The sequence below is a fragment of the Varanus komodoensis genome, unplaced genomic scaffold (assembly GCF_004798865.1).
Source record: "Varanus komodoensis strain SLA01 unplaced genomic scaffold, ASM479886v1 scaffold1, whole genome shotgun sequence".
Taxonomy (NCBI): domain Eukaryota; kingdom Metazoa; phylum Chordata; class Lepidosauria; order Squamata; family Varanidae; genus Varanus; species Varanus komodoensis.
The window spans coordinates 47,732,139-47,876,317 of NW_025335268.1; the positions used below are offsets into that span (position 1 = coordinate 47,732,139).

Below are 144,179 nucleotides of genomic sequence, written 5' to 3' on the forward strand. Positions count from 1 at the left end.
TAGAATTCAGATCTAATCAATTCTAGAGCACTGAAGGTGCCCATTTTTGTGAAATTCTATCTTGGTAAATTATAAGGTACTTTTCAGCTATGGATTTTACAAGAAAGGCGTATCTCTGCTAAGAAGCCAGAACGAAGTCATTTAATATACATACACACACAGAACCTTCATTGTTTGTATCTATCTATTCATTCATCCATGCCCCAGCCCAAATATAAGGCAATTAATACTCCTTGTTATCGACTTCGCTTTCCCAGTGTGTCTCATTAATACCAGAGAAGACCCTATCCCGGGGCACGGGCGAGCTCCTGCGTATGATGGCGCGGTAGTTCAAAATACACCAGCCCGCGATGCGCAGGCCGCGGCTGGAAAGGGCGGGAGGAAAGGAGCCTGGCAAGAGATCGAGTTGCGATTGATGGGCGGGGAGCAAAACCAAAGGGGACTCGGTCGAGAACGGTCCTCAGCCTGTGATTGGCTAAAAGGCGGGGCTAGGCCAAGAGTTCGGGGTGGGGCTCCAGACGGAGACAGCCCTGCGCTGGTGTTGCCTTGGCGGCTCCGGCCAGGGAATTTCAATTTCGAATAAGACTGAGGGAGACGGTGGCGCGGCAACGACGAGACGGGGAAGAGGAGCGGCGGAGAAAGGGAAAAGACGCCCGCAAGGTAGGGAGCCCTGTAGGCGCAGGCGAAGTTAGCGGAGTACTTCCGCTTTGGCGGGCTTCGCTGTCCCGAGGGAGGCAGTGGCTGCGGCGTGCGTTGGGAAGGGCGTTTGCCGCGGAATCTCCCCTCCCGTCCCTCAGCTCCGCTGTGTGGGAAAGGGAGCGGGAGACGGGGATACGGAGCGAGTGTGAAGAGGGGCGGAGGGAGTCACGGCGCAGGGCCAGCTCTGTGGCGGAGCGGTGCCGCCTTTCCCCTTCAGCCCTCCTCAGGCGCCTGAAGCGGGTGGGTGTCTGGTTCCTCCGTCCTCCCGGGCGGCGGCTCTCGTTTGTTTCTCAGCCCAGGGGAAGGCGAAGGCGGATTCTTCCCCGGCGCCCAGCCTTCCCCTCTCGCTCGGGCGCCTGCCCAGGGCCTGTCTTGTGATGTAGCTCGAACTGGCTGCCTCGCCCCCGCCGCTTCCTCGCAAGGCGGAGAGGGGTGTCAAGCCGTCGTCCGCAGCCAGAGCAGAGAGGAGAGGCGTGGGTAGTAGCAGTTCTCTGGGGAAGATCCACGTCCGCTCAGGCCGCTGCTCACCTCGGGAAATTCGCTTCCCTTCTGTAGCGTATAAGGAACCGTGGCCGAACAAGGGGGTGAGGGAGGCGACGCAGCGCGCATCCTGCCTGCCTGGCCAACTCGTGCTGCTGGCGTCTCGCATCTCGGCCAGTGTGGGAATGAGACGTGGAAATGAGGACTTCTCCATAGTATCGCGGCTATGGCAGGCTGTTCCGCCCCGCAAAAAATCGCCTGTGTTGTTGGCAAGCCTCTTCTCCCGGCTTGCATTTTATTCAAATTTCCCTCGTCTGCATCCTCCCACGCGCGCACGACACCCAGCGTGTTCCGTGGGGGCGAGTGCGGGAATGAGCGGCGTCAGGCTGCTGACGTTGACCCACAGCGGCTCTCCAGATGAGTCGTGGTTTGTGAGAAGGCCCCGCATCTTGTCAGAGGACTGCAGCATTAACGTGTAGCCTCAGTCGTGTTTACTCTAACGGGTTGGCTGTTTAAGAAAATACATACATACATACATACATACATATATATATATAAATCCTAATGCTACAGAAGAGCAATGACATTATCAGGATGAACTACTGTCACAAAGTAGTGAGCGAGTTTTTGAGTTAAGAATTCTTCTGTATGATTATATGTTAAGGGAGGAACAGAAAAATGGAGGTGGGAAGATGATCATGATGGAAAAGCTTAAGATGGAATGGAGGCGGATTTATGCAGACCTAACAAGATTAGAATTTACTAGACACTTATAGGGGTTGTATCAAAGAAATAAAAACTCCTCCTCTTCTTTGAACATTTACAAAACCCATAGTTATTCATATCGGCCTTCGGAAGAACACAAAGCCATACTCCTTTTATTAGCAAAGTTGGCCATGAATTTCAGGTAGTGCACTGACTAATGAACGAATCAACTGAAGTCAAATAGCTTTGGGGGATTACATGGCCTCCAAACCCACACTAAGTCCCATCCTCAAGTGTTAGAAGGTAATCTTACTTCCTGCCCTGGGAAGCTAAATTTAGCATTCTCCAAAATACACCAAATGTACACAAGACACATTGATCCATTAGAAATCCCAAAGGTATAATAGAGCTCCTAAGGTAATATTTGTAGACTGGTAATCACTTTTTATGTGAATATAGATATTAACAGTATTGCATTCTTTGCTCTAAGATCAGATTTCCATTGCAGGGTGGGCAAATTATATGGCCCTCCAGACCAACAACTTTCTTCATCACCATTGGCCATTCTGGGTAAGACGGATGGGAGTTGTAGGCCAAAACACCTGGACAGGCACAGGTTCCCCCCCTCCACATAAAGGTGGTGGTGGTGGGGAGAAGGGTTGTTGAAGTCTTCTTTGTTGCACTTTTGAGAAATAGGTTATCTGCAGTTCTATTCCCAAGTGTCTATTTCTGTATATTACCTAAGAGTGGTCTTATTCTTATGTTTTGTGAGCCGCCCCAAGGCTTCGGCGAATGGGGCGGCATAGAAATTTTCTAATTAAATAAATAAATATTCTGCCTTTTGCTAAGGTAGAACAAAGTACAGGAGAGAAAGGGAGAAAGCCTTCCTATTTATTAGAAATGAGGGGTATGATGAGCCTTATGCCTCCCACTATTTCTTTCTTTTGAATCTTAGTAAATGCAGGCCTGCTTTTAATGCATTTCAATAACGAGATGTTAGGTTGCCCCATAGCATGAAGGGTTGTAAGAAACAGAGAAAGTGATGGAGGCAGAGCTTAGTTTGTTCTGTTAACCTTGGATTATGTGAATTCAGGGCTTGGGTAGCTCTAGCTGAACAATAAAGGTTGGGGACAGTTGTAGAGATGCCAGTGCTATCAACTTGAGGATGATGAAAAGATGGATGGTATACTTATCTTCCTTTGGCAGGACTTTGTCTGGAGTGGGCTAGGCTGTATTTAGGGTTGCTATTGCAAGGAATTATGTGGGTTAAGTTCGGTTCTATTGAGAGGGGTTTTTTTTTTTTTTTTTTTTTTAATTTTGCCCAGGGATGAATAGCCTTTCATCTCAAAAAGTGGGACTAGTTTCTCTTACCACCTTTCCCATCACATGGTCAGTAGACCAGTCAGTTTGAACTTGCTGCTTCTGTAGTTCATATGTCTAATAGAATAATTGTTGAATGGATGAAGATATCCTTATATTATTTACATTGAAATGTATTTAGTTATTTCATTTACAGTATTTATCATTCCATATCTAAGTAGATAGCTATTATTTATTTATATGTGAAATATCACAAATGAAGTGCTTATTTTCTGAACATAAATAAGTTATATACATATCAAGTCCACTATGCTGGGTAGTTCACAGCATGGCCATTGTTGAATATGTACTCATGAAAGTACAACCAAAATGTATACATCTTTAACAGTATTCTTAAATTTGCTGGAATTTGGAGTATTTTAAGTATTGATCAGTGGATCATGGATACCTGCAAAACAAGAGTAACTAGAAATCATGATGGAACAGAAAAAAATTGGCATGTCTGCCTCAGCTTTGCAACAGTACTTCTACCAAGTCTCCAGCATTGTATACCATACGTGTGTGTGCCCCCATGCATGCAGGCATATGGACATCCATTGGTGATATATAGTGTGTTAATATTTATTGTATGAAGAGAGAACCAACTTCATACTACATTTTCTGGATTAAGGGTTTATTTCAAGATGTCCAGCCTAAAAACATTGTCCAAATGGTATTTCCACAAGGGTCTTGAAATGAAGTTGCTAGATCACAAAAGAATTGGTATAAATATTTCTGGTGACTGCCAGCTCCTGAGTGCTGGGCAAAGAGTGAAACTGTTTTACTCCCTTAAGTTTTCATTGCACTACAGAAAAGTCACAGGTGGGATGTGTGTGCCAGGTGGGATGAACTGATAATCTCCTGCCACTGAACCCTTTGATCAACATCCATAAATACTGACTGATTACCAAGGTTAGACCAAGCTTGTAGTCTGTTTTGTATCTATGAAAAATGAGTTAACTGTTATGTTGTGCCTTCAGAAGCTCAGCAGGTGTTAGGAAAAGTGTGTGTCCGAATGGCATGAATCCATATAATGTTTATGTTCCTGGAGGTAATTTCATATTTTCCTTCCTGCTCTGGCAGGAGGGAAAGAATTTTTTTGTTAAATTTATAAATCATGCCTATAGCTCTGCTTGTACTCTTTTTATATTATAATAGATATTATGTACTTAGGGAGTCAAGGTGATAGAATTTTTCTTTCTGGAGTTGAATTTCCGAAATATAGGGACTAATTCTTTTAATAATAAAATAATTTTTAATGATTCTTGATTTGTTTTTATTGAAGCACCATTTTATCTGGAAAATTGAGGAAGATTTGGTTATGCTCATTCTAGTAGAAATGACCTTTTATTGAACTTTTGACAGATGAAGGGCTGACATAGTTTGAAACCCATACTTTCTATTTTTAGGTAGAATCTTTGTTAGATACAGGATGAATAAGATATACTGTGGTATTGCATTTTTCATATTTTACTACAATACAGTTTCTGACCAACTTCTGAGTGTTTATAGAAAAAGGTAATTGCACGATTGTTTCTACCTTATTCATAGAACATCCACATACTTTTAGTTGTAAATCTCCAGTGTTTCCCCACTGCTACAGCCATCTCTTTTTGCTTACCACAGAACTTCTATTAAAGCATAAGGAATGGAATAACATTTCAGTGTGTTTTGATTAGTAGTGTCAAGAAAAAAAAGATGAGAGGGAGGAGCTTCCTGTCTGGAAACACCTCCTCTCTTTGCTTTCTATAGTTCTCTTATACATTGACATATATATATTAGGAACATACAATTTTCTCACTTGTCTTCTTTTAAAAATCTTGACCAGTTCTTTTTAATGATGTTCTTCTTTTAGCAAAATCATGAGCAGAAATCTGTAAATTAGCATGTTCCAGTTTCCTCACTCTAATGGAGAATAGATTTGTCAGTTTTGAGGTATAGTAGCATGACTTGGAAAAAAAATTCCTATCATAAATCTTTTTCCCTTTGCTATTGTTCATCTTGTGTTCTTTTGTGAATTAAAATGAGTTAACACCACATTAGGTCATATACATGAAACATTCTTCAGGTTTATAGGATTATCAGTTACTGATATTTTTAAAAGCTGTTTGTTCATTTCAACCCTCATGTATACATGGTTTTCATGCATAGTAAAATGAATCTACCATATTTTTCGCTCTATAAGACGCACCTGACCATAAGATGCACCTAGTTTTTAGAGGAGGGATCCATGGAAAGCTTCCTGATAATCACAGGCACATTCCCCATCACTTCCCCATGGGCTTCATTAAAAGATGGGTTGCCATTTGAAAACATACACCGACCTGTGATTAACAGCTCTCCCCTGCGTTGGAGGAGCGGGGCAGAGCAGGGCGTGCCGGATGCATGCCGGCCAGGTGTCGTCGGTGGTCTTCCAGGCTGCGCGGCGGTGGCGGCAGGTCTTCCCGGGCAGTGGGGGTCAGCAGTCCGTCTCTCCATGCGGCCGGTGGGTTAAAGCCTGCAGCTCCTCCTCCTCTGCACCTCTCCCCCTGAGCGGCACAGCTCTCACCTGCGCCGGGGGAGGGGTGAAGCAGGGCGCGCCGAGCGCGTGCCGGCCAGGTGGTGCCATGTGGTGCAGGCGGGCCAGCAGCGTCCCGGGTGTCGGGCACACACACATTCGCTCTATAAGACACACAGACATTTCCCCTTACTTTTGGGGTGGGGGGGAAAGGTGCGTCTTACAGAGTGAAAAATACGGTATTTACAGTCTCTAAATTCAGGCACATTCCCTAGGCAACATGTTCCATGAAGTGCCTAATTTACCATAAAACTCTCCAGCTGTTGTCTCTGTTTACAATAAGGGTTAAATTAAACATAAGACATGTGGTATACATGGCGTTGTGGTGCTTCTGGAATGTGACCAACTGAATGTGACCTAGTGGCTCAACTTGAGGCAATGTTACTAGGATTTATACTTCTAGTTTTAACTTCTTTGAAACTAAAGCATTAACCTCTTATGCACTCTAAAAGCTTTGCTAACCCCTGGAATGCAGAACTATAAAAACTGCAGTGTTTTAAGTTTGGAAGCTAGAAAGCAGATTGGCTAGAATGTAATGTGATGATGCTTTCCCCTACACACAAAAATAAGGCAAGACATTTCCTTCTTGTTGGATACTTTTTGCTTGAAAACCTTGTGATATACATTCCTCAAGTCTACAAGGTCTTTCTAACCAGGTATCTTGAATGAAATTTATGAAAAATACAAGGTTTCTATGGCAAGTAGAGTACATTTTACTGACCTCAGCAACTTTTATTCGTTTAATAAGATGTGTCTTTATGAGAAATAACTTGATCCAACCTGTGTCCTCTTGAGAATATAAAATGTTGTGGGCTTTAAGCATGCTTAATATAACTTAATAGTACAGTTGCATACACAGTTACCTGGGAAGAACTTCTCTTGAATGCAGAGGAATATATTCATTTTTTGTTTGGAATATTTATATTGTAGTTCTCCAAAAGATTTCTCAAAGCACTGTATGTAACAGAGAGATGGGTTTGCAATATACTTCAGTAAAATTCTTTACAGTTTCAGCAGAGTAGGTTTTCATATAGATATCATCTACTCTTTCTTTGTGCTTGGACTGATGTTGTCTGTAGATGCTAATGTCTTAAAAAACAATGCCCCCTCATTCGCAGAATTATATTTGGAAATAAATCAGGTAAAGACTAGGACAGGATGGCAAGGTTGCACTTGGCATACAGTTCTTCTGTCAGACAGCTGCCTTAATAGTACTAAGAATCTTCACATGAAGGGGCTTGATAGACCTGTCCTCTTTTGACGATTCAGGAGTTTGTGTCCTTAGCAAAGAACAACCTTTCTTGGAAGCACCTGCCACCCAGAACAAAGAGGAAGCAGAGCGGCTAAGCATGTCTAGGCCAGAGGGCAGGATTGCTCTTATCTAACAGTTCTTTCAGATAGCTGACTTGATGGTTACTTCCTTCTCAACAGATATGGAAAGGATTGGACTGTTTATGTGACTCTATTAAATTAGCTATTTCATGGTTGAATAAGCAATTTGAATCTAGGTCTTCTCAGTCCAAGTTCAGTACTATATTAACTATGTACAGTGTGTTTTCGGCATTACCCCACATTTACACATACTGTTACGATACATGAAGGATGTAATGTTGTTTTTCATTGTTTGGAAACTATTAGATCTTCAATGTGAGGCTAAAACATGACACTTCAGGAAGCAAAGTGGTGAGGCTTGCAATTCAACCTTTGACTCCTTATGTGCTATCCAAACTGCAGCATTACAGTTGTCAGCATAGTGCTGTATGGTCAGTAAGCTGTTTTCTTGCTTCCTGTCAACAGTTTTATTTCCTTTTACTTGCGTAAGTAATTCTTAAAAAAAAAACTTGAGAAATATTGCTAATAGTGTAATTTTCTTTCTTATTCAGCAAATATTAAAAATGTTGTAATCTGTGTTTCACACTATCACCTGCAAGTCTGCATTAACATATCCAGTCTGGTTCCTAGTTCATAATCCAAATAATGATAGTTTCATAACCCCTTAAAACCTGTGCCGAAATTTTGTGCTAATTTTATGCTACACCCATGACCTCCCTCCACCATTTCTTAGTAATGGTATTTCCAGTTAGGCTTCTTAGAGAACATCTCAGAAAGCTGACTGTGAAGCCTTAAAGCTGTATTTCGTTAAAACCTGTCCTAAAGTTTTATGCTGTTTTGTACTGGAAACTAACTTTTGAACTTCCACTAGTGCCATGATTTTATTGCCTGTGCTAATTGGATCTAAAACTATTCTAAAAGACTCGTCTAAACTGTTACTTACAGCATACATTTTCTGTTAGAACAGGGTGGGCAGTCTGTTTTGACCCAATGATTGCAGGTGGTGAGTGTGGTGTGTCAAGAGCTATGTTCACACTCGTACACAATGATGTTGTCCTTCATCCCATCAACATGCAGGGATGGGAAGGCACTTAAATTACAAGCCCTACAGCATGGGTCCTCAAACTAAGGTCCGGGGGCTGGATCTGGCCCTCCATGCCCATTTGGACCTGCCGCGCCCATGCGCGCACCCACCACCACCCACCTCGCCCTGCGCGCAGGGAGGCAGTGGTTTGCTCGCACAGAGAAAACGATTTCCAAGTGAGCAAGCCGGTGCCTTGTGAGCCTGCCTCCCCTCCCCTCACTGCCACACCTTCCTGCCCACGCCTTGCCTTGCCTTGCCATGTGCCCCACTTCCACCTCAGTGCATGCACGTACTGCCCCCTCACTGGCCTGTGTATACCGCCAGCACCACCTTTCTGGCCCGCGCCCAGCACTGGCACCTTTCACCTGACCCCCTGCTAAAAAAGTTTGAGGACCCCTGCCCTACAGCCGCAGCTGCTTGTTGGGCGAAGAGGGTGCAGTTGCCCTGGACAACATGTGACGATGACGCTAGTCACATGACATCTTAGCAAAGTCATGGCATTAGTAGTGTGGGAGAGAGACTCTCTCATACAGAGAGTTTCTCTGGCAGGCTCTACAAAATGCTTCTGAGGGCTTCAGGTTGGCCATAAATTAGAAGCTAAATAGTTGCTGGAGTACTAGAATTCCCTTCTGACAAGTGTAGAAATAAGGAAAGGCAAATGTGTGCTTCATATTTTATGTATGCAGATCTGATGCCATGCATATTGCTGATAAGACTTAATAAGTGGCTGTAATCAGTGTTCCTAGCTGAGCTTGCTCTTATAAAGATGCCTGAAACTTCTAGATCAGGGGTCTCAAACTCAACTTACCTGGGGGCCGCTGGAAGTAGAGTCTGGGTGAGGCTGGGCCGCATCAAGTATTCCACCACCGCGGTGGTGGAGTACAACCTGATAGGAAACTTGAGATGTCCATGTCCTTCAAAAGGAGTCACGTAACCTGTGATATCATAGAATTCTTCAGAGTCCTAATTCTGAGGTCCTGTGACCTTGGAGCCAGAAGTCCAAAGGCTGAGCACTCCAGTCTCCTTCATTGCTAGTGGAAAAAGTACTGTGGTTGCAACTGGGGCTTGGAAGAGAAAAAAGGGTTGTTACTTGGAAGGGTGAAGAGGCTGGAGCTATTGGCTTACAAGGATTCCAGTCAGCATCACAGCTTCCTTTTCTCTCCAGCGATAAATCCAGTTGGCTGAAAGGAGAAAATGTGTTACATGAGGTGTGTGTGTTGGGGTGGGGGGAGATCACTTTGTGCCAAGCACTTAGTCAGTTACATCTTAACATCTTATATATTCTTATGTGCATCTACTGAAGGCGTAACAGGACTCCTATGCATGCTCTTAATTTTTCTTGGCTTACATAAATTAACAAATGGAATTGGAAATGGGTTTTCTGTGTTTCTTTGACAGCTAAAAGACACATATAACAAAATTAAAAGGAAAAGAGCATGCCTCGTTCAATACAATAGATTAAGGACTTCACAAGGATTTTGAACTATGAACAGATGAAAACTTCAAATGGATACTTATTTGGATATTTGGGCTGCTATTGTTGAAGGTTATGCATAAATCCTAGAAGATTGTGTGCATTTCACACAAATCAATGTACATATATTAAAAAAAAGGAAAAGCTTTAAAAATGCTAGGTGCCCATGGGGTCCATTTTAGGAACCCCTTTACTGGCAACATTGGGGCACCATTGGATGGTGTGTTGGGAACCTTTGATATAGACTCTACTCAGTTTGTATTAGTTTGCAGGTAATTAAAATATTTCCAGTACCTATAAGTATTTTACTCCCAAGTATGAGCTTGTTTTATGCATGTTTTAAAATACCCTGGCAAGTTTAGTTTCTGAAATGATATAGCAAATGAAAAAATCTGTTCAAGAAATAAAACAGTGAAGGTGAAACATCAGAAGTTCAACAGTGTCAAAGTCAGTAAGAAAATATCTAAAAGATTCTAGGCTCCCTTAAAAGCTTGAATAAAGAGCAAAACTTCTGAGATTGATGCCATCAAAGGAGACATTGAGTAAATGGGTTGAAGGTTAAACAGTGGTGGTTTGGGCTTTAAGCCCCTGATAATGCTGCAAAAGCATAGTTGGCTAGGGATGAGAAGATCTGATTTATGGAATAAAAGGAACATGCAAATAAGTACCCTTGTTTTTCCTTCACATAGCCTGTCAAGTTCCAACACTGAAACTGTGTTGGAACTGAAACTGAACTGAGCAGAGAAGCTGTAGGCTGAAACTGAGCAGAGAAACTGAAACTGAACTGAGCAGAGAAGCTGTAGGGGAGCAAGCATAGACTGAGGAGAAACTTGTCACCTATTATCTACAGGCCACTTTACTCTTTAGATTGGACCCCAAACTATTTAATTCATGACTGCGCTTCATCATGGGTTAAACAGACAGATTCATCCCATTGTGGCTAGTGTGGCTCTTCAACTTGAATTTAAACAAGAGTACACCAGGTACAGGCAAGACGCAAGGAAGAATTTCCTAACTGTAAGAGTAATACAACAGTGGAACCAGCTGCCAAGAGAGGTTATGTGCTCTTCCACACTAGAGACACTCAAGGAGCAAAAAGACAGTGTAACTGGTGTCCTACACCAGCAGGTGGTTGGACTTGATGACCCCTTCTGATTCTATTAACTACCTTCTAACCATTGTTTTCTATCACCTTATCTAAATTGGTAATAGATTAATTTTTCATTTAAATTTCATGGCTTTTCTAGGCAGGTGTATTTTATTTTTTGTTAGATTGGTAGATATTTGGAATGCATGTTTTGCTTCTTTTAAAAATCAAGATTGGTGAGCATGCTAATCAGTTTTTCTTAAGGCAGCTAACTGCATGTTACATATCTGTGTAAACAAACTCAGTTTTTAAAAATGGAAGTAGTAATAGGTGCAGAGGGGTTGCTAAATACTTAACTTGCCTCAGTGTTCCTATACAAGTTTCCAAATGGTTGCTTATACTTGCAGTGCCTTAACCAAGGCCTAATACTTTCTTCCTCAGCCTAGTACTCTCCAGGTGTTTTGGTTTTCAGCTCTCAGCATCAGACAGCACAGCCAAGCAACAGAAATTTTGGGACATGAAAACTTGAAACATCTGGAGGATACCAGATTGGTGAAGTCTAACTTATTACACAATATCGGTCTAAAATGCTATTGCTTTCTGGAGAGGTTCTAAATCAATGGTATTGGGAAGAGTTGCTATAGCATATTCCTGTGACTCTTTGACAGGAATTTGTGTTATTTTTTAAAGATGCAAGTTTTACATTTGAACAGAAAAGGGTAACATGCATGAGAGATTAGATGAAGTGTCAAATCCCCATGCCTTCATAACTTTAAGAGGTAGCTAAAATGCTGTTATTTCACAGATTAAATTCACCCTTGATTGCAAAAATGTTGTTGCTCTTGCATGAATTCAACTCTCTTGGCACAACAGCAAAGTGTTATGGTCAATCAGTTATCTATTGTCCTTTCTCAGTATCTTGAAAGGAAAGCTTTGAGATCAAGGTAATCTTAACAGTGTAAGGGTAATTCCTATCTGTTCCTCATGTGACTATTGTTCATGGCTTGAAAGAATGTTAGTAGTTTCTAAACTTAAAACTGAAGAACCATGTCTGCAAATTGCTTTGATTCCTCATTAGTCATGAGGACTTGTTTTGAAATCAGCTTTGAATAGAGAACTGCTTCATCATTAGGTTGCTAGTTACTTTGTTTACTACATAACTTTAAATATAAATACACTGCAGGCTGATATTAGTTGTCAACTTTGTAGGTTTCCTATTAAGCACATGGTATAGCAGCCTGTGCTGTTTTTCATATCCATTTGTTTAGGAATAAATTAAATGAAATCATGCAACTGGTTTTGTATATTGTAAACTCTGAATAACGTACTTTTATACTGCAATTCTAGGCACACCTAGAAATAAGTTTTCTTGAACTTAGTAGAGTTTACCTCTGAGAAAATATGCACAAGATTACATTATTAAGATAAATCCATAGTTGTTGTAAACCCATAATTGTCTCATCACACATTTTGTTTTGGGTTGGGTGTTAACCTTTGTATACCGATGGTGCCATTTAAACTTGGGAGTGGACATAGCTTTGTCAGAAGGCACCTTCTTGGTACTGAGACAGTTCCAGGTTCAATTCCTAGTATTTCTAAGTAGGGTTGGAAAAGCTCTTACCTACTATCTGCAGTGCTGACAACACTGGGCAAGATGAACCGGTAGTCTGATGAATTATAAGGTAGTATCCTATATAACTATTTGTTTGTCCAGACTTTTGGTTAAATTTCCTTCGCTTTGTTATCTGCTCCAGTTTTCCCAGGGTTGTTTTTGTTAGTATTTGTATTTCAGTGTGTTAATTGCTTGGATCTGCTTTGAGATTATTTTATAATGAAAAGCAGGTAAGGCATTTCTTAAAAAAAATATTCCTCTCCATAAACACCTTCCACTGCAGTTTCCCCACAAGCTTGAATTACTTTAAGTCTCTAAGCTGGGAGAAAATTAGCTAAAATGATTAGCACAAGAAAATAATTCACAGAGACATTGGTGGGTGCAAAAAGAATTAAGCAACCAATTCAGAGATTGTCAGACCAATGTATCTCCCAGGCATGCAGGAAACCAGCAAGTGTTGTGGAGGCCCCACTCCTTTACTCTAGGGCAGAAGAAAGATTTCCCATTTCTCTTCTTCCCCCTCCCTCCCTCCCTCCGTGTGTGTGTGTTACATTCTTGGGTAAAATTTGTCATTGCTTATTGCCAAATCAAAAGATCAGAGGCCACTCTTAGAAATTCTCAGTTACAGTGGTACCTTGGTTCACAAATGCCTTGGGTCACAAACAAAAATTTCATGAAAATTTTGACTTGAGTCACAAACTCCACTTTGGATGGCAACCAAGATCGCTGCTATTTCCTCCTCCCCCCCGAGTGGGGGGATGGCCACAATTGCAGTCGTGTTCATGAAGGGAACACATGCATGATCATGGCTGTGCTGTGCCCATCTTTTCTGCAGGAGCGCACCCGTGATCACGCACGTCTTCCCTGTACGAACGCAACTGCGATCCTGGCCGTCTCCCCACTTGTGCTGGTTGGGGAGGGGGGAGGGGGCCGAAATTGCATCCGTCTTTCCTGCAGGAGCGTGCCCATGCCAGGGTTTCTTTGAGAAGCACCACCCCAACATAAATGTAACAAACAGAGTGTTGAATCTGATGAACAATAACGTGGTCTCTCATTTCTGGAGGGTTATGCAGCGCAGGAAAAAACAAGTGACTATAGAAGGATTTTTCACCAAAATTGACCCTGCAGCTAAGAGACAAAGAGAGAAAACACCTGAAAGAGATCTCCCCAATGGAGGGGGGCTCTCCCGCAAAACAATAGTCTCCCCCCACCTAGGTTAGTGTTCTCCACTGTACTGTACAGTACCTTGTTACTTTGTTGTTCTTTGTCACTTTGGAGGTCGGTAGTCCAAAATATCTGGAAGATTCCAGATAGGACAAGGATGATTCAACCAGTTCTTGCTATCTTGATTTTGTAAATCAATTTCTTTTGTTCAGAAAATGCATAGATCATGTTGATTGTCTGCTCATTGTGTGCTTCTGAGTAACTTACTGTTCATATTTTGGGGGGGGGGTCTCAGAGAATTGGTATTGTAACACCTGAAAAATCAGAAACACCCCTCCCCCCTGAATATAGAGAGCTCATGGTCAGACATATAAAGTGGTATTAACACCATGAGAAAAACAATTTGTTTATGATGAACAAAAACGTCCAGCAACTTTACAATGGATTTCTCATGCTCATGACACTCGGCTGTGCTGCTTGTAAATTGAACATGCATCAGTACAGTGATGCTAAATTAAATGAACAAATTAAGTTTTGAAAAGTGACAGAATTGGCAATGGTTAAATTGGGAATTCAAAACATTCTCTTGTTACAGAAGAAAATGTGCCTCTTAAGTTTTATAAAAACGTAGGTAGAAAAGCATGTCAGCATGTCTTCAAAGAGTTCATTACATCACACATTTTTGTTTGGTTCAGATGTTATATAAACCATAAATGTAAACAAAGTGCTAAAGTTTTAAAAAACCTCTGGATTAGTAGAACGGTCAAATGCTTCCACTGACTTAAAAACATGGTACGCATAGACTTGTTTGGCAGCTATTCAGTTATACGTAACTTGAGTTATAAATCCTTAAATTCATATTTTGAAATACTTATGTGACATTTTCTTGCTTTACTTGTAAAAAGATTTGAATTATGGCTGCTACAATATTTGTCCTTCATTTTTAGAGTAGTTTATTCAGATTTCATCAAATGCTGTTTTTTCTTCTGGCCTGTCCCCATAGAGTCTAACAAAGGTAAAAAACAAACCCCATCCTACAACTTATCTGTTAATAATGTGAACTAATTCATGCTGTCTTGGTATTGTGCCTAGCTCATGAGAACTGCGTGTCTGGGGTCATATTGTCATAAACAAGATCAGCATATAAATTTGAAGGTCTTTTGATTCGCAAAGCAAGAAAATGTACTCTTGCTTTTACCCCCTTCACTGTGCTCCCATCTGGTCCATTAGCCACCTCAAAAATTGCAGCTGTCAGGTTCTTTCACCTCTTTCTTTTTTTCTAAGCAGATTCCTGCCACCTTTTCTGGTAGGAAAAACAGCTGAGAAACATTGTGGCTTGCATGCTGCTGTGCACTTGGGCTGCTTAGAAGCAAGATGTGTCATTTACGTCCCTTTCAGACCATCACAGAAGTGCCCTGGCTGCTGCCACTTTGAGGAAGGACAGGTTGCTTGGCAGTAGAATACCCCCATGGTAAAGTTACTGGCATCCCATCTTTTCTGTGGATGTTTGAAGAAAGGTGGTAGCAAAGGAACATGTAGAAGCCTGGTTTCATGGACAAATATTTCATGGAAGTAAAATAAGAGGGTTTATGATATATTAGATTTAGAGTGATTCTAAAATGAAGCTTTTTGGATTGTAACAAAAGGCACTTCTAGGGCTTTATGACAACCTGGGGCCCTTCAGATGTTTTAGAATACAGCTCCTATAATCCCTATTCAGCATAGAGGAAATGAGGATCATGGGAGAGGTAGTCCAAAACACCTGCAGGGGACCAGAGGAACTGAAACTAGAAACATGTATTTCAGTGACATGTGTGTATTCTTTCACATACTTGGTAGTGATAAACACCCAAGAGACAATAATTACAACTCGGAAAATAGCAAGCTTACCTAATACTTTATTTGCAGTCAGTGTTGCTAATGAAATTATGAAATGGAAATTTTTTTGCAAAGAAAAACACTGGAAATCATCCATTTTGATTTTTTCCCCATATCACTATATGCAATACGTTCGGTTGCTTTTGAATTGATGGAACGCCAACATAGAACTCCAAAATACAGAAGTGATCTGGCCATTCAACATAATCAAACCTAAGTGCCCTCTCCCTTGAGCCTGAATCTAGAGGATGTCACCAGTTATAGAATGGTGGCTAACATTCCTGTTTGGGGCAAAGTGCTCAACCAGGTGGTGGCCAGACAACTCCTTGGAGGAAACCGACGATTTGGATCCGTTTCAGTCTGATTTCAGGCCCGATTTTGGAACAGAAGCAGCCTTGGGATGACCAAGGAGAACAACTGGGGGAGTGAGTCATTGTTAGTACTTCTGAACCTCTGAGTGGAGTTCAATACCTTCAGCCATTGGTATCCTTCTGGATAAGCTGACTGTGTTGGAGGCGCTCTTTTGCAATGGGTTCCTCTCCAACTTGACTGGCCAACTCTAGATGGTGTTGTCAGAAGATTGTGGCTGTGCATCATGGCAGTTATGCTATGGGGTCCTGCAGGCAGGGTGGATAAATATCAAAGGGTTTTTTTAAGTTAAAATTAGATTTTTAATTTTTTATCAGATTTTTAAAAATAAAATGCTGTTTGAGGAAAAAAATCTATCTAAAGATAGTTTTCTGTTTAAGATGCATTATAGTCCAAAGATTATTGATCAGGAAATAAGAATTAGTTTTTAATTATGTAGCTTGAGACTATATGTGATTAAATTTTTTGGTAAATGAATTCCATTGCTTCATTCACAATACCATGCTCTTCTAGAGGTTTCTGTAAAATTATTGGGTAATTTTTATATCTAGAAAATACTATCAGAAATGCTTGGTTTTACAGTTCTCAAAACTGAATTTCTGTCTGCAGAGATCACATGCTTTTTCTTCACAGCAAAAATGTTACAAAACAAACATGCAGAGCTGAGGAAAAAAAGACCTTAATCCCATTGTTCCTTTGCAAATCTGTGTACCCCTTACCCCTTAAAGGGTAAATTTTCAAAAAAAAAAAAAAAAAAAAAAAAAAGAGTGAATAGAAGCTGCTTGCTGGGAATGAAATAGACCTGCTCAAGAAACTTAAGTGAGAAGGGAGGAACAAACAGTAAAAATGAAATTGAACCCTTTTGAGCAGGACACTCCACAATTGTTTGGATTTTTTGTGTATAGCCTGAAGTATAAAATCAGAAACTTCAGTAAATGTCAACTTAATGAATAGACAATTTAGACAGAGGAAAAATTGACATGGAATTGGAGTGAGTGTGAACTAATCTAGGTCTACAAAGTTAAGCAAATATTGCAGAGTCAAAGTACATCTGTGCTTATATGCTACAACCTTCCCATTTTCCCATTCACTACTGCAGAATCTCTTTAGATGTGGAATGTTATATACATGTGACTAGATAAAACCATTTGTGTGTGTGTGTAGTGTTTGTCTTCTTCATCCCACCCACTAAACACCCACTTACTTTGGTCCACTTCTTAGAATATAACTTACTTGATTTTAAAATTTATAGCTCTGCCAAGCACCCATTTTTCATATTTTTTGTCCTTTCCTTCTTTACTCTGAAAAATGCTAACAACAAAATTATCCAGGTGTGGATTTTGTGTTCTTTTTAACTAATTTGCTCTCTGCCAACCTTTATAGTTCAACCACCTATCCTCACTTCTGTGTAGTGGTCCATCATCACCCATAAATCATAGTGCAGCTAGAGAAAAACAGGGCTCTGTGAAACTTTGAACTGCTGCTCTCTCCACCTCCTTTGATTTCTACATGAGCTACCTTTCAGCATTTGTAAGCTACCCAGAGAACCCTCAGGTGAAGGAGTGGCATAGATGTAAAATGAAATAAAAAAAGTTTATCATATTATTCTTTCCCTGGAGGAGAAAGCATATAATAGCAGCAGGTTGTAAAAAGACCCACTTTGGAAATATTTTAGTGATGTTCTTCTATTTATGGGTAAAGCAGGCATGCATATGAATTAGGTAGAAAATCATGATTTAAATCTAGTCTTACTGACTCATGATTTAAATCAATTTAAAGGAACACTTGCGTCCATATATGCCCTCCTGCCCCTTGAGATCAGCAACAGATGCCCTTCTCCAGGAACCCGCTGTGAATGATATTAGGAGGGTGAGTACCCGGAGGAGGGTCTTCTCTGCGGTGGCGCCCCACCTATGGAATGCACTCCCCAGAGAGGTCTACCTGGCACCGTCGTTATTTGTTTTTTGGCACCAGGCTAAGACCTTTTTATTTAAAACTTATTTTAAGTGTTAATTTATTGTGTAGGATTTTAAAATTTTTAAGTCGAGATGCACTGGGTTTTAGTATTTTTAGTGTATAACTTTGTTTTTGTATAATTTTGTATATCTTTGTTTTTGTTGTAAGCTGCCCCAAGGCTCTGTTGCGATGGGGGCGGCATAAAAATGTTTTAAATAAATAAATATTGCTTTAAATCAAATCCACTCTGTCTGCTGGTTTCCATTTTATCCCCTCTGCTCTTCAACATCAACATGAAGCCACTAGGAGAGGTCATCTGGAGGTTTGGACAGAGTGCACTGATGACACCCAGCTCTGTCTCTTTTTTTTCATCCAATCCTGGTGAGGTGGTTCTGTTCTAAAGAGGTATCTGGATGGTGTGCTGGATGAGGGCCAGTATATTGAAGCTTAATCCAGATAAAGTAGAAGTGCTGCTGGTGGGTGGGCTGACTGTTCAGGTGAGTGATACTTGACCTGTATTGAATGGGGTTGCACTGCCTCTAAGGAACAGGATACACAACTCGGGAGTACTCCTTGACCCAGGGCTACCCCTGGAATTTCAGTTGGCATCTGTGGCAAGGAGTACTTTCCTCCAGCACTTCTGAGGCTGGTCCATCAGTTGCAGCCTTACCTGTATAGACAAGTGCTAGCAACAGTAATTCATGCACTGGTAACCTCCTATTTTGGTCTGTTGTAAAGTGCTTTATGTGGGGCTGCCCTTGAAAATGGTCTGGACCCTGCAGTTCATTCAGAATAGAGCTGCCAGATTGCTGGCTGGGACTGGTAGACAGGAACACATCACACTGGTCTTGTACCAGTTACACTGGCTGCCAGTTGTAGTCTGAGCCTGATTTAAGGTGCTGATGATGGCATATAAAATCCTATATAGTTTAGAGCCTGGATATCTAAAGGAATGGCTCCTTCCGTATGAACCTGCCTGGACCTTAAGATCCTTCTGCAGAGTTCCTTCTCCAAGAGCCCTCCTTGAATGAGGTATGGCAGGTTGTTACGAGGAGAAGCTCCTTTTTTGCTATAGCACCTTAGTCGTGGAACTCATTTCCTGGAGAGGTGCCTCTGGCATTGGCATTCATTCATTGATATTCATTCTAGCATCAGACCAAAATGTTTTTATTTGCCTAGATTTTGAATTGTTAGATAGAATTTTTAACTGCTGCAGTTAGTATCACTGTGGGGTTTTTAATTGTTTTTAACCGTTTTGCTGTTTTTAGCTTTTGTAAACTGCCTTGAGATTGTTTGGAATAAATGATGGTATAGAAAAGCCTTAAACAAATAAAATAGCCTTAAAGCCTTAAATAAAATAGATTGTGGGGTGACACAGGTTCTGCAGTTGTAAGAAAAAATGTTAAATCCTAAGCATGCCCAGACCCTTGAGTCATGTGTAATACAGCTTTTTGGATCCTAACTTGTACATTCCAGCTCTTTCATTTCTGAAGTTGCTAAGGCAAGCATTTTACTTTCATTTGTTGATGGGTTGAGCTCATTGGTTTAACCTGGGAAAATTATTTGCTAATAGTAACATGGTGTGTTGCTAGCTGATCTATGGCTACAATAAAATACTGTGTATGGCTTTATAATATTTTATTTAAGACCTGTCTTTAGGCTTGACATGCAGTGGTTCTACCACCTTCTGGTAAGTGTGATGAGACCAGTCTTCCTCCCTATTATTCCTATTATGCAAAGTAGGTGGTTGTCAGCTACCACACACTGAAAGTTGGAGAGTGGGGCTAAGATTCCTTCTTGAGGAGGATCAGGTCCCACTTGGCCACCACACATTTTTGATCAGCCAAAATGGAGTGTAGTTATTGCTGTGATTTCTTCCTGCTTAATATGATCTGGTGGTTCTGAAGCTTTCTCCACAATTTGGAAACATTCTATTCTATCCTCTAAAAGATTCCCAGTAGCAAAACATTCAGTTTTCCTATAGAATTACTGTGTTTTTATTCACAAGTGAGATGCTGAACTAATAGGCCTGGACATAAGCCAGGCTTTTGACACAGTGACATAATGGCTGCCTAGCCATGAATAAAGCTTTAGGCATGAATGACCTGATAGTTGACTCATGAGATGCTGAGTTTTTAAGCAAACAAACAAGATAAGATAAAGACAAATTTAAAGGAGAAAAGATTCCGGGAGAGGCTTGTACATGTGTTAGGGTAATGGGTTCATCACATGGGCATTGCTAGGCATATAAGGGAACAATTGTATGCATATAGCTCTTTGGAAATGCTGGGAACTATGGAAGTTTTTCTATCTAGACATCCATATGATTGTACTCTAAGGGAGTGAGAATATGGAAAGGGAAGGATAATTTCTACAGCACAGGGCTATTGCTCCTTATAGTAGGTATAAGAATTAATGCTAGTCCATGGGAATAACAGGCTGTTAATCTATATAGATGTGCTTGTGCCATCGTCATGGTTACATAAAGTTAGGCTAAAGTTGTGGTGTGTCATTGGACAGTGTAAAAGTATGTATCTCTTTTGTCAATATAGTATTTTAATGAAGTATTGGGCAGCCAAAATAATGTCATGGAAAGCAAAATATCAATGGAATTGTCATATGTGTATGCAGACATTGCTTTGAAAAACATGGATGTGTGTTTTGCTCTTTAGGGTAAATGTATGCCATTCAGTACTACATCTAATTTGTACATGTTTTAATTTTATATCTTTCATTTTAAATTTCTTGCTTTGTAATGTCCTAATATAATACCTATTCCTTTAAGCACTTCCACAGTCCATTAATATAGGTAATAAATGATTATTAATAATTAAACAATTAAATCCTTGATAATTAATGCATAGTCAAGATTCCATTTGTTCCATATGGACATATAATGAATAACTTTATTGCCAGAAAAAAATACCCAAACTGGGGAACAGTAAGATTAAGGGCTAGTTTGTGAACATACAGAGTGGCATGACTACCATTTCAAATGGCTGCATCCTATATTGCATTTCAGTAACTGAATTATGAGATAGACAGATAATGTTCTGTATTGCCGTGATGATGTTCAAATGGCAAAGTGCTTTCTAGAAAGGTGCATGTTCAGTATCACAATTTTGCACAAGGTATCCCTCTTGCACAAAAATTCTGGTCAGCTATTACCAGACCTGCATAGGAACCTGGTGGGGAATGATCACTGTCATAGGAGCAGAAGCAAGACCAAAGAAGTACATATTTGCTGGAGAGATGCTTGTAAGTTTGTAAATATGGAGGCAAATAAATATAACTGATTAAAGTTCATGCATAGTGCTGTAGCTTTTTTTTAAGTAGTCTGACAAACCTGTTACATAGCTAGACATATTTCCTCAGAGTGCCTAACATTTTTGTTCAACTGTCATGAACAACTGGAAGGAAACATTTTGAAAGTTGACATTGCCTCATGAAAGGATCTCGTCAAAGCTAGATGGAGGGAAATACCAGGAGTCAAATGGAGTCCATTAGTCATTTCCTACTTCTTTCTGACCTTGAACTTTCTCTACCATTTTCAGTATTGCTATTAGTAATTTTTTTTAAAGTGGTCTTGTTCATATCTGCCTTATTTTCAGGGCTAAACAGAAGCAGGTACATTTTAGAGTTGGTTCAACTGTGTTGGGGTTACACTGTGTGCCCTCTCACAATTGTTATATTGCATTTATATCTCATTTGTCTTTCTTTTTCAAGACACCTAAGTCAGCTTACAGGGATCTCCTGCTATCCAGTTTATCCTCATAAAAACAGCCCTGTGAGGTTGGTTAGGATGAGAGGCGGTGACTACCCCAAAGTCACTCAGTGGACTTTGTGGCTGAGCGGGAACTAGAACCCTGATCTCCTGAGTCCCAGTCCAGTGCTACACCACACATGTCCTTTATTGTATACATAGTATATGCCACTTAGCAGACCTGTGCATTTTCTTTTACCTGTGCATGCTTTGGACATGACCTTATTTTTCTACCTTAGGAATGGGCAACTTGTGACTTCAGCTGTTTTGGCCTACACACTCATGCCTAGCAAGTACTGACCATCATGAGGGATGATGGGAGTTGTAGGCCCAAACATCTAGAGGACTGCAGGTTGCTCTCCTCTGCTTTATTCAGTGAATAATCATAGGTGTAACTATCTCACCTCAGAGATTATACTTTGCAAATCACTAATTGTAAACATAATAAGGGACTCTGAATGATGCCCCCAAACACATCTTGTATTCCCTCTGCCCAGGTGGCAGATTGTGCTGCACCCCAGAGGGTCCTAAACACACTGCTGCCCACATGAGACATGCATACTGGAAGCCACAAATGTCACAGCAGCAAAGCTCTGAAGAAACTCCTTTGGAGGAGCTAGTGTCTCCCCTCCTTCCATCTCTGACTCAGAGCCCTCTCACAGTGCAGGAGATCAAGGTCAGCAGGTTCTTCAGAAAGAGCAGCCATCTAATTTCACATTTTGAGAGGTGGCTCAAAATGAGATAGTGGGTAAGTGGGTTCTTGAAATCCACCTTGACTGATCTCTTGCTCTGACCAACTTTTCCCAAATAAGAAATTGAGTGGATAAGGAACCTCTGGACTCTCCCCAAGTTAGGGATCAGGGAGGCAGCTGGCCTTTCCAAAGAGGCTTCCTACCTAAGCTTTCTCTCTGGGAGAGTTCCTTGGATAAGAGATTAGGTGGGCAGCCTCTCTAAAGGGGTGTCCAGATATGAATGTATTGTGAGGTGGTCCTGGAAACTGCCTGTATAGAGGTAGCTGTCTTTTGAGAAAGGACTGCATTTGGGCCTTGGACACTTTTGTGTCGAAGACTGCCTGTCACGAGTAGGTTCCTTCCTTCTCTCTTTCAGCAGACTCAAACGAAACCTCATAAGCACAGTTCTTTTATTAAAACTTAACAGGTTGTAGAACAGTATAAATCAGTAACATTCTCCTTGGGATGTGGAAGAAGCATATGCTCATGTAAAGAATCGAATTTGAACTAAAACTGTCCCTCCCTTTCAGGAAAGCTTCTGTCTCCATGCTCAGGGTGGCTTCTGCTGCTTGCAGGCTAGATGGCAGAAAGCCAGATACTTCTTAATTAGTTTGCTTGCTTCACCTGTCATCTCCTGACCAGGTCAAGGAGCTCTCCCTTTGTCGCTTCCCACTTCAGCCCAGAAAAGTCTTACTCCTTTTCCAGGATAGACCGTTTCTCACACACTACTTGAGAACTTCACTAGGTAACCTTGAAACTGCCAAGTCCTCTCCAACCCCCATATGCCTCAGAATCCAGTGAATCTATCCAGTGTATAGAAATTCAGCTATGAAGCATTAAATGGTCAAGTTATATGAATTATCTTCTCCTACTAGACAAGCTTATCCACTAATGGAGGGAGTAAACTACAGCCTTGTCCCTGATCTCCCAACCTATGGAAAGTTAGAAAGCTGCCTTCTAAGAACAGAGTCTTTTCTCTTGTGATACTCTATCTGTGGAATACTCGGTGCAGTGGAATGGCCCTTGCTGTAATTTTTGGTATTTTTGACAGCAGTATACTTCCCTGTTCTAAGGCTTTGGGAGCAAATAGGGGCTTACCACCGGTTTAATTGGTATTCACTGTTTATCTCTTTTAAAAGAAAATTTTAGGAACTTAAAATATTGCGTGCATGGGCAGGTGGGCTGACTATTCAGAGGTTGTCCTGTTTATTTGTAAAGTCAGTTTCTCTTAAGAGTCTTGAATTATGTCAGGAATACAACCGTTTTTCCCTGTGTATTTGGTTCCTCATAATGAAAACATTAAGTTAAAGTACTGGTCTCTGAAAGGACCGTTATTTGTAATATTGTAAATGTTGAAAGATAACCTTCCTGGATCCACAGCTGTTAGACCTGCCAGAGTTATCCAAAGAGTGAAAGTAAAATATTTCCCTACAAATTTAAGTTAGAATTCACCTGAAATATTAGCATTATTCAAAAAATGGCTTGCTTTGAGTGTTTCAGAACAAATTATTATAGTTTATCGTAAGAACTTAAATATGGAATTAGTTCAGACAGGGGCAGATACTTTTACTATTTTCCCCATGTGCATAGTATCCTCATGCCTTGTAGAAAGGATAACAGGAAAACAGTGATCCATGTGCCTTTTCTCAGTGCTGAAATGAAGCGAGTTGGAACTAAGGTCTTTTATATTAGGCATGCCTTTCTCATAAAGACAGTGTTTGGGTGGGGCCAGTTTGTTGTTTAAAGCTGTACAAAGGGACTGAATTTTCATCAGCTGGCTGCATTGCTCTTAACAACAAGAAATTGATCTGCTCTGGTTTAATATTTAGAACAAAAATAGCATGTAATGTAATTTTGGAGCAGTTTGCTTTAAATTGGTTATTAGTCTACAGTGATCCAACATGCAAAAGTATATGAGTTTTGGGTTGCTTCAGATGAGTAGGAGAGCTGTTTTTAGCTTTTAATAAAATGGAAATAAATCTGTATGTGTGATGATATAGGTACTTCGATCACAAAGCAGCTGTACTATGAGTGAATATTGAATCTGGTAGTTCAGAAATTGTAACTCTATGAAAATAATGGCATTTAACTCTGAATTTGGATTTTTTTTTTTACTTAATGATGCAAAAATTGTTTATAATGCGAATCTGAGACTGGCTATATCGATCTTCACTGCTATGTAATATCTAATAAATGATATACTGCTATGTAATACAAGGTAATTACAATATTAGACAAACATGGTGGTTTCAAACTTAGTATTTTTGGTTGATTGTCATGGCATACATTTGTAGAGAGTTGAATTCTGTTAAAATAGTTGAGTAGTCAGCATATTATGCAGTCTTTTGGATTGCTGAACAGTTTTTAGTACTGTTGTTTTTTCTTAAACAATGAGTGAGTTCCCATGGCCCAGTAACCCCCTGAGAATTTTACCAGCACACTGACAGATGATTACACACAATAGCGATTATACGCAGCAGTGTTCTTCCTCCTTTTTCCTGCTTTATCGTCCTATATTATTTCAGGAGAGCACTAAGGGGAGTAGCATGACAATGGCTGAAAGGAGGCACTGTCATCCTCACTTACCTGTCTAGCCTGTAAGCAGTTCTGTTCTCCTGGCATTCACAGGCACACTGGGTAAGGAACCTGAAATTGGGGGGAGGGGGGCGTTCAAAGTGAAGTACTGCCTCACACTGGACTTGCCATTCTTAACTCCTGCTGCTGCTCAGCTCTGGCACACCTCAGCTGGCCAGCAGGGAAGGGGTGGGGCATGTGCTGCTGGGTCTCCTTGGGAGGAGGTCCAACTGAATGTTCAACTCTAGCTTGTGGTCTTCCATATCCTCCTCTCCAGATGACATGACACTCACAGATGCCACCGTATCCACGGACTGGAGGGTGAGCTGGTGTCTACAGTGTGGCTCATCCCAAGTCCCTCCTAGACACCAGCACTACCTGCCTTGCAAACCTCCTCCTTGGAAAGGAACAGGTTCATGGAGCATATGATGGGAAAGGATATCCCGAATTCTGTTTCTCTCTTTCCTGCTAGGTGGAAGGGAGAATGGGGATAATGATGCAAAACCATTCAGTTGACTTCCTTTCAAGTGGACCATACCCACCTGCTGCATATAAGGAAGCAAAAAGGACTGTGTAGTTTTTCCTCTGGGGCTTCAAGTTAATCTGTATAGAAATTATGCTCTCTGAGCAGTGCAAGCTAATTTTTAATGCTAGCAGTATCCTGCGCTGAGAGCCTCTTACCACTAAACAAGTTGTCGTAACAAAAGTGAATGTTAGCACACAATGCTTGCTTGTACAGTCCTAGAAATGAGCATAACAGTGTTTGTAGACTGGGGCAAGTCAGTGGAACTTGCATAACTTCTTTCGTTTGAAAGTGTTAATTTGGATTACTTTCTTGTTGTACTAGCTTTCTTGTTGTTGAAAGTGCCAGCATTCATTTCTGCTAGAAATATGGCAACATTAGTTTCAGCTCCAAGGCTTCATATAATATATTAACAACCCACTCATCTGTGTGTGCCTGTGTTGGATTAAATAGCAATGCTAAGTCAGCTACTTGTTTATCAAGTTGTATGTCTTACATTAAAACAATATCTGCTCAGGCCAACATCTCTATTTCCAGTTCTATTGAACATTGGACAACAGGGTAACCAAAAGACAGTTATACCCAATAAGTCCTTTGAATGTGGATTTCACAGTTGCAAACATGGAAGGTAGACATAATAATCACAACTCAAGATCTTAACAAAACAAGGCAGTGGGATTGTAAGCATGATCACTGAGAAGAAAATAATCCATGGTGGCTCATTTCCCCCACCTTGTTTGCTGGTGAAGCTTACATAATTAATTTCATTGGCATGGCTTATCATGTTATGTGAACTTGCTTGCTAACAAATATGATTAACAAACCACCCCCAGAACCCTACAAAGTATCCTGACACGTGACTAGCATGTGTGGTAGGGACCATGGGTACTCATTTCCTCCATGATTCTGCATACCTGTTTTCTGATTCTGAGGTATACACTTGTAAATTGCAAGTTCAGCTGAAATTCTTGGTACATACTTCCAAATGTGTTTCTCAGAATGTGATATAAATGTGATAGTTGGACTGTCAGCTCTAACCATTGCTTTCATACTATGCATGATCCAAAGAAGTATCATGCAAGTAAGGAATATATATGCTTACCTATACATTTTATCCAGGCTTTCTTTGCCTGAAGATTCAGCCCTCTATTTTTAAACCAAAAGGCTGAATGTCTCTTTGAGAGAAGAATTTAACTCCAAAGTCAACATCAGAGGAAGTCCTGGTTGCTAAAGGAATGCCTTTATTTTGGAATTGCTATAATTTGAGAACAAACCATTTATGTTAGCACCATTTCGGTAATTGCTTTTGCAAACAGCAATATTAATGGTTAGGAAAGTGTAGCCATTTCAAAATAGGAGTCATTACTATGTAAAGTGTGACCAGTGGCAAATAAATGCTGATATACTATATTGTAACAATTAAATCTGCATTTTAAAGCATCTAATTATTTGACAATTAAGCAAGCACTTTTTAATGGTTTATGAAATTTGATGCATTCTTAAAGTCTGTTTTAACAAATGAACAAAATAGTATAATAAGCTATGCTGAAATATTCTGGATACAAATATGGTGTTAAGGTCATGATTATAATGATTTTGTTTTAGTAAGAGTGTGTTGAACATGTTCAAGGAGTCTGCACATATCTTTTTCAACCATATTAACCTGGCTTGCATAATTAAATCAGCTTACTGTGGCTTATTTAAGCCATGATGGACTGTGGCATCTGCAGGCACCCAGTGTGTATAACCAACCAAATTTTGAATATGCAGCTTAGGATTTGTAGTGTTGTGCAGATTCACAGATATAGATTATATAAAGATTAATATCCCTCACATAGTCCATGAAGCTGATTTGTGTACTATGATAGTCTATTTTGAGTTTACCTACATGGAGCTCTGGCAAGCAGCAGTCACAAAGATCAATATGCAACTCTCAGCTAGGGACTACTGTGGATTGTCATATCATCTGAACTTGGGTGGCTGGATTTCTTTGGAGTTTAAGCAGTCATTGTCTAGTGCTAAAAAGTACCATGGATTGTGCAGAATTTAAACCTCAAATAACCTCTTGCTTGAGTTCAGACAATGTGGCAAACCACGACAGCCTCAGTACAAGTTTACATAATCATATTGGCTGATGGTGTGTGTCCCAGGGGTTGCATGTTCAGCCTGGTGCCCATTCCATGGATTTCATATTCAAACATAACACCTCCTATTTTAACTCCTGGTGAACTGTGTCATCCAAGCCTGATCACTGTGTGTGTACATTTTGGAATTTGCTGTTTTGAGATTGACATGGCCTGTGAAGATAAAAGTTTGATTAGCAGAACAACAAACTTATTTTAATAGTTTGTGTTGTCCATTCATCAAGTTTGGAACTTTGAGGTAGTTTTATCGCAGTGATTGTGCATTTTGCAGATTATCACATCCTATTGTTTTTCAGAATAAATTGAAACCATGTGGTTGCCTATCAAGATTGTGATCAGAACTATGTAATCCAAAAGATTCCCACCCTAGTATATCAAAGGACAACAAAAATAGTTAATCAGGTTAATTTAGACAAAAGTCTGACATGCTTTAAGTAGAAGGATGAAACTGTTCTCTTCACATTCTGTTTCTGGGCCTTTGTAAGGAATGTTGGGATTTGATGGATCAATGACCTGATCCAGCAAGGTTGCTCTTATTTGCTTGCTGCAGACATGTGGGTGCTATCAGAACAAGGAGACATATATAAATTCCTTCTTTCTCTGCTGTATATCTAGTAATACAGAATCTGTGGCGCAGTGGTGCAATATAAAAATTTTTCCAGTGCTTTATTTTTCTGCAGAAAGTTTCCATTTCATAAACATATTAGTAAAAATGAATGGATTAATTGCAAATACTATATGTAGTAAGCTTGGAAGTTTCTGAGTTGTAGATATGGTGACAACCATTCAGGTTGCTAAAACTGTTAGTGCACTAATGCACTTTAAGTAACTGATAAATTTTAAAACTATAATAGAAGTATTTGCTATTCAAATTTTTACAAGTATTAAAATATCTTTATTATGGAACCTGAAAATCATATTAAATGTGCTTTAATTCTCTTCTTCAAATATTTTAGGTCAAATACTTGTGTACTGGGACAAAAAATTAACATAGCATACTTTTTAAAGATTTGTTTACTTAAATTTAAGTAAAATCAATGCGTCAAATAAGATAACTCTTGAGGGTTGTGTTCCCCAATCATCTTGTTTGTAGAAAAGCAACCAGCTAGGATTATAATAGCAATAATAATTTTGGCAGCCTTGGCAGCGTGAAACACAGAAAAACCATCCTGGATCTGACCAAAAGGTCCATGTAGTGCACCATTCTATATACATGGTGACAGCCAGGTGCTCAGAGGATTGCTCAAGCAGGATGGGTGCAAGATCTTTGCCTGCCCAGTCTCCTCATCAACTAGTGTATGCAGGCATGCCACCCCTGGTGAAGAAGATAGCACATAGTAAAGTTTGTAACCACAGATGACTAGGAGATGTGCCATTAAGAAGACTTTCATTTGGTTAGCATTAGCAAGGGTTGCAGAAGGGAGGAATACTGTTTCTTAATCTGTATCTGATGTTGACACTTAATAAATACTTGTGTACATGCAATACACAAGCAAGACCATGCTGTATCATCTACATAACGTAGCCTTGTGTCCAAAGATCTAGCACAAGAATTTGCATAGAGGGACTTCCCACATCTACAGCTGTACATACATAGGCCTCCATATGAGCTGGAAAACATGATGGCATAGGGTTCCAGCTTGTGTGGAGTTTACTGTACAGCTAACTATACACATGAAGGCCCCTATACGCAGGTGTTCATGGTGTATACACTGATATCTAGCCCTGAGGCTACATAGCAATGTGACTTTGGGGCAGGGCTACATAACAGCTATGTTGACAGATCATATGCTCAGCTGTGAAGGAAACTGAATACCTGAATAGGGTTAATATGACAGGACATAATTGTGAAAATGTATTAAGTTTAGAATTGATATATCCAAAACTTCAGTCACTCTTATTTTACAGCTTTTTTGGGAAATGTTCTTAGTTTATGGAGACCAAATTTAAATTCCAAAAAAAGATAGACTTCCTTAAAAGTTTTAATTTATGCCCCAAAATCTGTGCCAGACTGTAACACATTATGATCAATACTGTGTTTTATCTTCTGAACTTCTATGACAGTGCAATCATATGTCTACTCAGAAGTAAGTTCCATTGAGTTCAGTGGGCCTTACTCCCAGGTAACTAGAGGTAGGATTGCAACTTAAGAGAAGTAATGTACTGATAACGGGCATTCTGGTGTGATCTAAATGAAGTGATGGAGTAGTTACAATTGAACATTGAATGATTGGATTAAAAGAACTATCAGCAGACTGGAAAGTTTCAGTCTCTTGTTCACACAGATAGGACATACTGATGTTTAGGAATATGAAATCTATACCATTTGTGTGGGATTGGCTGCTTAAACTTGTAAATATTGTCCTAGGATTCTCCAAAAATCATGTGGAGTGGAGGAATTGCATGCTTTCTGTAAGGATTTATTCTGGATTCTTACTAAAAATTTCAGTAGCTCTTGACCTCAGTAACCTGAACTCTTTCAAACTTTATTGGTTAATAAGATAGTCCATAGTTGGGGGAAAATGCTGTTGTGTAGGTTGATTAGGAACTTACAAGCACAATACGTCTAAATAAATTCTAAAATTAAGAAATCAATTGTATTTCTAGTGTGTCCTGCGATCATGACAACTGAAGTTTCTTCAGAAACAGAAGTAAAGGAGTCAGAACAGCTGCAAGCAAATACAGTGACAGAAAATGCTGGGGATGCACCAGAAATCCAAAAAGAGTCGTCATCTGAAATAGAAGAAAGTTCTCCTGCTACCCAGGCTCCAGCTAGCCAAAGTAGCCCAAGTAGGTCAGGAGGAAAGGGTATTTCTCGCTTCATCCCACCATGGCTTAAGAAACAAAAATCATACAGCTTGACAGAATCCAAAGATGAAATGAAAAAACAGCCTTCAGCATTAGAAGAAGAGACAGAGCAGAGTGAATATTCCATTCCAGAAGAGGCAGCTCAACCTAAGAAGAAACTGGAGGACATTGCTGAGAATCAGCGAGAAGCTAAAGTTGATGACAAAGAAGAGAAACTTGCTGTTAGTGCTGAGACACAGGTATACTCTGGAAATAAAAGCAAATGAATGAAATCTTAATACACAGCCTTTAGTGACCTCAGTGGTAGGTGGTAGACAGCTTCTGCTAGCTTGCATATTCTGTTTGAGCTTTGCTCATAATCTGCTGTTGGTAGCAAGGCATATTCTGATTCTTGCATGGATCATTAGTGTATCAGAATGAAGAAAGGAGCTTAAGTAATTGCAGAATCCAAGTAGCATATCATCTTAAAAGCAACAAATTTGGGGGCTTGGTTAACCCCTTAGGTTTTAGTCAAGCTTTAGTGCTTTTAGATACAAGCTTGAAACATAAAACAATGTTTTTATTCACTGGCTTTATTGCAGTGAAATCGCTGGCTTTATTGCAATGATTAGTTATATAAAAATAGTTAGGCAGTGCTGCTGTCTTTCAGTTTTCATTGAACTCCTGAGCATCGCTGTTGACCCTGTGTTGAACTCTTTAGAGTCCATGTCTGATGATTATATAAATGTTTAAAACAGTGTTATATCTGTTAAAAATGCACTGTTAGAGGCCAACCTAATACTCTTCTCTCTCATTCAGATGTCTTACTAAATGCTGAGAGAGAGAGAGAGAGAGAGAGAGAGAGAGAGAGAGAGAGAGAGAGAGAGGTTTTTCCTTCAAAGCACAGTTCCTGAGTATGCCTGTACATACAGGCAAGAGTTTCCAAACTCTTGGGAAATGGTTTGTCTTACTTGTCTGATTGTTACAATTTACTTAGAACAGCATTCTTTTCAAGAAATTCCTCAAATTATTGGACTGTATATTCACATATGAATTTCAAACTATTTCAAAATTTTTAATCTCACACTGGTTAAATATTTTTTTAAAGTTTCACACAACCATTCTTGGATTACAAAATGATATTAAGGGGAAAGGGATTGGGGGGAAATGTAGCAATTTCAAAGGAGCCAAGAGTTAATTTGAGCAAGGATGTTTCAGGAGTTGGGACAGTCTATTTCTGGCTTAATAAGTTTAACAAGTCTAGAAGCTACATTTAACCATAGCTTTCCAATATGGCCAAACCAGAAAACTATGGCTAATGGTTTTAAACATGCTTTAGAAACAAATTTTAAACCATGGCTTAAATCCTGTCTTGTTTGGAAGCCATTACTCTTAAGGCTCAGTAGTTGCGACCCATGGAGTATAGCAGCATTTTTCACCACCAGGAGCTGTTACAAGAAAAAAAATTAAATCCTGTTAAAATTAACTCTTCAAGAGTTAGTAGTAGTTATAGAGCCCCAAAAGGATCAAAAGCAACTTGCAAACAAACTGGTATTGCCCATTGGGCACTCTTAGCAGGTCTGGACTCCATTTTGCTCCCTACATTTTGCAAATAGGGCATTCTGGTCTGTAGAGGGTCATCCACGAATGGTCCCATGGCTCAGTTAATACCTTGAAATAACAGGGATTCTGTTCAACCTGTTACCCCATCTCTGCAAACTGTAAGCAGGAACATAAGCAGCCCTTACACTCTTAAGTCTAACAAGCACTTCAAAGTCCCTAGACCACATGTATACAAAAATCTAGGTTTCTCTTTCAAGCAGGTTATTTGTTGACAAGAGTGATTTACCTTCCAGCTTTCACAGTGATTGCTGTACTTCAGGGTAAGCAGGAGACATTAAACTAAAGGAGATAAGAGTAGTTGCACTCTAGTTTCCAGTTAGTGTGAATGATAAACAATCAGAAAGGTGTCCCTTGTAAAGCAGGAGGCTTTATGGAAAGTGCTCCATAAAATAAGCTGATTTGCCCTTAATGACCTGTGTGCAGTAGGTTTGTTTAAATGCTATAATGTTGGAGGCCTGCTGTAAATTGGAATATCTAGGCTAGCTCTGCTGTTTACCTGTGTATAATTTGTTCTTTCTAGATAAGAAGATACATGTGCATTTGCACATGTAACTTAATAAGATTCGTATAAGTACCAAGCCTTTGCCTGGGTTCCGTATGCTGATGGACAGGTTTGCTTGTTATAGTGTACAATTAATGTACTATGGGATGAGCTAATAATGTATATAAGGAGCAAAAACAGTTTAGTTTTAATGGCTCTCCAGTCTACCCACAGAGTAGCCTTATATTTGTATGGAAACATTAATAAAACTTTGTTCTAAAAAAATTAAGTAGACTATTGAAACATCAGAATTACACTAGATATAGATGAAGAGAATATTGGCTTTCTTTTCTAAATATGAGCATCATGAATGATACTTTGATGTTGCATTTTTTTTTGCATTTTATGGAGTGAGACATTCTGTAGGTGCTGCCTTACTGTATTTAAATATTCGTTTTCTTGTGCAGCCTGCTAAAGAAGACAGTAAAGAGATTGTTTCTGAACTAAAGGGAGGTAGTCAAGATACAGAGGAAGGCAAAAGGGATACCAAAGAAGTACAGACAAATGAAGTACAATTGGAGAGAGCTGTTCAAAAGCCTTCTAAGAAGATCAGAACTGTCCAGTGTAAAGTGGTACTATTGGATGGTACAGAATACAACTGTGACCTTGAGGTAAGTTAGTGAGCATTTTCTGTACATAAAACCAGTGATGCACTATCCTTTGATTTAAATGGGAACTAACAAATGCATTCCTGATGAACCTTCTGCTTTCATAAAGTATTCCCATCACTGGTTAATGGCTAGTAAAATGTCCTGTTTTAAAGCCATGTCTTCTGTATTTTACAGTTTGGCTCTTAAATTTACTGTTAATACTACTTATAGATACCAAAACTCAAATCTGTTATTGCCTACAACAGCCCCTTGCAAATATATTATCCCCTATTCCATCTATTTGTTTTACAGACCATAAAACTCACTATTAGTTAATCAGTTTCAAGGTCTCCACATTCACTGAACCACTCCCTCTAAGCTTGATGTGATCTGTCTCATAGTGGGTGTGCAGATGCATGATAAGAAGGAATTTTGTTTTCAGTCATCTAGTCATGTTTTTGAGTTTGTTAGTTCATTTTATTTACAATGAATAATGACAGTGACTCTCAGAGCAGCTTACAATGATTAAAAAAAGAAAGAATAATTACAATTTAAACAGTAAACCAGTTTTTCTGTAGCCAACCATTGCTGACTTCAAAAACTTACTTCTCTTGGATCATTTGAAAAGATAGCCAGCAGACTCAGATGAAGCTTTAGAAGTTTATTTTAATAAATCTTTTAATAAATCTTAACAAGTTACAGAACAGTATAAATCAGAGTAGCATTCGCCTTGAAATGCGCAAGAAGTGTCTGCCCATGTAAAGAGCTGAATCCAAACTGAAACTTCCCCTCCTTCAGCAAAGTAGCTGACTCCATGCTCGGTGTGGCTTCTCCTGTTTGTGGGCTACATGCTGGGTATGCTGAAACTTCATGATTGGTCCTTTGGTTTTGCCTGTCAGGTCAAGGGAATTCCATGGCATTTTCTTCCTACTCAGCTTTGAGAAGTGTTCCTCCTTTGCCAAGGCAGGCTTGTTCTCACATTCTACCTGAGACTCTTCACTAGGTAATTCTGGAACTGCCAAGTCTTACTCCTCAGAACCAAACAAATCTATTTGAGCAGATTGTATTGTGAGAGAGCTGGGGCCCCTCCCTGCATATACCTTGCCTTGGATACTGGTATCTAAAGCATAATCATTCCCAGCCTTCATGTGTAGACTTCTTTAGGACGAAAACTGAGCTATTTACTTAGAATATCAGAGGTGCCAATTTATATTGGGCTGTATTTTTAGATTATTCATGCTATGGCTTGAATCTTAAATCTTGAGGCCGCCTGAGCTTAATTGTTATCTCGGGTAAAAGATAAATCTTGCCTCTTTCTCAGCTTTACTTTCCCAATCCATTTCGATAATTTCCCCCCTCACTTTACTGCTGGTGTTTGGCCAATCTTAAGTTCTCCTCCTTTAGCATTTAGCTAGTTGCGTATGCTCTACCAATCCAAGAAAATCAAAGATGTCATGTATGTCTTGGATGTATGAATAATTTAATCTTAGAGAATTTTAATATTTATTTATTTATTTTATTTATTTATTAAGACATTTTTATGCCGCCCCATTCGCCGAAGCCTCGGGGCGGCTTACAACAATAAGTTAAAATAATTATAATATAAATCAAAATATAAACATTAAAAATACAAACATACGGTATAAAATAAGCCACCCTGGCCAAATAAAATCCAATATGAAGTTGACCTGATACATACCTCCTGAACTTACTTTCAGATTAGAAGTTAATTAACTAATTAATTAAGTTAATTAATCAGCTTTCACATTTTCCAAATGCTCTGATTTACCTCTTAACTCAAAAATATGCTTAGAAATTCATATTTAGCATTTCTAGCAGGACTTGTGAATAAACTTGTGTGAAAATGACACGATGCAGTGATGGCCACAAATTTGGATGGCTTTCAAAAGAAATTAGATAAATTTCTGGAAGATAATGCTGTTAACAGCAACAAGTCTTGATAATTGTATGCTACCTCCTATATCAGAGACAGTATATCTGTATACATCAGTTGCTGGGGATCATGTATGCGAGAGTGCTGTTGCACCCATGTCCTGCTTGTAGATCTCCTGTGGGCAAATGTTTGGCCACTGTGCGGAAGGAATTCTGGACTAGATGGACCCTTAGTCTGAGAAATAAGTTTGTCATTGTTTACAGCAGCCTGTAACTTTTTTCTAAGATAGTGGACACTAGGACAATGGCTGTCATCTTAACATCTCTTCCCCAGCCAGGTGAAGAGATGAACAGCAGCAGTGCAGTTAGTAGGTATGAACAGGACTCTTTTACCTGCAGTTGTTTCTCCATATCCTACTGTCCTTCCTAGCCTCTCTAGGATGCTGTTACCAGTGAAAGAAGATATAGTTGGGTGCAGATAGTTGTACTGTCCTCCCTTTATGTCAAAACTTGACCATGAGGCTGATTGAACTCCCTGGCCCTCTCATCAACATGGTCAAGCTGCAGTGCTTAAATCTTCTGACCTGAAGAATTCAACCGTATGTCAGCAGCAGATTAGGCATGTAGGCTGCAGTTGTGATCTCTTCTATGTAGATTAAGGTCAGTGACCTTATTTTGGTTGTTACAAATCCCTACTATCTGATCTTGCCGTACTTCCTTATTCACACAAGTGAGAGAAATGCTTCACTTATTAAATTTTCATTAGATTTGTTGTGTACCTGTGAAGGAGCTGAAATGTTCTACATGGTCACAATAAACTGGAGTCTTAAAAATCTGAGAAAGCAATTATAAGTTGTTGGGTTTTGTTACCCTTGTACTCTTTTAAAATTGGCTAAAATACCAAAGTGGAGTTTCTTTGAAAATTTTGAATTATAAAAAATTCTGCCAGAAGTGGGGTTGCAAATAGTCTTTGCCAAGCACCAAGAGTCTCAGGAAAGGGTAGAAAAGCTTGAGAACACTGAAATGTCAGGTCTAATCAAAAACCTGGAAGATCTAATTGTAGATGAGGTGATCTACTGGCCAAACCCTTCCATAAGCAAAGATAACTTTTCCCTTAACAGCTTGCCTTTTGAGAACTGTCAAGAGAGGGCAAAATTTTTAAATGGACTTATTTACAGCCTCTATGCATCAATATTCATGGTTGGTGCCTCTTGCACCCTGACAGCAGATATTCCAAAGTGCACAGTTAAGCAAGTCTGACCAAAATAATCACATTAGTGACAAAAATGAGCACAATTTTTTGGTGTCATGAGAAATGTGGAAGGGATGACAAGCCAGTGACAACCATTCCAGCGGCTGCTTGGGAAATTTGGAGGAGCTGTTAGTGGCTGTCAGCTTGAAGATTGTGAACAATGAATTCCCCCCCTCCAAAAAGCATGGGGGAAAGAAGCCATGGTGAGTGCAAAAAAGTTCATATGTGTAGCAAGGAGAGGAAGAAAAGTGGCTTTAACTACGCATTCCCTGTGATAACTGGCTGGAAGTCTGAGGTGGATCTAAGTGGCACAACTCACCATGAGCCTGATTGTCTGGTGGACTGACCTTGGATTGTTCTGCAAATAACCCTCACTGTTGGCATATTGTACAACTGTGCCACAGGTATTTTCAAAGATGATGGGAGAGTAGTCTTAATCATGTGAAAAAAGCAGCTATGAGTCATTTTCCTCCAAGATGATTGTTTTTGGAAAAGCACACACAGTGCAATCTATCATAGAAGGAAAACAGTTTACACAAGATATTGATGACTTATAACCATTCATAGTGGTGAAAGTTCCACTAATGGACCAGTTGGGTAAAGGTTAACCATGCTTCATTGTGAAGTATTAAATTGGTTTTGAGCATGATTTAAAAATGATTAAGAACAAATCCTAGTTAGCCGTAACTATAGTTAGTTGTGCTGATATAACTCTTTAACCATAGCTAAGGCCAGTGTCTGTATGGTGATTCAAGGGAGATTCACATATGTGATAGAGATATTGTGGGAATAATTCTGTATTTCTGATACACCCCCGATTCCTTGGCTGTGTTTTTGGAATAGGACTGGACTGGCACTTAGGAATTTTGAAGTAGTAAACTCCATCTGAGAAATTTCATTCTAAAGTGATTTCATTTTATTAATATAGAGGGAATGCTATATAAAATTCACTTATTAGTGCCTAAGTGAATTTGTCTGCAGGGTAAAATTGGAGTTTGTGCTCGCTGAATATTAGCTTAAGCAGCATTGTTCTCTTCAAAGCTAGTTAAATGCACAGGGACATTATTGCTCCTCTCTAACCCTTTTGTAGTTAGGAAAGCTTTTAAAGTTCCCAGCTTGAGCTAGTGTTCATCAGTGAATGGTTGGTGGATTCTGTATGAGAAAAGCCTGAGGATGTGACTTTAGGAAGGAATGAAAGACAAACAAGAATATTGTGCGCTTCATAGTAACATTTTTTTTCCTGTGCATCTCTGAAGCTTAGCAGTTACTTCTATTGGAGTAATGTCTTCTGTCTTAACCATAATGTACTTCCCTAACATCTCACTTAAGTGATACAGGAAGAAAACTTGGTGCTAAAATCTTTATGTTGTAAACCTTGAGAGAAATTTGGAGCCGAGAAGAACTGAAGTAAAGCTGTTTCTAGCAGATAGACTACTAGTGTGCATTGATTTGCTGCTATCTCCCATGGCTCCAAACAATATTTTCAAGTTGGCTGGGGAATTTCATGGGCTCAGAGTTGAATTTTATTTATTTGTTGTGGTAAGGACTCCGTCTTTAGATTCAAACACTACTTGGATGTATCAGCAGTATTGTATAATCAACTTGTTTTAAACTTAGCAAATTAAATGGGGTTGCCAGTATTCTTTAAAAAGCTTGCTCTTTTGTGGAAATCTTTTTCAGTTAAGTTTAAGGTTCAGAAAGTTTCACAAGTAAGGAAGAACACAGAGTCTCACAAATTCTGTTCACTGTATCAACAGCAAACTGACTCTATTGTGCCATTTTATTTAAATTCCTTTAAATTATAGTTATTGGTGAACTCAGATTCAGGGTCTGTATTCTTGTTTGTTTTCCAACATGGGTTGGAGCCTCTTTCCCCTGAAAGGTCTAATGATCTCAAGAACGATGCAGAAAGCTTTGATGGCCAGTGATCCAATTGGTAATTTATTATGTTCTATTGTATTTCAATGTATCTTATTGTGTTGTAAGCCGCCCCGAGGCTTCGTCAAGGGGTGGCATAGAAGTGTTATAGTAATAATAAAAAAAAATATCCAAAATGAAACTGATGTAGAGTTATTCTAAAGTGGACTGAGAAGACTAAATGTTGTTACTATACATGAATCTTCTAGAAAAATGCAAAAGACATTATCACCATATTTGATTTCAGCATGTTAGTTTTTAGCACATTTTTAATGCAGGATAATTTATAGGTACAGGATATTTTACAGGTTTCTTGATCTTAGAAATAATTATCACTGGGTTTGGTATAAATTATTATGGAAAAGTAAGTGGTCCCTTCTTCCTGTAACATGGAATTGTGGTATGATACTGCTCCATCTTTACTATAATCTAGCTGGAAGCATCCTGAGATGTGATTTTTTTCTTCATTTTTATAAATGCAGCCTGTACATTTGATATTGTGGATTAATGAATGCCAGTCTAGCCTTTATGCATGGTACAGAGCAAGAGAATGCCCCTCCCATTTCTGAAAATGGTCCATGGAGGACCATGATTTCTGAAGTAAGTCTAAGTGAATAAAATTCCAAATGCATAGGTACAGATTGCATAGTTGATATGCAACTAAGATAAACTTGAAAATGGTTCCTGTAGGTATATTGGATTTTATGTATATGATTCTGTTACAACATTTTGTCCCTATGGGAGTTAGGGAGTGTCAGTCAGGGGTAGACTGACAGTGAAAATATTTTCTTTGTTCCTGGTAAGAACAAAAGAAGGATAAATTTTGTACCAAGAACAATATTTCTGAGACATGTATCTGTTTGAGAGTTGTTTTTTTCATGTCTGAAGAAGGCATTGGTTCAAATGCCTTAGGCTTATTAAATTCTACAAAAATGCTTTCTGTATATTACAGCACTGTAAGAGTCTTTGTCTTTTTTCCTTCTGGAATTTATCTGGTGCCACATTTTTTCCGACTTCCTGCTCTTGCTCCACTTTAGGCTGGATTGACAAAAAATATTAATTAATCCAGACTTGAGTTGCTTTATGCATACATATAATGAGACATTAGATGTGCCACTATATGCTGTCACACACACTGGAATAAGCCATCCTGCTTTCTTTCTAAGGTGGCTATTTCACTGTTGTTCCATGCACGATTAATTGATAAATGCATTTGAGCCAAAAAGTATCTTACCTTTAATTAGGGGCTGCGCTTATATAAAGCGGCTACTATGAGCACATAATTTGCTCCATTGTATAGTGTGAATCAACACTGCTTGGAAAAAATTCCCATTCCTTTCTTATGAAAGTTAACTAGAGAGGTGGGTTGTGAATAACTGAGGGAGCTTTAAGGTAGTATAGAAATGAAATAAGTAAATAAAATAGTAGTGGAAACCCAAATTGTTTTGTTTTATATAATGGTCATAATTGCACAGCAGAGTGGAGTGGCGCTGTCCTCCACTGTTCCCCTGCACAGCTGCCCATCACTTTCTTGTGCTGTCATTTGGTGGCAGCAGGCGATGCCTGGTGGACAGTCTGGGAGATGGAGTACCAGGAGCAGCAGAGAGGAGGTGGACCCTCCACCACCAATGTCACCTCCCGCTGGTGGTCACTGCCTGTTTGGCGCCCACTCCGTTCTGTTCAGTGGTGGGGACTTCTGGCTGGTTGTTGGTTTATTGACAACTCTGTTGTGTCCAGTACAGTAGTTATAAGTTTTAAACTTTCTGTGATTTATTTATTATTTATTTATTTAAAACATTTTTATGCTGCCCCCATCGCAACGAAGCCTCGGGGCGGCTCACAACAGAAATAAATACATAACTACATAAATGCATAAATAATAACAATATAATAATAAAAAATTATTTAAAAACCCCCGGTGCATCTCAGCTAAAAATTTAAAATCCTATAAATACAAATAATTTAACAATTAAAATAAGTTTTAAATAGAAAGGTCTTAGCCTGGTGCCGAAAAACAAATAACGACGGCGCCAGGCGGACCTCTCTGGGGAGCGCATTCCATAGATGGGGCGCCACCGCAGAGAAAGCACTCCTCCGGATACTCACCCTCTTAATATCATTCACAGAAGGTTCCCAGAGAAGGGCATCTGTTGCTGATCTCAAGGGGCGGGAGGGCATATATGGATGCAAGTGTTCCTTTAGATATCCAGGTCCCATGCCATTTAGGGCTTTATAGGTCATAACCAACACCTTGAATTGGGCCTGGACTTCAATCGGGAGCCAGTGGAGCTGACGGAGAACTGGGGTTATATGAGAACAATGCCCAGTCCCCGTCAGCAACCTGGCAGCTCTATTCTGCACCAACTGAAGTATCTGGACCATCTTCAAGGGGACAAGGCCCAAGTCCCTCATCCCGAGGCCCGAGCCACCCACCGACACAACCTCTGTCTTGTCTGGATTGAGCTTCAGTTTATTGGCCCTCATCCAGCCCATTACCTCAGCCAGGTACCGGTTCACCACAGCCACTGCCTCACCTGGATTGGTGGGAAATGAGAGGTAGAGCTGGGTATCATCAGCGTACTGATGATTCTGCAGCCCACACCTCCTGATGACCTCTCCCAGCAGTTTCATGTAGATGACCTCTCCCAGCAGTTTCATGTAGACCTACAAAGCCCTAAACGGCTTGGGTCCTGGCTACCTGAACGAGCGCTTACGTCCGTATATGCCCGACCGCCCTTTGAGATCTGCGGGAGAGTCCCTTCTCCGGGAACCCTCCATGAAAGAAATTAGGAGAGTAAGTACCCGGAGGAGGGCTTTCTCTGCGGTGGCGCCCAACCTATGGAATTCACTCCCCAAAGAGGTCCGCCTGGCACCGTCGTTACTGATTTTTCGGCGCCAGGTAAAGACCTTTTTATTTAAACATCATTTCAATTGTTAAAACATATGATCTGGCCTGGGCAACTTCTTCCTTCTCTTTCTCCTCCTATATTTTTATTTTATACTGATAATTTTAATTTTGTATTTGTAAATCAATGTATTTTTTGTATTGTTATATTTAATGGTAATTTATTATGTACTATTGTATTTCAATGTATTTTATCATGTTGTAAGCCGCCCCGAGGTTTCGGCAAGGGGCGGCATAGAAATGTTATAATAATAAAAAAAAATGTTAAATAGCAAAGGGGACAAAATGGACCCCTGCAGAACTCCATGGCATAACTGCCATGGCGCAGAGCCATAGTCCCCCAGCACCACCTTCTGAAATCGGCCGTTGAGATAGGAGCAGAACCACCGCCACGCGGTGCCTCCAACTCCCAATCCCACTAGCTTGTTCAGAAGGATACCATGGTCGATGGTATCGGAAGCCTCTGAGAGGTCCATGAGAACTAACAGGGATGCACTCCCCCTGTCTCTCTCCCTGCACAGGTCATCATACAGGGCGACCAAGGCAGATTCAGTGCCATACCCGGGTCTGAAGCCAGACTGAAATGGGTCCAGATAATCAGTTTCATCCAAGAGTGCTTGGAGTTGTCCCTCCATCACCCGCTCTAGCACCTTGCCCAGGAACAGGATGTTGGCCACTGGTCTATAATTGACCACCTCTGGATCCAGGGATGCCTTTTTTAGGACTGGCCGGACTACTGCCTCCTTTAAAGGGACAGGTACCCGGCCGTCTCTTAAAGAGGCGTTGACCACCTCCAGGAGCCAGGTCCCAATCCCATCCTTGGCTTTCTTAAGTAGCCAAGATGGGCATGGGTCTAGTAAGCAAGTGGTAGGGCGTACTTGTCCAAGCACCTTGTCCACATCATCAGGCCACAACAACTGAAATTCATCCATTAATTGTGGACTCGATGGCGTCGATGGCCTCTCCCCAGTAGAATCTGATTCAATAGTAGAGTCAAGCTTGTGGCGAATCTGAGCGATTTTCTCCCTGAAATGCTTGGCAATGTCGTCACAGTGGCACCAGATCTTTCTTTGGGCCCGGATGTACCAGCCCCTGCACCACCCGAAAGAGCTCTGCCGGACGGCATTGTGAGGAGGCAATGGAAACGGAGAAGAATTTCTTCTTCGCCGCCCTCACCACCACAGCATAGGCCCGATAGTGGGCTCCTAAGTGTGTTCGGTCAGAATCACCCTGTGATCTCCTCCACCTATGCTCTAGACGTCTCCCAACCTGCTTCATTGCCCGTAATTCAGGTGTATACCAGGGAGATGAACGGGCTCTGCCAGGTGGGAGAGGATGCTTGGGAGCGATTGTGTCAATAGCCCTGGTCATCTCCTCATTCCACAGTTCAACCAGGGCATCGACAGGATCACCAGCCTTGTCAACTGGAAAATCCCCCAGAGCTTCCAGGAATCCATCAGGATCCATCTGCCTCCGGGAGCGGACCAATACAATCGTGTCCACACCCTTACAGAGGGAAAGGCCGCTCTTGAGCTCAAACCTTATGAGGAAGTGACTTTAGTGTGACTCTAGATACTGTTGGGGAGTATGGGGGTGCACCCATTAGTGTGGTTATAGATAGGGGGAAATAAGGTGTTGGGGAATTGACAGACCTACATATGGTCTAGATGTCTTACTGGCATTCCTTCTTCTGGTCTCTCCCCTAGCTGGACATTTCCTGGCAGTTGTACCAGCCTGACCTTGGGCCTTGTGCTACTGCTACTGAATGCTAGATTGGCTCATAATATCATGACTTGATGAGGGGGGTGACCTGGCTTGCATTACAGAGACTTGGGTGGGGGAGATGGATGGGCTTACTCTCTTCCAGTTGTGCCTGTCTGGGTACTTGATTCAGGACCAACATCAGCTTGAGGCCCGGGGACAGGGGGTTGCCATTTCCCCCTCTCTAGGCTTCTTGTTCATGTAAGTGTATGTCTTGAATGTTTGTTTCTTGTGTTGGGCAGAAGCCAGATTAAGGATTCTATTGGTGTACTGCCTACCAGCTGCCTAGCAGACTCATTGCCTAAGGTGAGAGAGGTGGTCTTGGATGTGATGTGGAGGATGTCCAGAATGATGGTTCTGGGGGATTTTAACTTCTAAGCTGAGGCTACCTTGTCTGAGCAGCACAAGACATCATGGCTGTCATGACAACAATGGGGTAGTGTCAACATGTAATTGGTCCAATGCTTGTAAAAAGGACACACCCTGGACCTAGTTTTCTCAATTGGGCAGAAGATTGGTGATCTGGTAGTAGTTGGCATCAGTTCCCTTGTCATGGTCAGATCACTTCCTTCTGAGGTTTAAGCTTTCGGCACCCTTTCTCCTTCTATGAGCCAAGGTAGGGGACCCATTAAGATGCTCTGGTCCCAGAGACTGATGGTTCCTGAAGGTTTCCAGAGGGCTCTGGGGATTTTCTGGCTGGTGTTGAAGCCTGGCCTGCTTTGTAGAATTAAGAGATGGCCTGGGCAGTTGACGTGATTGTACCCAAGTACCCTCTCCTCCTGAGCAGAGCCCATTTGACTCCTTGTTATACACCAGAGCTGAGGGTGATGTAGCAAGAGGGAAGATAGATAGAGCTTGAGTGGAGGAATACTCGGGAACATGGCCTAGAGCCCATTATGGAGCCTATTCAGTCGTGGTGAAGGTGGCAAAGAAACCAGCATGGCATCCTCACAGTGCTGTTCATTGGAACTTTTCCAAGTGGTTCGTGCCTTTTATACTCTGGCCCAAACAGAGAAATTATTGAACCCTTGGAGGCTACTGTAATGAATTTGCTTTACACTTTGAAGATAAAGTTAGTTGGATTCATCATGAGTTGGACATCTCATTTCCAGATCCATTGGCAGAGGCAGCCAGAGCACTGTCTGATCTAGTTTTGTTGGATGAATTCCAGCTTTTGCATCCTGTAGACATGGACAAGGTGCTTGGTCAAGTTTGACCTACCACCTGTTTGACCATTGCCCAACAAGCTTAATTGGAAGATCCAAGGAGGGGATTTGCAACTGAGTCTAGGAGACTGTAAATGCTTCCTTGAGAGAGGTGGTGCCAGCCCCTTTAAAGTAGACTGTAATTACACTACTCCTAAAAGAGTGGACCTCCTTGGGGAATCTGGACCTCCTTGGGGAACATGTTCCAGAGGCACTACTTAGACCAGTTGCTTTTCTGTGTGATCAAAAATGCATGGGCCAACACTTGATCTGTGTCTTTTCAACAAGTAACATAGACTTGTTCAAATGTTTTTTGTTTTGGGTTTTTTTTTTTTTTTTTTACTTGGAGGCTAAAAACCCGTTGTTCTTACTGGCAGGAGCCTTGGACTGGGTTGCATGACATGACAAGCCATTCGTTGCCACAGAGGGTTTTGTGTCTTGAAAACTGTCTGTGTCCTGCAAAATGGCTTGTTTTGGAGTAACATGCTTCCTTGACAACCCATGAAAGATTGTTCTCTTATCCAAACCCAGAAGACTGATACCATCATGGACTGTGAGAAGGTGCTGTGAATGAGCCACCTTGCTAGTCTTGGTGATATTGCCTGTGCTGCCACCAATGAAAGCCATTCCACCAATGCCCAGGCAACATTCTGGAACAACCATCACTGACTCATAACATTCAAAATGTAAGATACAGAAATATGTGTATTTTTTCCAATTTATTTCTCCAGTCTTTTCCAGTCGTTCAAGAGTGTGCTTATTGCTTTCTGGAAGGAGTCCTGTCTGGTTTAATGTCCAGATAAGTGTATACTGTCAAGATGCAATAGGGGTATCAAGTATATTTCATTGTAGTGGTATGATCCTCTGTTCTAGTATTGCGCTGATCGTTCTCAATGCCTTCTACCCTATTTGTACTTTTCTAAACTCTAGGTACTCCAAAAAAGGGAGGTCTGTATTTCATCACCTTTTTTCAAGCACTTTTGACAGCTGTCAAAAGAAACAAAGTTCTTTTAAAATCTTTTAAAACAGTACTTTTAAAACAACAGAACGGGGAAATAATAAGTAGATTGCTGTGTTGTGTAAATTCATCCTGGAATGCTATAAAAGAGAGTTAGGCCAAATGGCTGTTCTTTGCCAGGCTAATAGGGAAGTCCTTTTTTGTACCCATATGTGTTGTTTAACTTTAAAGTTCCTACCAGCTTCTTCCTTCACCAGCAATATCAACATTTCTATCAGTCTTGAAGAAGATAAGTGACCATGTTAACGACATTAATAACTTTAGTGTCAAATATACAGAGATACATTTCTTTTTTTAGTGTAATACAGGAAACAATATAAATGAGCAGAAAATTACTTCTTGAACTATACCTTGATACATTTCAAATTCTGCTAATTGAGTTAAGACTATTAAGTACATGTTTGAAATGATGTACTGTTCTGTTTTTTAAAGTTAGAGAAAAGTTGTACATCATTTTCAGGGTTTTAATCATTGTGTGAAAAATTAATCTAAATAATAGCAGATGATCTAAAACAAGTTAGAAATTACATTGGAACTGTTCTGTGCAGGGTGCTGTTCTAATTAAACTTTTATGACAAAAAGCATTTAAAAGATGACTGCATGACCATATTTTATGCATGTCTGAACACCTGAAGTGTATTAAATTTGACAGAAGTGTTTTAATGATTTTATACAATTTGCTTAGATGAAGTCAATGAGTGCAGTTTCTACCCTAAGAAGAATTAAATATGCAGACTACATAATCTATAGTTTACTAATGAATTCTTAATGTTAACATGTAGAAAAGCGTGTTTTGAAGTGGAAACAATATTTACTTAATCTTATTCAGTTGCAATGAAGTGCCAAGACGTGATCACAGCTTTTATGCATTATATTTATAGTTTTAAAAACATTCTAAATTCTTCTCAAAGTAGTATTAACCTTTAGTGTGAAATGATTTAAGCAATATGAATGCTTTCAGGAAATCATCTAATGATTACCTTTTTATGAAAACATTTTGAAAAATTGTATTAGTTTTGCCGCTCAGTCTGCACTCAAGACAAAAAGCCAAGGTCATGTTTTCCAATTTCCAAAATGCAGATGCAGAATTTCATTCTCAGTGGAAGACTGGCACATGGCAGGAAGGCTACTAGATCCCTTTCCATCCTGCAAATTTTCTGCTAGAATTTACTCCCTTGCATATTTCAACCTGGTTGCTGTATTAGATGGCCTAATCGATCAGGGTTGCTCTTATTTAAGTATTTGATTATAAACTATGATTTAAATTAAATAATGTTTTTTAAGGTGTGTATTGTATTGAGTTGCTTGAACAAATGTTATCAGTTGGTAAATAAAAGCACCCTCTGTACAGTATAGCACAGTGGTCAAGGTGTTCATATGCACTGGAGAATTGCTTAGAAATAAGGGAGATTTCTGAACAGAAGGGCACTAATCAGTTATTTTCTTAAGTGCTAAAGCCACATAAAGTCCTATGTATACTTTTAAAAAAATAAATCTGAACCTACTTCTGAATAGGATTAGCTGTAAGCATCAGAAAAATCATGAGAAGTGTTGATAGTAACTTGGCAAAATAATACTTCTCAGTGAAAAATAAAGTAAGCATCCAAGTAACTTGAATTAGTAGAGTGCTAAATACTAATAATTTGACAGCTGGTGTTGTAGTACAGTTCAGGTGGTAGAAGGCATACATAGAGGAACAGGATTTCTCCATATGGACTCCATTGATGAACCTAATAATTAATGATCTGCTATGAAATTTTGTTCTATGAGGACATGTTAGTTTTTGAGTCCTATAGAAATTCACAATAACAGATAAAATATGATATGAAATTTTATAATGCCTAACCTAAGAAGTCAGGTATTTTCCCCATCATAAGTCTGTTTTTAATGAGTCTCATTCAACTTAAATCTGTTTGATAGATTCATATGATTTATTTAAAAGAGATTAGAAGTATAGACTTATTTGTATTAAGTCAAATTCAGTTTAAAGTAGGTTATTCTAAAACTTGCTATAGTTGAAATGTACTTTAAAAATCTGTCTGAAATGGTTAGTTCAGTAGTGGGTGGAAGGTCCAGTAAAATCTTTCTGGTTTTTGTTTTTTTTGCATAAATTAAGGGGTTTGGGGAGACTTATTGGTGTACCTGAATATAATTAATGGAACCAATTTATCTGATTCTACTATATCTGTATGTACTAACTATATGTTATTTCTTGTCTTTGAGCTGATGAAACATAATGTTGAAAGATCTGGCTAGATTGTAAATGCTGAGATATAAATTGAGCAGTTCATTCCTGTATGAATGTGCTTTGATTCCTTTTGGAAGAAATAAACAATGCATTTATTGTGCTTGGTTGTTACATTGCATACCTTTTTTCCCCTTGTCCTTTGTATTTGTACAGTGTAGCTCACAACTACTGTGTAGTACATAGCTCACAGAGCATAGCAGCCTTGTTCAGTTGTGAGCGTTCTATCTCTGGCTGCTAGGCACAATAACTTTAGTGTCACAAGAGCCTACACATAGGCAGTTGATGGGTTTTCTTAGGAATTGCAGTGGCGTCTATTGAAATCTGCAGGATAAGCAATTGCAGAAATGCCTTTCAGTTGCCAGGTCTCAAAAATGTCATGTTATGGCTGCTTTGCTAAATGCCATAAATAGCAGAATAAGGGTGTAGAATTTGCTTGAAAGTGTAATGCAGCACTCTTCTTCTCTTGAATTGTACTAGAGTGAGATAGAGACGTAGGGCGTGCATGAAAGTGCAGGATAGTATGCCATTTGTCTGAAATTGTGCCAATATCCCAATTTTTTAAAAGGCTAAAGTTAAAAAGCTATTCTTTATATGCTAAAGCAAATCATTCTGAAAGCCTGTGTTTTATATTATTTATTATTTATTTGTTTAAAGTTTTTATATGCCATTCCCTTGCTACATAGCCTCAGGACAGCTCACAGAAATAAATAAATAAAACAATTACAGTTAAAACCTGGAAACACACTGGCTGCACAATTAAAATCTATAAATATTAATCATTATTAAAATACTGTTTGAATAAAAAGGTCTTATATGTCCTTTGCTGTCACCTAGTCTGGGAAATACAGTGCCTAAATGCTGTTAATTTACTTTCAAAAAATGTTGTTGCTCAAATGGTAGCTGCTTGCTTACTATATAGTGTTGCCACAAAATTTTTCAGGTGCTTACATGTTTAAAGCAGCTTGTTCGTGAATTGCAATATTTGTTGATTCTGGAAATAGTGAAAATGATTAATTTGATAATTTTAACAAATCAGATATTGCTGCTAGATTGTTCCTATCAAGCTTAACTGTTACCTTCAAAACATTTTTAGTATGAAGCTGTTTTATTTTGATAGTTTGTTGGTAGCTGTTGGTCTTTCTTTATATTAGTTGCTTCCATATTTTTCAATGAATTGAAAGTATTCTTCAGCACATTCAGTCAGCAACGGAAAACAGTTAATTTGGTTAGGTGCTTCTATGCATTTTAATTAGTCTGGTTAACAAACTTTAATTTTTAGGGCAGCCCTTAGGGCAAAGTTCAGTTTTGTCACTCATCACTATGATAAATATTGAGAGAGAGAGAGAGAGAGAGAGAGAGAGAGAGAGAGAGAGAGAGAAATTTGAAGGTTAATGAAGAAATCTTTATTGCTTTTTTCTAATCATTAGGACCCCTTCAGGTGACTCAGCACTTGTAGAATCAGCACCATAAAGTCTGGCAGTGTCAGCATGAATGAGAGTTGGAGATACCTGCTGACCTTTTGCAGCTCATCTGTCTGTGCTCCTGAGATTGATGGCATTTGTGGCTTCCTTAAATATAAAACCTCAAACTGGAATAATTTGTCAATTAGATAAGAGACTTCAAACTCTAAGACGGATATATTGTTTTTTAAGAATTCTGTATGAATTGGGAATAATGGCCACTAGAGCCAGTATAGATTTCCTCTTATCTTCAGAGTCCTCCTGTCTGCAATCCGGTTGGCATTCTTTTCTCTCCGTCTGTGCTCTGGAAGATGTCTCAGTGCCTCCATTCATCACTTTCTGCTCTGTTATTTGTGCCTTTTTATGCTCACTATTTCTGTAAGCATTAAACATTTCTCACTATAAGAAATGTTTCTTATACAAGCCAGTACTAGCTCCCTGTTTAACTCTTTCCACAGTAGTATAGAATACAGGCATTTGAAATAAATTACATTGTGTGAAGATTTACATTTCTATGTACTTTGGTTTCCCAATCCATCGAGTAGTGGCCTGGTGGTTCTTCTGTTGTTGTTGTTGTTTGAAGGCAAGCATCTGTGTCAGGTTTTTATTTTGGAAGCAAAGTAATTGCAAACATGATGGTTTTTCACTTGTGGTGTTTCACCACTATAATTAGTGGCCCTTAGATTCAGTCACAATCATAAAATTTCATGGTGACGATGGCTAACTGTGGTGTGTGTGTGTGTTTAAAGAACTCCTAAGGTTGAATATTTGAATGCATATTTGCCCTCTTCGTATATCATGTTTTGGTGTGGCTTGCATGAGCTGGAACAAGCTCAAGTAAACCTCAAATATCGTTCCCCCACTTCCTGTATTATCAGAATGATTTCAGCAGCATTTGCTTTCAAACAACTAACTTTAAACTTTGGTTACAAAGCTACTTTTTTAAACCAATCGGAGTTTTTAATGAACCATGATGCATGTTTTTACAGATTAAGTGAAAGCAAAATGCTGCCAGAGTTGCTGTTGTGGTTGTACTGAAAGAAGACAGTGTGCAAGCTTGAGGCTTGTTTGGGCCTCCTTTAGTTTGTGCATGTCACATAGCCAACCTAGTGCCCTCCTGGTGTTTTAACATTGTGTTTGAGTACTAATTGATGTTTAGAACTTCAGCTAAGAAAGCACATTCTGTGGATTGGTGGAAAGCTAGCCAAAAACTTCTACTATTTAATAAATGTTTAAAATTATATGTTGAAGAACACTTTGAGCCATAGTGTTCATTTTGTATTTAAGGAAAGAATTTTGTGTTGTCAGGATTTATGTTTCATGGTTAGAAAATGAAAGTCAGCAACATAGCTAATACAAAATGATATGTCATCTACTCTTGAGCATTTTGCCCAGTAATTTTTTACTTAGTATTGTGCTAATTAAGCAACACAACTGATGCCTACTCAATTTCAGGGCGAATTTCTTGAGTTGTAAGTGTTGGACAGGCCAACATGCAAAAACATTTTATTTAAGCAGGCTTTTGGCATAGAAGTTGGTCTCTTGCTGAAGCTTTGTTTGTTTGTTTGTTTTTGGGGGGATGGAAGCTGTTTTGATCTGGTTTGCACATAAGGATAACCCATCTGTTTAAAAAACCCATAAGGTTGCAGGGACAAATGTGCCCCCCTTTCCCCCTTTTATTCAGCAAACCAGGCTAAGCTTCTATGTAGCTTTTGTAGCAAAAGTTACAAACCCAGGCCACTAAGTTGTTTAACCCCTAAATAATGCAGCAGTCAGGGTTTACATGTCATGCTGCAGATTCTATGAATATTTTAATAGAATATATGGAAGAACAAACACTGAGCAATTTTCTTTGTCTTAGCATCTTTAATTCACAGATCTCTGTAAGAAAATTATATAATTTGTATTGCTTTAAATAATAGTTTTAATAATCTTTCCTGTTTTTTTATTCTAGAAAAAAGCTAAAGGTCATGTCCTATTTGACAAGGTGTGTGAACAGCTTAACTTACTGGAAAAGGACTATTTTGGTTTGCTGTATCAAGATCCCTCAGACCAGAAAGTAAGTGCTACTTTTAATTTTGATATCTTTAAAATAAGGTTTGATAGCAACAAAAAGAGATTTAATAGAAACAAATGCCAGGCCCCCCACCCAATAAAAAGAACCCAAACACATTGATACAAGATGGGGGAATATGTGGCTGAGGAGAACTGAAAAAGACCTTGGAGTTATTGTGGACAACAGGCTAAATATGAGGCAGCAATATGAGGCAGCTGCAAAAAGGGCAAATGCTGTTTTGGGGTGCCTTAATAAAAGTATTACTTGCAAATCACAAGAAAACATAGTTTCTCTTTTCTACTCTTCACTGTGGCCAGTTCTGGGCACCAAGATTTAAGAAAGATGCAGAAAAACAAGAAAGGGTGTAGAGGAAGGCAACCAAAGGTGATCCAGGGTTTGGAAACTGCCCTATGAGGAGAGACTGAGAGAACTGGGCATGTTCAGCCTTGAGAAGAAAAGGCTAAAGAGGGACATGATATCCCTCTGTAAGTACTTCAGAGGCTGTCATAGAGAGGAAGGTCAAGATACCTTCTGGCTGATACTAGAGTGTATGACACAGAATAATCAGCTAAAGTTGCAACAACAGATTCTGGCTAGATATCAGGAAAAGTTTCTTCACTGTCAGAGCAATACAACAGTGGAACCAGCTGCCTGGAGAGGTCGTGGACTCTCCCACTCTAGAGACATTTGAAAAGAAACTGGATCTGACTGGGATGGTGTAAATTGGTGTCCTGCAGTAGCAAGAGGTTGGACCCAATTGCCTTCTTGGCCCCTTCCAATTCTGCTATTCTGTGATAGCTTTTGTAATCCAGTGGGAATTGTACTTGTTTCTTATATTAAATCTTGCATTCATTTTTTGTCCTAGTTTAGAGCTCCAATCTCCTGTACAAAGAGCTTTTGTACTGCAGTTTGGCCCAGTTGGTAATGCACATTTAATGAGTGTCATATTTTGATGTACGCAAGAGTTGAAGTGCCAGTAACATCTACTGCCTAGCTATATTAAGTGGCAAGCGTAAGGTTTATACACCCCCTCTTCATCTTCTACTTTTATCTTCCCAAGTGGAAGGAGAAGCTTCTATTTTGAGTTTAAGGCAAACCATAACCTTTCCTATTTGTGTTTAATGGAAGGAAGAAGAGAATGATGAAACATTCACACCTAAGGTTTGTTGCTGCCCTTTGCTGATCTGCCAAACCATGGTTTATATGATTGTCTCAATGTGGCTAGTGCCTCACTTCCAGGGGAGCTGAAATAAAGGCAAAGGACTCTTTTGCCCAAGTTCCCATAATACAAAAAGCAACAGAAACTTTGGCAAAGTATTCCCTTATGCATCTCAGCTGTTTTTTTTTCCTTTTGTTTCTGTCTTGGCTCATGAACAGGAATGAACAGCTGAAAGAGAAAATGCTGAATGAAAAGCAGCTTGCGTTCTAGTTTTCATCTGTCATTTTAATCACATTTTAATAGTTGAAGTGGAAACTACATCTTCAGAACTGGAAAGACAGCTTAACCTAATCATCATGTGTTGCTCACACTTAGCCCTTAACTTTCTGAAGCAGGTTGTCCTATGTTGAGATTGGGTTCTAGAGTTTAGTCAAAGGACCTTGAGTGAATGAGTAAAATAGGGAAAGAGTGTCCTAAATTGGGAGCAGATAAGACAAGGATCAAATGCTGATGGGTGTAGGGGGTATATGCACACACATTGTATAGAGGATATGAGGTCTTACTTGCATAAGGCACTAAAAATAAAGAACAGCACGTGATCATGCCAGGCATGGAATGTAGGAACAAATCAAGAAAAACTCTACCAATCAGGTCTGTAGGCACGAGATGTCTCCTACGTACTTTTCAATATGCCCTTTGTATATTTTGTACTGCCAGAGATGTTACGATAGGGATTAACTGAGGAGTGTGTATGTGTGAGAGAGGGAGGAGCACAAGCACAGTAGAACTGCACTGCTTCAGTGCTGTAGTTTGTCAACAACTAGGTTTTGAGGTAAGAGTTCCAATTAAAACTTGAATACAGACACCACACAAGCCATTGTTAGACTTTCTTACCCACAATTTGTCATCATGTCTCAGTTGAGGCAACATGATTGTTAAGAATCCCACGTCGTTCACTTGGAAATTTGGGAAATAGTTTGTTAATACGGATATGGTAAGCCTCTTTGTGTACATACAGTCAGTGCCTGCATGTACATGGGTGACAGCATCCAGGCCAGTGTATTTAGGTGCCTGGCAGATCCAATTATTCCTTGCTATGAAATTATACCTAAGAGACACTCACTACTGCTTTAAATGGCTATTATTTTCTCAATGCTTATTGAAAACTTGAGAGCTGTTAACATCCTGAAAACCTTAGGATTTGTATCAGGAAGTTATATTTATACAAAAGGATGCCTTTCAGTAGTGACACTTGTGGATAAATTGTATAGCAAGCTGTCTTTTACCATGATTTTCAAAAAGTAATTATTTTAAACTTTTGTGTGAATTTCAAATCTTCTGAATGCACTTCAATTTTAGGAAACAAAACTTTGAAATTATATCTTGTTACACTTCTGATTCCAGTCTGATTATCTTTATTTTTGGGCCACGCACTAAAGAACACACAATACTGTCTAAAAGAATGCCTTGTAACTTCACAGATTTTTATGGACTAAGTTTGTCAGTATTATCTCCTCTCTTTCTTTAAAAAGCTTAAGATGGAATTATATTTTCTCATCTTGGCACCCACACACTCTGATTCATTTTTTCCTGCTGCGTCCATTGCCTCCTCAGATTAAAATGCCACAAAACTCTGACCTACAGCCCAGTAAGTGCTAAATGCTGAATGATGTATGTTTTCTCATTATTGTACACTCATCACAGCCGCCCATTTATGAGCCAGCTGTTGTGCTAGGTTGCAGCTGCAGGGTGTAGAAACTGAATGCCATGCTCTCTCTTCTCAGCAGAGAGTTACAGCTGTTCCCTAATGCAACACCAGGATGCTATGAGAAGGAGAGCTAATTGACCTTTCCATGTAAAGAATCTGGGTAGTAGATTTTAGCTAAAATGCCCTTACATTTTTAAGAAGAATAAAACCAAATATACTTACAAAATTTACAGGTAGCACAAAGTTATTTGTTGAAAAATGTACATGTTTAAAATGTCATTAATTTTCAACTGAATATGTATTTTTCATTCTATACTTCATTCTGAGTTGTTGCATGCAGTTCTTTTCTAGATCCTTACAGTGTAGCACCCAAATATTTGTGCACAGAGTACCCAACACATTCTGAGTACATGTTTGTTATAACTTTGTAATGTCCTCACTTAAAGGCAGCTGATTGAGTAATACAAGTTTTGACTGTAAACAGAATGATCATTCACGTGTATTTGAATCTTTGGAAGAGTGTTGCAAATGGGTGTCACGCACACACCCTGGTGAGATTCACAGGTGCGCATGAGAAGTGGCCTGTTTTGCTGGACTGATAGCTCAGACTCTGAGGATGATGTGGAGTTGGCTGAACCAGAGGAGTCTCAGAGCTGAACTTCTCATGACGGAATTGTAACAGGGAGGCCTGCACCTGCAGACTCAGTCTCTCAGTACCAGTCTGAGCCTGCTCTGGATGAAAGTAGCTCAAGCACACCCATGGGGCCCAATCTCCCTGCCTGTGGGATTGAAGCAGAAGAAAGACGGGAGGGAGGAGATTTGGAAATGGGTAGTCTCTTGGATGCTGAATGCCAGCCTCCTGAAGATGTGGACCTGAGGGCTTGTCTTCACAGCCGTTGGCTGACCCAGTTAGGGGCTCAGTGCAGAACAGAGGCAGACCCAGTTCCATAGCGCCTCTCCTTCCAGAGACAGGCCCCGAAGGGTTCGTAAGCAAATCTTTGGGTAAAGGGTGGGAGAGATTTTTTTTCTGTATGCGCAGAGGCTTGTGAATGGTCAGAATCTTCTATGTAGAATAAAGATGTTTACAAGAATTACTGTAGAGTCCCTCCTTGAATGGGAGGGAATGCCTAGCCATTCCCTCCCATGACATGGGACAAAGGGTGTGTTCTTATTGTAATTTGAATTTCAGTATTAAGTAGGATATCTATTATCCAACAGCAGTATTTTTAACATAAAACTGTCACCTGTAGATACTAGCCAGTTTGATGTGTTACATGCTTTCAGTGACCTGTCATTAACCCCAGCTGTATGAATTCTACTCTACATGTAGAGAGGAGGTGGCATCTCTCACAGGTTACGGTCTTCTCAGAAGGATTTATCCAGTTCTGAGGAAAGGAGGTGGAGAAGTATGGGGAGGCAAGTGTACCAAGTGAAGTTTCTCAGGCAGTGTGTGAGAACCACCTTGCTTGGAAAGAGAGGAAGACTTTTCAGGGTTGGATTGGGAAGGGGACACAGAGAGACCTCCTTTGATCCTTTCAGGAGACGATACTTGAAATGAGCAGACCAATTCAATGTTGTGTATTCATTCAAGCAGCCTGCAAGCAGCAGGAGCCATCCTGAGCATGGGGTCTGAAATGTTATTGAAAGGGAGGGAAGGAAGGGGAGTTTTAGTTTCGATTCAGCTGTTTACATGAGCAGATGCTTCCCCTATATCTCAGAGAGGATGCTACTCTGATTTATGCTGTTCTGTAACCAATTAAGGTTTAATAAAATAACTGTACTTCTAAGGTTTGTTTAATTCTGTTGAGAGGAAAAGAGGGAAATGACCTCATAATACCACACAATTGTTTCACAACAAGTTGCAGTACTGTCCAATATAAATATGTTAATATGCTTATAGGTGTAGTCAAGTAAGATGCATAGACTGAGGGAGGATAGATTATGCTTTGAGGGATTCTCTGATTCACAATAAATAGTACCTTAAATCTGAATGCTTAAAATTCCTAAAATTGTTTAGATATTGACTTTATTAAAATAAAAAATTGTCCTCAGTCATTTTTATCTTAAATAATTTTAAATAGCATGAAAGGCATTCAGAATTGCTGAACATAAATTATTACAACTAAGGCCTCTGCCACCGATCTCAGGGGGTGGGAGGGCATATATGGACGCAAGTGCTCCTTTAGATAACCAGGTCTCAAGCCGTTGAGGGCTTTATAGGTGATAACCTTGAATTGGGCCCAGACTTCAATGGGAAGCCAGTGAAGCTGACGGAGGACTGGGGTTATAGGAGAACAACGCCCAGTCCCCGTCAGCAACCTGGCAGCTCTGTTTTGCACCAATTGAAGTATCCGGACCATCTTCAAGGGCAGCCCCACGTAGAGTGTGTTACAGAAATCTAATCGGGAAGTTACCAATGCATGTGTCACTGTCGCCAGGCAATCATTCTCCAGGTAGGGACGCGTCTGATGGATCAGCCAAAGCTGAAGGAAAGTGCTCCTTGCCACCGCTGTCACCTGAGCTTCTAACAACAGCTCTGTTGGGCATAACTAGAGGAAGAAAGCTACCAATAACACACCAAATTGTTTGTTTGTTTGTTTGTTTGTTTGTTTATTTATATCCCACCTTCTTCCTTTCAAGGAACTCGGGGGGGGGGGGCTTACATAATCCTCTTCCTTAATGTTATCCTTATAACAACCCTGTGAGGTAGGTTAGACTGGGAGTCTGTGTCCAGTGAGCTTTGTGGCTGAGTGTGGGCTAGAACCTGGATCTCTCAGATCCTGGTCCAGCTTTCTAACAGCTATACTACTCTGACTGTCTATGGTGCAACCAAACGTGCAGTACTGTGTACCATTCTGGTCACAGCACCTCAAAAAGAATTGTAGAATTGGAAGAGGTGCAGAAAAGGACAACTAAAATGATGGAGGGGCTGGAAAAAGATTCTATGAGCAAAGGTTACACAGTCTGAACATGGGAGACAGGATAGAGGTATAAAAAGTATGCATGGTGTTGAGTAAGTGGCCAGAGAACACTCAAACCCAGAGCTATGCCATGAAGCTGAAGGCATGGGGGAATCATGGTGTAGCAATGGATGCCAACTTACTCAGCTTTCCAAGGGTGTGCTTTATGTATGCCAGTTGCTGAGCAGCATGAGCAGGGGGGTTTATTTCAGTCATGCCCTGTCTCTGGGCTACTTGCAGGCAGCTGGTTGACTACTACATGAACAATTAAATAAGTACTACCTGATTTAGCATGGCTTTTGGGTTTTTATGTCCCTCTTCAAGTACCCTGTCACCATTTTCACTTCTTTTACTCCAAACCAATATTCCAGGTCATGTTTTGGTCACCAATATATGTCTAGATTCTCAGCTTGTGGGGAGAGCAGGAAAGAATAAAGTGCACTACCTGCATCACTTCCAGTTTCACTTTACTGTGAAAAAGCATTACATAATCTCTGGTATCATGACTTAGCTGCACAGTGTGGTTATTGTCAAAAACTACACATTTTGTAAACAAAACTGCAGTTGAAGGATGCCTAATTTGTTTTCTGATTAAATTCTATTCTTATTAGCTTTGCTTATAGTTTACCATTGTACAGCAAAGAGGGAACTTCTTTTTTGTGCGGAATGGGATAAAAGTGTCCGGTGTATCCATTGATTTGTAGATGAATAGATAAGAGATTGATATTGCTGAAACAGAGTGATTTGCCTTATTTTAAAGGAACTGAGTGAAAATTGTATGTTGGTTTTCTACGGATAATTCTTTGAAAGCATTGGATGAACACTATCCATTTTTCATAGAGTATTTAAAAAAAATAGGATATCTTTATAGTGAATGGAAAAATGTAAGCAAAAGAAAGAGAGGGAATGAATAGTCTGATGTAGCCTGATTTTATGATCTCAGGGTCATTACAGGCTGATCATGGAAAAAACAAGAAATAACTGTAGATGCACTATAAAAAGCATGTTGAATGTACTGCACTTTTCTCTCCTACTCAACACTCCATCTTTCTTTTTCTAGAATTGGCTTGATCCCACAAAGGAAATCAAGAGGCAAATTCGCAGTAAGTACTTCTGTCTCTAAGTATGGCTTTTAATTAATCGAGATTACACTAGATTATAGAAGAAAGCTGGTCATGCTTACTTCTGAGGAGTACATTTCTGTTGACTCATAAGGCTAGTTGCTTGTTCAGAAACTTATTTTAACATGTTATCTGCGGTAGATTATAAACTTTTGATGTAATACATTCACTGTTAATATATAGAAGAGATTATGTTTTTATTTTTATTTATTTAAAGCTTTTATATAGTGTCCTTCCTTCAAATATCCAAGTCCTAGGCTGTTCAGGGCTTTATAAGTCATCACCAGCACCTTAAATTGGACCTGAATTTCAATTAGAAGCCAGTGCAGATGCTCAAGGACCTGCATTATATGTGCATATCTGCTGGTTCCTGTTAACATCCTGGCTGCTGTATTCTGAGTCAAATGAAGTATCCAGACCATCTTCAAGGGCAGCCCCACATAGAGTGCGTTACAATAGTCCAATTGGGAGGTTACCAGGGTGTGGGATACAGGATGTGGGATACCATCTCTAGGCTCTGCTCATCCCAGAAAGCGGGTGGTTGGTGGATCAGCCAAAGCTGAAGGAAAGTTCTCCTCAGCACAACAGTCACCTGGGGCTCCACGGACGACTATGGGTAGAGGAATACTCCCAAATTATGTACTGTGTCCCTCGGGGGGCGGGGGTGCAACCCTATCCAGAACAGGGCTAAAATCACTTACCCAGAAAGTTGAACCGTGTACCAACAGGACCTCAGTCTTGTCTGGACTCAGTTTATTGACCCTCAGCTGGCCCATCACTCCAATCAGACTGGAGTTAAGGACAGTCTGGTTAAGGACTGGTTAAGGACAGTCACTGCCTCACCTGGATTAGATAGAAAAGAGAGGTAGAGCTGGGTGTCATCAGCATACTGGTGACAGCCTAAACCCCTGGATGACCTCTCCCAGCGGTTTCATGTAGATGTTGAATAGCATGAGGGATAAAAGAGAGCCCTGCATAACTCCATGACATAACTGCCATGATGCAGAGCCATAATCCCCCAGCACCACCTTCTGGAATCAGCCAGCCAAATAGGAGTGGAACCACTGCAAAGCAGTGCCTCCAATCCCCAACTTGGTCAGCTTATCCAGAAGGATACTATGGTTGATGGTATTGAAAACTGCTGAGAGTTGCAAGAGAACCAGCAGGGACACTCTCCTCCTGTCCCTCTCCCTGCACAGGTCATTATACAGGATGACCAAGGCAGTTTGAGTCCCATAACTAGGCCTGAAACCAGACTGAAATGGGTCTAGAATCTAGACTCTAGATGGTCAGTTTTCTCCAAGAGCACTTGGAGTTGTCCAGCCACTATCCACTTGAGCACCTTGCCCAAGAATGGGATGTTGGCCACCAGTCTATAGTTGGAGGCAATCTCTGAGTCCAGGTTTGCCTTCTTCAGATTGGATCTGATCATTGCCCTCTTCAGGGGTGGGGGGACCGGACTTTCCCTCAGAAAGTTTTTGAGAACCTCCTGGACCCAGGTAGACATCCCGATCTTGGTTCTGATGAGCAGCCATGAAGGGCAAGGGTCAAGTAAACAGGTGGTGGGAGCACCTTGTCCATATCCTCAGGCTACAGTAATTGAAATCTATCTAAGAAAGATGGACCAGACAGCATTGTGCAAGTACATGATTACTGAATGAGTAGATGCCCCGCACCAGCATTACTGGAGTCAGCAAAAGTGATCACTCCCATCATTGCCCAGTTCACACACAGCACCAGCCAGTAGAACAGCTTGCTGAGTTCTGGGTTGCTGCAACATGTGAGCAAGGCTGTGCTAGCAAAGCAAGTTCTGTTAACCATGTGAACCCATGTTTCATTGTTGGGCTGTAACTCTGATATGTTTAAACCATGTGTTGTCATTGTGAGATAAATGCAAGGGTTTGACAACATTGTGCCCTCAAAAGTTATGAACAGTACTTTCCATAATACCTGACTTTGACCATGCTGCCTGGGTTTTATACACACAAGGTTGCCTGCCCCCTTTTTAAGTGGAAGGTGAAAACAATGCTACTAATTGTTTCTTACTAGGTAATTGTGAGAAGCATCACCATCATTTTCTGTTGTAATGGCTCTATGCAGGAGCCTCTTAGAGGAAGCTGGGTTCATTATTTCATACTGGTTCAGTATGTGCTAAGTCTTCTATAATGTTTTGATAAAAAATAGATTCCATGAACAATTTTTGATTGCGTTTTTTAGTAGGGAAATTGCATTGCCAGCAGAAAATCAGGCTGCTTTAGTGTGTTGGTAGCAGAGGCATGTTAGGGAGCAGCCTAATAGGGCTGTAGTCCTGAACCTTTCATTTGGAATCTGTTATCTCTGGAAGGCCATCTACTCTGCCACCCTGGTAAACATGAACACTTATTGAAATAAAGGTATGGGGCCCTAATGATCTCTGTTCCATTTGATCTCTCTGGATTAGCTAGCTTTTTTGTCTAGATGTGCTTCACCACTTGCGGTCCCTGAACCACCTTCATCACCTGCAGTCCCTGAATCTTCCTGCATGAGGCTCCCCCCCCCGAAATGAAATGCTCTCTTCTCTCCTGTCCAGGCATTCATTTTCACAAATAGGGATGTTTCTAGAAGATAGGGTCCCTTAAAGACACACAATCTTTCACACTTAAAATTTACATAGACAATTTTGTACATTTATTTGTCTTATGAGCCTGCCTCTTTCATATATTAGTGCCTAACTCTGCCCTGGTTTGTGTCTCATGTACCACAATTACTAGAATAAAGTGTTGGCTAATAGAAACGAAATAGTGAAATACTGCAGAGTTTGGCATTCATTTGGCACACTATCAAGAACTTTAAAAGGTCAGACAGGCAGCCTATACATACACAGATTGATGAAAAGAATGAAGAGTACATGTAAAGGTTGCTCTTCAGCCCACAATGTCAGATTCACAATCACAACCTAATTTAAAGTTATTTTTGTAGTCTTGCAAAAATCTAGCTGATTTTTTTGACTCTAGCGTGTTTTGAGATAGATCGGCAAATGGTTCAATGATTAAGGTTGATACTCTAAACTCTTATATAGTTTTATTAACTAATTCGAATGTAACCAAAAAGTAAAAAGCAATTCTCATTTTAAAATGTTAGAAAATAAGCACACCAATTTCATGTAATTGTATGTAAAGGTCTGTTTGTAGACTAAAATTATCTTGGTGTGAAAAACCAACGGATCCAGCCCCTTCACCATTTTATTTGACCCAAAGCCAAAATGTCTGAGGAGATGCATATTTTTTCCATCAGAGACATTATTGTCTTGGGGTCGGGCAGGTATCATTTTTCACCTCCCTGATGCTGCTAATACCATTGGGGGTTGTTAGTAGGCTCCAACAACTGCATTTAACATTAGTGACAACTGTTAGAAACCACAAATTATCCTAGAAGCCAGTGTGTTGTTCCAGGATGCTGTATATAGCCAGCTCAAGGCAGCTATTCTCTGTTTAGGAAGTGGACTAGTTAAAGACTATTTAGCATTCCATTTAGTATTCTTGGCTAAGAAATGACTTCTAAGACTGCAGTCTTGAACACCAATTACTCATAGTATATTGTTATCTTAGAAACATAGAAACAGAGCAAGTCAGAAGGGGTCTCCCCGGCCATCTAGTTTGACGCCTGGCTCCAACCGGCTCCGCTCACAACATGCCCACCATGTGCGTGTCCAGCCTATCATTGACCACCCTCACCGATGGGGCCTCAGTGACCTCCCGTGGAAGCCCATTCCATACCCTCGGGGTCCTTACTGTCAGGAAGTGCTTCCTGCATCCAAATGGAACCTTGATTCCCTGAGCTTTGCTCCATTGGCACGCGTCCTGCCTTCCTCTTCATGGGAGAACAGGTCTCTACCCATCTCCGTGTGACATCCCCTCACATACCTGTATGTCGCCAACATATCCCCTCTGAGTCTCCTCTTCTCCAGGCTGAAGAGACCCAGTTCCCTCAGTCTCACCTCATATGGCATCCCCTGCAAACCGGCCACCAACCTTGTGGCCCTACGCTGCACTGACTCTAACCTGGGTATATCCTTACTGTAATGAGGGGCCCAAAACTGAGCACAGTACTCCAGTTGCGGGCGCACCAGAGTCGTATAGAGTGGTAGTAATACCTCTCTTGATCTAGAAGCCACACTTCTGGCTATGCAACCAAGGGTGGCGTTTGCCCTCTTGACCACCACATCACACTGCTGACTCATGTTTAGCCTGCAGTCAACCAGCACCCCAAGGTCCCTTTCACAGCCACTTGCCCCCTAACCTGTACTTATGACACCTATTCCTATGTCCCAAGTGCAAGACCTTGCACTTATCCACATTGAACGCCATTCTGTTGTCTCCTGCCCACTTTCATAGTCTGTCCAGATCCTTTTGGATCTGGAGTACCTGCTCCTCAGTTGTGGCCACTGCTCCTGTTTTAGTATGGTCTGTGAATTTGATCAGCAGACTGTTCACCCCTTCTTCCATGTCATTTATAAAAAGATTAAACAGAATTGGCCCCAGGACAGAGCCCTGGGGGACCCCGCTTGTCACTGGCCACCATCCCGATGATTCCCCACTAACTGACCTCTGCTTTGGTCAGTCAGCCATGCCCTAATCCATCGGACAGTGCTTTGGTGTATCCCAAAACTCCTCAGTTTCTCAACCAGGATATCATGGGGCACTTTGTCAAAGGCCTTGCTGAAATCCAGGTAAACCACATCCACTGCATCCCCTCCATCTAGCCATCTAGAAGCCTTGTCGAGAATTCCACAAGGGATTCCACATCTTAAACTGTCTTAATGTCAGTTACCATTCTACAAACGGCTAACAATCCAGTTCTAAAGTTTATCATCTCCGTGGCCATCACACAACTGCTTGATGGTATACCATAACCAGCTATCAGAGAGCCATATTACTATATTTTTTTGTATTTTTGTATTTATTGGTAATTTATTATGTTTTGTTGTATTTCAATGTATCTTATTGTGTTGTAAGCCTCCCCGAGGCTTCGGCAAGGGGCGGCATAGAAATGTTATAATCATCATCATCATCATCATATAATGAAGGTATTGAGGAGGAAACTATTTATGATACTGACGTTGGAATCTTTGCAGTTTCTACATCAGTTTTTCTAACTTCATTGGTATGCTTGTTGTGATACTCATGTCATATGTATTTTCTAGCCTAGAAACATAGGTGTACTATCAAAGTAGCCTTTAAAGTGATTTTCATTAACAAATTTCAGGTAATGCTGACAGAATAACTTTAAAAAACAGTCTTACAGCCGGATTGCAACATAATGAAAAAAAACTCAATATAGTAAAGTATTTAGCTTGAGTCATAGTCCAGTTTTCATGTTTACATTTTTCACAAGTGCATATTGTAGACATTTTTTCATTCTCTTGCCCCTGTTCCACTGTTTTTCCCTTGAAATTTACTAATTCTAGGTTTGCCTTGGCAATTCACCTTTAACGTGAAGTTTTATCCACCTGATCCTTCACAGTTAACTGAAGACATCACCAGGTACGTTATTAAGCTTTACTACATAACTTTGGTTTATATGTTCTTTATATGATCATGGAAGAATATGTGGAATTCTATGTATAACAGAACCTAGGAGAAAAAGGCTATGGTACAAAACAGTACACATGGTTTGTTACCTATTTGCCTGTACTATCTGGAGACATGTGTTAGCTCCTAGTACCATCTTTTTGGTATTGATTCCAAAGGGTTTGCCAAAAGGTTTGGACAATATGAAAGTTAAAATAGTAGCAGCAAGTGCAAATGCATATCACAGAAGATTTTTTTCCAAAAGATTTCAGCAGTGGGGAGCTCATGTAACTTAATGAATTTTATTTTTGAGGGAGGATTGTAGGAATTCTGAATCCATAGCAAAGATTTGAGCTAGTTAGGTCATGGGAAGGGTAAGCGAGGGGAATGACATTTTCCTTGTTTAAATAACACTTCAGTACAGTTATTTTGATTAGGTCTGTTCTGTCCTCAGCAGATACAAATATGTTATGTATAACTGGAAGCCTTTGAGCTGGAACTAGTATAATATCCACTCCCAGTTCGAGGAAATGCTCCTATTAACTTCTCATTTTGAATGAGCTTTTTGCATTCTTGCAACTACAATCTGTCAACAGCACCCTTCCCAAGCAGTATATTATCCTTGCTTCCCAGTTTGCCAGAATTTAGCAAGATTAGATTTCTAATACTACTAGCTCTGCTTCTTTTTTCCCTTTTCCTTTTCTTCTCCTTCTCCTTTTCCTTTTCCTTTTCCTTTTCCTTTTCCTTTTCCTTTTCCTTTTCCTTCTCTCTCTCTCTCTCTCTCTCTCTCTCTCTCTCTCTCTCTCTCTCTCTAATTGTAGTTGAATTAGTAATGAAGACTTTAGGAGAAACCTTTCAAGGTAAAATATGCAGGTTGTAGATTCTTATGTACAAAATTCATACACACTGTGATGTTATTATGCACAGAATTCATACACGCTTTTCTTTGCTGTTTCCCAGATGTATTGCTTATATAATTAGCCACTTAAAATACAAAAGTTCTTCATTGTGGTCTCTGTGTATCTTACATGTGGGCTTTGCTGCACAGTGCAAGGCCTAGATCAGAGAAAAACTTCCCCACAAAGCCTCATGAAGTGGGCAGGAGCCTCCTGCCTCTTCTGGGTCTCAGAATAAGGTTGAGGGGGAGGCATCCACTTCCTCAGTTTCTTTCTGACTGCATTAGCTGATGCATTGCCTGATTGAATCTGCTTCTACGAATCCATTTTTACTCACTGTTTCTTTCCTTGCTCTTCCTTCTGTCCATTTTTACTATGATAAACGTTACTTAAACTAACATACAGAGGTTGTTCTATAGCCTGCCTAGTTTTAGTACTATGCAAAGTAATATAGAAAATGAAAAAAACTAGCCTAATTTCAATGAACATTTTAATTGCAGTTCTCTTGTACCAGAAGTTATGTAGGCCTCATTTGTAATATGCATAAACTTTTATAAGTCACATTTCATTATTATTATTATTGTACTTGACAGTTAGAGAATATATTTACTATTCTTTAAAGTTGTGGAGATTGCCTTAAATTCATTAACACTGAATATTATTTTTAGCTCGTCTTACATGTTAGAGTAAGAAAGAAACACTTTGTCAGATCTATATCACTTTTGTCTTTTCAGATATTTCCTGTGCTTGCAGCTTCGTCAAGATATTGCTTCTGGACGTCTCCCATGTTCTTTTGTGACTCATGCTCTCCTTGGTTCGTATACTCTGCAAGCTGAACTAGGTGACTATGATCCAGAGGAGCATGACAGTCATTACATAGGAGAATTCCAGTTTGCACCTAACCAGACAAAAGAGATGGAGGAAAAAGTAGTAGAGCTGCATAAAACACATAGGTATGTCACCTTCCAATCATTTTAGTTATGTCCTTTTCTTTTTTTCTAGTAATACATAGTGATGGATTCTGGGTATAACCTTAATATCTAGAATATGTTTGTATATCTTTACGCTGTTCATTTGGGAAAGCTCAAGTCTGAAGTATCTTGGTTCTTCAAGGTATTCAGTAAACTTTCTTTGAAAAATTAGCCATTTGACTTAACTAGCAAAAATAGTAGTAAACACTTCTAATTGAAAGGTTCAGATAGCGCCTACACTGGTAGATTGAAAAAGCTATGCAGTGATATCTGCTGTCACAATCAACTAAAGTAGTTGTAGCTACAGGGTTTTCCATATTAGCTCCATGATTCCCTCTCCATGTATTTCTTCCAAGTAAGTTCCATGCAGGTTGGTTAGAAGCTTATATTGTCCTGGAAGCAATATACAAGTGCATATCAAAATGCATTACTGTAATGCATTTTGAACCAACAAATTGTTAACTTGTCTCAGAAACTTGCATAATTAAGGTCACTGAGGGAAAAACCAGATTAGTTTAAATGTACACAGTTTAGGCTGTCTAGAAAATAGTTATAGAGACAAGTCTTAAACCTACTGATTTTGTTTGCGAATCTTTTCACCTTTTTTTGTCAGGAAGATGGATGCCAGATAGGCATTTTCATGATGGTCTTTGACTGATTGCCCATATATGAGCTAATAGTTTGGAGCCCTTAAAATCTGGGTTCTGTTACTTCCTTGACTTGCATGTTGACTTGTTTAAAATGTCAGGACTGTGACCTGCATTAAATATTGATGAATGACAATGGGTTCTGTCTGCATTTAGTATTTATATTTGTCAAGTTATCAAACATCTTCAATTATCTTTTGAAGTTGCAAAGGTCAGTTGCTGTTTGATTCCATTTAGGTAAGATACTGTGCCGTTAAAGGCGAGCTACTGTTACACCTTGGAAAGTCATCTGACTGTCTATTGCCAGAAGCAGAGTGCTGCTATAGATGGTCTTTAGTTTGATAGTGCAAGGCTTAAGTTGTTAATACACAAATTTAATTTGTGACTTTTTCATCTCTTGAAACTTATAGGGGTTTGACTCCAGCACAAGCAGATTCCCAGTTTTTAGAAAATGCAAAGAGGCTTTCTATGTATGGAGTGGATTTACACCATGCTAAGGTATTGATTATCTATTTAGTTTCACAGAATACTTACTTTGATTTAGAAATTAACAGTGGGTTCAAATGCCCCAAAATGTTTTTTCTGCAATGCATATCATTGTGCTGTTGGTGAAGAAAGGGAGGCAGTATTATAGTTGGCCCCAAGTCAAGCTGATGGGAGGATTTTGAAGGACATGGACTAAAATAATATGCTGCAGTCCTTGACAAATGGCATTTCATTCTGGCTTAGGTCTTTGGGTGGTAATGCCTATGTTAGAATACTTTGTGTGACAGCATTTCTGTGGTTTTGCTTTCAACACCAAGGGGAGGGCAACAAACTGATCCAGGATTTGGAAAAAACTGCCCTATGAGGAGACACAGAGAGAACTGGGCATGTTCAGCCTTGAGAAGAGAAGACTGAGGGGAAATATGATATTGTTCTATAAGAATCTCAAAAGATGTTCTCAAAAGAGAAAGGTCAAGGTCTCTTCTTGCCGATACCAAGAGTGTAGGACACGGAATAATCAATTCAAGTTGCAATAATGCAGATTCAGGCTAGATATCAAGAATAGCTTCCTCACCGTCAGAGCAATACAACAGTGGAACCAACTGCTTAGAGAGGTGGTGGGCTTTCCCACACTATAGACATTCAGAAAGGAACTGGTCAACCATCTGACTGGAATGGTGTAACTTGGTGTCCTGCAACAGTAGAGGGTAGGGCCCGATGGCCTTCGAACTCTACTATTCTATGATTCTGTGATTTACTTATTGAAATTGCTGCTTCGTCAGTGAAGTATTGTGGGACTGGAAAAGGGCACTATATTCCTTCATTTCCAGTCAGTTTAATGGGAGTGGAAAGAGAGAATTGAATCACACTTAATCCTATCAATCCAACAACTGTTCTTCCATTTAGATAGCAGAGGGATGAAGGGGTAGATACTAGGAATAGTCTTTCTACAAGTAGTCAAAGGGAGAAAAATGAATTTAATGGAGTCTTGGCTATGTGAATATACAAGGATAGAAAAATTAGAGCATAGCAGAGGAGTAATTAACATTGTAAGAAGAAAATGATTACAGGACTTTTAGGGGTAGCAGATGGGGGTTTTCCTTTTAATTTTTAAAAATTTATAATCTTGCCCTTTTACACTCTACTAGCATGGCCTTGCATATATTAGTTGAAAAACAGAATGATTTAGCCCATGAATAGTGGTGTCTGCATACTTTGGGGGCTCCTTAGGTTTGTAATAGTATATTAGTTTGTAATATACTGTCTAAAATGACTTGTTAATGACCAGTGAGTGTTTCAGGATGCACAGAATGTTGAGCCACAGAATGTTTTTTATGGGTATTTTTCTTGGGAGTGGAAAAGAATAATGAAGGGGAGAGAATTAATTTGCTCAAGCCCATGTCAACTCATTTTCCAAATACTAATATTACTAGGAAGAAGACTAGAAAAACACCATACAGGTATTTGGGTAGCTGTTAAGTAAAATAATTAAACTGGAGTGAGAATTACCACAGTGTGGATTCAGTTTTGCTGTAAATTTCCCATTATTGTATCTGGCACAGCTCAGACTTCAAGAGGTATAGGGAAAGGACCATGATGGTTGCCTGCTTATCATGTACATTGAATTAGGTCACAGAAAATAGCTCTTGTGAATCACTGACTACATTTGAAGGATAGCTGTGTAAAGCCTGTGCACACTTATCTGGGAAAAAGCCCACTGAACACATTGGGATTTAATTCTGAGAAATTTCCACATACTGTATACCTCTGTGCATTGTAATTTCTCTTTCCCTCCTCACTTTGTCTCAGAATTATCCTTTGTGTTTAATACTGTTGTTCTTTCCCTTCTTGACTTTCTTTGTCTTCTGGATTTTTCTGTCACTGTTCTTTTCTTTGTTTCAGTCAATTCTTCCTGTTGCATCTCTAAAAAGCAGTCATTTCCCCCCTCTATTAGTCCAGTGAACCTCAAGGCTTTGTTATGGGCCACACTTCTGTTCATTATCTCTAGCCTTGCCTACTATTTTGGTCTCTTATTGCTTTGATAAGAACTGTAAGAGGTGAATTATTTTTCTGTTCTATACCTGAACTCCCCTGCCAATATTTCTGCTGTTCATTCTGCTATTTTTCACTAGTATGCTTTTCTTTGAAAGTATAATTCTTCAAAATTTGATTCTTTCTTCTTCCTTGTCCTTTGATAAACATATACTTTGATTCCTTTTTTTATATCTCATTGATTCTCATAGATTCCTGCTATTTATTTGGGCTTTCCTAAATATGTAATTTTATTACTGCATATAAAAAAGCATATTAATATTCATGATTTCATATATTTTATAATTTCATTTTTGTCTGCTTCCAGTTCCAAAGCTTTCTTTTGTTGTAATATTTGCTACTCAGCTAATTTTCAGTATGCCTCATTTTAATCATCTCTTGCTGTTTTTATTGCTTTTTTCCTAATTTCTACAATATTACTACTGAAAATGTTTTTACAATTATATTGATAGGATTCTGAAGGTGTTGACATCATGCTGGGTGTATGTGCTAATGGACTACTTATTTACAAGGACAGACTCCGAATCAACCGTTTTGCTTGGCCCAAAATTTTGAAGATTTCTTATAAACGCAGTAATTTCTATATTAAAGTCAGACCAACTGAGGTAAGCAGTGGTTTTCTTTACTTCAATCCTGCCTTGTCCCTTCAAGGAACTCAAGACTGCTTACATAATCCTCTTCCTCCTCTCAGTCTTATACTCACAACAAGAACCATGTGAGGTAGGTTAGGCTGAGAGTCTGTAACTGGCCCAATATCGCCCAATGAACTCTGTAGCAAATAATTCAGTTTGTCTGGATCCCAGTAGAACACTAGCTATAATGCTATACTGGCTCTCCCTTCTGTACTTTTGTGGACACCCAACTGCTACTAAATTTGCTACTGTGGCAAAGCAATTAACAGATTGCTGTAAATTTTGATGGCAGTGATCAGAAAGGTTAGGTTAGCTGTCGGACAGGTTGCACACTCATATTCCCCCACTTTTTTTGCTGTTGCTATGCTACTCATTTCTCAATTGTTCCTTGGAAGTTGCCCACTCTGTCCTAGTGCTTATTCTTCAGATAATTAAAAAAATCTAACTCACTTTCCATACCCTAGCAGTCTTCAGAAAATACACAAGATGAAAATGTAATATATTCAACAAGTATGCCAACCTCCCAATAATACGTGGTGCAGTTCCAAACAGCACCTTATCAGGTACACATTCAGTAGGGTTTCTTAGTAAATTTGTAAGATTGCCGATCTGATCTTATTTTGTTTCAGATAACTTAACTATAAAATATGAAAATGTTTTTCTAAAATACTTAGACTGCCTTCTGAAAGTATGCTTGAAAGCTTTTACAGCAGAATACCATTTTGGGGTGGGAGATGTGGCAAATTACTTATAAAGAATATTTACCAGATAATCATAAACGCAACCATGATACTATACAGTTATTTGTGTGTATTCTTTCTCATTTCCACAGAAGGATAATATTGGCATATGTAATTTGGGCAGTCTATTTAGTTAGAAATATGACAGTTTTTTAGTGTTTCTAATTTTAAGAAGTAAGAGTCACTTTACTCATAGATTATTAGCCCATCCAACAGTGAGCTTTCAGAAATTGTATTAATTTGGGTTTATGGAATCTTTCCAGTTGGAACAGTTCGAGAGTACTATTGGTTTTAAGCTGCCAAATCATCGGGCTGCGAAGAGATTATGGAAGGTTTGTGTGGAGCATCATACTTTTTATAGGTAACATTTTACATTTTGTAATTATTGGGTGTGGGGTATCCATTTCTTTTCTTTTCTGTGGCAAAAAGACATTTTGAGGGTTATTTTGAATAGAAATGGCCCATAGTGAAAAGGGTGAAGCATACCCCTGCTGCTGCTCCAACAAGCCTTCCAGGCCTGTATTTTAAGGTACATGTGCCCCACATTATCTTTGTTTTCATTCTAAAAATATTTGTATTATGAAACTCATGTTGTGTCCAATCGCTAACTCTCTGTAGGGTAAAATCCCTTTCGTATTAAAATGATCTCAGTTGAGCACTATTAAAAAGCAAACAAAATACTTGATAGTATGTTGTTGTCTGTTAGAATATTTGCTCCCCTTCATAAAATTTTGATTGATTTCATGGTTACTTGAATCTTCAGCAGTGTTGTGCTACACTTTATTTAGTCTTTTTCATGTTTAGATCTTGGAAGGGGCAAGAAAAGAATCAAACACATGAGGAGGGCTAGGAAATTACAGTGGTACCTCGGCTCACAAACACCTTGGCTTACGAACAAATCGAGTCACAAACAAAAATTACTGAAAAATTTTTACTTGGGTCGCAAGCACCGCTTTGGGTGGCAACCAAGAACTCAGCCATCTTCCCCCCCACCCCGGGTGGGGAGATGGCCACGATCGCAGTTCCATTCGTGCAGGGAAGGCGTCCGTAATTAGAGGCATGCTGCTGCACTAAGGATAGGTGCAGCAAAGCAGAGCCTCGGGGGAGATTGCCGAGATTCCGCTTGTCAGTAGTTTGTTTGTTTGTTTAAAGCTTTTCTATCCCACCCCCTACAAACATCACGGGACGGCTTACATTAAATAAGTAGAATAAAACAAACCCCACAGCATCCGACCATTAAAATACTAAAACCATAGTTAAAATCAATTAAACATTATAATAGCAGGAAAATAAGGGTTTTACCTGATGCTGAAAAAATATGTTGGCACCAGGCGAACCTCTCTGGGGAGTACATTCCATAGTTGGGGTGCCACCATAGAGAAGGCCCTCCTCTGGGTACTCTCCCACCTAATCTCCTTCAAGGAGGGCTCCAGGAGCAGGACCGGGATCTCAAGGGGTGGGAGGGTTCATATGGAAGAAGGCATGCCTTCAGGTATCCTGGACCCAAGCCATTTAGGGCTTTAAAGATCATAATCAGCACCTTAACTTGGGCCCATACTTCAACTGGTAGCCAGTGTAACTGGTAGAGGACCTGTGTTATATGTGAAAACTGGCCGATCTCCATTAAGATCCTGAACCAATTGAAGTATCCAGACCATCTTCAAGGGCAGCCCCACGTAGAGCACATTACTGTAATCCAATGGGGAAGTTACCAGAGCGTGAGTCACTGTTGCAAGGCAATGCTCATCCTGGTAAGGATGCAGTTGATGGATCAGCCGAAGCCGGAGGAAAGCGTTCCTCGCCACCACTGCCTCCTGGAACTTCAGGGACACGTCTGGGTCGAGGAGCACTCCCAGACTGCAAACCCTATCCTTTAGAGGGAGTGCAACACCATCCAGGACAGTGCTAAAATCACTTGCCTGGAAGGCTAACCGCCTACCAACAGGACCTCCATCTTACCTGGATTAACTCTCAATTTATTGGCCCTCATCTAGCCCATTACATTGGCCAGGCACCAGTTAAGGACAGTCACTGCCTCACCTGGACTAGATGTAAAAGAGAGGTAGAGTTGGGCGTTATCTGTGTACTGATGACTCCGCAGCCCAAACCTCTGGATGACCTCTCCCAACATTTTAATGTAGATGTTAAAAAGCATGGCGGATAAAATGGAACCCTGCGGAACTCCACGGCAATGTTAACATGGCATAGAACCATAATCCCCCAGCACCACCTTCTGGAATTGGCCAGACAGCTAGGAGTGGAACTACCGCAAAGCAGTGCCACCAGCTCCCAGCCCAGCCAGCCTATCCAGAAGGATACCATGGTTGATGGTATCGAAAGATGCTGAGAGTTCCAGGAGAACCAACAGGGACGTACTGCCCCATTCCTCTCCCTGTGCAGCTCATCATACAGGGCAACCAAGGTAGTTTCAGTTCCATAGCCAGTTCTGAAGCCAGACTGAAATGGGTCAAGATGATCAGTTTCATCCAAGAGTGCCTAGAGTTGCCCCACTTCCACCCGCTTGAGCACCTTGCCACCAGCCAATATCTGGGTCCAGAGATGCCTTCTCTAGGACAGGCCTGATCACTGCTTCCTTCAAAGGGGTGGGAACTTGACCCTTTCTCAGGGAGGTGTTGATGACCTTTTGGACCCAGGTGTTTTTCCTGTTTTTGGCTTTGGTGAGCAGCCACAAGGGGCAAGGGTCAAGTAGACAGGTATTGGGTTGGACCAATCCAAGCACCTTGTCCACATCCTCAGTCCGCAACAATTGAAACTCATCCAATAAAGGTGAACCAGATGGTGCTCTAGATGATCCCCGTTCTAGGACCATATCAACTGTGGAGTCCAGCTGGTAGTGAATCTGAGTGATTTTACCCTTAAAGTGCTGGGCAAAGCCGTCACAGCAAGTTATGCGTGGTGCAATAGGATCCTTTTTAGGGCCAGAATGTAATAGGCCATGCATTGCCCAAAAAAATTCAGCTGGATGGCACTGTAAGGATGCAATGTAAACGGAGAAGAATTCCTTCTTTGCCACTCTCACCTCCACAGCATAGGCTTGATAATGAGTTCTAAGTTGTGATCGGTCAGATTCGTCCTGGGATTTCCTCCACCTACGCACTAGTCGTCTTCCAGCCTGCTTCACTGGCCACAGCTCAGGCATATACCATAGTGCCGAGTGGGCTCTGCACGCAGACAGGAGAGGATGCTTAGGAATGATCATGTCGATTGCCCCAGTCATTTCCCCATTTCACAATCAACAGGGTATCAACAGGAGTGCCAGTTTTATCAACCAGAAAATCCCCCAGAGTCCTCAGGAAACCATCCGGATCCATAAGACTCTGGGGTGGACTATTTTAATAGGGCCCACACCCTTACAGAGGGAGAAACTGGCCCCGAGAATATACTCTTATAAAACATGCAAACATACTGTGAAGTTCATGAACCATTCAACCATAAAATTAAAATTGTGCCAGGTCAGCGTGAAATATTGAACAAAGTTTGAAAAATTTATCATTCATGACAAATACGCAAAATTAATGGAACTCATCCAATTTTGATATATTTATTTTTTGTGGAGGGATTAACTACCTTGGCTAGCTACTCTCCTTGTTGTAATGAGGAATAAGTCACATTAATTCTGATAGTGTCTGTAGGGTAGCCTTGTGTTTAAGCTATAGTTTAATAGCTTATAGGCAACCAAGAAGTATATGCAGCTGAATTCATAGAATTCCATGTAGGCAAGGGAGAAGACTGGTTTCTTTCATGTGTCCAGCATGGAAGCAAGGCTGTCATGTAAACGCCAGATTTCTCCATTTGTCTGCTAGGCCATATTTATGTATTTATTTATTGGCTAATAGCTTTTATGAGATAACTTACAAGGATACTGTAGGGGTTAAAATATGAAGTAATCCTGCAGAGGAAGATGGGGGAAACAAACTTTTGAACCCCCTTCTTGTTTTAATCGAACACAGATGCTACACAAGCATTCAAATTCAGGAACTTCAGGAATACAGGTTATAATTTCTTCATGACAGTTTTGTGTATTATGAAATACTTATGGAATAAAGTACATACAAAAAATGCCACATTTTCTTTTATTCTGAAAATGAGTTGGATATATTCCACTGTAATATAGTATCTTTTTATGACCTTGAATATATTTCTAAAAATATTGATGGTCCTCTTTTGTGGTTGTAGACTTGTATCACCAGAACAACCTCCAAAGGCCAAATTCCTAACATTGGGTTCTAAGTTCCGCTACAGTGGACGTACTCAAGCACAGACACGACAAGCTAGCAATCTCATAGACAGACCTGCTCCATACTTTGAACGCACTTCAAGCAAACGTGTTTCCAGAAGTCTTGATGGTGGTAAGAGTTTCACAGAAACTAATACTCCATACATAATTTTGGCTCTCAGTTTAGACAACTAGAAGATCAGAAATATGCAGTGTTCTCATAAAGATTTCTTTTTCTATCTTCTAGCTTATCTCTATTCATAGGTTGCTTTAGTACTTGAATGAAACAGTTATGGTCTCTATTAGATTTTCATGTCATGAATTTTGGTAGTATGGTTAGTTTTCCAGTTCAAATGTCAAAGCAGCATTTGGTTGGAGGAAATCAGGAAGCAGAGGAATTTATATTTGTGGTGTCTGAAGTCTATTGAGGCCAGAGTTCCTTAGAATCAGAAAATGTCTGGCACTTCCAGAAGCATGTTGCATTAGGTAGAGGGAAGGTGTTGGAAACCTTTTAAATTCATTCATCCTTTTTGTTTTCCAGACTTGCCAACTGACCACATTTCTTTGCATCCCTGTTCTTTTTGTGGCACCTCTTTCAGGCTTGCTTTCAAATTCATAGCTACCACAGAAAGGGACAACAGTATTCAGCAAATTTTTCCAGTCCCTGAAATTCCAAGCACAATAACAATGAGAGCCCTGCCTAAGAGTTTCCATTGAACCTGTGCCTGGAAACCCATGAAGCAAACATGTTTTTCTTTAGCCCATAGGAATGTATGAAAGTCTTTGATAACGTTAGATGTTCAGCCACCAACAAAATTCTGTGCATGTTTATACAAACCTAAATTTTACTGTATTCAACTAGATATACTCTCATAAATGTTTCTCTAGGATTGCTTCCTTGGTGCTGGTTTGGTTTCTGCAGAGATAGTGAAAATAGATCTGCTGTTATGGAGCTGATCAGCAAGTGCCTTCTGGGACATGTCTGCCAGGAACATGTGGCACAGTCAGCCGATAAAGATTTGAAATTAGGCCTTTAATGTAAACATAAAATTGAGTCACACTTATTAAAAAAGCAATATGTGTTGAAATGGTTTAACGTATCATTAACTAAAATGCAATGGTTTATATTCTGTTTAAAGTGGATAGAATGGTAAGAGAAAACATGTTTTAACTATTATAAATAGTAGAAAGTATTAATATTTAGTGATTACTTAGATATCTTGTACCCACTTTTCCCTCATCCAGGGAAAATTCTTCTCTTTGACCTGGAAATGGGACTTCCATCCCCTCCATCCCTACTCCATTGCAGTATGGAAAGAATTCCACTGGCTGCTCTCACAGGTCAAAAAAAACAACCTCAGAAAAGGGCCAGAGGATATGTTGTGGGGGTGGGTAGACAGGAGAGCAGCAAGGATGGAAGGTGTCCTGAAACCGCTCTAGCTTCTTTCCTCCCTTATCTGAATTGCTATCGCTAAGTAGTCCAAATCTTGCTAAAATGCAGAACCAGGGGATATGGGGAGGTGAGGTCTCTGCTCTTCTTGTACTTTGCATTGGAGGACAGTGAGCCTCCAGGTTTGGCAGCTTATACACATCGCCATAGGATTGTGCTCTAAGTAAATGTAGCAGGGTAATATTTAATGCATCTCTGAAATACATTTTAGAATTGGCATCATCAAACCATACTTCAGTTATTCAAATACTTTGATTACTTGGTTCAGTTTGTATCTGTTCTTAGTGTTATATAAATGTTGTCAGTACAGCTCTTAATACATACGTGTTTTGCGCTTATATATGAAAGTACAAAATGTTTCTAGTAACGTTTATACTATGTATAATACTACTGTTTATTCTCAAACTTCAGCATTCTGAAAATTAGATAAGGCGCATATGTGAGTGTATCCTTTTTTGTTTCAAAATGTAATTCTGCTTTGCTTAATGTGTTTTTCATTTTACCATGTTATTCTCATATGATGTACCCTGTCCCGTTTCTGTTGTTGTCTTGGTTTAAGATTATTTTTGAAAAGGAAGAAAGAAAAAGGAAATGAGAGTACACTAGAACCTTTAGAAAATAGACCATCTTTTTCTCATAATAAATTGGGTATTGTCAAACATTTCACTCTCATACAGATGAATTAATTAAACCTATTTTTATAGCTCCAGTAGGTATCCCAGATCAAAGCCTGCTTAAGGATTTCTCTGCTGCAGCAATGGTACCCACTGGTGATAGAATCGTTGAAGCAGCTGGACAATCAAAATTAAAAGATGGGGAAGGTAGAGATGTGGATGGAAGCATAGCTAAAATGCCACAATTTGAAGATGGAAAGGTATGATTACTAAAGTGTGTCAGTATTGTAGAAATAGTACATTTTGAAAATCAATTTAACTAGAGTGTCACATGAACTTTACATCTTTTAATTTTGCAGCCATTTTTAAGCACTGAGTGGCCTGCCTAGTTGGAATGGGGCTTAGAATGAATGGGTGCAAAAAGATAAAGTGAGAGGTCATGCACTTGTCTGAACCTTAGTTAGAGGGCAGATTACTTGAAAACTATCTTCCCTAGGGTGACATGCCAATATTATGTTGGCAGAGGGAGCCCTTAATGTTACCAGCCTTTCCCCCAGCAGGTGCAAGTTTTCTGAAAAATTGAAGGACTCTCCTGAATTGGATGGACTCCAACGAGAGGGAGATGGTGGGAATCCTTGAAAATCAGACAAAGATACCTTCTATTGGCAGAGCGCCTGCTCAGGAAAGGTGCTTCCATCCTGATTTGTGGTGCTTTTTCCATCCCCATCAGCTGGGGAAGGAGGGAAGAGGGCAGAGGAGGCAGCTTCCTGAATCTCCCTTTTATCAGATGATGTTGGCTGTTGCTTTTAGAATGTAGCTGGCAGCAGAAAGAGATTGCACATTCTTCTCTGCTTGAGAGAAAAGAATGTGCTGCCCTGTAGTCTCATTCAAGATAAGGATGTGTGGGGAATCCCATAAAGGATTACAGATTTTCACAATTTGGCTCCAACATTCTGGTTTAGCAGTCCTGTGCCGGTGTCAACTCACTGTGGTATGTGTTGAACCAGAGATGACAGGGTGAGATTTGCCCATTTGAAAAAAGCACAGCCAAAGCCACTAAAAGCAATTTGCATAGGTTGCATAAATATGCAAAATATTGTAATGTAAGCATGTTGCATAACTTTCCACGTTGCGCAATTTGTAGGAAGTTCCATAGCATTATTTAAAGAAATGCACAATTTGTAGCCATCTTAGAGATGTAATTATGTGGGGGTGGGAGGAACCTTTTTGACCTACTTCTGATCATCAGTTTGGAAGTAGGGAGAAAATCCATTAAACTCAAGTGAGTCAGACTTCCTAGTATCTGTTCCTTTCTAACACTGGGTAGTGTAGGACAGAGTTGATGCAAATTTGCCTTGGAATTTTCTGGATCTTTTAAAAATACAATTGTGTTTGAGTAAAATCAATGTACATACTTTATTCATTGTTATGATTTATTTGTAGTCTCACTATGTACGTTTTATATTTGGTAACAGCTTCCACATTCTTCTGTGCAAGGAAAAACTTAGCTAGGTGTTAAACATACCTTTGATAATAGCTTTTAGAGTTAATTCACTTTAAGCACAAGAATTGGTAATTGATTCTCAAATGGATGTTGCGCTAAATCAACTTAGAAATATTAAAAGTTAAGTCTGTTTTCATTTTGATATTATGTACAGTTATGAAATGCATTAGTTTTATTATTTTCTGGAATGTAACACTCCTGGATCCACATAAGAAGCATTAGAAAACTGATATAATCTTCCTGTTATGTTGTAATCCACTGACTAATCTACAGTATATTAGGTATTTGCATTTTGATGGTTAGATATTTGAACTTCTAAATGTTTATCTGTCCTACAGATCTGATTTTTAAGTAGTGGGTATTTCTTGGGCTCTTTAAGATTTCCAAAGAAACACTAGTGAAATCTGTAATTTGAAACACTGTCATTATTTGCTCTCTCTGCTGCACACCTTCTGCTGAAGCTTTAAATGTCCCTCTGCTTCCATTCACTGTATCTGCATTACTACAAGCTCAAGCTACAGAGCTCTTAACAGCCTTAAAATGAGGCAACAAAAAGCATTCTGAGTTGGTATAATCCAAATATTTGGATTATATGTTGGTTGAAAAGAAAACAAATGGGGTTTATGAATGTTAGTGTCACTCCTATTGTAATGGCAATGCTATTCCACTTCTGAGTACGTGTTCTCACTAACAGGTTTCTTTCCCCCCTCTCTTACGCATTCCTTCTACCTGCAAATGTACATTTATTTCATGGTCCATTTGCATCTGTGGTTGGACTTCTTTTCTCTCTTTAGCTGGTATACATGCCTCAACTTTCATTTGCCATTCACTCTGTTTCATCCTGCCCGCCAAACCTATCTGCTATCCCTGAAATGGGCATGCTTTCAGACATTTCAGAGCATGATAGCTTGGGTAAGCTTGTGTATACACCCTCAGAGAGCAAGGATGGCAGTCCTAGGAAAGAAACACCAGTCTATGGTAGAAACAAAGAGAAGTCCTCAAATAACAGCATGGAACGTTTGAATCTTTTGGTGACTGGCCATTGTATTCCTTTTGCAGTAGAAAGAGGAGTTCATAAAAATACTGACTATGAAAATACTGCATCTAGCTTTCAATTCAATTTAAGCAATTTTTTTTCTTTAAATTTTCCTTCTTTGCTTGATGAGGATGGTTACATTAGCTTTCCTAGCCTTCCAGAGGTTTGCATCTCCTTCCTCCCATCTGGCATTCAGCAATACGTCCCCCTTACTTCTCCTTCATTTATTCCTTCTTTCTTCCTCACTTTTGTATTGCTTCTCTCTGCTTTCCAGTCTATTCCTTTCTCACTCACAATGTCCCTTCCTGTTGCTCTGTCCCTCTGCTACCTGGAACCTAAGACAGCTCCTCTGAGTGCCTCTAATGACACTCCCCTAAAAGCAAAAACTGAGAAGGAAGAGGTGTGTAATTTTGTTGCCTAAATACCATTTTCACGTAGACTGACTTTGGTGCACCGAAAGGTACAATCAGCCTTGTATAGTTGCAGGATGAGGCCATAAATTACTTTTTAAAAATCCTTCCATTGATATTTGGACATCTCTATATTCAGTAGATGTGCTTTAAAAGATAAATTGTTTTATCCACTTGCTACTATATTTAAAGAGATTTTTGGACACATGAATATGAACTATTTTAGGGACTTTTTGAAAGTCAAACCTGCAGAGTCCTCTTCATTCCTCTGCAGCTTCCTCCTAAGCAGTGAAGGAAACAGGGTAGGCAAGCTTGAGGCAGAACCAGCTGTCCCTGTCATTACTGCATTAGCTTATATTTGCTGTATGCAGAACAGCACAGAGGAATCCCGCAGTTACCTAGGATTACTCTCTCTGCCTCCTGCCCAACCTTTGGTAAGAGTGGAGTTTATGGAGAGCACAGGGGTTACAGAGGTGGCATAAGCCCCTGCAGTCCCTTAACCCATATTCCCCCCACTACCAATTTTAGGTCCTCCTCACTAACAAATACCCGACATATTTTAGACATAATGGTAAGTAATAGTTTATCATTACATGAATATGCCTCAGGCTTATGTACTCATCCTGTCCCTCCATTGCAGCTGCAAGGAGGAGATTGGAAGCTTTTATTTCATTTTTAACAGATCCCAATTAAACCTTATGTCTAAACCTGGATAAACTATGGTTTCCCTTAACTATGGTTTAGAGAAACAAGTCTTTTTCAAACTATGGTTTATGAAGCTGGTTTATCACTAGAAATCATAATTTAGATTAAACAGAATTTTGGAAATAAACCATATACTAATATAGCTAGCTATGAAAATTTCTAATCTCTTTGCAGCTGAGTTGAAGTAGAGGAGAGGCACAGAAATCCAAGTTTCATTCTTGAATTGAATAAACTATTGTATCTCATTGTAACTGGTCACATGTTTTGAAATTTTGTTACAACCAATGAAATGAAATTGTGAATGCTTGAGGGATATACGTGGTGGAAGGCAGGGTAAAGGGAAAAGTTAACTATTTTGAAAATTTTAAATAGGGCTTCTTACATTGGCAGGTGCAAAGATATGTTACTGTAGCATACCTTCTCTTTGCCTAAAATAATCATTATATTTGAAGACAAGTTGTCTCTACCTTAGTAGCGTGCAAAATAATTATTTAACATTATTATGTAGGGTTTTTAAAAAGTCACTATTCTAACTCTTTTCACTATCTGCTTTGACTGGTGATCATGTCTGTTTTCCATGTAACAAACACAATGTAGTATAAAATATTTGTGAACTTGAATGGTATTTTAAAGCTGGAAACTGCCTCTTAAAAACCTAGATTTTCACTGTGAGAAAACTGCCCATCACTATAACTATAATTTATAACTATGTCTTAGGTAAAAATGCATGCCTTTATTCAGGAATTATTACAGCCAACAAGACAAGAAGAAATACTAAAGCAGATACTGGCTGTGTTCAGATGCCATACTAAGCTATGGTTTAGCATGACACGAAGAATGTAGCGATCACATGCTCCCCCTCTCATACTGTATGAAAAAACTGTGCTTTATGAAGCTGCTTTGTTTAAGCATAGTTAAAATTGAACATAGTTCTGGGTTCATTTGACATGATAAGCTGCAGCTGACCAAAAGTTTCCAATTTCTATTTCCTGGCCTTTACAGGAGGAGGGCTATTTAACTCATTAGACTTTGTGCTTGTGCATTCCCAGTCCTTCTCACATGCTCTGGTTGAATGGGTTACTTTTTCTTGTGGTTCAAACAATAGCTTGTCATTGCACTGAAACCACTGAGCTATGGTTTGTACTTTTACTCAATACCAGAATTGCCAGTCACCTTCAAACTGGTTTGCAATCCTGGTTTGGAGGACAGGTACACAAAGCATTGTCCACTGGTTTCTCTGTAACAGCAAATTATAGTTTATGCCAAAGAAGTAATTAAAACTAAGAAGTAATGAGAGCCAGTGTGGTGTAGTGGTTAAGAGCATGGGACTGGGACTCAGAGGATCTGGGTTCTAGTGCCCACTCAGCCATGGAGTCAACTGGGTGACTTTGGGCCAGTCACAGACTCTCAACCCAACCTACCTCACAGGGTTGTTGTTGTGGGGATAAGATGGAGGAGGAGAGATGATATAAGCTGCCTTGAGCCCTTTGTAGGAAAAAGGCAGGATATAAACCGCAATGTGTATACACACACACACACACATATATACACACACACACACACATATACATACACACATATATATATACATATAAATATAAATATATAAAAAATAAATTGAATTAGAATGTTTGAAGTGTGCAAGAGCATAAAAACTCATTCACAAAGTCCCAAACCATCATTAGTTGTTACTTTGGAATCAAACCTGTAAGTTTTATTTAATGTTTAGCAGTCTTGTGAGGAATACAAACAGTATTGTTTGAATGCTTTGTGTTATTGCTAAATATTTAACAATACAAATGTAATTTGCCCAAAATTAATTTGTAGCTTTAAATTCGTATTACAAACTTTATTCTAAATGCATTGGTATCATAGTGTTCAAGACCGAGGCTATTCTTGTCAGCTTTTGTTTGTAAAAATTCTTCCAAACTGCAGAGAAAAAATAAATGAACACTGTGGTTGTAGAGAGACAGACAAATATCCCATTTGCCATTTCATCTATACCAAAAATTACTTCAGTCATTTCTACAGTGCTGTAGGTGGAAGACTGCAGTGGTTTAATAACTTGAGCAGCATCTGAGACCCAAACAATAAAGGTTTGTAAACAGAGCACATTGTTTGCAATATTTCCAAACAAAGCCTCTGTGCTACTTCTATAGCTTCCACTAATGAGTGTTTTCTTTTGCTGACATTTGGGTGGTTCCATTACGTAGGCAGAGATGGAAGAGGAGGAAATTCACAAGAAGGTGGATGATATTTTCAATTTAATCCTATTGTTGCCTGTCGTTATCAGTGCTTGAAGCTTCTGTAGCTTATGTTTGCACAGTGGCCACCCTTGTTTAATTTTAAAGCCCTCATGAATGAGCTTTTAAGCACTTTTTTGTTGTCTTGATGATCATGGGTTTTCTTCCTTTCTCTCTTTGTTTGTTGTGTGCTTTAATTTCACAGACTTATTCCTTGAGAGTAAATGGGGAAAATATTTATGTCAGACATAGCAATTTAATGTTGGAGGTTTGTATAATCTGAGGGGGATTTTCTGTTCTCATGGGCTGCCAGGCTGCACGAAATGGGAGGTCACTTGCAGGCTGTTCTAGGCACGGTGCATGTAATGCATGGGAACGTTCAAGCTGGGCATGCATGTTGGAAATCTTAGTCATTCTATAAATGAATAGATTTAAGTATATAGTTGTTAAAACATTTTTTCAGTGGTGAGTGGGACATAGCCCTGTTTAGATGTTATTTCCAGAAAATATAACTTGTTAGACCAACATCCTGCTTTATGGAAGTGTGCATATCACATGTTTCCTTCTCTCATTTCCTAAACCTGACTGGAAATGTGAGACAGAACAGTCTGCAGAAAATGATGCGGTGATGTTAGAACCAGGATGTTTCTTCCCAAAACTAATTTTTGGGCATCTCTTTTTAAACATGGGCCACCTTCCTAGAGAGCAGAACCTTAATTCCATATTAAAATAATTGTTTCACTCTGGAATAATCTTGTGATACGAGGAGACATTATTTGATAAGAGCTTTTGAGATGAACTGTGAATATGAGATTCTTTTGCCAACTTAACCTGTCAGTAAATATAGTTTAATTACTACAAGATAACTTTTAAACAAACTAACAAATCTAGTTTGTGATCTAAGAAAACAAGTCTTATCATCCAGATAGGGCTGTTCCCATGGTTAGATTTAGATAAGCTCAGAATAATTTGGAAACATGCAAGAATATAATGTGAATACCTGCAGATTTATATTAACTTTACTAATATGTTCTGTTGCTTTTTGGAAGCTTCTGATAACTAAAAATATACTTGATATAACTTGCTAAAACTTTGTAAAGTGTACTGCATAACCATGTACTGAACAAATCCAAGAAATCTGCCTGGTGTCAACCCAAAATTATTCTTAAAATACAGTATTTCCTCGAGTTCTGATAAATCTGTATTCAAATGATTAAGTTTCTCTTATTTAGGTTGCCACTAAAAGCGTAATTGCCCCTTGAAACTGTTTCTTTGTACTTAACACTTGTACAGCTTACATTGCTATACATTGCTGTGCTTCTAGATCTACAGACAAGCACTTGGTTCATTGAATGTCATTATGTAACATCCAGTCTCCTCAGCATTTTATGGAACATGTCCTCCCGCCACGCTGTCTTTCACCTTGTTTTATCCACTTGGCATGATCTTACTCTCTCAGTACTTGCCTTTCTCCCAAGCACTCTTCCCTAACATGTATGCTGTCTGTCTCTGCAATCTTCCCTGCCACATGTGCTGTTGGTGGCAAGGCTTCAATGCCACAAGCTTAACAGAAGGTTAGGATTGAAAGCTGGCTATGAACTTGATTGAATTACGTACAATATGGGACATATAAGAATAGTATTTTGTTGGTGTGTTGGTTTATTTCTATACTGCCCAATAGCCAGAGTTCTCTGGGTGGATTACGACACAGAATTTTGCAGTCCTGTTAGCTCTAGAGGGGTAGACTTGAAGTGCCTTCAGTTGTGACCTGCTAATGCATTGTGGAAGAGATTTTTCCACCACCACATTGTGCAGGTGGATATCTTTTTTCAGAATGAAATGCCACTTTTAAGTGGTACAGAAGTCAGCCTCATGCATAAGAGGAAATTGTAGTGGGAGACATGTGAGTGAATTCCTAAAACAATGCTTATTGCTTTCACTATTTCTCAAAGAAATTCTTAAGCAAGTTGCCCAGATTCTCACTGCATTTCTGTGAGGATCCTGCAGAGTGTAGGCACATGGCTGTCAAACTTCCCCGTGGAAACAGTGGCACCTAACACTTCTCCTTACAATAGATTCATTGATGCCCGGGACTGAGACAAGGAACACGTTTGGCCCTTCCAGCTAAATATCCTGTAACAGCCCCTTTACTTTTTATGTAGCAAATTGTTGCCATGAAATTCTGTGGGTGAACGATGCAAGTGTATTGAGCAGAGATACTGTTGCTGTGAAGGCAGACCTTCCTTTTCTGGCACTGAGTGGTCAGGCCTGGCTTTCACTAGCAGGGGCTTTACAATCAACAGTTTCTTCCTCAAGGATGCATAGAGATTGATATTTTACTAGCAATAAAATGAACAAATTATCCAACTAATTTTAATAGTTGGCTTCTACTTTCTTTAAGGAAGGCGTATTCTTTGAAGAAAGTGATTTTCTCCTAATGCTCCAGTTCATTCATTTATCATGGTGCAAATGCCAGGTTCCTGTGGCTTCTACAGAAGCTGCACAATAGGGTTCCTTGGTAGATTAGGTAGATTATAACATAAGCCTGTGTGAACATGTGTCAGTTGCATTGATTTCTTTTGCAGCAGGTAGTAAAAGGGCACTGAAGGAGATATAAAATGTGGCCGAGTGCACCTGTTCAACACATTGCTTTGCTCCTCATAAACTTTATAATCTCTGCATTGCAGCTAAGTGTGTAGTATTAATATAAAAGCTTTTACAAAAGATTTGCATATATAATATCACAGCTAATATGAGAATAGCAAATGTTTATTTAATTTCAAGCAACAGTTAAAATAAATAATTTGTTCTGCTATGCCAAACATTACATATTTCTATTGCATCAGTTTCATCAGCATGATAGAGTTAAGATCAAAACATTTCTCTTCCAGAGATATTTTTAAAAATCTAATATTTTTAATTGAATCCTACTTGAATCTTTGAATGCCAGGCACTTTTCATGGTTTTTTCAATGGTTTGTATTTGTCATATGTTGTCCTGCTCTTTTTTACATTACACATTGCTAGGACCTGGATAAGACCCAGGATGAATTACTGAAGCATCAGGCTAGCATTAGTGAACTCAAGCGCAATTTTATGGAATCTTCACCTGAGCCACGCCCCAATGAATGGGAAAAACGGCGTATCACACCTCTGTCTCAACAGACACAAGGGGTATGTCTCTGAAGACCCTTGTCAGCATGCATAGCCATAGTGTTAAGAAAGCAGTTAAAATATGCATTATATTCCAACATTAATAAGGAAAACATGAGAAGTTTCTTTACTGCTAATATGACACTTATTTGCAGCTAATACTCATTAACATTGTATGCATGTGTTGATCTCTATTCACAAATAGTGAGGAAGAAAGAAGTCACTAAGCATAACATTTTAGAATTTTCATCTTGTTTAATGTATGTAGAATAGCCATTAGCAGTAGATCCTAAGCATCTTCTCTTGGCCCTAGGTAACTTTGTAGTAAATAGGAAGTAAATGTAGCAAGAAAAGCAGTGGGAGGAAAGCAACATTTTTAGCTCTCCCTACTCAAGAGGCAAGCCTCAAAATTGGTGAATAAAAAAGAACATATTAATCCTGAAAGAAATATAATTGTTATGCCTGTTGCATTTAGGAGAACCACTTTTCTGTTTGACAACTGAAAATCAGAATAAAGTAATACAATTATGCCTATCTGATGAGAGTTATAACATTAAAATGTCATTCATCAACATAAAGCATTAACAGCTTTATGGGCTTTTAATACAGGTATCTCTAAATGCCCCTATTCTATTAGTTTGCAGTTATCACATGCAAAATTTTCAGGTGTAGTTGTCCCAAGAACGAGGAATAAAATATATATTTTATTCAATTCCATTAGAAATTTGCTTCTTAAGCAGGTTTTTTTGTTAGAAAGGGTTCATAAATGGACTACAAATATCAGGAATAAAACACGGTATTACAAATTTTCCTCAATATTTTTCAAATGCATTTTCAATCTGCATCAGTGCAGTAATCTTGAAATCACTGACACCCAAGTAACCTGCTGACTAGGCAAAACTGCTTATGTACTAGGATTGTGTAGGTTTTTCAGTACTTCTTGACCAGCCATACTGGTAGCACACTGTGGAGATGTCTTTGTGTTTATAATATCTGTAAAACCTAAACAATTCCTGCTATATAAATAGTTCTGGTTGTGTGCAGCCAAGCCATTAGTAGTTCCTTCATGTACTTTCTATGTACATGAATGAATTACTACTCAGTATATAATGCATGGGTGGCATACATGTTTTTCTCCAAGTTTGAAAGGTACCTTTTGTCTTTGCCAAAGGAGAAAGACTTTGAATGTGTTGGTAAAGCAGGGCTTTTACTACCCCAGCTTTCCTCAGACGAAATGCATTGCATAATAGCCAACCTTTCAAGATTTTGTATGCGTGGTGGTGGTAATGTGGGATTTCAGTACAAAAGGATCACAATTCCATGCCTGTGCTTCTGAATGGTATTCCATTTTCTATTCTCAGTGTTGTTGGTGTTCATGTTTGTGTGATGCTATTTGCTTAATTTCTTTCCCATTGATTTCTCCATTGGTTCGAAAATTTTTAAAATTCCCACTACAAATACTAAAAAGAGAAGGAATCTGCCTTCATTGGATTCTGAAGATCACATGGTGCCAAAGGAACATAAAGAGATTATAAATGTGGCAACCTGAAACCTTACCCTTTCAGTTATGCACCTTCCAAAAGGATTATGGCTCTGTGGTTGCTTTGTAATTACCTGTTCATTAAATTTGTATCCTATCAAATGAAAGTCAGCATGACTAATAGCAATAAAAAGCAAATTACAATAGGTAACTGTTTTTCAAAAAGTTAAAACTGGCATAGTTTCTATGTCACACTCAAGTTACTTGAACATGTGGAAGGATCATAATATTACGACTGAAATGATCTTCCCATGCACAAAGGTTAACACTGATTTCTCTTACTATATATTGACATTGGTTGCAATCATTCAGTAATGTTGAGACAGGATCCTCTTAAATGTTCACTAAGTTCTTGCATCAAAAAATGAGGCTCTAATTAACACTGTCTGATGATTAATATGTAGGTATATGTTGCCTCTATTGTCAAATGAGATAGAGCAATTCAAGTTGTATCCAGTCTTCAGTCAGTGCAATGGCAAGATTTTTTTTTCCTGGCTGAAGAATGCTTGGTTCTTGCCTCAACCTCTTTCTCTGGGTTTCTCTTCAGTAATACTTTCATCTGTTGTTGCCTGACACAGCATATGTGACAGAATAGTTACAAAATATTGTATATATAAATTTTGAAAATCAAGATTTTCTTTTCATTAATGTGCTACATTTAAGGGCATTTTGTCAGTAACAAGTAGATATAAAGAATAAATAGTGTATCTCAGTTTAAATACTGTATAATCCGGATAAAAGAGACACCAAGTTGAGCAGCAAGTTGATAATTCCTTCAATTAGTGAGAATAATAGTGCTGTTAGCACAGAAGTTAACGTCCATTAAATATACGATTTGGTGGTAGCATATTCTGTACATTAACATTTTGAATAGAATGTGAATTGTCCTTTCTTGTTTTCCATTCTGAAGGGCAATAATACAGTCTAGCCTGGAACCACAGAGGATTATAGAAGGCAAGAGGAGGCCAGAGGTTAGAATAGCATTTAGATGGTGAAAATGTGTAGCTCATGCTTCCCCTTCTTAGCTCTAGTTTGAGTTGTTTTCTCAGCAGCATAAGTGGAGAAGGGAAGGCCTAGTCTGGGAGGGGGCCCTCAAGAAGGGATCTTCCTTGCCTTGCATAGCCCTGCTTCCCTGCTCCTGCTTGAGAGAAAGAGAAAGCTTCTAAGGCTAGGGTGGGAAAATCAGCTGAGCACAGCCACCTCCAAGCTGCCCTCGCCCCCCAACTTGCATCCGAAAGGCTCCCTCTCAGGCACAAGTGGTAGATTTTTCAGTAGAACTGCCAAACTGAATCACCACCCCAGCACACACATGGGAGAAGATCAGACACTCGAGGCTCCTGCTCTAGAGATCTCTGGATTAGTTTCCATATCCTCTCTGCTGTGCTTCAGAAACTTGAACCCATTTGCACAGAAGCGATTGCTTGACACCCCAGAGAGCCAAACTCCAGTCACCATAACAGCTGCCAAATAGAAAATCCTTGTTCTTCTGTATGGTTTTTCCTGGGATATTGGCTAGAGGAATGAAAAGAAAGGAGGCAGGCTCATCATCTGTCTGGCTCCTCATAGCTGCTTGGCACTTCAGGGCAACCTATCATGGTTTCTTACCATGATAGATTGCTATCACATTTGAACCCACCTGGTATTGTGATATAATGGTAGCATCAATAAATTCTGTTTCTCAGTATCTTTGCTGTAAGCCAGAGTGATAGGAGACAAATGACATGTTTTTAAGCTGGAAAAACATTATCAATAACTAAAATACACTGCTTTTGGGGGGAAAGTTCACAGGGCCTTTTAATATCAGAAAAGTGGAATATAGTGACTTATTGGAGCAATAGTATTAGTAGCTTCTCAATTGTATAGAATTCTTTTGGTAGAAGACATTTATTACAAAAATCTATGTTCAGTTACAATTTCACATAGGTTTCAATTTAATACACTACAGTTTTAAAAGTAGTAAGAGAAAGAAGTAAGACACGTAGTGGAACTTCCCTAAATACTATGTTTAATTTTTTAAAGTCTTTTAGTCGTAAAAGTGTAGTGCATTATTCTTTTCTGTACTTTCCCCATTGTATGTCCTTTGTTTCTTTTCTTGCCTGATGTTTTCTTTCTTTTGTAGGTCACTGATGTTTTGTCTTCTGCTGTTAATTCGTTGCTTTCCGTTTTCTAACCTGTCTAGAGCCTAGAAGAGGAGATAGCATCAATTTTATTTAGTAAGGAGGGTTTTTCCACTAGCATGAAATCTGCCTTCACTTCAGCTACCTTGTGGACAGCAGAGGGCACTGTTGTGAAAGATAATGTACCTTCTGAAAAGCTTTCTGCCTCACCCTTCTCTCAGCTGCTTGAGGTGCTTTTCCACATTTACTTTTTTTCAACATAAACATATATGGAGACAGGGAGAAGGGGTGCTTTAACATGTTAGATAAAACATGCTTTTTATTTTTTAATAAATAGAAAAAATATGAGTTAAAATTAGGGCAGTGAATAATATTGAAGGCTAAGAGCTTTATGGGAGCTGTGCCATGCTAAGCTTATGCATGTCAGATTTTTTTCTCATTCTGATAATGGGGATGGTGTTCGATTGTAAATACTGATACTCCATTACACAGTTTAAGCAAATGTTTAGTGATTCCACTAGCCAGTGAAATTGTTTTAGGTTCTATATTCCTCCCCACCCCCACTATCTTATCATGACCCTAGGTGCATCTTAGAGACTGTGAACAGTCATTTCATCGTGTATATACTGATATTATATTCTACTTGTACCTGATATACTGCCAGGTCTAGCTGGATTGAACCTTACCCTTTTAATTAGTGAAACCCAAATTCTCCATCTTGTCACAGATGCTGTGGTATACTTAATTAAAGACATAGTTACCATTTTCTTTCACTTCTTTCATATTGTCACTTTGAGTGTGTGCATCATTGACTTTTAAAAGCTACATCAGTTAGTATGTCTTGACTGCACATCATAATGAATGTTGCATCTAGTATCAGTTTCTTTAAGATATATTGTAATAAGGGAATATGTTGCATTTGGGGTTTCTAAATGATGGAATGAGTCCCTATATGTTTACATGCCAGTTGTACTAGCATGTTTGAGAGATGGTATTTGTATAGGCAAATTTCATATTCCTTTGGAGGTGCCCAGGAAATGAATATCAGGCATTGCTTCTTTCACAGTTATAAAAGAAGTATCATTTCAGAGGTTTAGTATCAGTGAAACAGGAACTTCTGGCAGAACTTGTAATAGTCCCTTCAGAAGTGCCAGTATATGCAATATAGTATTTGCTCATATCCTATAGGTTCATTAGCTTATTAATCTGTTGAGGTTCTTGCTAGTTTATATTATCGTTTATTGGTACTTTACAATATTTTATTCAAAAAATTTACTAAACAAAGAATTTTTTGGAAAATTGTAAAATATATTATTTTTAACTTGTCCCATGGTAAAGAAGGAAAGATTTCAACTGGAGATGTAGATAATCAAACTAAAGAGGTTTAATTATCCACCAAATGGCACCCTATTTTTTTATTATTTAAACAATCTTGTTTGTGACCTGTCAGAAATAGGAAGATTTTTACTGTATTCTGCACTTAAATTTTCTGGGTTGGGTTCAATTTTAATTAGAAGACCTTAACAGAATCAGTGGGATTTAAAGTGGTTCCTTGTGGGCTCTGTACATCACACATGAGGACTCTGCACCTGCATGGAGACTGTTGTCAAGAAGATTCTACAGCTAAGTGTTAATTTGGTTAGGAGTCTCTCCTTCCTGTTCCCTGCATCTGTGGGAGGGGCTCCTGCCCATTCCCCCAGTTCCTTTACAATCACCTTCATACCTAGATTGAGAAACATTTTCCTCCTCAACTTATGTATATTTTCAGTGTTTATTACATTTCTCTCTCTACCACTTTCCCCTCCTTTTTAACCATCTCCATGAACTTTGTTTTCACTTTTTCCTTGTAAAATCCTAATATACGGGTATATCTCTATATGTAAATTTTCCTACTCACTTTCTCTCTGATCTTTTGCGCCCTTTTACCAGTCCGTTCTCAGTTCTCTCTCTGCCTTCCCCATCTGCCATGATGGCATCAAGGTCATCGTTTAGAAAGTGTGTCCATTGTGGAAGTAAACTTCTCTTTCACGGATGGGCACTCTCTCTATCCTTTCTTGTTTAGGCAAAGGACGTATCATTGCCAGACATTCACAAAACAGGCCTGGAAACAGGACTTATGAAATGAGTGCCATGGCCCTGGAAGCCATGGACTCCAAATTCCTCACCACTCCAAAGAGGATCACATGGCCAAGTGTACAAAAAGACAGCTGCCTCCACCAAGTAGGAGCGTGGATGCCATAAGAGGCCTGTCTACCATAGACACCAAGAACCTGGACAATTCCAACAGAAAGTTCAGATCTAACCTAGAACAACCTGAACACTCAGTATTGAAGATCCAGGCCTGCCAGCATTGGGATTAGAAGGGGAAATACAGGACACCCCTCTCTCACTTCCAACCCAAGCACACTAGGAAGTTGCATTGAGGTGATCCACCTGACCACTTTCAGATGCTTTGGCATCCAGGCCTGTTACCCATATCTCTTCAGAACAGGACACCAGTGCTGGAACCAGACAAGCAGGAATGGAACCATGCCTCTGACTCATCACCAGTGTCTCATTGATCTCCAAAGAGGCTCTAGGGCATCCCACAGGGAATACCATGACTCTCAATTCTAAGAGGACATCCAGCTCTACCAACTTCAACAAAGATCCAGCAACTGCCAGTGACATCCATCCCAGCAGCACCTCTGCAAGCACTTGGTACTTACTAGGCAACACTAATGGCAATCTCTGATGCCACTGATCCTAATACTGGAAAGAGACATTCCATTCATCTTCCAACACCTGTGACCAACTTGGTCATCAGGGAGTCTATGCAGAGCCAATTGCAATGACCTGGACAATGTGGTGAGGTGTATCTACATGGCTTCAATGCTCAGTCTCTAAGTCTCCAGCTACAAGGCACCTATGGCCCACTACCAGCTGTTCTTATGAGACAAAATTGGAGCCATCTGCAATCGTCTGCCAGCTACAGGGAAATGGCTCGGGTGTTCATTCAGAGGCCATCAGGAGGCATGACACTCCACAGGGCTGCAACAGGAGACCTACTACCACACTGAAGAACTCCTCTTTGATGGGGGGGGGGGACTTCTTCACCATGCACATGGATGAGTGCATGGACTCCTTGTAGAAGGCCAGGATGAGAGTGAGGAGGATGAGTTGTCCACCAGACCTCATAAGTGGTTTGGGAGGTCCCAACCTCCTTACTACCACAAGGTCTATGTTGAATGCATGTCTATGTCACAAGCATCCCCCTAGACCAGAAGGCATGACACCGTGGTCCACATCAATCAGAAAAGCACTCAGAAGGGGACAAGCACCATTGCGGACTGCCCTTGCCAGGCAGCCTCCCCCCACCACCAGTTTTGATTACAGTCTCTGTTCCTTCCCACTTGGGAAGTCAGAACATCTGACTCCTGGGTCTTATTGGAGAGAGGCTGCCAGATTGAGTTTGATGCCTTACCACCTCTCAGTGGAAGAAGGAGCATGGCTCTGTCCCTAATGGTCAGAGATCCCTCTTTCTGACCTTTTCCAAGGCTTCAAGTCTTGCTACTTAATGGTGCCAAAATGATGAGAGACTTCAGATGCATCAGTCACTTACCACCCTGAGTTCAGGATGGTCACCCTCCAGAACATCCTACTTCTCTTGCAAGAAGGAATTGGTTCTCCTCAGTCGACTTAAAGGAAACCTTCTTCTGCATTTTGTTGTTGCTAGTCGCAAAGTCGTGTCCAACCCATCGTGACCCCATAGACAACACTCCTTCAGGCCTTCCTGTCCTCCACCATCCCCCGGAGTCCACTCAAGCTCACACCAACTGCTTCAGTGACTCCATCTAGCCATTTGCTCCATTTGCTGCTGTCCCCTTCTTCTTTTGCCATCAAGTGTTCCCAGCATTAGGGTCTTCTCCAGTGAGTCTTTCTCATTAGATGGCCAAAGTATTTGAGTTTCATCTTCAATATCTGGCCTTCTAAAGAGCAGCCAAGGTTGATCTCCTCTAAGATTGACTGGCTTGATCGCCTTGCAGTCCAAGGGACTCGCAGGCGTCTCCGCCAGCACCACAATTCAAAGGCCTCAATCCTTCGGCGCTCAGCCTTCCTTATGGTCCAGCTTTCACAGCCATACCTTGCAACTGGGAAAACCATAGCCTTGACTATATGCACTTTTGTTGGCAGGGTGATGTCTCTGCTTTTTAGTATGCTGTCGAGATTTGCCATAGCTTTCCTCCCAAGGAGTAAACTTCTTTTAATTTCTTGGCTGAAGTCATCTTCTGCAGTGATCTTGGAGCCCAAGAAAATAAAATCTCTCCCTAGCTTCTGCATTACCATAGATCAAAATTATAGACACTTCATATGCTTCCAGATTGGAGATGAGATGTTCTGATTCTCTGTACTCCCCTTGGGGCTCTCAGCTGCCCCCAGGGCTCTCACTAAAGGCATGGCAATGGTCTGCTCACACCTGTGCCTCCAAGGTGCCTCCATACAAGTCTTTCTGTATGTTGATGATCGGTTCCTACTCATGCAGTCTAAAATTGGAACTACTGCACTCCTTTCACACCACCTGCTCCTCTCCCATAGACTCTGGGACTCTGTAGTAACCATGAGAAATCTGTTCTCCACTGCTGTCAGTCATAGGGGCTGCTTTAGCTCATCCTCAGCAGAAGTTCCTCTTCTATCATCTAGAGCATGGGTCCTCAAACTATGGCCTGCGGGATGGATCCAGCCCACCATGGCCATCCATCCAACCTGCGCCACTCTTTGCCACCTGCATGTGCGCTTGCTGCTTGGACAGGGAGGTGGTGGCTTGCTCGCTCGGAGATGGTTTTGGACTTGCTGGGAGATCTCCGAGCGAGCCACTGCCACGCACGCCTGATGCCGCCTCGTGCGTGCCCAACGGCACCTCACTGGCCTGTGCCCCCAGGCACCCCCACCTCACTGGCCCGCAAGAGTCACCACAGCCTTTCAACTGGCCCCCTGTTCAAAACGTTTGAGGACCCCTGATCTAGACCATCTGTATTGATCAATATGGGCACCAAACTCAGCACCAGAGTGACCATTAAGGCCTCATGGCTGTGGACTCATGGTTGTGACTGCAGCAGTGGTTCCCTTCATGAATGTGGTTCCCTTCTGAATGTGGCCCTTACAACTGCGGTTTGTCCACACATTTTGCACATTTGACATCCCACATAAAACACATCTCGACATACTCCCATCTGCCAGGAACAGCCATCACTGGAGGACCGACTCACAATTTGCCAAAAGCTTCTCACCCTCAGAGTTGTTAATCATCATCACCACAGACACATTGCTATCAGGATGGGGAGCACTCTGTGATGACATGAGAAGCCAGGGCACCTGGAATTGGCAAGAAGCCTGCAGACACATCAGTATCTTCAAGATGCTAACCATCCACTGCCTTTCAGGTATCCCTATATGGATGCCAGGTTTAGATAGCCACAGACAACACCACTGTGGGATCCTGTCTGAACAGGCAGGATGGAACATTGTCAATTCCACTGACAAAACTTGTCACCAGTGCATCAACAGAGATATAACTCATATGGCCATCTCAAGCAACACAGTGGCAGACACTGAATTTTGATATGTACAAGTGGCAACTGAGCAGCAGAGCCCTTCAAGAGATTGTCAACACATGGGGTAAACCAACAGTCAACCTGTTTGCCACAGCCCACAACATGGACTGCACAACTTTCTTCTTCTGGGAGGGACAAGGGACCAGCTTCCTGGGAGATGCATTCCTTCTCCACTGATTGGGGACAGTATTCTTCCCCTTCCCCCGATCATGAAGCTGCTCCCAGAGATCAGCAAGGACAAGAAACAATGTATTGTCATCACTCCCTGGTGATCAAGGCAGCTGTGGGTCACTCAAGTTTGCTATGGGACATTCTTCTGTCTCCCTCACAGCCCAGGCCTGATACCATGAGACTGGGAGAAAATCCTCCACCCTGACATGAACATTCTATACCTCATGGCATTGTGCATTACATCATAAACCCCACAGCTGATACTCTGCCACAGGGCTTAGAACCACACATGATGCTGCCCTGAAGCCATCAACAAGAAAGTCTTACCTAGCTAAATAGCAGGCATTCACGACCTTCACATGAAAGGACCTCCTTATTCCATAGAATACCATGATCAACCACATCTCTGATTCCCGTGCATGTCCTTTCAAAAAGATCTAAAGCACTCTTCTGTCTGCTCAGAGGTTAGCAGCCTGGATCATGAATATAATCTCCCTTGCCTACAGGATGGCTGGTCCACAACTCTTGGTCCTTCAAGGGTTTACTCCACATAAGTGATAGTGATGTCCACAGTCCTCCCTGCCAGGAGTACCTTTGCAGAGCAGATGCATAGTCCACATCCTCCTAGTTCATCAAACACTATAGGCTAGATATCTGTATAAGGGCAGACTGCTTCTTCAGTGGAGCAGTCCTCTCCACAATTACCTAGTGACAACACCATCTCACTGTTCTCTCAAGGTTAAGCTTGCTAATCACCTATATGTGTGATGCACAGAGACCACAAAGAAGAAAGTCTGTTTGCATACCTGTAACTCATTCTTTGAGTGGTTATCTGTGCATTCACACAACTGGCCCTGATTGGTATCAAACCGAAAACAGCTTTTCCCACTCTGCACAGGGCACAGCTGCCAGACCAGGGTGGTACAACACCCCTCCCTCAGTCCTGGGACCAATAGGCAATCTCAGTGAAACTGAGGGAATGGGCAGAAGCCCCTCCCATAGATGCAGGAAGCAGGAAGGGGAGGGGCCTCTGCCCAAGTTAATGCTTAGCTGTAGAATTTCGCTTGCAAAGAGCCCATATGTATGAATGCACAGATGACCACTTGAAGAACAACAGTTACAGGTAAGCAACCTGACTTAGTTCTGACTTAAGCCCCATTGCCTTAAATGGGTCTGATCTATGTATGATTTAAGTCTGAATCCAAGACACAGTACATTTTCAATACGCTTATCTCTGGGTACTTCTTTATATGCTGCTTTAACAAAACTGCCAATAATTTGTGTTTCTGTGCTATTTGTGTAATAAGGAAATCAGATGTTTGTGTCAACAAGTGTAGATAGTTGTATTTATATGTCTTCTGGTTGCTTTTGTTTCACAGAAATTTAATTCCCAAACAGAAGAGCCTTCCAGTGGAACCAGCAGGACTATTAAGGTTCTACTCTTTTGCCATAGACCATTGACCTTTGACATTTCAGAATCATCATTCTTTCATTCCTTTGTTTTCCCCCATTTAACCATTACAGTCATCTTTATTCTTTATGTGACCTGAATCACCCATCACTGTTTTATGTTCGTTATTTTATTTATTCATGTGTTCTACTTTTTGTTTTTCCTCATCCATTTGTTTTGTGCAGAGTTCGCATGAGACTCTGAACGTAGTGGAGAAGAAGCAGGCAGAGGTTGGGACAGAAGAGGCAGTAGTCAAAGACGATACCAACAGAGGCAAAGTAGAGGTTGTCTCTGATGGGGAAAATCTGAAGATGGAGCATCTGACAAAAAAGGACTCTTCATCACTGTCATCAGATAGCAGCAGTAGTGAGAGTGAAGATGAAGTAGGAGAATATCAGCCACACCAACGGATGACTCAGGACACCATAAAAGAAGTAGAAGAAAATGAAAATATAAAAGAGAAGGAGGAATGCAAAACAGAGGCAGTAGTGCGTGTGGAAATTTCACAGGAAGTCAGCCCACTGCAAGTGACAGCTGGGCATACACAAGTGACAGAAACTTTGCTCAAGACAAATGAAGTGTCCACAAAAACATCTGGAGAGGCAAACCTGACAAATCTGGATAAACAAGGTCCAAAAGAAGAGAGTGAGGAAGAGCAGTTGAAAGTAAATGGCGAGACATCACATATTGACATTGATGTCTCACCACAGATAATTTGTTGCTCTGAGGTAAATGGTAGATGAGGAAAGGACCCTAGATTAGATGCTTCATCATAGGGTTAAAAATCTCTGCCTTTCTTCTTCTCTGTCTTCCTCAGGTTTTCACTCAGATTCAAATCTGAAAGCAGGGGGGTGGGGTAGAATTGATAAGACAGTCAAATTATGCCTTTGGTCATGGTTTTTCTCCATCCAGTGTGCTTTCCCAGAAGAACAAACTTGCCTGGGACTGTTTCATCTTTTTAGCTTCTTAATGTTACGGTTTTTGTTTGCATGTATTAATTTGTTTGAGTCTTGTCTTGTCTAGTTTGTTAGTTGTTTATGACCCAACAATAACTTGTAAAATTGGAATCATGAAGTTATTAGTCTTGTGAGTGAAGTGAAAACAGGAAAAACACATAAATATAATATTCTTCTTAAATTCCACAGATTCCTTTTTTTACTGTCTTCCGTAAGATACTTTATGAAATGGTTGCATAGATGTTGATGAAACACATGGACAGGGTTGTCAGAATGCACACTGAGTGCAATCCAGCATCATGGGATAGTCAGCATTAGTATATTTCTTTGTTTTGGTGAAAAGCCTTTACAAAAACCATTATTATTTTATATTAGTTGCCTGTAATCTTCTGGAGGCATGAACTTATTGCAGTAGATACGAACATCAAATTAATCTGAGCCAAGATCATCTGGCCAGTGTGGTGCAATGGTTAGCGTGTTGTACCAAGACTCAGGAGATTTTGGTTCTAGTTCCCACATGGCCATGAAACTCACTGAGTGACTTTAGGCAGTCACTGACTCTCAGCCTAATCTACTTCACAGGGTTGTGATGCTGTAATGGAAAGGGGAAGGATTATGTAAGCTATCTTTGGTTTCTCACTAGAGTAAAATTGGAGGAATATAAATCAGTTTACTGGTTGGTCTGCTGTGATAATGTAAAGTGTGCTAAGTTTTACAGTCTGGATGCTGATGTGTGTCATGATTTTCATTTTCAGTTAGAAGTTCCTTTGAGAAATCTTTTAAAAATAATTCAGTACCTTGAAGCAAGTTCATATATTGCTACGTGCCATATGCTTTACTTTTTATGACCTTTGAATCCATAGTTTTCTGTGTCTTTCTGAATACTAGCCTCCCGTGGTTAAAACTGAGATGGTGACCATTTCAGATGCTTCACAGAGAACTGAAATATCCACCAAAGAAGTACCAATTGTTCAAACAGAGACAAAAACTATCACGTATGAATCTCCCCAGGTACAGATAATGCATGATTTCCAATATATTTTTAGAATACATCAACAATATTGTGCACATAATATAAGAGGGTATTGCCATATGCTTGAAAAAAATAACTTTATGCTAGATGTATTTATTAAAATAGGGGTTTAGAAGTTAAGCTGGTAACATTTTGTGATTACTGTATCATGTGTTGGTTCCCTCCCCACCTACTTATGCTTTCCAAGTAGATCAAGACAAACACTTTCTAACTAAACTCTTCATGAAGTTAAAGTGGCAGCCCAGCATGGTTTGTAATACAAAAGAAGGAAGGGTATTTCATAAGTCAGTAACCATAAACAACAGTGTAATTAGAATACTGGATGTTAAGGAAATGTGACAAAATGATGCAAAGCTGATTCCAAACTAAATACCCCTCCTTATTCCCAAACCCAGAGGAGTTGTTTGCATCTTCAGATTCATTTTTCTGCATATGGGCCAATTGCCAAGAACATCTGATGCTTCTCAATTGGTCCAGTGCTTCAACACTGGGCATTTTTTGTTTAATGCACCCCACCCATCTCTCAGTGGTCAGCTGAGTTTTATTGAAAATATCTGTTTCTCCTTGGTTGCCTGTCTTATGTGGGTGCTGGTTGGTCTTGGCATTTCAGCTAAACATTTCAAATGTACCTCCTCTTCTTCTATTTCTGAATCTGAGGCAACAACCTTTGAAGACTGCAGTATGTGAGAAGAGGCCCCAGTCCCTATGTAACATTTCATGAATCCAATGTACTTAATATGTCATGATAGATACACAGAAGTACATGCATATATTTAATATGTAATATACATACATTACAAGGGGGTGTACACGTAGGTGCCTTGCTAAATTAGACTGAAGATGACTGACATGCTTTGGTCATCTGTGCATTCACCCATCCTGCCCACCAATGCCATGTCAGTGTCGACAGCTTCAGAATCATAGTTTTCCTTCAGGCCTGTATTGAGATGGTATGGGTCAGTCATTCACTGGCCTTCTTCCCTGGTTTCAAAGCCGTAACATTGGTCCTGAAAGAACTGGGGAAAATGGCAGGAGCACCTTCTAGATAGACCAAGGGAAGGGCAAGGAGGAGTTCTGTCAGATTAAGTCTAGCTTGGAAAATCTTCACAACAACATGCCCTACGTAGATGCAGGCCCATATGTATGAATGCACAGATGACCACTTGAAGAATGTCAGTTACAGGTAAGCAGCTTTACTTTATCTCTGGGATTTACTTTTATTTCTGCCATTCCGATTTTAGCTGCCTGAGAAAGGAGTTAATGATGATTTATTATAACTATTTTCTACCTTCCTTGGATACAAAAACTTCAAAGGCAGCACACAAGAAAAATGATAATAAAATCACAAGAAATGATATCATCAACTAATTAAACATATATGCAAAACTGTCAGTGGTTAAAGATGATCTTGGGTGAGGAAAGTCCAGCTGGAACTGGAATGGGTTTCTGGACAATCTTCCTCTCCCTCCCTCTTTCCTAGAATCTTTTCCACTAGGGTAGTTGATTGTTGATGCCCTGTAAAGGAGAGGAATCTAGCCCTGAGGTCATTGTTACTTGCTTCTCTTCCTCTCCTGGAATATTTTCTACAAGGGAGTGGATAAGTGATGCTCTCTTGGATGAGGAGAGGGCAAATACAACCTGGGATGGTCCCTGTTGTTGTCTTTGCTTGCATTTCTCTGATTCATTTTGTCTATTGTTCATTTCAAATGGTCCTTTCCAGTAACATGGATGGTAACAGAACATTATGGATGTTTATTTGTAAAGCAGGTAATTTCCATATATAGGAATAGCTGAGTAGTGATGCTTTGATTTAGTTAGAATTGTCCTGTTTTGTTTTTATTCTTTAGTTTGATGGCAATGGTGATGCTGGTGTGCTTTTGAGTGCACAAACGATCACTTCGGAATCTCTTTCTACAACCACAACCACACACATCACTAAGGTAAAACGGTCACTCTGGATTGGATTGGATTGGATATAAATTACTGAGTACATTTTGTGTTGACTATTCAAACACTAGAAGTGAATTAATTTGATAGTGGTATTTTCTGTATGGTTCTTCTTGTTTTCAAGGATTTTTGGAGTTAACCCTGCAAAACATAAATTCTCAGATGCTTAATAGAAGACAGCAACTTGTTAGGAAAACTTTTCATATCCTGACCAACCCTTTCTGCTAATGGTGAAAGAAAATATGCAGAGGAGGAAAGGTCTCACTTTTCAAATGTTGCTAAAGCTCTGGGGAAGGAAACTAGAGACCAACAAGTAACAGTTACAAGTTCCTGGGATGGCAGGTGGATGAGAAAACTAATGAGAGAGGGGTTTTTCTGCACAGTATTCCATACAGCACAGTTCAGAATTCTCCTTATGTATTTTTAAGGGTGGTGACTTGTTGCTTCTGATGTTTTGAATGGGTCTTCTGTGTTCTTGATCTATATTTCCTGGGCCTCTTAGTCATCTTTTTTCCTGATATGACAAATTCAAAGAGAATCCTATTGAAAAGAAGCTATGGATGAGTGCAGTAAATGATGTCATTCACCTGCAGCAGAGCATTTTCAGCAGGTGCATTTAGATAGGGGTTAGGAAAATATGGCTGTATTGATCTGTGAATGAGAAACAGGATGCAGTTTTTCCTTCATGCGGCCAAACACTGTACTGGGTGGGCATTCTAATTCTGCTTGACCCTGCACTGTTGGAGTGCCTGCCTGCCTGTTTCTCTCTCACTGTCGCACACACATTCTGTAGTTTCCATTGCATTGTCAATGGTGATAGAAACTTGACATGAAACATCTGTACCACTGCCTCAGCAAATTCACTGTACTGGGGGCTTAAGTAACACTTTTTTCCTTGTGAATCCCGTAGACAGTAAAAGGTGGTGTTTCTGAAACCAGAATTGAGAAACGGATTGTTATTACTGGAGATGCAGACCTTGACCATGATCAGGTGAGACACAGAATGTATACTGCTCTGTTTTCCAATATTTTGTCCATTGTGAAAGAATGGATGGGGTTTTTTTCTTGGAAAGATATGCTCTAACTGCTAAAAAAGTGAGCAATATTAAGAAATTGATTCTTATTTAAATTAATTTATATAACATTTCACTTACAAATAGATCAGCTTAGAGTGGGTAAAAAAAACCCAAATAACTAACACTCACTGAATTATTTTGATTATAGCTTGCCTGTTTGTCATATGGTGCTGCACTAAAGCTTAATGGACAAATCAGCCAAGCAGGGGCTTCATTTTCATTTCTTAATTGTAATGCACCAAGACATCTTTGTAAATGTAATTTCAGTTTTTGATGTGCCTGTGTCAGGTTCAGTCTCTCCTTGAAGCCTGAAATTAAGCAGTAGCATTAGGCATGAGGGCTCTCTGTCCTGGCACATCTGTAGCTGGGAAATCTGAAAAGGTCAGATAACATCTTGGCTGTAATGAAATGGAATTTATAATATCTCAAGAGCTCAGTACCTTCTTTTGGGTTTGTATAAAGAATATGGGGCCCAAAGGTAAGTTCTTTTTTAGGGATGGATTACATTCATTTGTTTTTAATATATGTTCCTTGTTCAGCTTAGAGAATGCTTCTTCATGTAAAAATGTGTTTGTATGCAGTATTAAATTATCATCATTTCAGTAAATATCTAGCAACTTGTAGTGGTAATGTATTGTTTCTTGAATCCATGTTTGTTTCTGATGTATCCACCCTCTTTCTCTCTCTGTGTGTTCTGGAGAATTATTCCCTTGTCTTCCATGTTCAATTACTAAAAATAGTTTAAGGAACATCTCTGTTCTTGTTTTTTTAATTAATGAAGATTAGCATTTTAAGTATATAACAAGTTATTGCTATTCACTTTGGTTTATTTCCTACTGAAAATTTCCAGTGTGCTCTGTCAAAGCAAACCCAATACAGATTTTGTTTACCTCTGAACTGTGCTTTCAAAAGATCTATGGGGAAAGATACTAATTGGCCACTGCTTACACTTTCCTCATCAACAAGTAAAGTTGTTCAAGGAAGAGTACCAACTGCTGCCTTGAGGCAGAACTGCCTATTGCCTTGGCAAACACATATTCCCAAACCTACAATTCCTGTGGCAATGTGAATGTGATGGGGGTGGTGGCAGGGGGGAAGACATAGAAGACAAATTATGGAGAATGGGGATACTTAACTCTTCCCATGACCACTGATATTTTCTTCTCTCAGGACATTTCCTATAAATTTGCATTTCAAGACACCCATGGGACACATTTACACAGGAAGATCAGCACAGTCTTCCTGCCTACTGATTCCCCCTTGCCATCAATTGTTATATTATTGCTGCTAAATAAATAAATACATATATTTAACACATGTAGAAGCACAAGGCCATAAGGATGAATACTAGATACAATGGTGCCTCATACTTCAAACTTAATTCCTTTCAGGATGCTGTTTGAACTCTGGATCAACTTTCCACATTAGAAATAATGGAAATACTCCATTCCCAGACCCTAAACAATACCTAATAAACAATAAATTCAGCCTCCTGAAACAAATTAAGTTTGAAGTAGTAATGTTATGTTAGTACATTTACTTAGTGAGGAGTGGTTATATACAAGGTATGATCAAATAATATGGTGACTCTTTAAATTTAAAAATTATTACAGTAGAAGACACATTGCCATTAATCCCCCTCAAAATACTTCCCCTTACTTCAAATGCACTTATCTCATTGTTCTTGCCACTTTCTGAAGCATTTCTGGAAGTCCTCTTTTATGAGTGTCTTTAGTTGTCATGGCTGCCTTGATGTCCTGAATCATTTCAAAACATTTACCTTTCATGGTCATTTTGACTTTGGAGATGAGTCAGAAGTCGCACAGTGCCAGATCTGGTGAATAAGGTGGATGAAGATACACCGTAATATTTTTATTTGACAGAAATTGCCATACCAGAACTGATGTGTGTTTTCAATCTAATCTGTATGAGGTTTGACTAGAAAACAGAGTATACTTGTTTTAAATAAACACTAAGAAAATATTCAAAGTCTACTCTACCACTCAAACTTACAAAATAGGTCTACTTAGTATTTCTTTGTTTTAAGTTTTTGTGCAGCAATATCCTCCATATCTCCAGCTCTCTCTTTGAGCAGAGACGACAGTGATGGATGGCCTACAAAGTTTCTAAATAAATAAAATAATTCTGTTTCAGGAAGCATAGTGCTGGTAGCTTAACTAGCCATTTCCCACCAGGCTAACTCTTCATTTTAATACCTGTAGCTGTTCAACCAGTTCATTTTAAAATTTATGTAGGCATTGGCACAAGCCATTAAAGAAGCCAAAGAACAGCACCCTGACATGTCTGTAACAAGAGTGGTGGTGCATAAGGAAACAGAACTTGAAGAAGAAGGAGAATAAGGTAAGAGCCCCCAACTCTCAATAAACTGCAAACAGCTTTGACAGTAATATAAGAAGCCTTCGTATATTATGTACTTTGAAATGCTGTGTATTAGAGTTGAGCATAAGAAAGCCTATCTGCCCAATGTTCTCTTCCATGTTTCTGCTTGGAATATTTGTATTCTAAAGTTTGAATTCTTCCAATTTGGAGCCTCGATATAAGAAAAGCAAATTGGAAAAAACAAAGAATGTAGGAACTAAGGCATGGGAAGCAGAAACTGAGAATATAACTACAGGGAAAGAAACTGCAGGGAACCAACGGGAAGGTTGTTGGTCAGTAGAAAGTCCAGTTTGAGCATTAGGATTCAAATTATTCTGGAATGGGTTTTGCACCTCTCAAAAGTTCAGGTTTGCAGATCTCTCACTGTCACTAAATGTTCAGGTGGTAAGAAGTTGCATTGGCATGGTTATACTTCCTGCACCAGTTGAAACCTTTCCTGCATTGTTCTAATTTGGCAATAGTTACCCATGCCGTAGTTACCGTATAGTTTGATTATTGCAATATACTCTGCATGAGACTAACTTGTAAGATTGTCTGGAAGCTTTATTTCATTTGATGCAAAATGCAGCAACTAGACTGCTAATCAGTGCACAGTATAGAGAGCACATACCTCAGTATTGAAATCCTGCACTATTTGTGAGGCTCAATGCAAGGTGTTGTTTTTAACTTTTAAAACAATCAGCTTTTTTTTGTTTATATCTTGTATACTGTCCAATAGCCAAAGCTCTCTAGGTTATTTACAGAAGTCCATTAAAATACAATCTAGGTCAGGGATGGGACATGTGTGGGCCTTCCTGAACTGCAACTGTTATCAGCTCTAACCAGTATAGCCAATAGATTGAGTGGTGAGCATTATGGTACAACTACATCTAGAGGACTACACATTCTCAACCATGGCTTAGGGCTTGGGTATCTAAGGGGGACTACCTGTCTCAGTTTAGGCTTCCAGGTTATTCAGATTTGCAGAAGAAGCACTTTTGAGGATACCCCAGTTTGCAGAAGTCCATTTGTTGGGCATTCAGGAAAGGGTCTTCTTCAGTGTCTTTAGAATTCCTTTCCTTAGAATTACAGTTGGACTCTACTGTCTTATTTTGGAAAAGGTGACAAGACACATTTCTTAAAAGGGGCCTTTGAAATCATTTTCAGTGTTTATTGTGGTTTTAATATTTTAAATGGTTTTACTGGTTTTGTTTAAATAATCTTTGCACTCTCTTGATGTCTTTTAACAGAAAAGCAGTATAGAATGAAGGAATGAATAAACAAACTTTGGATCAGATAATATGTAGACATTGCAGTTGGAAAAGAAGCATATGAAAACAAAAGAAATTGTGTCTCTCAACTGAGAACACTGATAAAATATTTGGTAGTGATGTGCTAAATGTTTGGGCTGGAGAAAAGAGGCACACCAGGGCACCAATTAGACAAATTTTCTTTCTTCAAACTTCAAATTGTAGATTTTTGCAAGCCACTTACAATTCATCAAATGGAGGAAATGTTCCAAGAGAAACCAGAAGTCTCACTTGGAATGCAGACAGTTATACTGCCTCAAATGAACTTTTTAGAATGTAATCCTTTGGTTTTTAATGTAGGGATAAAACTAAACCCATTATTGTCAAATTTCATTGTTGAATTTTGAGTTGTGGGAATTCTCTATCCATTTTGGACTGGATACGAACTTACTGGACTTCTCATGTTTCCTAAATAGAGATGGTAAATAGCCTAGAAGTTTCTAGATTTTGATGCATATCAAGGTCACAAGCACAAGTATGAGCACCTGGGCCATAAACTTCTGAAAAGGCTCATGCCTGATGGGTAGAGGTCAGCAATTCACTGTTGTGTTCTCTTTCCCTTTTAATGAGGATGAGTAGCAGTGTGGGCAGCAAGAAGGTCCTAATTCCTATCTCTAGGACAACTAACTCTGAATCCCAAGGTGGTCCTGGGAATGCCGCAAGCCTTAGCATCATGGGCAGTATAATGATCCAGAGAGACACCTCCTGCTTCAAAACCACAGAACACTCTGTGGCCTAGCAGTGCCACTGTTCTCACTGGTATTGCAGAGTAATCAAGGATATTAATAAATCAGCAGGGAGATTTCCAACTCTGCAGGTCACTGCAGTCTGTTTCAAGGCCCACAGCATTACAAGGCCTGCCTTGCTTCAAGCCTCTTGAGAAATATAGTTCCTATATGCTACAAAAGACTCCTTGGAGCGGATTATAGTCTGAATTATAGTGATTGGGCCCTGTTACTACTGTTATTCATTACATTTCTTTATTGCCTGTAGCGAAAGCTCTCTTGGTGGTTAACAACATAAAGTAACCCATCAAGATTTCAACCAGGCCTGACCCTTCTGAGCTTCCAGGATTAGGCAGGATCAGGCACTTCAGGGTATATGGATGCTTTCAGCAATGTGTGCCCCTTCTAGGATTGAATGACAACAGTGGCAACAAGAAGCAAGTCACCATGCTTTAGGCTGGAACTTGCTCCAATGTCTCTGAAAAGGGAAACATTTTTTCCCATAACAATGGTTAGGCTGATAGGCATTGGCATGCCGCTACAAACGTAGTGGTGCTATTTATAATTGCAGAGTGAAGTGAGCAGATTCTGCTTGGTTCCCAGTTTTAAGCAATGGTGTGGTGGTGGTGTTTTTGTATGTACGAGTATGTCTGCACATGCAATTGGGTGGCTGCTTAAACACTGAGGAAAGCTGCTGTTCTGGAAAGGGAGGCTTAATGTTCTTTGAGGTCAGGAAAGTGTAGCTTGTGGATATGACTGGAAAAAAAGCAAAAAAAAAAAGTTGAGGAAAAAGACGGCAATGGCATTCTGGCCGAAAGGATGTTTAATAGCCTTCAACACTTAGGATAAATGTAAGAATTACACTAAATTGTTTGCTTTCTTTAGAATTATGAAGATTTGTGACTATGAAGAGCTTCAGTCATTCCAAGTCAGTGTCCCTGCCACTATTTCACTGAATTTACCCAGCTTGGCACCAGTGGCCAGACATCTCCAGAAGAAATCACCAATACCATACCTTATCTTTTCTCATCCTATAACATGTATGTCTTTATTTTTATAACCACTTCTTAACATTCTTGGCTTTTTATGAGGTTTAGAAATTTATTACTTTGTTTGCACAATTCCCAGCCATTTTTATATAACTTGATTTCCTGATTGCATGAAAGTGAACACAAATATTTAGTATGCACTGTTCACTTGAGTAATTGTAATATGCAGGAAGGAGAAAATTGTTGACTAATTTAGATATAGCCTCTTCAGAAATATTTCAAATAAAGCTTCTTACTGGAATAACTTAGTTTTTTTCAGATTATTCAGGTAAATGAAATGTCAAATAATATAAAAGATACATTCTTTTTATTAAAAAAATTGCAAAGCTTTCCTATAATTTGGTAGGAAACATAAATTAAAATTTGTATGGATTTTATACAGACTCCTTGTAACATTCTCTTTTCTGAGGGTCTCCCACTCTGAGGGGAACTGGTGCTGTTATAATATAGAAAGAGAGTTATAAAGTTGTTTCTACTGACTGAGCACTGTTCTAATAACCTTTATGCACTTCACTGCCATTGTTCAGTCCCTTGGTAGACACTTCGTGGTCTCCAGCATTCTGGACAAGGTTGGAAGGACTTTGTTCTCTTCTCTTCCAACAAAGATAATCTAGGCAGCTTAAAACCTTAGTGCTTTTCTCTTAATATGTCAAATGTCAAACACATTGATTACATGCAGAAATGTTTGTATTGCATAAGCAACTCATGATCTCCCTGTTATGACTGACACTTTTGTTGAACAGTTACCTGTTTTGAAGTAGTTCACCTAAAGGCAACTGCAGGTTTTACAGACACTGAGGAGCCATGGATGCAGCCTAGGGCCCATCATGGGAACCAGTTCTGTAGAGTGAGGCTGCCTGCCGCTGAGGAAGTCTGTATGAAAACCTGTTAACTGTATCTCTTCTCTCATCCAGCCGTTCACCTTATGTATAGTTAAGATGCCATATTAAAATTACAGCAGCTTGAAGTTGTATTAAGTGATATTTTGCTTTCTGTATTACTATTATAAATAAAGTTTGTTTATTCTCTAAATTTTACTACTATTAATTAGTCATTTGAAACAAAATATATTTTGAGTCTATGAATACGGTTGGAAAATACTGCGTAAGTTTATCATGTGGGAGTTAAACACATTGTTAGGAAAATTATTTGGTTGCATTGTTTAAATATATGTTATCAAAGTTCATTGCTCACGCTTTTTCAAAATAGTACAATAAAATGCATCCTCTTTTCATTTTTACTGGCAAAGAAATACACATACATATAGACAAAGTACTGTAAAGGAATTAAATTCTACCACTTTAAGGTCTGCATAATTCTAATTCTTCAGCCTGTTTCTGTATTCTCTTTGTGTCTAAAGAACATTAGGCCAGATCTAGACTAAGTTACTTGCACAGTTCTAATTTTAAAAATTCAAGAGTGATTACATTTTCACATTGAGTTCAGTGAGAATCTTAAGTGCAGCTAAGTCTAGATGGAACCCATTCATCTTCAGTCCCAGAACCACTCTCATCTATAGTTTCTGATTCACCATATCTCTGACTCTTTTGGCTGAAACTATTAATCCCATAATAAATACTGCAGCATTTCTGTTGTCTGTACTTTACATAGTTTCAGTTGTTATACTTTACATTAAGAATTTGTGCAAATATTCTTTAGCACCGATGACATCTGCTTTCCTCATAACCCTACTATCATATTAATCTCAGTCCTTTGGTTGCAGTGGAATGACTGCTGAAATGTAAGGGCTGGATAAGAATCTTGCTGCCAGGAAAAAGCACAAATTTTGAAATGAGCAAATGGAAGATTGATGTTCTAGAGAGATGGGGAAAGTAGACAATTACTGACATTACAAAAAGTGTCCAACAGGTGCCCATAGTGTCACAACTACATTACACGAGAGAGTTCAACAGCAAGTAGAAAAAATGCATTCCATGAACAACCTCCAATTTGACATACATACTAGGTTCCCAGCTGTATTCCTTTGCAGCTATAGTGTTACAAAAACAATGAGAACCCACATACATCTGTACAACTTTTAAGAAATATATCAGGTTTTAAAAACACATAGCCATTTAATGCAGGAAAGCAGCAGCTTTTATATTTTAATTTGTATCTTTTACTGTTTTGTATAAGTGTTTCATTTCACTGTTTGTATTTCCAGACATATGATTGCAGAGATTTCAGAAAGTGGTAGGAAAATGGAAAATAAACAGACAAAAAGTCCATATATCCATTTTGTGTGTGATTTTTTTTCAAGTAGTTTATCACATGAAACCATATTTTAAATAGAGTTGTGGAAAGCCGTTATGAGGAAGTAAAATAATTAAAACTTCCTTTTTAAATAGCTGTTCATTTATGCCTCTTGTAACCAAGTCTTCATAACTCTTTTCTCACCAATATCCACTTTTATATAACAGCAAGCTGTTCTTAAACTAGTGGAATAGATAGTAGATGATGAACCTGTATCTTGAAGTAAAATTGTCTATGAAGTTACCAGTTTTTTACTGACCTTGGTTTTCTTTTGGAGTTCCTCAATTTGTTGTATTTGGAATAGTACCGAAGGACTGCATTTGCGGGATTATTGGCCGGAGCCAACTCCTTGTTCACTGAAAAGGATAAAAGTGGTTAATTTGCAGCAGCAGGGTTGAAAGGAGACTGGCAAGATGGCAGTTGGAGATGATAGGATAATGTGCTCATTTGAATGTTTCTTTTTTAATATGCTAAATGAAAACATCTCCATGTGTTGCAGTAGTGCAAAATAAAAGGAAAACTCCACTATGCACAAGAACAAAACTATGTTACATCTCATTAAAGGGCTCAAAGAGTAAGGCAGATAGAAGTCCAGAGGAAATGAGTGAGGATGAACTCCCTATTCCAAACCTTGACATAGAAAATACTTTTGAATGTTAAGATGGATACATCTTCTGTTTGAAGAACTTGTAATGGAAACAGATTAAATGAACCAGAAAGAGAAGAAATGACTTTCTTTTTCTAATGAGGCAGCAAAAGGGGTTATACCAGAAGTGGAGAATAAGTAGTCCTGCTAATGCTGGACTCAGTTCCAAGTCTGCACCATCATGGCCAGTGACTGATGCAAGTTTTAGTCCAGTGTCTTGAGAACTGCACAGTAAACACACTTGGGTCATTTCAAGCTGATCCAACAGCATGTATAATGTATAATTGTGTTGCTTGCCTGTCTTGTACCATAGTAAAATTTGACAGGAATTACTGTGCTAGTAGAAGCAGGAAACTTTCTAAAGAAAAATCAGCTACATAAAGCTGATTCCAAAACTTGGAAGTAAATTGCACAAATAAATTAAGGTGGGTGGAAGAGTTGGGAATACAGTTTGAAACATCTGTTTTTACATATTTTTTCTGCCTGAAAATTAAATCTGTAAATCTCTATTTGGATCTTGAAAATTTAATAAAACCAAACCTGTAGCAATACAAAATTTAATCTGCTAATATCCCTTATATTATTGTTGAATTGACAATGTATGGCATAGATTATCAGCAGGAAAGCTAAATGGTTTTACTTGTGCTTGCTGGAAGTGTATTTAGGATAATTCCATTGCTAGCAACTCTGTGGGAAGTTTAGTGTTTCAAAGGAACTGGAGGAGGCTTGAATTATTTTGCTTGCTTTGATTATTGTGGAAGTTAAATTCAGATCATTCTATTTTATTTTTCTACCTACCTGACCACCTTTCAGTGCCTCCTATTGTGATTGACTCACCCTCTTTCAGTTTGATCCTGAAGTAAGCAATGAGAAGCAGCAGAAGAAATGTCACTGGTAGGAAAATTCCAGCAAAGAGAAACCATCCAGGCAGCTCCCTCACAAATATTGTCAAAGTGTTCCTCATGGCTTGGCACGTCAAAAGTAGGCTTCTAGGACTGTGGTGGCTTTGTACTGTTGCTTTCCTTAAACTTCCTTGCTCCACCGTAAGTGGCCTTTGCTCAGATCATATTCTTTTCCTTTTGAACTTTGATTTGTTTGAACAACTCTGTGATTTCTAATAAGAGGACCAATGGGTTACAGAGTTACTCATCTGCAAAGTTTAAAAGGGCATGTTGGAATAACTCAGTGGTCTTGATTTTAGCTTACTGTGCATAAGAAAAAAGGAGCCTTTCTTCATTGAGCTGTTTGAAATGTTGGTATGCTGCCTTTATCCTGTTATATTCTAGCTGGTTAACATAAGAAAGAAAACACATTTTTGTGCTCTTTTCTTATTTTGTATTGAGAAATCAATTTTGGTCAAAAGTTTTTCTTTTGTCAAGAAATCAACATCAACTTTTGTTGAAATATACCTTTCTTCCTGAAGACATTGTAATGCATAGGGAAAGGGGAAGGTTCCTGCTGCTTATTCTCCCATGGTTTCAAAAATATGGTTACCTGAAGGAGCACTTGCATCCATATATGCCCAGCCGCCCCTTGAGATCGGCCGGGGAGGCCCTTCTCCGGGAACCCTCCGTGAAAGAAATTAGGAGGGTGGGTACTCGGAGGAGGGCTTTCTCTGCGGTGGCGCCTAAGTTATGGAACGCGCTCCCCAGAGAGGTCCGCCTGGTGCCGTCGTTATTTGTTTTTCGGTGCCAGGCGAAGCCCTTTTTATTCAAGCGGCATTTTAACTGTTAATATTATTGGATTTTATCTGGCCAGGGCGGCTTATTTTATACTGTATTTTTGTATTTTTAATGTTTATATTTTTGATTTATATTATAATTATTTTATTGTTGTAAGCTGCCCCGAGGCTTCGGCGAATGGGGCGGCATAAAAATGTTTTAATAAATAAATAAATAAAATGGTGCAATCTATGGGGATCTTAGGGCTGCTGTTGTCTTGCAGCCCTAAGAAATTGCATAGCTGGTTATGTGTTTAATTATCATAGATATACTGAAAAGCATGAGGATAAGTGTGCTTGTTTTCACATTTATAGACTGCTGTATGGCCCAGCAGGGCTCTCTAAGCACCTAATAACATTAAATACAGGCTGACAGTAGTATTAAAAGTACAGAGTGAGCTCTTATAAGCAGGTGGTCTGGAAAGTTGTTAGAATAATTGACAAGATACCCCTAACCCAAAGTAGCCCATGGGTTCAATGTGCAAGAACATAGTGGTCTTGATAAATCACTTCGAACCTTCTGACCTGGTTCACATAATGATCGCACCCCACCATGGCTCATTGAGTTGCCTATCCAAGCTGCCATGGCTGTTCAAATGTGAACCTGGCAAGGGTGGGTTGTTGGGGTAGTTGATTTCAGTAAAATAGGAATGTTGGAACACACTAAGCCTGGTGCCCAGGGTTTTTAATGGGTTTAGGGAAAAGGATCAAAGGGAAAGTTTGCAGCCTACTGAGAAAAAAACAAGGGAAACAGCTTTGAGTACCACAGACAGTAGCTTTAAAAGGATAGATACAGGATCAACCTAAATTCTGTCACACCAACACTTCTTGGGTGATTGCAGTGTTGAAGGTGCAATACATTTGTCTGACCAGTGTACTTAAGACCACTGTCAAATAACTTCTCCAGACAGTGGGCAAGCTTTTGCATCTGTGAACACATTTGGGAGCATGTCCTGCATGTAATCACAGAAGTTTTAAAAATTCCTTTTTTCATACTGAACTAGATGTGCAAATTTCATGACCAGATCACCATCTATATGCACTCCATGCAGCCCAAGATGCAAACCTTAATTTCATCTCAGTGTCGAGCTCTGAGGTAAAGTTAAAATAACAGGCTCATGTCTTGCCAAGCTGTAGGATGAAGTCTGTATTCCATGCAGACCAGTTTGCTAACCTAGGTGTGTTTGGGTTGATATTTTATGGAAGTGAAAAATATCAACTGTATCTGCTTCACTGAACAACTGTTTTTAAAATTGTGATCAAATTGATAAGTCTGCTTTTATACTGAACATGGATTAATTCAATATCTTTTGTCACTGGAGAAGAATTAACAGGCCTTACCAGGAACAAGGACTTCTCTGCTCACAAAAGTGCATGTCTAATAGGAAATTTAATTCTGAAATTATCTGTTTGCTACCTTTCACCCAAATTCATACATGAATGAATTAAATTATCCTTTTGCCACCTTTGACCCAAATTCATACATGTATGAAGCTATGCTCCTTGAGTTTGGAATTCTTTTCCAGAACCTGTATGGTGCAGCCACCTTTGTTTAAATCACTTTTCAGAACATTTGCTATGTGGTGGGGTGCACCTGTTCAGCACCATTATTTTTCTTTCATTTTCATCTTTTTTCTCCTTGCTTGGTCTCTCCCATTTTCTTTCAATTTCCTTAAACTAGAGCATACAAGTTCCTTGTGTTTGAATGCAATAGAACACAATATGTTGAATACAAGTAGATGCCTTCATACCACTCAGTTGATTCCAGCACAATATCTGAAGAATATTCTCTTGCATAAACCTGCCTACCTGTGGAGAGCCTCCTTGTGGATTTTTTGTATATCCCAACATCCCCAACATATGCTAGACAGGGCTTGGAGCAAGTCCTTTCTAGGTGGTCATCCCTACGTCTGGAACTCTTCCCCCAGGGGAGGATGGCCTTGCCTCTAAGTAATCCAGTGCAAGCCATTTTTTAGGAAAACCTTTGGACCATAAGCATGTTGTAGTGGCACATTTTGAAGCATAGGTGCTCATCATGGCAGTTTCCATAGCCACAACCCCAAGGAAAGTCCACAAGTATAGGCAGCTGTGTTGACCCCATCAAGAAACTAGTCCTGGTATTCATTGTCTTCACCAGGAGTAAGAGCTTGAGCGAATCCACTGCTCAAGTATTCTGGCATTCCAGGCCAAAATACTTCACAACAAAGAACAATAAGTTGCTGGGAAAAGTCAGTTCCCCACAACTGCTCTGAGGATTGCAGCTAAGCTCTAGCGAAACAGGATTCGGAGGGGCTGGCAGGTAATGTGGCCCTGCAAGCCCTGGCTACAGCACACCACTGGCCCATCAGTACGTCAAGAACTGCACATTTAATCCAATGGGAAACAGTTGTCATACAATTGTTATGTCATGCTTGCTTTTTTATTCTGCCATTCATTTGAATTGATGGTTGTCTCAATTGTGCTCTTCCATGTTAGCTCCCCTGAACTCTGTGATGGAAAGGTGGGTTATGCATGCTTTTAATTAATGACTGATCCTGCATTCTCTACCAGGCAGTGTCTCTGAGGTCTTTCTCTGGCCAGGTACCCATGGTTCTGTTGTTATTAACAAGGTGGGAGGGACCGCAGATGGGATCTTCCACATTCAACTGTTGCAGCTCTGTCATAGAATTCAATTCCAGCTTTCCAGCATGAGCACTGCCCAGTGAGTCAACGATAATAGTCTATTTTTGTGCTGTTTCGGTGGCATCCTAAATAGGGCTTGCTTTCTTATTTTGTGTCATCTTCTATATGTTAATCTTTCAACATTTTTACAACCTATTGCTAAGCAATTACCCAACTAAAATTAAAAGGTTGGAGGCAGAAGAAACTAGGTGAGAAAATTGTCAACAAGGACACAGGGAACGATACTGATAGTGAACAGGAAAAGCCAACCCTTGGGCACATTGGAGAAGCTTAAATGTCTCTGTGTGAGATTTTAAGAAGGATATCCTTCTTGCTTACCCATCAGTTGCGTGCACAAGTCCTGCCAAGATTCAGCAATAGAAACTTGTCACCACTAGAAAAGCTAAGGTTGAACCAAAGGACATATGAAATGAGTACACAGGGAATACTAAGCGTGTGTAGGCTACTTTGCTCCATTCTTGTGAATATTTGCAGGTCAGAGCTCTGATCCTCCTTTTTCCTTTATTTTTCTCTTTTTTAAAGAAATGAACCACTGAGTGTCCTAAGATTATCTCAATGATCTATTGAACAAGTGTGCATTTAATACCTGAGAAAAATTAATCAGCAGCTCACACTGTGGTAAACTTCCAAATATCAAGAAAGCAAAAGCAGCTGTCTGCCAAAATGCTGATATTACATGAGTAAATCCAGAAGCACTTTCCATCTCCATTTAATATGAAATGGTGTCCTTTGGCCTGGCTTTTTTTGAAATCTAAAATTTCAAATCCTTTGCATGTTCCAGATTGGGGGAAAAACACTTTATGAAGATAGCTCACACATTCTGCCAGTACAGATGCAGTATTTATATATGTATTTTTCATACAATTATCAAAGCAGCTTATATAATTGTCCGCCTACTGCTCTCAATCTTATGCTTGCAGTAACAACCCTGTGATGTAAGTTGGCTTGAGAGACTGTGACCAGCCCAAAGTCACTACTCATGGCCAAGCAGGGACTAGAATCCAGATCCCATGCTCATATCTACTACACCGCACACTCTCACTTTTGTGTTCACAGATTCTTATTTGTACAGTTCCTTGTGGTCATTCCAGGATAAATTCCAGTGCAGGGTCATCAAACAGTATAGACTATCACCTTACTATGGCAGTGGATATTACATTGATATTAGATTCCATAAGCTAAAAAAAAAATAGGTAAAGCAAAAAAAAAAACAACCCCACTTCATTCCACAAGAGTGTGGAGGTGTATCTGATTGGTTTCTCAGTGTTGAGCCAGAGTAAACAAGAGTGATTCCAGGAATTTGAGAAGGAATGCGGGTAATAATCAAAATACAACACTCCATGAATCTGATAAGCTAATAAGTCAAAAGATAAATGAGTTGTCATTTTGCATTGCTTCAGAAAGATGGTCTGTGCCACAAAGCAGAGCTTTCCTGTGTTTCAGCTTTTCCCCTGTCACTTATCAGTAAAATCAGTCAGTAGCAAGATCTGAAATTGTGCCATTAAAACCTGTGGAAATAAAATGCCTTCAGTATTTGCTGAAAAGGGCTTGGAGTGGATGGTGGATCTTGATCGGGAAATTATTCTGGAGCTGTGGCATGGCCATGGGGAAATTTGTATCCCTTGAACTCCAAAGCTGAGGGTTATGATTTTATATTGGTTCTTATTCAGATGATGATTGATTGGGTACTGTGGATTATTGTCTTGTGATGTGTACTATTTTATTTTTCCTGCTGTTATTTTTGAATTGTTATGATTACTATGAATATCTTAAGTTTTATGCTATAAACTGCTCTGAGAGTATTTGCTAGAGAATGTATAAAAACTTTAAATAATATAAATAGTACAGGAAATAGGTGGCCTTTAATTCCAGACCAGGGGTGTTGGAATGCAGACCAATGTCCCAAAACTGGTGCTCTGGAGCTCACAGATGGCCATGCCCCTTCCCCTGATACCATCTTTTCTCTGGCCACCAATTACTGACTTCCCAACTGTTGCATGTTGAAATGCTTCTCCTGAAGCTTCGTTACTGGCAGCGAGAGCTTTTGCCTTCACCACTGGCATGCAACACCCAAGAGCTTCTCCAGAAGTGAATTGGGCCCACAACTGAAAGATGCTGAAAGATCCCAGACTAGGACCCAGATCCTAGACTATTTGGATTTTTAAAAGGCCAAAATTAGCAGTTCAAATTGGGCACAGGCTGCATTTTGGACTAACAGAAGCTTCAGATTGTCTTCAAATAAGTACCACATGCAGAGTTTGCACTATTCCATCCTGCATGGAACTAAAGTATGAATAATTTGGATCAAATCCAACTTTCCCAGGAAAAGCCACTAAACCTGATGAGAGGGAATGCATCATTTGATAGACGCATTTCTCTGATGCACGCATGCTGACCCCTGAAATTCCTGGCAATTCATACTGTGTAGAGAAGGGGCCCAGCTCTCTCAAGTTCCAGTCTCCCCAGATAGATGGTTTAGAGAGGAAGAGGCAGAGGGTCACAGATAGGCAGATAACTTGTAGTTTCAAGGTTATAACATGAAGATACTCAGTGTGAGCCAACCTATGGTAGAAAAGCGTGAAGACACTTCAGAACAGGCAGGGGAAGAGATTGAGGTGGAGCGCCTTGACCTTATAAAGAAACGACAGGTGAAGAATGAGCCAGTTAAGAAGTGTGTGGTGTTCCTGTTATCTGGTCCTCCTCAAGCAGCAGGAGTCACCCTTAGGGTGGAGTCAGGACCTTTCTGAATGGAGGAAAGGAGGGGATGTTCCAGTTTGGATTCAGCTCTTCATGCTGGCAGACAGTACTTCTGTACCTCAGAGAGATCATTACTTTGATTAATGCTGTTTGTGACCTGCAGAGCTCTGTAATGATTTAGTGTTATGCATGTGTTCCTTTAAAAGTTAGGAAGTTTCACAAGGGGAGGGTAAAAGGGGGATGAGTGGGTTGATTGGTAGGTGACTGAGAGTGCATGGCCAGAGCTTGGAAGTGTGCAAGCAGAGAGAAATAGATATTACCAGTCAGCTGTTCTGCAGAATCTGAAGAGGCAGTCTTATCATTAGAATCTCATAGTGCTATGAAAGGTATTTAAGATTCAAAAGGAAGGGAAGGAAGCAGAATACTCAGAGCACATATTAGCGACTAGGGAGAGTCAAAACGTAATATTGCCAAGTATTATAAGGATGTGTGAGATAGAAGCTGAAACTAAGATAAATAAAATAAGGACTGGTTAAAGTACATTCAGGAGAGAGAGGAAAATCTCTGTGAGGAGTGTTTGTGAAGTCAAAGTTGTTAGTATACACCATTTTATTCACTACTGAAGTTACTGATCATCTTGAAACCAATACACTTATTGTACAAATGAAGTTTTGTTTATTAACCCAGAGTCATAGGCTGTTTGAATACCAGTGTCTCATTCTCAGGACCACATAGTCCAACAAAGGAGCCTTATTCCTTGGGCACAATCAATTATATAAGATTGGAATTAAATTCCTGGTGGCAGAGTTCTATACTAAGAGAAAGAGAGGGAAATATCAAGAAGTTACAGGCATGCCATAGCCAAACAAATTACAGGAGTGTACTCATGACGAACTGAAATAAAAGACTGTGCTTCTAAGGGTTCATCCAAGTCTGCTGGGGTGCATAAAGGTGCAGGGAGATGTGGGCACCTTATCTGCTGTGTCGATTACCAGGAGATCAGCACAGATGTAGGGCACAGCCTGTGCAGTCTCCGAAACTTGGTACATTGGAGAAGCCTTACTATATGCACTTACTTCATCTGCATGTGATGCTATTTCCACATAGGGCTATTATTTATTTATTACATTTTTAAACTGCGCAATAGCCTGAAGGCTGCCTGGCTGGTTAACGACATCAAAGATATATAATACAACAAAAGAGTAAAGCCAATAAAATCACTAGGACAACCAATAACAACAAGGCCATCATCACCATATCAAGTTAAAAACATCACAGTAATTCAACAAGGCCACTGCTGCTGCAAGCAAGTGAAAATACAGGCATGGTAATTATATAAAATACAATATTAAAACTAAATTTTAACTATTAAAATATTTGGAAAATAAGGTTTTCCCTGGCACTGGAAAAAGAACAAGATAGGCGTACCTTTGAGGGGCTGATTTCATAAATGGGCCTTTTTGGTTGTGACACCCCTTCTGGTCACCCCCTTCCTTCCCTTGGAGGGGGCTCCCTAAGGAGGACCTCGAGAGATGATCTTAAGGCCCAGGAAGGCAGAAATTACATTTAGCATGTCTTGCTAAGTGGACCCTTGATTTGAGGGCTGGTTTGCACTGAGAATACCCAGGAAGGTATTGAGGTATACAGAAAAAAGGTAGTACTTAAGAATGTAGATTACAGCATGCTTTAAAAAATGGGTTCCTCTGCTTCCAGATTATATTTATGGATCATTAGGATAGGTGAATTATATGTGGCCCATCTCAGGTGGCAGATTTTGGATTACCTTTAAAGAGGTGCAAATTTTCCTTCACTGCCACATAAAAGGGGGTAGTATTTGAATTTTTCATCTCAGGTACAAAACCCACCTCAGGATCATTCTCTGGATAAGCTATCCCAAGAGAGATTATATACGGCATATACTGGTGTATAAAATGACCCTTGAAACCAAAAATAGCAAAGCAAATATCAGGGGTTGTCTTACAAACCAGGTGAAAAGTTTTCCTTACCACAGTTTGTCTTCATTCTTCCTTCAATCTCTCACCCTCTTCTCCATAGCTTCAAACCTAGCTGCATTACAATTACCTCCTTTGCAATGTGAGTAACCATTAGCTTAAAGCAAGTCCTGAGGTGCCAGAGTGAAGCCTGCTCCAAGGGCTTCTTCTGAGCTGCGTGTGACCTTTGTGGGTGGCCACAGGCCTGGCCCTGAGTCTGGCTCCTGCCCCATCCTTGCTGGCAGTGGCACACCACTCTGGGCAGCAGGGCAAGGGAGCATTCCCCACACAGATGTGGGGAAAGATGGTGCGGGGCACAGGCCTCCTACCTCTCGCTTGGTCTCTCCTGCACCTGCCCACAATGTTGGTCCCTGACCAACCCCAGCCAGCGGCTTCCACCTTTACAAAACTTTCTTTCTCAAGTGAAACTAGAGAGGGGATGTGACTGTTAGCTAGAATAACATGATGCCATTGTTAGTAACACTCTTTCCTTTCCCTGGGAAGAGCAAATGCACCAGGCAGCAGAGTTCTTTTTTAAAAACTTTATTGGAATAAAGGAGTCGGAGGGTTTCCTTCCCTTTGCCAACTCACTGAGCACATGTTCATATTCCATATTTATGCCCTTTCCCCGGCCGCTTCTTCCCTCCTCCTCTTCCCTCATTGGCCAGGGTACTGGGAGGTTATCATCTTTTCCATCTGCCTATTCTATGCTGCTCCAATACCTGTTCTTCCCTCCCACTTGGTCCCTGCCAGATGAATTATAATAAGCTTATTCCCTATGCAGGGTGTTTTAGTTGATAGTCATGATGTCATTGAGCATGGGTCCTGCTATCTTGTCTACCTGCCAATTCCCTCCTGCGATCTGATCCCAGCCCCCTCCTCCTAAGGCTAAGGAATTTATTTCATTTTCACTCTTCCTGTTTCCTTGCTTCAAATCATCCTTTCATCTCTATCACCATGAAGCTTCTGGCTGACAAATACCCATATATACCAGCATCTAAGATGCTTCTTGAAACTGAAAATAGTAAAGCAAAAATTGGGGGCCATCTTACATGCCCTGCATATGACAAACACCAGAAAAAAAGCCCAAAATATTGACCTTGTCTTATACACAAGTAGCCTTATACACTGGTATATATGGTATTAATTCTCTGTAGTTTGTATTTTTCTCTAATAATCACTTGCAAATCCTTCTTTCTATATCTGCAAAGCAATAGGAGATCACAATTTGTTTACAGCCAAGACTTGGCTCATCCTGTTAGCAGCACTGAATTAAATGCTTTCTGTCACTTATCTGTTACAGGTATAATGTGAAATGAAATTAAAATGGCACTTGGCATTTGTCAAGGCCTGCCATTCATTCCTGTGAATGCTAATTTAATCTACCACTTTTTCACCCCTCAGTACTACAGTTCTGCATCCTAATAAGGTTCAGCCATCTGTTTTCTCAGTGGAATTCTTACCAACAGGAAAGCTGTACTTCAAGCCTCATCCTATCCTTGTTAGAAGGCCTTATCCGCATTTCTTATTCACATTGTGTCACAGTGACCCTGGTATTAAAAAATGCCAAATTTCAGATTCTCTTTTTTGATTGCAGTACGGGTGTGTTGTCTTATCTTGAATAGAAGACCACAATTCTGTCAGAAGAATATTGCATCCCAAACAGATGAACAAAGGTTGTCCTAAAAATGATTATCAATTCAGATGTAGGCATAGGCAGAAATGGCTGGCAGAGGATTTCCCCATGACTGCTCTTCCAATTCCCTAAAAGTACTAGAAAGTGTGGCCAGAGGGCCTGGGGGCACCCTGAAAATCAGGCAGAAGCCACTTCTGTCCTGCTCCAACTAAGTTCACTTCTTTGCTGGGCAAACATGCAGTTGATTACCATGGAAAAATCTAGCAAACAAAAGTCCAGTACAGTTTTACTGGGCAAACGGATTTTACAGGGTGAAGTCAGAGGAGTAGCTGAGGTCAGAACAAAGGATATAAGTTGTGATGTCCATTAGGCAGTATAAGGCAGAAGTGCAAATGCTAAAGGTCCAAAAAAGTTAGGAAAGAAATTGAAAATAAAACTGCCAGTATCAAATTTCCCTTGTGCAAATCTATTCTGTGAATACTATGCATGGTTCTAGCCACCACACCTATAAAAGGATATAGAGTTGGAAGGCATGAGAAAAGGTCAACTAAAATGATCAAAGGGCTGGAGCAAAAATTACAACAGCTAGGAGACAAAAGTGGGAAAAGGAAGACATGCTAGGGCTATGCAGAATTTTTCCACAGCTGGTGTGGAAAAAGTTGCCAGGGGGGCATTTTTTCTCCCTCTTTCATACGACAGGCATTCCTCAGGTTATGAACAAGTTCAGTTCTTGAGGGAATGGAAATTCATCTTTAAGTAGAATTGGTATGTAAATCAGATCACAGAGAGTTGGCCCTCCACTTTTGTGGGGGTTAGGGGTGCAGGACCCCCATGAAAGTGGAAAAACTGCAAATATCTCTACCATGTTTCTCTGCCCAAACTCACCAGATCCTCCTCTTGGCACCAAGGAAATACATTGGAGACCTCCCTCTCTCCCCTCTCATTTTTTTTTTTCTGATTTATAGCCTGCCTTTTTCCTACAAAGGGCTCAAGGCAGCTTACATCATTCTCCTCCTCCATCTTATCTTCACAACAACAACCCTGTGAGGTAGGTTGGGCTGAGAGTCTGTGACTGGCCCTGAGTCACCCAGTTGGCTCCAAGGCTGAGCGGGGACTAGAACCCAGATCGCCTGAGTCCCAGCCCCTTGCTCTTAACCACTGCACCACACTGGCTCTCCCCTTCTTCTCTTTCTATGGTAGTGACAATTTTCTGCAGTATCTTCTTTTAATTGAGAGGCTTTACGGCAGTTTGTAAGTACAGGCTGTTCATAACTCAGACATTATAACTGACTGCCTGTCCTAGCACCCGGAGGCAACCTATGGAGCAGCAGCTGTGGTGCACTAAGCAGGCCCACTGCTGGACTGGAAGAAAACCCTGCTCTGGACATGCTGCTGCTCAAGGCTTCAGGAGTGTTGGGCAAGTGGACTGCTTGCCCCTTTAAGCCCCTGCTGCAAGCTGCCCCTCCCCTGCCCTTCCAGCAATCCATGCAGACTGGAATCCCCTGGCCCCACAAGCGAGCAGCCTCCTGGGTCATATAAGCAGGCCTGCTGGTGGGGGGGGGGGGGGGGACTGGCATGAATGGGTTGCCCTGGTAGGAGTGACACCAAATTTGGTATTGCTGACCCCTTTGAGACACCACAAAAGGAGGGTGCCTGCTCATTTTCCCCTCAAGTACCCTAGGTCTGTGCCCGCTCAGTGTGGCCAAGGCAGTATATGCCTGGTTATGGGCTGGGGGTGGGGACCCAATTGGGGTAGAGGAAGCAATGGTGCTGGGACAGGACTGGCCAAGGAAGGGGAATGGGGCAGTTGATGGCTGTGCCATGTTCCAGGCACCCTGTGCCTGCAGGTTTGATGGCTGCCCTGTCAGCCTGCCCTTGGTCTCCAGGTACCGCTCTGATGTGCCAGACGGGTGCAGGGAGAGGCCCGTAAAGTGCCTCTCGCTCACTGCGGATTGTTCAGATAGCTTTGATGTTGAACTCTGGGAAAGAGCAGCTGGCTTTGAAGTGCCAAGGTTGCCTAGTGAAGTTCTTGAGGCAGAGTGTGAGAAGCAGCCTGCCTTGGATGGGGTGGGAGGGATTTCAGAAGGGGAGGGGGAGCAGATGTGACCCGGTCCTTGAGTCAGTGAGGGGGTGTGGGGAGAAATAAGTTGTGTAGCTGGTGGGGCTTTGTTGTTCATGCTGTCCAGTTCTCAGGCAGCAAGAGCCACCATGAGAGTGGAGCTAGAAGCTTTACTGAAAGGGAGGGTCAGAAGGGAAGTTTCCAGTTTAGATCTGACTCTTCACATGCCCAGAGGCTTCTTCCTCAACTTTCATGGAAGACTATTTAGAGTCTATACTGTTCTGTAACTTGTTGAGTTTTCAGTGAAGGAACTGTACTTCAAAGGACTGTCTTGAATTTTGAACCCAGAAGACCTCACTTATCCTGGTTTAGCAGTGGATGAGATCTGGCATGTATAACTGAGATGGGTGGACTTTGGGTGGGTGATTTAGCCTCTCCAAGCAGTTGCACAGCAGGGTACTTAATTCAAAATCAGGGTAACCTTGAGGGCGGATGGGCTCATTGTAAGAACTCAGTCTCTCTCGCGCGCTCTCGTGCTCTCTCGCTCTGTACATGTCCTGACTATTGATTGCTAGTCTGGAGTATTTGCTCCTTGTGCTGGGCCAGTGGGACACAATGGGAATTCTGCCCACCCTGCAGCCCCTCAGTCTCCCTACCTGAGCTGACAGATGTGTTCTTGCACGTGATGTTAGGGTCTCCAGGTTGTTAGTTCTGGTGAGTTTCTACAGGGCACTTTGTCTAGGATGGCTCAGGATTTCATGGCCTCCATGGCAACCAAAGGACTGATCCAACTGCTCAATAGCCCAACACATGTAGCAGGGCACACTCTAGACTTGTTTGTTCCAACAGGAAATGAGGATAGTGCTTTGTCTGTGAGGGACTGTGATCTGGCTCCTTGTCATGGTGAGATCACTGCTGCTTGAGATTCAGACGGATGGAGACTTTCCCCTTGGCAAGGGTCAGGGACCTATCAAGATGGTCTATCCTGGAGGCTAATGGATCTGAATGATTTCCAGAGGAAGCACGGGTATTATGAAGCCGATATGGCTGGTGCTTCTGTTCAATGCCGAGTCAGTCTCTGGAATACAGAAATGACCCATGCAATTGATTCAATTGCTCTTCAACACCTCTCTGTAGTAGAGTTCATACAACTCCATGATAACTTTAGGCTCATTGTAAATATTCTCCTGGTCAAGGTGGTTGCCATGCAGCTCCAAGTAGCACTCCTGGATGAGCCTGATCACCTGGATTCAGCTCCCAAGAAGTAAGTGCACCAGCAAATACTTCCAAGCTAAAAGCAACCAAGAAATTCTGTGTCTGCACTAGCTTAATTTGTCTAGGATTTATAATGAAATGAATACTAGTCAAAGCACTCTGCTAAAACTCCATAGGACTTCCCTACTGGTGCCATGGTGGGTGGTAAATGTGTCCTGTGTGTGACTTTTCCTCTTGATCCATCACGGCAGAGCTTGGAAAGGTGAAGGGGGTGGGAACAGGGACAGGGGAAGAGACAGAGTAGACTTTCAATTAAGCATGGAATGATGCACACAGTGTGAAACTCTTTAACTAGTCGGGAAAATGTAATCAAAATTTAATTAAAACTGGACACGCTACTAAGCATCTTCAAAGCAAGATGCATTGCAGTAAGGTTGGAAGAGGGGAATATATCCATGTGCACACTGGTTTTGAATGGAAGTGCAAATGCAAGCAGATCGCGCAACAAGGGCTCCAAACAGAAATATCGAGTCTGGTGCTGCTGTGCAGGTCAGTCATGGCATCTCATTTGTTCTTCCCTCGCAGCCTTTGGAGCTTCAGGCTCTTCTAAGCTGATTGACTTTGGATGACTCACACCTTTCTCCTTCCAAAAAAATACCCCTTTTTCTTGCTTTGATACTAATAGACTCCTGTTGGCACACATGGTGAGAGCAGGTGTCTTTGTAAGCCATAAGGCACCTGTTTGGTCTTCAGGCCCATCAATCTGGTATCAAATTGCCTTGCAGCATTTCAGTGGGCAGAGCACTGAGCATCCTGATTTTTATTGCTGCTCATTTTCTTCAGCACAAAAACAGCCTTTTGCGTCTCCCTGGCTTCCCTTCCCTCGATGAAACCCTGCCTCAGCTAGTTTTCTGCATTGCTTACTCTCTCCCATACAGAAGCGCCTGAAATAATGCTCTCTTGATCTCAGTGGAGTGTTCAAGCTCTCCTGACTGGTTTTTGTGAGCAGGAATAAGTGGCTTGTGCTGGCTTTTGTCATTTCAGGATTCGAATGCTTGTTAAGGGTACCTTAAGGGAGTTGTTTACCAGCAGTAACTGACTGAGGTCAAGCACAACGCCAGTTTAAGAAAGTAGGAATTCTGCCCTGCCTGGCTAGCTTAATTGGGTTAAAAGTCCAGTGGAATTGAAAAGCTGAACTGAAGCATGGACCTTTAAAACGTAGTGTTAAAAAAAAAAAAAAGCAAAAAGCAGAGTCTGCCGATGACTCACTGGGGAAGAGAACAGGCTGGAATTACCACTGTTTCTTCCTACTTCCTTGCTTTAGTCTTCTGGCCATTCCAGTGGTTGTCACTGGATGACAGCTCCAAACCAGATGATACATTAAATGTATGATGGCGATTAGCATGGCTGCCATGGCGGTGGTGGTGATTTCTGGAAAGGCAGCCATAGAAAGGGAGGGGGATCAGGATGGAGGGGCTTGATCTTTCCCATCCCCACCTCACTCCACAAACTACCAATCTTGGTCAAGCTCTCCCCCAGCTGTGACTCTCACCCCCATTCCTCGGAGAAAAGCTGGCAGTGGGGCCAGTTAACTGCATGTCTGACATGTTAGACACATTCGCACATTCTTCAGTCAGGTAACTCATCTGATGAATTTCACAGGCAGCAAAATGCTTCAACTGTGTTTGGGGATGAGGTGGGGAGAATGCAGGAAATCTGCATCTTCCTAATTTATTTCTGATATTTCCTGCTAGTCTATGAGTGCATCTGTCTATTGGAAGAAGGACCACTCTTCAGAGCCACCCCAAAATATTTTGCTGCCTGAGGTGAGGCAAGCAATGTCTGCCCACCCACCCCCACCCCCACCCCACCAACACACACACATTGTTAAATGGGATAGGGTATATAACCCATGTTGTTTGGGCACCTGGTGCAAAAAAATAAAAATAAAATCATAGAATAGTAGAATCGGAAGAGGTGTATAAGGCCATCGAGTCCATCTTCCCGCTCTTTGCAGGACTCCAAGTTAAAGCATCCCTCTCCGATAGTTGCCCAGCTGCATCTTGAATGCCTCCAGTGTGAGAGAGCCCACGAGTTCCCTGGGTAAGTGGTTCCATTACTGTACTGCTCTCACAGGAAATTTTTCCTGCTGTCTGGTCCTCCCCTGCCTAGCAGTGTTCCTGTGATACTTGCAACAATTCAAGAATCAGGCAGCAGTTACACAAAGAGATCAGTTCTTTATTAGACAAGCATGTTTCCAAGCTTCCACTCTGTGCCCTTCCTGCTCCATCTTTGTGCCTTTAATGTTGAGCTGCTTCCTGGTACCTGTTCTCCCCAACCTTCCCTCTGAATTTTCTTCCCATCTCTGCCTGCCTAGCTTCACATACATTGATGCAGGTGGTAAAAATACCCTCATAATAAGTGGAATTACATACAATCAAGTTGCAGCCATTTTCATGAGGCCCCAAATCAGCTGCCTTGTGCAGCTGCCTCATTTTGCCAAGACAGGGACAGCCGACTATGTTTGATCATTGGCTTTGCTAATGACAGGGATCTGCCTCATGCCTGAGTTGTAGAATTTGCTTTCTAAGTCAGGATTCCTTGCTGACTTTATGAAGTATTACAATGGACAGCTTCTAAGCATATTCCACAGGGGCACCAATACCAGTACTATCCATCCGGGCAAGGCTTGCATGTGCTAATTTATATGTATAACTGCAAGTGTAGAAATAAGTGTTGCTATTTAAAAAGAAATGGAGGCTGTCTCACAGGAGCAGAGGAGGCTGGTGGCCATTCTCCCTGCTCAGTTTGCTGACTGGATGCTGAGTGAGGTGAACGCTGTGAATAACTTTATCTTCCAGGCAAACCTGGACTGGGCAGCTTGCCAAATAGAGGATGCCTACAAATAGGTGCCGGTGCTCTGCAAAATAGGATACGTGGTCACCCTGCTGTTTAATTACTGCAGGGAAAGAAAAGTAAAAGTGCAGGCCTTAAACGTATCCTATGCTATGGGTTTGAAAATTGGCTGGCCTTCTCTGGAGCCTAGGTTTTAATACCTAGGGCTGGGTTTTAATGCCATAGTCTCATTTCTGTTTTGCTGCATTAATTTATGCATTATGTTTCTATACCATCCAATAGCCAAAAATGTCTGGCCAGTTCACAAAAATTAAATTCTTAAAATATAAAACAACATGCGATACAAAGGTGCAACTATAGCTAAAAATAAAAATAGCCAGATAGAACCTAGCAGAAGTCCAAAAATTCAAAATATGATATCATATGTAACACAGAAACTGAAAAAGTAAAATGCTTGGGAAAAATACAAATGCAATATCTGGCACTGAAAAGAGCACAATGTAGGTGCCAGGTGAGTCTCTCTGGGATGCTCATTCCAAGGTGCCACAGCAGAAAAGGCCCTCTTAATAGTCTCCCATCTCACTTCCTTTCGCATGTGCTCCTGGAGAAGGACCACTGAAGACAATATAAGCTCTGGGCAAGTATATATGGGAGGAAAAAATAGTTGAGGTAACCTGGCCCCAAACCATTTAGGACTTTGAATGTTAATCTCAGCGCTTTTAATCAGACTCAGATATGTACTGGCAGCCAGTGCAAGAGAGATCTGCAAAACTAACCCTAAAGGTTTAGGGACTCATCCAGAACTTGCAAGAGCCTTCTGGGGGTATCATGAAGCACCTCATGAGGCTTATAGTTAGCGATCACTTCAGGATCTATGGTGATAACCCATAGGTGACAACTTCCCCAACCTCTTGCTCTTCAAAGGGATTGGACTCCTCTAATTCCCAACCAGCATCTCTACTAGTAGTTATGGGCATTGCGGCCCCTCACTGCTCCAGGGACTGGCTGGGGGAAGCTGCCATTGAACACATCATCCCAATAGGATGATTCTTGAGAGCATGTGCATATGGAAAGAGCCGCTCCTGCACCTGACTGCGTGATAGGGCATTTCCATACACTACAGTGAGGCTCTTTGACCCTCCTGGTATTCAGTTTCACATGTCAATACCCTGTCAGCCTTCAGTGTTTTGGACTCCAGCTCCCACCATGCCAACATGGCTAACAGGCAGGCTGGTTGGGAATGATGGCAATTGTGGGACAGCACATTCGGCAGGTGCCAGGCTGGGGAAGGCAGTGACAGATTATTCTAGGAAGAACCACCGCTCAGTTGTATACCACACACTTGTCTAGCACAGTTCTTGGCCTCTCCACTGAGGGGATAGGGAAGAGCTGCCTATAGTCAGTCCCAGGTGGATGGACAAGTGCTCAGCCCTGGTAACCGGCAGCTCGCACTCTCTTTAGGATTGTTAATTCATGGGACCGGCTTTAAGGATCTTAGGCAAACCTCCCCACTCCATTTACTCTCCCAGATTTTGCACCTAGCCATGACCTGAGAGCTGCACATCTGGGGTTGAGGCTCCATGATGACGTTCAAATGCCCATTTCCACCTGGACAAGATCCTGTGCAGTTGCTCAGTATGCACTTGGGGAGTCTTCAGCTCTTGGAAGTGTTGTCAAGATTTGGGAGAACGTTTTGGAGATGAATCAGAAAAAGATCTTTGAGTCAATTTGTGGGGGAAATAAGTGTAGCTTCATGGGTGCCATGTAACAGGTTGTTCACAGTAGGGGTTTTTTTTTTGGGGGGGGGGCTCTTATTCCCAATACAGCTGTGATTTCTGCAGCCACATACACTGTGAATTGGAGCACTGAGCACTCTGTGCCTGACTGATGCTAATGGGACATTTTCTGCTCTTCAACTGGAGCATAAATGTTTCTTGGACTCTGCTTGCTGACATCTGTGGAGAAGAATGTTCCAATGCCAGCCCAGAACAGCTAACTCAGTCCAAGGGAAAAAGGATCCTTTCTTCCTGTGATAAAGCCCGTCTGCAGTTTCAGAACTTTTTATTGCTCAGCCCTATTTTTAATCTCTTCTTTGCTCCATTAACTAAGAATTGTAACCGAAGTGAATGTGTGGCTGCATTATACTTAATGGATTTTGAAAGCAGTTGGATAAAGAAATGAGGGAGAGGCAGAAAGTGCTCTCCGTTGCTGCTGTAGGCTCCAGTCTGAGGAACGCCACAGCAGTTCCCTGCGCAGTGCATATGATGGGGCTTAATAAGAGCTTAATGGGAATGTTTTGCTCCCCCTGTCATTCTAGCACATTTGCTATGGCGTTGCTCTTGGCTGGCTTGTGTGTTTCTTAAAGGAATGTTTACATTTGTATGGGTATGGTCCTCAACTAGATGACAGAGAAACCACCTGGGAAGAATGTCAGAGGAGGAACCATATTACAAATCCCTTATAGGTGCTTTCAGTAGAAGCCTGTGAAATGGAGACCCCCTGGATGTTTGTGTACCTCTGCCAGGATCCTGGCCTGGATCTGTAGTGCCTCTGGTGACACATTTCTTTGTCATACTTTGTGTTAATTGCAGCAGATGCCTAGGACTTGGAGGTGCCACAGAAAGTGTGCTGCTGCTACACAGATTCTGGTTTGAGATGCTGCATATTACAGAAAGAGTGGAAATATGACATGGGGAAATGAGCCCAGAATACTTGTCTAAATAGTAGTTTAGTTCTGTCACAATTTCCCTCCTTCCTTCCTTCCTTCCTTGCTTGCTTGCTTGCTTGCTTGCTTGCTTGCTTGCTTCCTTAATCTCTGAGACCACTTTGACAAGCCATTTAATTCTGGAACAAAAGTGGGCCTCGTTACTTGTTCTTCTCTGTTCCATCTTGATGCTCTCATTCTTTTTTTGTTAAGAATGCCTCTTGAAAATATTCAATACTGGGATAAGCTTGAAAGGTGTAAGACTTAATTAGATTTTGAAAATTGAAGGTTTCTGCTACAGTATTTTTGCTACAGAGGTATGTGTCCCTCCAGTAAAATCTTCCATCTGCCACATAGCGTTGCCACTTCTGCAGGCTACACAAGCTGAAAAGTATCCATTATAACATAATGAGATGATGTCCTGGCTGCAGCCACCACTTACTCCCTAACAACTATTTCAGCAAAGTTGGTACAGATTGCAAGCACTTTTACCTGTTCAGCATAACACAATCAATTGACCCCCCTGAACCTCCAGGAAGAAGGTCCCTCACCACTCAAAACAGGTCTGCTCATGAGCAGATAACAGTATCTGAGAAGACAGAGAACACCTTGCACCTCAAAATGGGTCCTTGCCTGTGTTTGTTCACATTCACCCTGTGCCTTTCGCTAGTTACATGTTAGTTTTTGCCCCAATTGTTTGATTTCCCTCAGCTCCTTGGAATACCAAAAAGGTTTCCCTGAGTAAAATACCCTTGTTTGGCTCATTTGACATTTACCACCAGAATTCTATATGGGGGGAGAGATACATGCACAAATACTTGTTCTTGTGCCAACATGTGGAAATATCAAGGTATATCATTTCTAAGATTCCTAGTAGATGGGGGATGGAGCACAGACTAACAGATCACCACATCTGGAAATGAGACATCCCCTTTGCTGCCTTACTGCTGGCCTCCCTTAATGTTTCCTTTCAGTATATGCAACATTTTGCTTATGTCATATGGGTAAACTATTTTTAAAGAACCTGGCAAGTCCATGTACACAAAAAGATAGCAGTTTAGAGAAGTGATGCTAAGTTTGAAGTGCAGGGATATTTTCCTCTGGCAAAGCTTTCAATCATATGCTCATTTTGAAAGATACAGTTATTAATATGTGAAAAATTACAGTGACTGCTCTCCATTGCTGCAAAGAGCAAAAAGAATAGCATGAGAGAGACATACTAGCAGCAACAACAGTAGCTGCAATTAGTGTTTCACTGGCTAAAACAGGTTTTCGGGGAGCCTGGTAGTGTGCAGAACCAGAGCACCTGAGCATTGTTTGACCCTAAGGGCACATCTGAGTTCACCAAGCCATATGTGCAGCCCTGGCCTCATACCTTGCTTTCAGTCTGCATAACTCATTCACAGTGCAAGGGACTCTGCCTACCCCCACACCTTTTTCTGTTTGGACCTCAACTTGTGCTTACCTTTGAGAAAGCACCTACCTTTATCCCTCTGCTCTTCCTCTGGCACACAAGACTAAAACATCTGCCTGGCTTTGACATGCCTCTGGCCTCCTTTGTTGTTCTGGGACACATCCCCAGTCTGTTCTGGACCATTCAGCTACCTCTGGCCTGCTGATACGACCAGCCAGATCTGCAAGTCCAGCCAACGCTGACCTGATGCCTGAGCCCACTGAGGCCAAAGACAACAATACAAGGGGCTAACCAAGGTGGCCCTTGCAGAGGTGGCTCTTCGACCTAAGCTGTCGCCAATGCCATCATTTCTAGGGAGCAACAGTACACATTGTCTCCTGCCCTTGTTCCTTGGACTGATCAAGCCACTTTCCAGGACAACACCCTGCAGTTCTCAGTCTGCATGTTTGTATACAACTGTCATACAGCTTACTTGAAGTGTAACAGATGAATACCACGGTGTTTTTTCACAAAAAGGCAGGTAAACATACCCTCAGGCCTTTGCCTGCAGAATGTGAACATCTGTCTGACTACCATGCCATCCCTGGCAAAGAGCAACCCAGAACAGCTTAATCCTGCCGAACTGGCGGTGCAGCCGTTACAGAAGCGAAGCACTGTGAAACTACTATTTACTTTCTCTCCGCTTTTCATTCTCAATGGCTGTGCAGTCATCATGCTGCTCATAATAATATTTATGTTATCTCTGTATTCCCATCTGCTGAGAAAATCATTGCCTCATAGGTAATGCTTCTGGTAGCACATATGGCGGTCTTTGATTAAATGCAAATACAACAGCATAGAGTACTCTAAGACTGAATGTGGGCTCTATCCCCTCCCACCTTATGTTCTTACAAAAATAGCATTCCGACAAAATAACAAATTTAAATGTGCCATGAATTTATATTTTCTTCATGGTGCATTTTAAAGCTGGCTCATTATTGTATCTGCTTGCAGACGTCCTGTGGGCGAGTCAGTGCAAAATATTAGTAATGAAATAGTTTAATAAAATAAAGCCTCTGGAAACATTCAGGTCTCCTGTCCATAGTAAGAAGATGGGGAGGATGCTGTAAGCTCAAAGGTTCTCACTCTATTGCATAGAATAGAATAGAATAGAATAGAATAGAATAGAATAGAATAGAATAGAATACAGCCCCATCCCTTTGCTTTCCAAGTCAGTTGTGCAGTATTCTGTATGCAATCATGTTCATGCATACTAGGGTTAGCAAGTGAGTTTCCTTCAGTGCTAATGACAAACAGGTCTGAAGTTAACCACAGTTTAGCATTAACATCAATGCTGATGTACTGCTTCCCATGATTAGTGCCAAAAAGGCCAGGGGGAAAGTTTTTCACATGGAAAGAGAAGAGGGACAGAGGAAGAGAGTGCAGAACAGTCTCACATTGGCAGGAGATCAGGAATGTTTTATCTGCAGCAGTCCAAGAATTGTGTGTGCCTCATGATATGGGGCTGGGCTCTGGAATGTACGTGTCATTCTCGGCTGGGACTGGGGCTAGATGTTCTCTTCTGCGACAGAAAGAGGCCTCTTCCCTTTTTGGTTTTGTTATGATCCAGTGCTGTTGATGCTTCTCATCCAATCTAAACATGGCGGAGGTCTGTGGTACCAGTTCCACATACAGTACTTGTGCGTACATTAAATTTTACACACAAGGGGTACAAGGGCTGTGTTAGAGATAATGTGTGTTGAACAGTTAACATGCATAACAGCCAACTAGAAAAATCTGAATCTAGTTCCCATTCAGCCATGAAGCTGACTGGGTGACTCTGGGCCAGACACTGCATCCCAGCTTAACCCACCTCACAGGGGTTTTGCGAGGGTAAAATGGAAAGGAGGAGGAAGGTTATGCAAGCTGCTCTGGGTTCCTTGCAGAAAAAGAATGCAGGTTATAAATATAAATAACAATCTCTTCATTCTACAGGCATGCTGTACAAATGCTTTTATATGTTTGTATATACATATGCACACACTCACTTGAAATGCACTGTGTTAATCTTTTAATACTCACACACATGTTGACTTGAGATACTAGGATATCTGTTTGTCCTACTGAATATCCCTGGCCCATTTAGAAGGAAGAAATAAGGTCCCTTGCATCAGCCTCATGCTAGCTGCAATCTCAGTCTGATGTCGCAGGCCTATGGACTGTGTTGTCCTTTGTTGTCCTTTTTTTCCACTTTTAGTTACTTTATTTCCTCACAGTGCAGACAGACATATGTTTCCACCAAAATGAAATGTCAGTAGTAATCCCTCTGCTAGATAGAAATGGATTGTGGAGCATCTCAGACATTATGAAAGGATGCACTCCTTAAAAATAGAGAAACCTGCCCCCCTTCCTGCTCCTTAAGATGCTGTATGAAATTAGCAATATAATTAATCTAAGTGTCCACTGAGAGGCACTGCACATGTTTCTGAGAGCCTGTAGCATTTCTGGTATGCACAGATAATTCTCTTTTACTGTTCACTGCTAGAAGTGCCCATGATAAATGTTCCCTTTTCATTATTATTTTTTAAGTAACCTCTTATATGGTTCAAATGATTTTACTACAGATACTATTAATGGCAAGATAAACTATACATTATTCTTCTGTACCTATCCCACATTTAAATCCAAACTTCAAAAGAATGTTTTTAGGATCCATCTTTTTGTTTGAACCTCCTTGGCATTCCATCAATTTCCTCCCCCCCCCCCCCCACACACACACAATCTGTTCCAGATAACCCTCCAGAGCAGATGATCAGAAAGCATGGAGGACTGCAGTGGGGAGGAGAGTGGGAAAAGGTCCCATTGTGCTAGCAAACATCTGTGATAATATTGTTGCATATCATGAATTGGGAGAGTGCTCACAATATCATTAAATACAGTTCTTGGTCATAGATAGGCCAATGGTACCTCTAGTTGAGTATCATCTACACCAGCCTTTCCCAACCTAGTGTGCTCCAGATGTGTTGGACAACAATGCTTGCTGAGGAACAATGGAAATTGTTTTCCAACACATCTGGGGAAAGCCTGTTTGAGAAAGGCTGATCCACACTGCTGGGCAATGGCTCCTGAGCTGTTTTGGCCGAGGTCTTTCCCAGCCCCCTTCAGGCATTCCCCATGTGGTCACTGCTGTGTGGTAGAAGTCGGTGAAGCTGTATTTGCTAGCCCAAATCCCTGTGCATAGGAACCAAAGAGATTATTATTATTATTATTATTATTATTATTATTATTATTATTATTATTATAACATTTCTATGCCGCCCCTTGCCGAAACCTCGGGGCGGCTTACAACATGATAAAATACATTGAAATACAATAGTACATAATAAATTACCATTAAATATAACAATACAAAAAATACATTGATTTACAAATACAAAATTAAAATTATCAGTATAAAATAAAAATATAGGAGGAGAAAGAGAAGGAAGAAGAAGTTGCCCAGGCCAGATCATATGTTTTAACAATTGAAATGATGTTTAAATAAAGAGGTCTGATCAACATGTGTGGGCTTTATCTCATGCAGCATCAGGGTAGGCAACCTCAAAAGGCAAATCTGGCAATCAGAGAACTGTTGCCAGCACCACCACAAAATGGCTGTCTGTCATCTCCGTTTCCTAAGAATGTGTTTAAGCCCCATCAGGGAGCCCAAAGGTGCTCATAGGAAATAAAAGATGGGTGTGGATGGGAGCCCCCAGTTGCCACTAAATGATCCCAGTTGCCATGGAGAAAATGTGTTAATTTAAACAAACAAGCAAACAAACTGGGCGACAGTTTGGTGTCCAAGCGGACACAGATCCTTAGGAATCACATTGCCCAGCTCTGCTGTATAGTATAATCAGGAAGTCCAGAATGTTCCGATTGAGAATTAAGTATTTCTGAAAGGCTATACTTTTCATAACATAATTTGGCATTAATCTGTCATGGACAGAGAGGCAAGTTGGTTGGAAGTCTATTAAACATTTGAGGGCTGACAGATATGTAGAGAGGGATAGGTGCTGGTCACAGAAGCTGAGTGTAAAGGTGTGAGGGATGGTATACTAAGAAAACACTGCACCTCTAATTAAAGGAACTCTGCCGAAATGCCAGTCATTTTTATTTCTTCCCCTATAGACATTCAAGGGTCTTCGTCGTTTCATTTCTGTGTTCTATTTACATGAGGTCAGAGGCTCAGGATTTAGCTGCAGCTCTAGGTTTTTGTGCTGGAAGTAACATAACTGAGGTCATGCAGATTTTCAGACCGCACAAACATTTAATAATTTAGTTGGTGTTACATGTATTGTGACCATGGCCATTTATCCTGGCAATAAGATGCAGCTATAGAACCAGTTAAAGCAATGGCGATAGCAAAGGAAATGAAATCCCTGCAGGATGTGATTGTCTGAGGCTTTGCAGGCAATTTGTTTTATGTTGTAATGTGTCCTCTCCTGCAGAGTTAGACACAGGGATGAGCTCAGAGAATGCTGTAAACATCAAGGGATGACAATGGAATATGTAGCTAGCCATGACTGAGCAGCTCTGACATCAATTCAGTTTCTGTTTTTAAAAAAAGTTTGCATCTTTACACCTTCCCATTTTTCATCTAATCAAGACATGTAGGGCTCAGCTAGCTACTGTAAAAGAAAAACTGTAAAAGAAAACTGTATTCTTATGTGTCTTTCTGGTATATAAACTAAGTTAAGAACTGTACCTATTATTATTAGCCAACATTTCACACATTTAGATAGCTGGTATCTTATCCTTCTTAGGTCTGTTTAGATCAAACAAGATGTTGTTCATCTTGTTCAGAACCAGGTTCTGACTTTCAGGGCACATGAAGGCAACAAAGAAAACGGGAGCCACGTCACTGTGGGCAGAACCTCGCCATGCTGTTGCCACGCATCCAGGCTCAAGAACTGGAGCCAGAGGAAGCCAGTTCTATCACTGGGAAGCAGAAAATGATATGCAAAGTATCAACTGACTAATCAGCAGCATCAGCAAATACTGCCCCTTAGGAGCAGTTTTCCCACTGAAAAGCAAACAAATTTTATGAATCAAGCAATTAGGAGAAACTATATGATTGTATCTGCTTTATGGGAGTTCTTGCTGCAAACACGTACCCTGTCTTGAGAGGATTCCACCTTTAAAAGTGGACTAGAAATAATTTTAGATAAGATAGAAAAAAATTCAGTTCATTAAAGCATGCATTGTATCTGTTATTCAAATGTAAACCCTATATTAAGAAGATCACCCATCTTCTTTTTTCCTGAAAAACTCATAATTTCACTCCGCACTGACCAGATTCTCCTCTGGACACAGTACATCAGATGCCCAAGGGCACCTTGGACAATGCTCCCTGAATTAGACTGTCAGCCGGCCCAGATGCCTGAAGTCTCTAAGAAGCCAGGCTAGTAAAGTGTTCTTGTTGCATCACTGCATGTGTGTGTCTTGGCTGCTTTGTTATTCACCATAAGTTCTCAGTGATTCCAGGCACAGATCCTCTCCCTTCTTTTCATCCTTTTCAGCGATGTCTTCTGAAGAGGTATTACTAGAGTTACAACCAAGTCCTAGCAGAATGAGGAGTCATTATGAAATAGGTTTTTGACAAAAACAAAAGCAAACCATGCTTGTGAAGTAATCTTCTAAGGCTGTGGGTTTAACTTTATAGAAGAGCCAGCATTATGTTTTGTGATCAGAATTTGAAACTCTGCACTGCTAAGTCCCGCTCTGCCCCCCCCCCCCGGTGTGTGTGTGTTAAGAGCTTTTCTGTGAGGCACATATTGGTGCACCCATCATTCATTTCTCATGGTTGTTTACTGATTCTTTAGACATCTTCCTGGCATTTGGAGAAATCAAATAGGAGCACTGTTTTTCCAGAAAGCAATTAATTTACTGTATTTACTCTCTGTTTTGTTTTTCTACTATAGGTAGCACTGTGATATAGTGGAATAGCACAATTATACTAATACAAACAGCATTCTCATTTGCCTTTACAAATGATGCCACATTTTCCCTACTCTAAAAACCTCATTGGAGGTGCTCCTTAGACACAGATGAAAAATGAGAGGGTCAATTCACCATCTAAGGAACCTGTAAACAACTGTGAGTAAGGAATGGCAAGCACAGAATAAAGTATAGAAAGCTCCCAATTTCTGCAAGAAAACTGAAAGTAGACACAATGGCTTAACAGCCTTGTGTAAAAGAACTCTAACAGAAGAAACATGTTGTGAGAGGAGAGAAGCTTATTTCATTTGAGAGACATGGGTGCATTTCTTCATCTATATTTACAGACCTGTAATAAGTTCTAAGAGGATGATGGATTCCTAAACAAAGAAAGGTGAAAAATTAGTGGCATGTCTAGCTGTATTCCTAAATCCAGTTTCAAGGGAATAAGCCCTACTGAATACAGAAGGAAATGTTCCTAATTACCAAAGCAGAGTCAGGAGCAACTCTTAAAGATTTTTTTACACTGCAGTCCAATTCATATTACTCAGAAATAAGTCCTAGTCTGTTAAATGGGGCTTACTCTCAGCTAAATGTGCAGAGGATGATTGTAGCCTTATGTAGCCAGATCAACGGCACCTTTGCCTCATCTTAACATGGTTGAGTATGTTTGGAACTTTTGACAAGGGACTGGATAGACCAGAGGTTTAGACAGTTGCAGGAATTATCTGAACTAACAGTCCATATCCTTTCACATCACATAAGAAGAATGTATATGAGACCACATTCTCTTCTGAATTTATCTCAGGCCAATATTTATACTTATCATACTGATACCTTTTCTAGAAAACAACTAAATAAACTCTAGACCTCAGAGTCTTGTTCCTTCTACCAGGCAAATTCATTTAGGACAATTCCATTAAAAGTGGGAATTGTTTGTAAAAAGAGGACATGATTCACTGAACAGCCCTGAAACTCCATCTCTCTCAGTTGCCTCCTTTGTATCTGTAAAATGAAACATTTCTAAGCAGCAACAGAATGAAGATGGACTGCGACAAGGCTGAATGTGATTGGTAGAAGTCAGCAAAGGTTGGAGTATCTTGCCTAGTGCCAGTAACACACCAGTAGTGTGAATTCACTGTGGCAAAGCAATTTGTGACTTTGACTGTCCTCCATGACATTACCTGCTCTAGATTTTCATTATGCGGGAAAGTACCAATATATGTGCTATCATTGCAAATATGCTGCTTTAAAATGATCTCTCGATAGGAGGGCAGCCTACTTGAAGCACAAAGAGGCAAGAAGAAATCTAAGAGCTGATCTACTGTTGACTTCTACGTATTTATGTGTGTATAAAGCAAGCTGAAGGCAAACTCCTGCTGTAATGAATCAATGCTCTACAGTTATTGGAAGGAATGTTATAGTTGACTTCACTCCAATAACAATTAGATCATTTGTTAATGGATTATAAACCATCTGTTTTTCTAGAAGTTACATTGAGATGTGTTTTGGCTGATGTCTTATATCCAACTATATGGGAGCAAGCCCCCTGGACTTAGTGGGACTCACTTTGTCCAGCACGAGTATTAGATTGTGCTGTGAGTCACCCGATCGACCCTCTTAAACCTCGTGCCCTCTCAGCATGTCTGAGTTAGTCAGTCCTCATGTTGAGAGTGATAGTTCAACACATCTGCAGGGCTTCATGGTGGGGAAGGCTACCCTAGACCGAGAGGTGAGCCGACGGCCGCAATTTAAAAAAAGCACGTTATTTGCATCCTGAAACAGATGGAGAAGCAACTGTGTCTGAACAGAACACACACTTTGTGCTCAGCGCTTTCACCAGCATTGCAACGGGAGAGGTTGCAGGGAAAGCTTTGCACTGACTGGAGAGCTGATTTGTAATGGAAGTGCTCTGGTGGCACAGTTCACTTTGCTGCTTTTTAAAATATAACTCACGGGCATAATCAGAAAAGTGGTGCTAGGAAGCTCTCTCTTTTGATGCACGGCAAGAGCTGTTTCTTCGTGGAATTAGGAGGAGGAAACTGACCTTTTGGTTCAATCCATTCATATGCCACACATTCCGTTCCGTTCCCTTATTCACAGAATATTATTGAGCGGGTGGCGGAGAGCCTTTGTCCTGGCCCCACAATCGCGGGGTGGTTAATAAGCTGTGGTGGCTTGTTAAATTCCCTGCACACATTGACCATTAGTATAATTTATTTGTATAATTACCCTTAGAAGGAGGGTATTAGTATTATCAGTAGAGGAATTAGCATGATTCCACTTAGGAGTGCGGTTGGTTGGGTTTTGTGCACCCAGCTGGCATGGCCTGTTGTCATGAAGAGCAAGTTGGCCCAAACCCTACAGCAGCCTATAGGGTTCTGGGTAGCTTATTACCTACGACAGAAGCAGTGGTAAGGCCATTAATCAGGAAAGGACCCAGAAGATCCCAATACCTTTCTCTTCCAGGGCAAGGGTGTTCAGTGGGTGATGGCTAACCAGCTCCAGGCACTTGGAAGAAGCTAAGTATTTGGATCCATTTCTGTCAGGATGGCATAGAAATGGCCTTTGGTTGTCTGAATGAAGATCTCCCATGGGAAAGAGACCCTGTTGCTCCCCCCTGGAGCTCTCAGCAGCTTCAGTACTATTGACCATGGTATCTTCGGGGGGAAAATTAGGAGTGGGAGCAATGTGTTGCAATGATTCCACGCCTACTTGGAAGGCTGCCTCCAGAAGGTGGCACTTGGGGAATACGTTCAACCCTGTAGATTCTCCAGCATAGCGTTGCTCAGGGGTCTGTTCTGTCCCCACACTGTTTAACATCTACATGAAACCCCTGAATGGGGTCACCCAGAGTTTTGGGGTGCATTGCCATCAGCACCCTGCTGACATGCAGTTCCATTTGTCCTTTTAGTCTTCTGCAATTGTTCTGGATGTGGCTATTACAATGGACTGAATGAGGGCCAAAAAACGGACAAGACTGAAATACCAGTGGTGGATGTTTGCTCTGATGAAATGGAACATGTTCAGCTTGTTCTGGCCAGGGTGGAACTCCCCTAAAGGAGCAGGTACATAGCTTCGTGGTTCTACTTGAGCCAACTACATACATTGTCACTCACATAGCCTTAGCTTAGTGCCTTCTAGCAGCTTGGTTTAAGTCATCTACGCTCTGGTATTATCTAAGTTAGACTACTGTAATGCCCTGTATATGGGGCTGCTCATGTACAAAATGGAGCAGTCAGACTGATAACTAGAACCAGAAGGTCCCAGAAGGTTCTGCTTGACCAGAGGGTCAGGCAATTCTAGCCTGCTTGCACTGGCTGCCTATAAACTTTGGACCCCAAATCAAGGTGTTGGCTCTAACCTATAAAGCCTTTCATGGCTTGGAACCACAGTACCTGATGGAGTGACTCTCCCAACTGCAATCTTGCTAGACACTACAATGAATATCCCTGGCCTTCCTCCAACCACCCCCTCTAAGGGAGGTTTGGTTGGTGGCAATAAAGAACAGGTCCATCTCAGATGTGGCTCCCAAATTATGGAATGATCTCACCCCTGAGGCTCCCCTGCTGCTCACTTTACTATCTTTTCAGAACCAGGCTAAGAGACTTGGCAGGGGAGGGGTATGGTCAATGTCTTAGGAGGCTGAGAGCCAGCCTTAATTGTTTAAACTGTTAAAATGTGGTTCAATTTTTAGTGAAATTTTGCATTTTTCCTGTTATTAGTATTATATATTGTAATTTATTGTTTTGTACTGTTTTATTATCATATTTATTTGTTGTACTTTACTAATTGGTGTATAGCATTCGGATAGCTTCAGATACTGGGTGATATAGAAATAAAATTCACAACAGCAGCAGCAGCAACAAGAAGTCACTCAACAGTTCATGACTAGTTCCAACAGTTCTTGTACTCGGCTGAACCCAGGCGGAGAACCCCGTCACGACTCCTGGGAACCTGCAGTTAGCTGCTTGGCAAGAGTGGCAAAAGCCCTTTCTACCCTTGCCAAGCTGGACTTTGTCCCTGCTGGTGGCAGCCACTCCACAGGCGTCGAAGCATCCATCCGGGGTGATTAGCAGTGACTGGACATCTCCTGCTGAGCGAGTGAGTCCTGCATCCCAGACTACCACTCTGCCCAACTCCAAACTTAGGCCCATATAGGCTGCCATCTATAGTAGAGATTTTCAGGCATGGCTGTCTGTTATGAACATGTGAGATTAAGCTTCCTGTATTCCACATTCTTAACCATGATATGAATCCCTCCCTTGTCAGGTTCCCCGCTCTCCATGTCCTGCCTACTTCCTTGGAACTCTTGTCCTCCAGGCCCCTTTTCCCCTTGTCTCCATACCCCATGTGAGGTTCCTGTGCAAGCCAGACGGGCCTTCTGCTCCCTTGGCAGGCACCCACGGAAGCCAACCGACAAAGCAAGAAAGGCCCAACCTTTCATCTGCAGGACGCAGTCTCTCTCTTCTGCCTTAGTTTGGGAGCTCTGCTAAGACATATCCGTTTCTTTTAAACAGTTTTTCCACCTTGCTGCATATTAGGCCTGGTTCCCAAAGGCTATTTTAGAATTCGTCATGCCAAGAAGATTTCCTGACCAGGTTGTTTTTAAAATGGAGAACAATCTCTCTTTTTTTTCTTTGAGTGATTAAACTTCTTTCAAGCAGGCCGTTGGGATTTGTCTTCACAGCATATCTTAGTTTCTGGCACATATTTTGGAACAAGCAGGGTTGATCACACACAATTAAGTAGACAAGGCTAAAGTTAGCTTTACAAAGGGATTTTCAGGTGATTAATACATTTTGATAAGACAAGCAGCTTTATGCTGAAAATGCCCTTTGATTTTATTTTTTATGGCAATTAACTCTAAAGCCTATCAACCTTGGTCTTTAGAGATCTGTGCTACTAAAAATTAAGATGGAGCTCCTTCAGGGACATCTACCTGTCCATGAGCTGTTTTATCCAAAATAACAAACCCCTCTGTTGTTTGATCTGAATCCAAAATCTGGAAGGAACAGCACACACAGAGAAAGACTTTTCAGACTTAATTTCCACTGCGAGCTTGTTGCTGCACAGGGAGTCAAACCATGCATACTTTCTGCATGGTATGTTTTTGTGTCTCTGTGTGTGATATATTCTGAAGTAGCTGCAAATACAATACGAATGAGAAGCCCGCACACGGGGTGCAGGAGAGCACTGCTTATTTCTTTCCCCGTGGGCTGTTTTTTTTAATCACCCACTCTCTGTCTTTTACCATTTAGGAACCAGTTAAAGGTATCTCCCTTTTTCCTCCATGATCCCTTCTTCAAAAAAAAAAAAAAAAAAATCCTACCTGGGATAGGGTATTGTCATTAAGAACAAAAACCAAACGCTCCTCAGGGAAAGAGATTGCAACACCTCTTCTCCAGCACTTGAGTCTGGCATCCTGGAGCTGCTTTGGGTTCAATGAGCCAAAGAAACAGCAAAGCAAAGAACGTGATGGAGCACCAGGCACTGTTTTGACTCTCGTTGCTTTTGATCCTGTATGCATTAGTTTGGCTTTTGAGAAGCTTGTTTCTGACACACAGACTGTAAGGAGGCAGGTGCTATGAATCCTATTTCCTATATGGCTTAATCGGCCCATTTGGCAAAGTCTCCAGGCACTCACATATGGCTACAGTGCTCAGGAAATCGCATTCTTTCTGCATCCAGAACCTTGCGCTTCAGAGTCAAACTGTTCGGCGGTGCCAGCGTGACCTCTCCAATCCATGGGCGGTAATGCTGTTGTGAAGAGACAAATCCAGTGTATGGCACTCTGAGGGGAGCAATCAAGAAAAGAGAACCTGTTTGCGTATTGCCACTTGTTCTGAAAATAGCAACTCGATTTGTGCTTGTGCCTCTCTTCCATCAAGGAATGCCTTTGGAAGCAAACAAGTATGTTTTCAGCCTATTGGGACACACCAGTTGGAGCTCATGGGTGAGACTTTTTATAGTTTTCACTGGAGGAAGTCTTAGGGGAGAATACTACTGTTCCTCGTCAGTAATGATGCCAGTGAATAGGCACAGGGTAATATAAGGGTACAGCTCTGCTGCCAGTTGAAATGGGGTTAACAGCTGGGTTAGAGATCTCAGCAGCTTCTACCAAGCTATGGTCCCCAGGATTCCCTGGTGGCCACCAATCAGGCTGCAGTCCTGTATATGCAGCAGGCAGAACCGTGTTTGGGTGGGTCACCAGCCAGCCTCCACCACATGTCCCATGGCCATTTCATCCTTCTAGATGTGGGGAGAGTTCCAGGCCTCTTCCAAAATGGAGCATCAGGATTCCAGACCTGCTTGGAATGCATACTCAGGTACAGTGGAAGAGTAGACTCAAGCACTCAACCGTTTTATTTACAGCAACAGAAATCTCTAAATTACAACAGTGCTGAAGGGATCAGAGTGTTTTATGGACATGGTGTCACATAAGGGAAGGGGAAGCAGACCTTGAATGGGTGCTATGCAAGAACGAAAGAGGCATAAAAGGAAAATACAGAAACATTGAGGGATCATTACAGACATCAGGGAAAACATCATGATGTCTCAAGATCTTGAGTGACAGATAACAAACAAAATAACCAGGAGTTGCAGAATGTAACTCCTTTAATAGGTTTCAGTGTTTGATGTTTGCAGTCTGAGGTAGGTCATTGCAGGAAGACAATGATGAGCTGGCCCAGTATTTGAATATACAAACTAGTTGCATTGTATCATCCCCCTGCAGCTGTGCTCTGCATTTGAGAGCAAAATTTGCCAGGGCATGAATAGTTGCATATCATATGTGGGTCTTCTTTTCCCATAGAAGGAACCTGAATGGAAAATCCCTGCAGATTGGGATTGAGGGGAGGGTGGAGAGAAAACAGGCAGTTTTCTATACTCTCAAGTGTAAAATTTATAACTTTTATTAGGGCAACTCCAACAGGAGGAAGGGTCTTGTTTAGTGCTAGGCGGAGAAGTGACTCCTCTCAGCATTTGCCAAGTCTTGAGTGACTTTGCATGGCCCATACCAGCTTGCACAGCTTGGATTTGCATTCTGTGTGGTGTGTCCATGGGTGTTGCAAGCCTCAAAGCCTTTGGGCCATCACTGGAAAAAGCAGCCCAAGCACCCAGCACTCACTGAGATCACCCTCTGAGATCAGTGAAGATCCCCTTGGGTGCCACTTCATTCCCAGCTGAGAGGGAGAGCAGTGTGGAAGGGAATCCCCCACTGTGAGTCTAGATCGGAGATTCCTCCGGGCAGTGAAGTCGCTCCTCCAGAGGATCCCAAGCAATCTCCACAGACCAGAGGTTCCGCACCCCTGCTGTGCACACTTAGCAGTAAATCCCATTGGACACAGTGGAGCTTACTCCTGAGTAGAGACGCTTAGGATGACACCATTACTCTTGCATGAAGTCAACACAATTTGTAGTGTAGATCTGCTACAGTAGTATCAAAATATCTAGTAGTTCCATTCTCAGCCTAAAATGAGATGAGTATAATAATGCAAAAGGCAGGTGTGACTGAGAAAAGTTTGGCTGTTTCCATAGCAACCTCTACATGGATGGTCATGTAGCAATCTCTCCTGCAGTGTAACCACAGTGTTTCATCAATGCAAGAACTGGTAGTCTCTGACAGAGATGTTGTATATAAGGAGTGGCCATGGCTTTTGATGAAGTCCAGTGAAGCAGGAGTGGTTGCTTTGAAATAGAAGCACCCCTCCTCTTCAATCTAAACCAAACACAAACAAACACAACTGCTTGTGGAAATTTCCTCTTTGCTTCTCAGTCATGATTATCTGGCAATGCCTCAGGGGTCTCACAAATGATAGTTGACACTGTGCTTCTTAATTGTTCAGAAAGCAAACCTCTTTCCCCAACAGGAAGAAAAGGATTAAAAACAGGATTAAGTTTATTTTACCTAAAACGTTTCTAAATATGCAAGTAGAATATTATTTATAGTATCCTTTCAAAAACTCAGTGAACAGCAACATCAA

General features: G+C 40.5%; 1 protein-coding gene across 10 annotated transcripts; it reads left to right on the forward strand.

Annotated features, from left to right (window-relative positions):
* Nucleotides 1–523: 523 nt before the first annotated feature.
* Nucleotides 524–108,593, forward strand: EPB41L2 (erythrocyte membrane protein band 4.1 like 2). 10 transcript variants are annotated; one of them, XR_006414168.1, is made up of 23 exons: nt 524–660; nt 30,099–30,538; nt 32,850–33,053; nt 50,646–50,750; nt 57,635–57,677; nt 63,142–63,217; nt 64,875–65,093; nt 66,169–66,256; nt 68,749–68,901; nt 69,932–70,029; nt 73,866–74,038; nt 76,060–76,229; nt 82,073–82,135; nt 84,894–85,040; nt 88,739–88,906; nt 95,818–95,871; nt 96,074–96,616; nt 97,733–97,855; nt 99,725–99,817; nt 100,735–100,815; nt 103,156–103,261; nt 106,200–106,354; nt 107,107–108,593. XR_006414168.1 is itself a non-coding variant. In XM_044424614.1 (22 exons), the coding sequence occupies exons 2-21, from the start codon at nt 30,113–30,115 to the stop codon at nt 103,258–103,260; spliced, it is 3,132 nt and encodes a 1,043-aa protein (XP_044280549.1). In that variant the 5' UTR covers nt 524–660; nt 30,099–30,112; the 3' UTR covers nt 103,261; nt 106,200–108,593. The 10 variants fall into 10 exon arrangements, 9 of the variants coding, with proteins under 9 accessions (XP_044280549.1, XP_044280574.1, XP_044280564.1 ...); XM_044424614.1 differs by having other exon boundaries at nt 106,200–108,593; XM_044424639.1 differs by lacking the exons at nt 82,073–82,135; nt 88,739–88,906 and adding an exon at nt 81,838–81,870 and having other exon boundaries at nt 106,200–108,593.
* Nucleotides 108,594–144,179: the final 35,586 nt, after the last annotated feature.

Excerpts from the sequence above, each read along its gene's own strand:
- EPB41L2 (XM_044424614.1), top strand. The coding sequence starts at position 30,113 with ATGACAACTGAAGTTTCTTCAGAAACAGAAGTAAAGGAGTCAGAACAG. Across the intron at positions 65,094-66,168 it reads GAGCTGCATAAAACACATAG|GGGTTTGACTCCAGCACAAG; the intron begins GTATGTCACCTT and ends TGAAACTTATAG. Across the intron at positions 88,907-95,817 it reads CCTTCTCTCAGCTGCTTGAG|AAATTTAATTCCCAAACAGA; the intron begins GTGCTTTTCCAC and ends TTTGTTTCACAG.